Here is a 102800-nt window from a genome sequence, read left to right on the forward strand (position 1 = left end):
CACTAGGTTTTGCAAAAACCCCAAACCCAGGTTCCCTGGTCCATTTCTGAATATTTCTTTGTATCTCAGGCTACGCATCAAAAGGCATCAGAAAGGGAGTGTGGTCTAATGGCCAGTGCAGGGCCTTGGGAGTCAGGACTCCTGGGTTTTCCTCTTGGTTCTGGGAGAAAAGAGTTGCCTAGTGGTTGGTGCAAAGACCTGCGTGTCAGGGCTGCTCACATCTTTTCCGCCACTCTGTCGCTGATTCGCTGTGACCTTGGGCAAGTAATTTCATCTCCCTGTGCCTTGAGATTTATGGCCCAACTCCAGAAATTATCAGCACCATCTACAAAAATAGAAATATCGCCATTATTACATTTTAAAATATAATAAGGGCAGCTGAGGCGCACAATGGGAGGCGCTGGCTCAGCGATACGCACCCTCCTCCCGAAAGCACCACGTAGTAGCAAAAATGCAGCTGTATGTCTGAATGCACCGGAAACGTACATTATAGACAACTGTTGGGTTAAGGGAACCGTCACAGGAAAAGGGAAACTGTCAGGCTAAAAGTTGTGTATTTAAAGGGGGAGGAAGAGGGGACGCCTTACCTTTGTTACGTGATGGGTGTAGACACCTATGGTGGATGGGGAGAGAGCGAATCTTTCCCTTGAGCAGGGAGAGCTGCATGCTGTACGTGCATGGATTGCCAAGGCATTGGAGCTGGCCTAGCCGTGGTGGGTTAAGTAATCCCCTTAGCACACACGGAGAGCGGTGTTGTGAGGAGTCATGCTTGGCTAGCATAAAGAACTATGGCCATTACCCTGGCTGAGGTTAGAGCCCCGGCTGTGCGGCGCCTTTCTGAACTTCTGTTTGAATTCCTCTGACCTGTGGGAAGATTTGGTTGGTTTGTCTCGGGCTCCTAAGGTAGTTATCCCAGAGACGAACTCTCCTGGTCTGGCCCAGCTACCCAGAGCACCGTAAATGGGCCTTGCTGAGTGACTGTAAAACAAAATAAAATCAAACTGCCGCTTTTGGTTTCCCTTCTGCATTTCATTCAGCATGATAATCCATTCGTCAGTTTCTCCTGTGTGTCTAGTCAATTTCACTTTCTTGTTCCCATGCTCTCACACAAGGCTGCCCTCTCTGGGCTGCAAACGCTGCTAGGGGAAATAAATGGAAAAATGTTCTGTTGCTCTTACGGTTTGTAATTTTTTTTTAACTTCCGTTTAGGCCCGAATTTGATCTGGTGGCGTCCCCGTGAAAGCCTCTCACTGAGCTTTGGTTGCCTGTGTTTCTAGTAAGGTTGTGGGCCTGAAGCAACCCTCCTTGGGCGGGAATATGAGGCCAATAAAGACCGCGACACAGTGAGAGGGAGACACACTCACACCACTCAGTGGAGCCAGGTCAGTACGAAAAAGTGTGTCTATATTCCGAGGATGCTTATATCACGGTAGTGTCGGGAAACCAGCTGAGCGAAGTGCGGTGCAGACTTGGTAAATGACCAGCTCCAAAAAGGACTCACGTAGTTAAAGAGTGTGAGTGGTCCCACAGACGCCATTGGAACCACCCAAGCGCTCAAGGCTGAGCAAGTGTATCAGTGTTTGAAGGACTGGAGCCATAGTTAGTCATTTTTAAAACCATAGTTCAACTGAGGTTTTCAAGGGGGCCTGAAGGGGTTAATTCTTTCAGAAACCGGCTCCTTACTCCCTTAGGGTTTTTTTCTCTAAGGCCTGGTCGACGCTAAGAAATTAGGTCAGTCTAACTACGTTGCTCAGGGGTGTGAAAAATCCACACCCCTGAGCAACGCTGTCGTCTTCTTAGCGTCTGCGCAATGTGCCTCAAGTGGCATGTGACCAGGATTCATCACTGAATTTGGTCCGCTGGTTGGACCATTAGCTTCCCCGGCCCGGGCCGGGTGCTGCCAGGGAGCGTGACGTGGACAGCGGTCCACGCCCCCCCAGAGATGCAGTTAAACCGACCTAAGCCCCCGCCCATCGGCCCGGTGCAGACAGCACTAGATCAATGGGAGAATTCTCCTGTCGACCTAGCGGGGAGGTGGATTACCTATGCCGGCGGGAGAACCTGCCTGCATCTTCACTGCAGTGCCACAGTTGCAATGTTTTAAATGTAGACAAGCCCTACATCTCAGCCTTTAATGGATCAGCTTTAATGGTTCCTCCGTTAGCAAGCGTAGCTAAAAAAGCTGTTTAATTGCCTATCAAGCTGTTCCTTCCTGGGTCTTGTCTACGCTGCGCCTGAGACTTTCATCAGTGGCTAGTGATTTTGGAAGTCTGGTCTGAAATCCCTTAAAGGGGCCTGATGTTCAGGAAAAGCTGAGCTGCCATCCGATCTCTTTAAGGCACCTTTTGGGGTAGGCATCCGGAATTTGGGGTAGGCATCCAGACTTTGTGAGGCGTTACCTTCGAAAATGTTGATCTGTGTACGTTACTATAGGGGAGGCAGAATGCAAAGGTTTCGTTCGGTTGTGACTTGACCTGCGGTGCCTGGAAATGCAGTTTGGACTTCACCTGCAGCTCTGAGACCGTGAGCAAAGTTATAAAAAAAGAGCTAAGCCCGGAGACTTGGAGGATTGTGGCTATTAGCGTAATAGGAGTACAGGGCCGTGGCCGCTCAGAAGATACAGAACTGGCAGCTACCATTGTTGAAACGTCTTATTCCTCGCTCTGTAAACCTGGATTGACCTGCAGCCATTGTGAAACGTTGAACCAAGTAGGTAACATACAAAAGAAGAAAAATTCAGTGGATCTTGTCGATCACAGCGGGGGAAATCTCTGGATGGAAAAGCCCGTTCAGGTAGTGGGGGCGTCGGGGGATGTGTGTGGCTGGGGAGAGAGAACCGTTTGGCCTAGTTTAGGAAAACGGTAACCGGAAACAGGGCAGGGGTGGAAGAAACGTACAAAGAACAGTAGTGTACATTGGGCTCTGCCACTCGCTGCACTAGTGATCGAAACAGTGGTTGGGGATGGGGACTACCAGCCAGAAGATCTGTGTTCTATTCCCAACTGTGCCACAAAACCTGCCGCCCTTCCCCGTGCCTCAGTTTCCCCTCATATAAAACGGGCATCTCGAGAGGCACCTACCTCAGAGGAATGGGTGTGAGGCTTTACATTGGCAAATGCTGTGAGCCCTTGCAGTGGGGCAAAGGGGTATAATGAAACCAGTCTGCATGACCCCCATCCCCACAGGATGGGTGAGGGATCGTGGCCTCCAGGTTGAAAACTCATGCTACCCTGACCTCATCACCCTATATCCCTGCCCCAGAGATCCTGCAGCAAGACAAGCTGACAGCTCCAGGGTCCTTTTACAGAAAGTTCTTTGCTTCAGCCTCTCGCGCTCCTGCGAATGTTTGGGCGGTGGAAGAGAGGGAGCGCGGCAGGCCATGCCCACGGTGCAGGGGGAGCTGCGCCTTCTGAACTGGCGTCGGGCACGGGGATCCTGCGGGGGAACCTGGCTGGTGAAGCAGCTACTGAAAAGGGACCGTGGAAGGCAGAGGGAAGGGTGCCCTGAGGGGAGCGGGCTAGAGAGAAGCAGCAGGGTGCAACTGCCCAGAATCCTGGCTCCTGCCTCGGGGTGTTTGTCTGCCAGGAAAAAGGGGACCAGACGTGCGCTGAAAGCCAAGAGCAGGGAGATGTAGCTGGAGCCTCTGGATTAGGGAGGATGAATGAAAGGGAGCAACACCCGCCGCTTTGCTGGAGGAGACTCCGTATTTTGCAGTGCGTTGACACACAAACCCTGCTCCTTGGAGGATCCCCACCCACTGGTCCCAGCTACTCCAAAACCTCTTCCCTGCTGGTCGCACCAGATTACACTTCTGTTAGCTCCCAGCCTGATCACTGCTCAGACCTGGCCCCGGCCCAGTGGAATATTAATTGGGAGCCTGGCCTTTCCTCATCAAGCCTGGGTGTGGGGGGAGTGGGGGGGCGTGGGAACGGGGCGGGGGGGTGAGATGGCTTAGCTGGAAGCAGATCCACTAATTCAGGCTCTCCTTCCACCTCCCCTGCCTATTAAGTGATTCCTTCTAGTGCATGATGTTGTGTCCAGGAGGAATTGAAGATTCATAAGGGTTGGTGGGGGGGATTGTCAGCTGAGAGGCGTCACTTTCCTCCATCCTCCCACCCCTTCCCTAAATTTAAACAGGAAAAGCTTTTAAAACACACCTGCCTGTACGCTTGCAATCCCGTTCTTTCCTTTGCTATGGTGCATGCGGGGAGCGGGAAGGGGTTAGAGCAGGGACTGGAGTCAGGATGCCTGGGTTCTACTCCTGCCTTGATTTCACCTCCCTGCGCTTGCGTCTCTAGCTGCAAAATGAGCTTGCGTCATTCCCTGAAGTGGCCTGGGAGGTTTGTTAGCAAAGAGCTCGGAGATCCTTGCATTGCTCGGATCTAGCATGTCACAGACCAGGGCCGCCTTTAGAAAACAAAAGGATTGTAATCAAGATGAAAACACCAGACAGCGTCGCTCCTTACACGGAGGACTGGCGAGGCCGGCTCCGTTAGTCTTAAGCTTCGGGCATGAAATATGTCCGTGGCTCAAAGCTCGGCTGTGCCAGTTCAACCTTTCTGTGGAAGTCAAATTTAATGTCCTGCCGTTTTCCCTGTGCGTGCGTGTGCGTTTTGAGTCTATGCTAGGCTTACTCTGATGCCCTTGGCCAAAATTTCACACTCTCCACCCCGCCCCCTGCCATTATGTTGGTTGCTGTGTGCCGGTTGGTTGCCACCTTCAAGCATAGAGGTGCCCACTGGGTGAGGCTGGGAGGGATCCTTTTGGGGGTATAAAATGTTGTTCGTCAGTTTCCATATGAGGAGAGATTAAAAAGACTGGGGCTGTTCAGCCTGGAAAAGAGATGACGAAGGGGGCATCATATGATCGAGGTCTATAAAATCATGAGTGGCCTGGAGAAAGTGAAAGTAAGTGTTACTTACCCCTTCACATCGCACAAGAACCAGGGATCACCCAAAGACGTTAATAGGCAGCAGGTTTAAAACAAACAAAAGGAAGTGTTTCTTCACACAGCGCACAGTTAACCTGCGGAACTCCTTGCCAGGGGATGTTGTGATGGCCAAAACTAGAACTGGATTCAAAAAAGGACTGGATAAGTTCATGGAGGGTAGGTCCATCGATAGCTATTAGCCAAGATGGTCAGGGGCACAAGCACATGCTCTGGGTGTCCCTAAACTTCTGACTGCCAGGAGTTGGGACTAGACCAGTGGTTTTCAAACTTTTTCTCTGGGGACCCAGTTGAAAAAAATTGTTGATGCCCATGACTCAATGGAGCTGGGGATGAGGGTTTTGGGGTGCAGGAAGGGGTTCTGGGTTTGGGGGGGCTCAGGGCTGGAGCAGGGGATTGAGGTGCGGGATTGGGGCGTGGGCTTACCTCGGGCAGCTCCCGGTCAATGTTGCAGCAGGGTGGCTAAGGCAGGCTTCCTGCCTGTCCTGGCACCACAGACTGGGCTGCGCCCCGGAAGAATCATAGAATCTCAGGGTTGGAAGGGACCTCAGGAGGTATCTAGTCCAACCCCCTGCTCAAAGCAGGACCAAACCCAACTAAATCATCCCAGCCAGGGCTTTGTCAAGCCTGACCTTAAAAACCTCTAAGGAAGGAGATTCCACCACCTCCCAAGGTAACGCATTCCAGTTCTTCACTACCCTACTAGTGAAAAAGTTTTTCCTAATGTCCAACCTAAACCTCCCCCTCTGCAACTTGAGACCATTACTCCTTGTTCTGTCATCTTCTACCACTGAGAACAGTCTAGATCCATCCTCTTTGGAACCCCCTTTCAGGTAGTTGAAAGCAGCTATCAAATCCCCCCTCATTCTTCTCTTCTGCAGGCTAAACAATCTCAGTTCCCTCAGCCTCTCCTCATAAGTCATGTGCTCCAGCCCCCTAGTCATTTTTGTTGCCCTCCGCTGGACTCTCTCCAATTTATCCACATCCTTCTTGTAGTGTGGGGCCCAAAACTGGACACAGTACTCTAGATGAGGCCTCACCAGTGCTGAATAGAGGGGAATGATCACATCCCTCGATCTGCTGGAAATGCCCCTACTTATACAACCCAAAATGCCATTAGCCTTCTTGGCAACAAGGGCACACTGTCAACTCATATTCAGCTTTTCGTCCACCATAACCCCTAGGTCCTTTTCTGCAGAACTGCTGCCCAGCCATTCGGTCCCTAGTCTGTAGCAGTGCATGGGATTCTTCCGTCCTAAGTGCAGGACTCTGCACTTGTCCTTGTTGAACCTCATCATATTTCTTTTGGCCCAATCCTCTAGTGTGTCTAGGTCCCTCTGTATCCTATCCCTACTCTCCAGCGTATCAACCACTCCTCCCAGTTTAGTGTCATCTGCAAACTTGCTAAGGGTGCAGTCCACACCATCCTCCAGATCGTTAATGAAGATATTGAACAGGTCCAGCTCCTAGATGGAAGTGCGCAAGCAGTTCCATGCGGCTCTCACCTGCAGGCACCGCCCCCCACCCCAGCTCCCATTGGCCGGTTCCTGGCCAATGGGAGTGCGGAGCCGGTGCTCGGGATGGGGGCAGCGCGTGGAGCCCCGTGGCCCCCCTGCTTAGGAGCCAGACCTGCTGCTGGCCACTTCCAGCGCAGTGTCAGAATAGGTAGGGACTAGCCTGCGTTAGCAGGGCAGCACTGCTGATGGGACTTTTAATGGCCCGGTCGGCGGTGCTGACCAGAACCGCTGCGACCCAGTGCCTGACATTCTGCGGCCCAGTACTGGGGTGCGACCCAGCATTTGAAAACCTCTGGACTAGACGACAGGGGATGGATCACTCAATAACTCCACTGTTCTGTTCATTCCCTCTGAAGCATCTGGCACCAGCCACTATCAGAGGACAGGATACCGGGCTAGACAAAGCATTGGTATGACCCAGTGTGCCCATTCTTATGTTTTTCATAGTCATTTAAAAGTTGAAGGAAAGAAAATAACGTAATGGAGAATCGATGTCTAAGGGCCTGATCCCACAACTGGATCCTTTTGGGCGGACCCCTTTAGGCCAGGAGGTGGACCAATGTTGCAAGACCTGAAGTGCAACCACCTTTCCAAGGAGCTGTGGGATCCCTCTCTTATTTTAATCCTCTCCCTAAAATCTGTTAATATCAATTCCTCCCTCCTACTCTGTACGTGCTCACAACACACCAGGAAGTGTTACCAGCTCTCACAATCTTACTGCAAGAGTCTTCAGCGATGGTCTAAAACCTGGAGTCCCATGGAGTGAATTTCAGCTGGCTAGGATAGGCGCTGGAACGAGGGTTTCCGGGAGTGCTGCTGGACCCACTGGCTTGAAGTAGTAATAACAATCCAAATAGATGGTTTCAACCTTCAGCACCCAGCCCCACTAGAGAAATTGTTCCCACACCACTGGTTTCTAGTTCTTGTGGTTATGGAGAAAAGCCTGAAAGGATGACCTATGGGCTCAGAAACCAGAAGGCAACAGGAAAAGAATATGATTGATTTCTCTCTCTCTCTTGAATTTTAAGCCAGTCTCGTGATTTTGGAGGCCCTGAGTGAGAGCTTGGGGGTGATAATATTGTATAACCTCACACACAACTAAGCATCCTGACCCCCCACACACTTGCTTTAACCTTTCTACTCAACACACCTCCTGCTTGCTCATCGCTCACTCAGAGATAAAACCCATGGGCACATAACTCATTTGTGTTATGACATACACACGCCGCACATCATGTCGTGCACCCAACATGCAGCCATTCCCTATACAGCTCTGAAAATCCGCTCTATGCGGATTCTCATGGTCATTCTCTCATCTTTGTCTGTCTTGTTTAGGGTGACCAGGCACCACATGTGAAAAATAGGGACGGGGTGGGGGGTAATAGGAGCCTAGTCTTGTTCATTCATACAGCTCAAAGGCTTGCACCGAGTGTCAATGATTAGCATACGCACAATGCACTTACACAACCCAAATCAGTCACTTGACATGTTAGCTTCCACACAACACAGGCCAGATTCCTTCCGCACACAACTCCCTTCCACAGCATGCTGCTCTTCAGCCAACCAATAACTGTTGCACATGCAATAGTGCCCGCGTGCTCTTGTGCACACAGTCTAGCCTGCACACTCTTGCACATGGAACCTCGCCTGTGCACTCTTGCACTTTACTCTTTCAATTTCTCTCGCACACTCATTCTCTCATCTTTTCACACGCACCCTCACTCTCTTTGCGCGCACACACACACACACACACACACACACACACACACACACACACACACACACACACCCACCCACCCACCCATCTCTCTTTCTCTCCCTGACTGGGCGCTCCCGCCCCTTTAAGGGTTAACCTTCCTCTCCGCTACATCGCGTTCCACAGATTGACACATCCTACTGGCGGCAGGTCCCGGCCGCCCAATCGGCGGCCGCCGAGCCGTGCCCCACGTGGGGGCGGGCCGCTCCCGCCGCGTTCCCATTGGCCAGCCGGCTCGGCGATTGCCCGCACGAGCCAGGCCCCACGTGGAGCTGGCGCTAGTTCATTGATCGCGCTCCCCCCGCAAAGCTGCTGCTGCTGCCGCTGCCGCCGCGGCGGGGCCGAGGCCGGCCGGGAGCGAGCGCGCGGGCAGCCCCGACTCCGGCCGCCCTCCGCGCTGGGTGCAGCCGCCCGGGGCCAGCGGCGCGGTGAGTCCCCCGGGGGCGGGAGCTGGAGCTGGGCGGCGGGGGCCGCTCCCTGCCCGCCGGGCTCTACCTGCTGCGGAGGGGCCGGGCCCAGTGGTTGGATGGAGGGGGGGGAGCTGGTGAGTGGGGGCACGTTCCCGGGGGGGGGGCAGGAGAAAGAGTTGGGGGCGAGGGAGGGGGGCACTCCTTGGAGGGGCCAGGGAGGGGGTGCTGGCTGGCTCGCCAGGGAGGGGTGCTTGCTGGGGGGCAGGGCGGGCCGGTTGGTGGAGCGCTTTTTCTGGGGCGGCCGTAAGTGGGGAATATCGTCTCGGGTGGCCATGGAGGGGGCACTAGAGGGAGGATGCCCAGGTTGCTGGGTTTTTCCTTTAGGAGCAGGGGAGCCTGCAAGGATGGGGCTGGGGTTAGGGGGCCTGTGTTCCTTGCCTGCTCATAGCCGTGCATGGACATATCCTCGCGGCGGTGTTGCATGGGTCTGGGCTAGGGAGAGGCATTGCCGGGGAGTGCCTCGCAGTCTGTGTCAAGGGCCTGACCTACATAAAGAGGGTTGAGTTCCTCCCCTGGGCAGGGCGGGCAGAGGTGCTTGCAGGCTGGGTGCCTAGATGGGACATAGGCACTGAGGGGATGCATAGGGAACCACGGGGGCCAAGCCCGGTGGGCCTAGCTATTTCAGTGATGGGGGGCCGGCCAGGTGCTTGGGGTGCAGGGTGGCAGGTGGGATCTTAATGACAGAGCTGGGCGAGGAGCGTCTGGGTTGGTGGTGCTGGAATTTAGATCAGGGTGAGCTGGATCCTGAGAGGTTGTGGCTGAGTGAGTGTGGGCTTGTTGAAAAGGTGGGCCAATGGGTGAGATATTTGTCGGGGGCTGAGGAAGGGACCTCTGGCTCAGAGCACTGCTGTACTGGGATGCTTGTAAGGCAGAGACCTTCCTATTGAAATTTAAGAAGCATTTCTTGGTTGGATCTCACCTTCTCCCACGGGTTGAGGGAAGATGAGAAGCAATGGCTCTGTGGCCGGCTGTAGTAGGACTGGTGGTAGTGGGGGTTTGGCGGGGAAGGAATGAAGAGGATCCTCCTCCTTTGAGTTTCCTTGGCTGGAACGTGACTGTCCCTGTCTCTTTCAGAGTCCGTAGCCGTGCTGGAGCTGGCCGGCTTCCTTGGGCCTGGGCCCTGAGAGAGGACCCCGTGACGGGAGTGGTGGAGTGAGATAAGGCTGGGATTACAGGCCTGCTTTGCTCCAAAGATGTTCCCCCAAAACCGCACCCCGGTGAGTGCCCCGGTTAGACTCCGTTCCCATGGCCCAGTGTGGAGCAGCATTGGGGTGTTCCTTACTTGTGCTAAATTGACCCTCTCCCCGCCACATCCCTGCAGGCCGCCCTGTCTGGATTGCCCCACCTAGGAGAGGGCGGAAGCGGTTGTTGCAAGTATCTGTGCTTCTGCCTTTGCGTGAGAGTCCTGCTGGTATAGCTTAAAGTGTGAATTTAAACCGGTGCGAAAGGCGGCGTGGGCACTCTTATTCCGGTTTCTTTTAGGAAGAGGATCTAAGATAAACTGAATGACCAGTGTTTACACAGGAGGGTTGCACTGATTTAGCTAAATCCGCTTAAAACTGGTGCAATTTCTGCGTATGTGCGAGGGCTTAGATGGAGCTTGGGTTTAGACCCCTCTGACGGTACGGCCGGCGTTTGTCTTAGTGCTGGTCTTCTCCAGCTTGTCTGTTAAACCCTGGCTGTCGAGCTGGGACCAAAGGTGGCAAAAGATCGCCCTTCGAGGAGCTGATTTCCTTTGTGTCCGTTCTCCCTCAGCTGTCCCCTTCCCACGAGTGCCTGCTCTCTGTCTCTGCCTTGTGACAGTCAGGTGTGGGGCCGGTGGCCCCAGGAATTGGGACTGGGGATTCTGCGGTCGTTGTCCCCCTCCCGAGAGCCTGGTTCTTGCAGGCTGCGTGAATAGCACGGCCACGTTGCGGTGACTGCCCTCTTCCTTCCATGCCCTCCGCCGTAGGCTCATCTCCAGGCACCCGCTGTGGCTTCGGCAGCTGCCGGCACAGTTTCCGCAACCCCTCAGTCCCTGAAACTGACCTACCCGGAGACCTTGGACCGGATCAAGGAGGAATTCCAGTTCCTGCAAAACCAATACCACAGGTAACGTGCCGCCAAGCCCCGCCGCGCCAGCGAGAAGCAGCGCCACTTTATCTGGGCTGGCAACAAAATACTCCTCTATCTCCGTGCTGGGCATTAGGTCTAGGTGGGCGGGAAGTGGCACGCCACGCCGGCACGGGCACTGAGCCATACGTGTAGCAAGAGTGTAAGAAGCCACCTCGGTTCCTTGAAACGCTGCTCTTGAGCAGCACGGACCAAAAGCCTGTCTAGTGCTCCTGTGCTGTCGACTCTGTCCCCTTGCATGTCTGGTAATCCGGGTCCAGATTCCTGCCTGTTCTGTTGCCAGGCTGAGCAATCCCTAAATGCACCCCCTGCCCCTGCTCTGTAGCCTGTTACATTTGGAAAGCAGATGCGGGAACATTCGAACTTCCTGCAACCTGTTTCCTTGGAGCACGGAAGCCCATGACACACACTCCTTCCTGTGCGCCTGCCTGAATCCCCTCCCCCCCACCCCCTTTTCCAGTTCCCTACCTCTTGGCAGATGGGACTGGAATGGATTCTGCCCAGTCGCTCTTTTTTCTGGGCTAGGGGTTGGCAGACTAAAGTTTTGCATAAATCTTAAACTCAAGCTTTAGGCTTCTGTGCTGCCGACTAACCCTTGTTCTCTTGGTGGGGGGCGGTGGATGGGGGTCTCTCTCCCTCTCTGTCTTTATTTTTACAGCTTGAAGTTAGAATGTGAAAAACTGGCAACAGAAAAAACAGAAATCCAGCGACATTATGTCATGGTGAGCGGGGTGTGGGGTGGCGCTCCCCTTTCCCAGCGTTCGGAGCAAGCGAAAGACCAGCCGGGTTGGGTTTCCTTGGCTACCGGCTCGTACTTGGGCTGCTGCCCCTGCCCCCGGAGATCTGGCTGGGTGACCTCACTCGTGAGATGAGTGCGGCTGAGCTCTGCTTTGATGGCTTTCAGCCGCGTGTTATTGCTGCCGGAGAGGGTGGGAGGGAGCGCTGGTCTGATGAGTTACTGGGCCCCAAGCTGTGTGGGGAGGGAATTGACAGACGGGTACAGCCCCATCTCGGCTCTTATTGCTGGAGTTGGGAGGGGAAGGGGTTGGAATCTGCTCGTTAGTTTCCCTTTTCCATCTCTCTCCTCTCTGCTGGAAGAGAAATCGAGCCAGACGGTGAGCAGCAGAGAGTGCCTAGCACGTGGGGCCTGTGTTTGAAGACGACCGTCCTGGTTGCTATATTGTTTCTCTGTTCCAGGGGGTGGGGTGCTGGGGAGAGCTCGCCCCGTGCCTGGCAGAGAGATTTGGGGCAGTATCTTCTGATCCCAGCAGGTCCCGATAATGCAGGAATTCGGGGTCAGGCTGACCTCGCACGCCTGTGCTGGAGAGAACTTTGCAGTGTCTGGTTTGTCCATTAGCCGTGCATCTCCCTTAGTGACGCCGTGTTCTTTCCCTTGCAGTACTATGAAATGTCCTACGGCCTGAACATCGAAATGCACAAACAGGTGAGTCTCCGGCAGGCCTGGTCTTCCTGCCAGCTGCCTGTGGTAGCCCCCGGTGGGCTCACCCTTGCTTCCTGCTTCGTAGCCCATCCCCGTCCCAGATAAACCCAACCCTGTCGCTTTTCTCCTTATGCAAAACACAGCTTGGGGTGTGGGTTCCCCCCTGCCTTTCCCATGTTGCATGGGATGGGGGCAGCTCCACTGTTGCGGAGTTAGAGCGGAGGAGTCCATTTCCACCTCTGCTACTGACTTGCCTAGTGCCCTTGGGATGGTCCCTTGGTGTCGCCTCCCCCCTGCGATGTGGAGATAGTTCTGGCCGACAGAGGTGGTCTTCGTGCGCCCCTGCGGCAGGGGCTTCCGCTGAGCCTTTGCCTGGTGCTGGGGAAACTCAGCGAGCATGCGGGGAAGATGAGCTTTGGGCCTGCGCGCTCAGGCACTTGTGGGAGGCGGGTTTCGCTGCCGTCCCGCTTGTCCAGTCCGGGGACCTGGCGCCCCTGAGCTAAGACCGGCAGCCCTTGGGCACTCAGCCAGTGAATGGAAGAGGGGTGAGAACTGGGGTGGAAGCTGTCAGATAATTCGTTACCAGCCTCTTGGTGAGCTCCAGTGAGCGGCTATGCCGGGGCTGCCTGGGGTTCCTGGCAAGTGTCCTGAGGCCCTGTGGTGCCCAGGACGGGCCAAGTGTTGGATCTTCTCCCATTGCTACCAGATCTGCCCTGCTACCCGCAATGGCGGCTTCTGTATCAGGGAGCCCGTGTGGGAGCAGAGGTGGGTGTGGGGAGGGGACTCCAGGGCCTCGGAAGCCATCAGGCTTTCCTCGCCTCCCCCTCCCCCCCCGCTGCACTGCGCACTGGGTTACCAGCTGCTCTGAGACAGAAGGTTTCTTCTCATCTATTTTTAAAGAGGCTGCATAGGAGTCTGGCAACGTGTGCCTTCGCCGGCACATCCCTTCCGCCTTGCCCCCGACCCGGCCAGCTGTTCCACGGGTGTCTCTCTTTTTGGAGACCCGGCTGCAGCCAAGGCTGGGCTGTCTCCCCCCCCCCTGCCCCAGCTCGGGAGCACTGGGGGATGTGGTGGGGCAGCCTTAGCTCCGGGTTGCACTGACGGCTGCCCTGCTCCCTGGCTTTGTGGAGCCGGCTTGCTTCTCCGCTGCCTTCCCAGCAGAAGGAAAAGGCCACCTGGTAAAGCCAGGGACTTAAGGAAGCACAACCGGGAGACTGAGAGCTGAAGGGAAACGGACACAGCTCTGCTTCCCCCCCTCCCCCCCCCCGTTCTCCCCCATTTCATCTGGCTGCTCGCTCGCAGCGCTGCGCAGACAGCAGTATTTACTGCCGATTCCAGGTGCCGCTGGCCGCCTGCCAGTGTGCTGTCTGCACTTTTAACGAGGGCCCGTAAGTCTGCGCTCTGACAGCCAATGGCCCTCGTGTGAGAAATGGGAGCTGCCCGCGCCGAAGGCCGCAGGTTATCGGTGCTGCGGGGAGACGGAACCTCTCCTTTGCACGCCCGCCTCGTCGTCCCAAGTGGAGCCTTCCTCTGGGTCTTGTCCCGTTCCCACCCCGCCTCTCCAGCAGGCAACCTAATGCCCCGGGCCCGCTGCCCGCTCCCACCTCCCTGGCCCGCTGCCTCTGCCAGCCCGCACAAGCCCTATTTTATTTTGCTTTATCGCGCGCCGCTAGCTGCTGGCATAAAGAGCGCGTCGTTAACTTAATGCTCAATCAGGAGTCTCGTTAATAAAAAGGATGAGCGGCTGAATGGGCCGGCCAAAGGATCCCACCCAAAGCGCGTCTCGCTGAGCCGGGTCTCCTGCCCTGCTCTCAATAAGCTCAGAGAAGGATCCCAAAACCCCATTGTCTCGCGCGCCCAGCGGGTGGTTACTGTGGGATTGGCCGTGCTGCCACCTTCCAGGTGGAGTCTTCAGGGGCTGGGGACCTAAGTCCTCTGAGTTGCAAGGGACTGGTGCTGCTCCGTCCTTAGCCCCTCCGCTGAGACCGCCAAGAAGCTGCGGGTAGCCGCGTTGGCTACAGCCGTCTGTTCGGAACGAGACGAGGGCGATCCGCTGCTTCTGGCGTCGCCATGGGGTGCTGGGATTCGCCGCCGCCGCTGCCCTCCGGCTGACTTCGAACCGGCGACCCGGTCAAAAGGCTCCGTATCCCGCCAGCTCTCAACCGACCCGTCCAATCCCTTTTAACCCTGGCCACTCTTCGGTACCGGGCGCGACGCTCTAGTTAAGCCGTTACTTCTCCCCAGGCCGCCTGGTTTCTCCCTCGTGTCGTGTGCCGCTTTCTTGTGCCGGAGCTTTGAAGAGGCCGGTGGGTGAGCGGGCCAAGCTCTGTTGGAATGGATTTCTTCTCTCTGGCCGGCTCCCGGACTGGGAAGGAAGCCCTGGTCCCTAAGCATTCAACAGGGGATTCATTGCACTGCGGCTGGAGGAGCTGGATTTTCTTTTAACGGCTGCTCCCTGTAGCACCATAAACCCTGCTGTGGTCCAGGCGGGAGAAGATGCAGGCGGATCCCGGCGAGATGATATTTTTGGCATGTTATTTGTACCAGGAAAAACCCTCAAACCTGCCTGGATTTGGACTTTTCCACCCAAACTAGCGAGCGAAGGAGATGGGGGAGAGAAAAAGCCCTGAAAACAGCATGATCATTTTTCATGCTGAGAGCGTTAAAGTGCCAGTAAATTGCACATTAACGAGCGGGAGCGAATTGGAGGCAGCGTTCCCTGAGGAGCTGGCTGCCCATCAGTGCATTAGGAAGGAGAATCCATCACTGCTGGCCCCAGGAGATGGCTAAATCCTTCCCAGAAACTACCTGCTGCCAATTTTTTTTTTCTTTTTCTGGGGGCTGGTGTATATCGGGGAGGGGAGGGGCTGTTTCCTTTTTGGTGCTGGGAGGGGAGGGGGAATGCAGAGAGCACATGGCTATTGGCTTTGTTTTTCATGGGTGAGAGAGATCTAGGACAGGATCATCAGCTTTACAGGCTCCAGCTGAGATCAGGGCTCCACTTTGCTAGATGCTGGATGGACACACACAGTCCTCCCCAGAAGAGCTTGCCGTCTAAATGGAGGTCCAGAGAGGGGAGGTGACTTTCCTGGGTCGCTGGTCTGGTGCCCTGTCTGCTAGGCTGCACGGCCTCTGCCTGATCTCCAGTAGCCCCCCTCGGCACGTGGCTCAAATGAGGGTCACCCCATTAGATAGCGATAAAGGGGGAGGTACCGAGCATCTCTTCGGGCCCATATGACTCCCGCGGGTGCATCCCGTGTGTGACGGCTGCAGATGCGGGGACCCTTTTCTGTCCACCTGTGGGTGGGTCTGATGTTCTCTTCTCTGTCTGCTCGAATCCTGCCCGGCGTGCTCTGAGTGGGCTGTCGTGGGTCATTTTCTCGGGCATATGCCCCCACCAGGGCCCTGCAGGTCTCTTGATTTGGGAGTCAAATCCAGAGGCTGCTTGTCTCCCATCCTGTGCTGCCTCTGGTGGCTTCTTAGAAGCAGCTGCCTTCACTCCAGCGTTGGGAAGAGCAGAGCTGCTTCGGGCCCGAAGCTGGTGAGAGTTGGGGTGCCAGGTACCCTTCCCTTCCCCCACAGCTGGGTCGTGCTAGAAAGAGGCCTCAGGACAGTGTGAATGAACCAGCCCTGGGAAGGGGTTCCTCAGTTGGAATGCCCTCCCCCCAGCTGATTCGGGGGGGGGGGGCTGTGATGGTCACCCCTGCCTGGCTTCCCTCCTGTGTTTGAGGGGATCCCTGTCCCTTTAATTCACCGCTTTCTTCAGCTGCTTGAAGCTGGAAGGTTGGCGGGGGAGGCTTTGTCTGGCCTTGCCCAGCTTGGTAGCTGGGGCATTGATTGAAGTGCAGTGCGGTCCTCTCTCCCTCCCTCGCTCTCTTCCTGCGTTCAGGCCGTCTGATTGCTTGTGGCACTCAAGTGTTGCAGAAAAACAGCAGCTGTAACGAGAGCACCTCTCCAGGGCTTCCTGGCAAACCACCTAGAGCATCAATTAGCACTCGGCAGGGCTGGAGAACGATTTGGAGACGTTTGGGGGGGGAGCATCTTGACAGGACATGGGAGGGGGCAGGATGCTATCACCGAAATTTGGTGGTGCGTGGCTCATTAGCTGTCCGTCACGGGGAGATGGTTGCACTCAGGATCTTGGGGAAGCTTCCTCTGGGGTAGGACATAGCAGGCATGTCAGCACCTGGTCTGGATGCTCGGCTCTGGCTTCTGAGATGCTGTGGGCTTCCCGCCCCAAGGCCGGAGGAGCACTGAACATGGAGCAGGCTGAGTCTGCAGGGACTGGCTTGGATCAGCCTTGGAGTGCAGGGGGCTCTGTTCCTCACCTCTCCAGGGGTGACCGTTGCTTGGTTTCCCAGGGAAGCTGAGTGGCGTCCCCTGCAGTAAGGACCCCCCCCCCCCGTCCCCTCCAGGTGCTCTCAGGATCACACAGTGCCCTTTCAGGAAGGGGTTCCTCTGCCTTCCCCCATTCATTGTAGCTGGGCAGCAGGACTCCTGCTGGGTCTGGAGGGCCTGGGTTGGAAAGAGCCCGCAGGACGGAGAGTGGCTGTCAAGGGAGGGGGCAGAGCTGGGTATTTAAGCAGCTAAGTGTGTCTCCTACCCTGGGGGCTGCAGATGCAGGAAAGAATGAAGAGCTCACTCGGGAGTCACATCCTCCATCTAGACAGGCTTTGATGTGTCAGTGGCTTCTGGGGAGTCCTCTTTCCGCCGGGGGTGGGAACTAGTGTGTGTTTGGCTTGCAGCAGCATCCGGGAGCCCCGGTTCTGGAGCAGCTCCCCTCTGCGCCGGGCATTGCACAAACAACGGGCCCTGTCCCAGAGAGCTGACAGCCTGCCTCCCCCAAGACTCCCCCTTTCCCACGGAGCTCTCCGAGGAGGAAACGAGCCCCGGCAGCCTGCACGCTTGTCCGGCTCGTGGCTCTCCGCTCGCTCCACGGAGCAGGAGGATCCACATCTGGCACTGGCTTCTGCTGCACCCTGAGTGGTGGCTGCATGAGCTCCCCCTCCGTAACGCTAAATGGGGAGCGTGGGGTATCACGCATGCACATTGACAGCAGAAGAGGCCGTGGAGGGGACTTGGGGGGCTAGGACTCCGGGGTTCTATTCACAGCTCTGCCACAGCGATCGTGAGCAAGCAGGGTGACCAGACAGCAAGTGTGAAAAATCTGGCCGGGGGCGAGGGGTAATAGGCGCCTATATAAGACAAAGCCCAAAATATCGGGACTGTCCCTATGAAATCGGGACATCTGGTCACCCTGTGAGCCAGTCACGGCCCTGCTCTGCACTCTCTGTTTTGCCCTCAGTAAACAGGGGTGATACCTACCTACCTCTCTGGCGAGGGGGGCGACGGAGCTGCGGATGGTGTGTGTGTGAGAGCTCATGGCGCTGGGAGAACCCATCTGTGTATAATTCGGTTTGAAATGCAGCCAAATCTGGGATGGGACGTGGTAACTGCTTAGCACCAGCCGTGCTGCATTGGCAGTGAGGGGGGTCTGCACGTGACACGCTCAAAGCTTTTGATCAGGGCCGCCCAGAGGATTCAGGGGGCCTGGGGCAAAGCAATTTGGGGGGGCCCCTTCCATAAAGTTGCAAAACTATAGAATATTATATTCTCGTGGGGGGCCCCCTGGGCGGCCCTGCTTTCGATGGTGCACAACAGGGCTTACGTGTGGTGGCCGAAATGGGATTCTAGAGGCGGAAGGTAACCCCTGTGTTAGAATAGGGTCAGGACACGGGGGTTTGAGCTCCTCCTCCTGGGCTCTCTAATGGGCACAGTGCTGCCTAGCTCCAGATCACTGTTGGCTTGGAGGCTAGGCCACCGGGCAGCCCTGGGCAGGAAGGGGTGGGGGGTGTTTCTTGAAGGTCTCTGCACGCCGTGGTGAGCCCTGCCCAGGGGCCCGAGCCTGTGGGGCAACGGATGTGCAACAGGAGCAGCTCACAGGTGCCGCTGACATTTGCACGTTTTCTCCTTCCAGACGGAGATCGCCAAGCGGCTCAACGTCATCTGTGCCCAGCTCATCCCGTTCCTGTCCCAGGAGGTGAGGTGAACCTGTTGTCTCCGCAGGCAGGGGGCGTGTGGGCTCGTGCAGGCTGTCTGGGCGGGTCTGGCTCCAGCCAGGGCTTGGAACATCCCAGGCTGTATTCTCAACCTCTGGGCAAGCCAGGCTCCTCCGCCTGCGCGTGGGGGAGGGTCAGGTCATGCCATTTCCTTTCCCTGCCTTTTTAAAGGGGAGAGGAGGATTTTTATTTTATTTTATTTTGTCTCCTCCCAGCATCAGCAGCAAGTGGTCCAGGCAGTGGAGCGAGCCAAGCAGGTGACTATGGCAGAGTTGAACGCGGCAATCGGGGTATGTGGACCGTCCCCCGCTGCTGGCCACAGTGTGTACCGCCCCTCCGGGGGTTTAACTCGGTCTCCTGCCCCCGGGGCCGTGGGGAGGGGCTCTTGGCCTGTCCGAGGCGGGGTCCATGTGGGCTCTCCTGGCACCGGGTGGTGCCTCTCCCACATCTCGGAGCACCTGTCTGGGACCTCGGCTGATGCGTGGCTTCTATCCCATAATGAGCTCAGTGGGAAGATCGGGGAGGGGAGCACTGCACTAGCTCTGGCAGCTAACAGCAAGGTGGGAAGCAGCTTCCCTAACTTGCTGCAGCTCCTGCTCTCCCCCTTTCCCTCCCTGCCCATCGCAGGGGGTAGAATCCCGAGCTGCTTTATTGATGTTCCTGGCCCTTTAAAATTTGTCCTGCCCCCTGGGCAGCGGAATCTCTGAATTCCAGGGAACCTTATGCAGGACATTTGGGGGGGTTGTTTCTTAAAGGGCCAGTGCTGTAGGTACTCCATAGGTCCTCAACACCTGTATTCTGCCGGCGTTGCACCATTCAGGCAGGATGGGGGTGGTCGGCGCCGTTCACTGGAGGGCAGGGTCCTTTCTCCTCATCTTCCTGAGATGCCAGCAAAATGTGTGCCTCCAAAGATTCCCTGGAAATGCCCTCTGAGCGTCAACCGCCCCCTCTCCAGTGCGGACGGGCTAGTGCGTTAACCCAGCCCCGTTCAATCCCCACTGGGCGCGGACCCTAGAATTGTTTTAAGGTTGGGCTGCCCCCTTCTTGGCCGTGGGGGACCGTGTGAGGTGTCGACGGCCGGAGAAGAGCTATTGGTCAGGGATGTGGGGTGATGAGCGTGAAGACGAGTCCCCTTGAAAATTGGTGAATGTGTGTCGTGGCGGGGAGCTGGGATGGCTGTCTCTGTGTCAGGCCGGTTGCCAGCCAGGTGGGTGGGTGGATGGATGCACGCACGCAGCCGGCCCTCTTGGGGACTTTGGGGGGGATTTTGTACTGAGTGGTGGGAGGATAAGGGAAGCATAATCCCGTCCTGGGGAAGCATGTGAGATGCTGGCAGAAATAAAACAGGAGGAAGGAAGCAGGGCCCAGTAAAGGAGCGGTGACAACTTGCTCCATAGCCGCACTTAATGAGCAGATTATGAGAGCCTTTAAACGTAGGGCCGTGAAAACGATAATGGAACAGGGTAATTGGATTTGGCACGGCATGCCAAGGATTGGGGACATGAGACGCCGAGCAGAGCGTCTGGAACAAAACGTGGCGTTCGCGGAGGCCAGTGTGCGGCACAGAAGACGAGGAAGCGTCATGGATCCTTGCGGCGGGGAGGGCTGGCAGCTTGGCTCTTACAAGCTGTGATGGGAAGGCTGAACGCAGCTGAGAGTTGGAGGCTTAGAGACCTGGATGTGACAGAGAAGTAGGACAAATGGCGCAGGAGAATAGGGGGTGGAGGGAAGAGGCTCTCCCAAATGAGGATCTAAGAGCATTAACGCTTGCATACCTTGGTGAGGCAGGGGAGCGCCGCTTAGGAGGAATACATTAAAAATGATGGAGCTGGATCATGGCAGGGCTGGATAATTGATGTGTGTATTTATTTTACTGCTTCTCAATAGATTTGGGTGCTAAGGATTCTGTGGGCTGGTATGTCTGTGTGGGGTTACTGAGCCACAGACATCACCGCTTCTTAGGAAGGCTTGGCAGAATTCAATATTTTTATATATCATTTTGATGAATAATATCAATTCTTTTAAAGCATTTTTTCCTTTTTTTTACATATATTTATATTTTCACCGTTGTGGGAAATTATGGATGCAATAGCCAATACTTATTAATTGGCAGTAGATGCTGAGAATCAAAAAGTTAAAGCTTTATAACCATTAAAACACAGACTACCAACATCACCTCCCGTGTCAAAAATATACGAATTAAAAACTCTTAAATCAAACACTGAGTTCACAAGGAGCATTTTTCTTACTTGGCCTGTTTGTAAGTGTTTCCAGTGATACTAATGGAAAATGTGTGTGTATATTGACACAATAATATTTACCAACAAAAATCTGATCCTTCCATGCCTATTTTTAGTTGAGAGGACACAATCAAGCTATATTGTGACTCCAGATTCATACTGTGTTGATTTTAAAATAAATAAATAAATGAAATACCCCCACAACAATCTTATAAAAAAGGAACGCTAAGCAAGGTGCTTCTCTGACAAGCTTTCTGTTGCAGTGTAAACAGACTTTTCCCTACTGTTTGCCACCTGGGTTTTTCAGCCCTAAAAATGCAAATGAAACAGGACTCCAAACCGGAGTGAAACAGACTCCTCTGGCCCCACAGAGAGAAATGTAGAAAGTCAAGTGTGCAGAATGCGAAGTGGATTGTAATTGACTTTATAAAGGGCCGTTGGGGACTCAGCTGGAGAAAGGGATGGGTTTGGGGTCTATTTTTTGGTTTGCGAGCGAAATTGACAAGTGGCCCTATTGGGAAGAGATTTTTTTTGCCACCATCTTCCCAAGAGTAGCCATCCAAAACTCGCTTGTGACCGAGGAAGGGAGAAAGCGGTGCTTGGCTGAAGCAGAGGATTGTTGTGTATGGTGAATCACGCTGCTAGCCCAGCCTGGCTCCTGGCTTGTGATATCTTAGGTGGCCGGGGGAAGCCAAGACCGCTGCGGTGGAGGCCGGAAGGTTATTTTGGCTACTGTTACCCTGTCTGGGATGTTACCTGGGAGCCCTCTTCAGGGAAGGCCCAGACTCGTGTCCTTCCGCCGCTGTAGTTCTGACCTCTCCCTTTATTTCTTAAAGCGGATGTAGCGCCGGTGCCAGGGGCTGGACTGAGAGCTCTGGAGACGGACGTCCTCTGTCCATAGTGCAGGTACCACATGGGCGGCAGTGGCCAGGCAAACTTCCTCTGGGCCCTGGCCAGCCTGCCGTCTGACCGCTGTCGGGCAGCGGCCTCTGGTTCCTTCCCGGCTGGAGTGAGGCTCTGTCCGTCTCGCTGCCGCCAGCTTCTTGGAGATCCTGGCTTGCACGGGTTCTCAGCCTTGAGTCAGCGAGGCTGGCCTGGCCCTTGAAGGCAGGGTGAGGAAAAGCAGGCGCTGGCGTCTCATCCGCCCGGCTTTCCGCGCTCTCTCTCCGCAGCATCAGCTCCAGGCGCAGCACCTGTCGCACCACGCCCCTCCCATCCCGCTGACCTCTCACCCCTCCGGCATGCAGCCCGCCAGCATCGGTGCAGCCTCTGGGCTGCTGGCTCTGTCCGGGGCCCTGGGAGCTCAAGGCCAGCTCCTCCCGAAGGACGACAGGGGACTTCACGACAGCGAGCACAGAGGTAGGGCTGGGGTAAAGGGGGTTGGGAGAGCAGGGAATCTTAACCTTGATTTCCCAGTTGTCGAGATGGTGAGCTCCAGAGTAGGGAGCCTGGGGTACGGCTGGCCAGGGGGAGCAGAGCCCTGGGGTTAAACCCCATCCCGGCCAGCCTCGGACGGAGTGTAAAGGCCGTTCTCACTCTCTGGGCACCCTGCTCTCTTGCACTGGGGTTGGCGATTGGACGGGGCGAAGTGCTGCGGGTGGAAACGGTAGAGATTCAGCCTCAGTCATTCCAGAGCACAACTGGGCACGGGGCGGGGCATCGGTGGATCGGGCCCTCTGGGTAGAGGCTGGGTGGTGGGGAGGGGGTTTGAGTTTCCCTTGAGTCCTTGCCGTCAGGGGGTCTCTTACAGCGAGGGCCTTTTCCAGCCATTTTCAGGCAGCAGCCCTGGGGGAACTCCCCAGCTGCTAGCAGGGGGTGCAACGAACACTTGGGTTTGGGGCGGAGGGCTCTGCCCCGGGGTGGACACTGTGGTGCAGGGTGCAGGATATTCCCCCAGCAAGGAAGGGGAAGGTCCCCTCCCCGCTGCCTGGGTTCCAAATCCTGGGAGCTGACCCCCACCCCCACCCCATGTGGCCCGGCATGTTACTGGGGCGCTCTCGGGGACCAGCTTAGCAGCCCGTCCTGTCCACAAGCTGCAGAGGTGGGTGGCAGCAGACGCTGCCTCCCCGTGAGAGGAATGGGGAGGGGGGGGCAGGAGAGCATGTGCGTGCTGGGGGGGGGGGCTCGGAGATGAAAGCAGCACCCTTTTCTCTCTCCCTTTCTTGCCCTGCTGCTGATCCGCGTTGCCATGGAGACAGAGCGAGACCTGGGTCCCGTAAGTACTCCTCCTCCTCCTCCTCCTCCGCTTATTGTTTCCTTCCAGCTGCGAAAGGCTTTGGCCAGGGAGACTGGGGGGGGAGCCTTTAAAAGCTCCTTTTAGCCGTGTGGGGGGGAAGGCTCCCTCCCGGCGGGGCAGGGGAGGAGGTTGCGGGTCTGGCGGAAGAGGGGTTACAACCTTGAGCAGCATCCTCGCTGCGTGCAGCTGGCAGGCAGCCAGGCGGCCAAGGTCATGGTGGATTGAATCTCTTTCCTGCCCCCCCCGCCCGTGTTGCCCGGGGAGGGAGGCAGTGCATGGCACCCCCGTATGGGGGGAAGAGGGGGCTTCGCATGAACCCGCCCTCTAGCTCGCCATGGGGGCTGGAAGCGGCGCACCCCTTGGAACGCAGTTCGGGGGGGCGGGGTCTGCACCCTTCATGTCTAGGGCTAGAGCTGGGCAAAATCTTCCCGCTTGGGCTGGCGCTGCTGCAGCTTGTGACCCTGGCAGCCCGCCCGGTCCCCCCAGTCCAGCCTTTCCCCATCCTGGGCTGCCGGGTTCATCTCCCTCTTCCTTCGCCCGCCACCCTTGCGCTCCCCCTTCTGCAGCTCTTGAGGCCCTGTGCAGAGGGTGGGGCCCCAGCTCAGCCCCACGGGTGCAGTTCCCGTTGACTCCAGTTGGGCTGGTACCGCCCTTCTGATGCCAGGGCGGTGTTGGAGGCACAGCAGCCCCGGGTGTGTGGACGGCCGGTGAAGCTTATGCCTGGTTTAGTGATGGGGAAACTGAGGCAGAGGGATGTCATACAAGTAGTGGAAGCCAGCAGTCCTAGCTCCTGCTAACATCGGCGTGGAGGAGCGGTTTCCTTTCTCTGCCAGCGGCATTCCTAGGTGTCCCCCTGGCTGCCACAGACCAGACAGGGACTTACTAACCCCCTTGGGAACCTTTCCAGCCTAGATCTCCCCTTCTGCCTCTGCCCCCGGTAGCTGCCTTGTAGCCCCAGGCTGGAGCTGGGGGGGCAGGAGCAGCTGGCTTGCCAGGTGCCCGAGTCTGAGACGGCCAAAGCCTGGGGCACCGTGACCTGGGGTTGAGGGCAGAGCTGTGGGTTCTAACTGGTGAACTGGAGCCATTCCTGCAATGCAGCCTGGTGCCCAGAGACCTGCCAGGAGGGGAAAGAGGACGGCATTTGGTCCAGCAGCCTTGGCAGTACCCACGTCCGGGGGCGGGGGATAGCTCCCAGATTGCAAAGCTGGCTGTGTGCGTCCCCACAGCCGGCCTGCTCTGCTGCCCTGCACAAACCTCCGGGGCCCCAGCCTCCTGCCTAGTGGGAACCGGGGGGGGCTGTGGCCGCAAGCTGCCAGCGGAGCCCTGGGGGCCATGGAGCTCAGCTCACTCCTGTGTCTTTCTGACCCAATCTCTTGCCGCTGCCCCCATCCCCGCGTTCTGCTGTGAACTGGAGCTGGGACCGAAGCTTGGTCTGGAGGAGCTGCGCCCCAGTGGGGGACGACCTGTCGACTGCCCGGCAGCTGGGTCTAGAGGCCCCCATTGCCCTGGGCAGGCGCACGCCCCGGAGTCAGGAGGTCGCCTCCTGGCCGGATCCCCCTTCCGGCTTTACGCTCTGCCCCCATCGCTGTCCTGGGGGTTAGTGGGGGAGGCGAACGGAGCTTCACTTCATCCTGTGCTGCTCGAGAGATGCAGCCAGGGCGGGGTGAAGTGGCTTCGATCTCCCGTGGTCAGAGCAGAGTCCAGTTGTCCTAAGGCAGCGGCCTCGTGGGAACGTTTCCTGTGCACCATGGGGTGGAAGGTAGGGGGCTCTGCCGTTATCCCTGTCCATCCTGCTGGGAGGGCGGGGGGCAGAGCCCTCTTTGTTGGTGGTGGGGTGTTAGCCTGGGCCTGCTGAATCAGCTTTGTAACACAGCTGCTCCTCATCTCGTTCCCCAGAGCTCCCTGGCGCTGCCCAACGGGGAGCGGGTGCGAGCCATCTCGGAGTACCTGAGCAACAGCAAGAAGAGGAAGGCCGAGGAGAAGGACTTCATCGCGGACTACGTGAGTGGTTCTTTGCAGCTGCTGACGGTGCGGGGGGTGTTCCCGGGGCAGAGGAGGTAGTGGGGGGCCTCTCCCCTCTACTGCTCCTTTTTCTAGGCTGGGTTTGCATGTGCCGAGCCGTGAGCAGGCCTCCAGCGGGGCCGTGCCGGCTGCTGGGTGTGAATGCGCCTCTCTCTGCATTTCAGGGCAGCGATGCGGACAAGAGCGAGGACAACCTGGTGGTGGACGAGGTCAGTGCTCGGGAACGTGCCTTGGCTCGGTTCGGCGTTTAAATGGGCTGCGGTTCAGTCTGGTGGGCTCTAGACCTTCCTTGTGGCAGGGCCTGACCCTGTTACTGAAGGCAAAACTGGCCCTCAGAGGTTAAGGTCGCACTATTGTGTAGCAGAGGTTGGAAGTGGAACCCAGGAGTCCTGATCGGATCGCTAGACCCGGAGAGCTGGGAAGAGCACCCAGGAGTCTGGACTAGTTCTCTAACCTGTGAGGCTCCACTCCTTCCCGGAGCTGGGAGCAGAACCCAGGAGTTCAAATGCCCAGTTTGCCCAGCCCTGCTCTAACCGCTAGCTCACCCTGCCACTGGCGGTTGTATGGAGGTCGCTGCTGGCTTTGTGGGAGGTGCCTGGCTCCTGTACCCGTCAGCAGCCGGAGCCCCCCACCTGAGGCCGGTTGATCTCTCTCTGTCCCACAGGACCCCTCCTCCCCACACAGCGTCCACTCGTACTCCTCCCGTGAGAACGGGGTGGACAAGGTCCCGTTGCAGCGGAAGGAGGCTGTGCCGCTCAGTCCCACCTCCATGGCCTCATCCAGCAGCACCTCCCCATCCCGGAGCAAGGACCAGCCCACGGTATGTGCCGGGTGTGTGTGTTTGGTGGGGAGCCCCAGCGTGTGGTGTGCTGGCGTGTGTTTTGCTCCTCCGGCGCGGGGTTCTCTTCCGTCTTCCGCTTTGAGCGGCTCGGTGGTCGAGTCACCCGGCGCGCACGGGCGCCGCCGGCGCGGCTGGGCACGGTCGAGCTCCACGCAGCCGCGAAGCGCGCGGACGCAGGCACGGGTCCGCGTTCGGCGTCGGCGGCTCGGCAGGCTGCGTCTGCGCGAGTGAGGTCCAGCCGCCGCGCCGCGCGCCGCCCTCGCCCCGTCATGCCTGCGGCAGGCAGTCGTCAGCGGCTCCGCTCCTCCCTCCAGCAGCGGGCGCGCAGGTCCACCGGCCAGGCAGCGCCCTGCTAGATTTTGGCCGCCTAGGGGCAGCAGCTGCTTGCTGGTGCCTAGAGCCGCCCCTGTTGGTGGGGTTTGTTGGTTTCCTGCTCTCCAGGGAGCAGTAGGGTGTGGGGAGGAAGCACACTCCCCTTGTCACGAAAAGGGAGAGCCGGAGTCTGATCTCACATTGGTGCCGCCCTGCGGGTTTCGTCCTGGCCTCGGTTTCCCATGGGGTGGAGTGAGATGAGAATGGGGGCCTCCGAGGGGCGACGGCAGCACACGTCGGTGTATCCGAGCTAGCTCTGAGCGGGTTAGCAATAGCAGTGTGGCCGCAGCGGCACGGGCGAGCCGCCCCCAGCACGGTCCTGCCCAGGCCCCTCGGTACGGACCCCGCTGCCCTGTGCTGCTGCAGCTCCTCCGCTCCGTGTAGCGAGCTAGCGCAATCCCCGTGTGCCCACGCGGGCTGTCCCCCTTGCAACGCGGGCGTGTCCTGGGCACAGCTGGTCTGGCTTTGCTCAGACTTCAGGGCTCTGAAACTGGCTGCCTGTTCTCTCCGGGGGGCGGGAGCGGGCAGGGCATTATGGTCAGGAGGTGGCCGTGTAAAAGCAGCCCCACGTGGCCGCTGCACTGAGTGCCAGCAGGAGCAAGCGCTGGGCTTGGCTCGGAGGCGTTGCCCGCCTCCTCGGCGCAAGAAGCTGGGTCGCTCTGCCTCGTGCTAGCGGAGCGGTTCGTGCCCCCGCTGGTGGTAGCGGAGCTGTTCTGCCTATCGCCAGCCCCGGGTGCAGCCCACCGGTGCTCGGAGAGCTCTGCTGGAGAGGAGTCCACCCCACCAGCCACGCAGGGCATTGCAAGGGCAGATCCAGGCTGCCCGCTCCAGGAGGAGAGAGTAGGGCAGTGTTTCCTGGGCATCTCATGCAGCCGCCGTCCTAGCGGCGGCCTCTGGCAGTGGCCTCTGCCCTGGGTGAGGTGGGTTTGCTGGCCTGTCGCAGGGTCCTTCTCCCCACTGCGCCAGGCTCCTGTGCTAACCCCTGTGCATGGGGGGCAAGGACGTAGCCGGCTTGGCTTGCTGGGGTGCCAGGGCAGCGTGGCGGTAACATGCAGCTACACGGAATTAAACCAGTGCCAGGCTTTCATCTCACCAGCGCCCTACAGAGCCCTCCGTCTCCCCGTTCTCGTGCCCGGGGGAGCATCCCGATTTCCCAGCGGTGTTTGGGGCCAGGGCGCCTGCGGGGAAGCCAGGCTGGGCTCTCTGCTCCCAACCAGGCAGTAAATCAGAGGCTTGGATGGCTGCCAGGTTGGGGCTGGGGGCTGCGGCGCTGTGGGTGGGAGGAGTTTGGAGCCCGCGGTGCCCAGAAAAGCCTTGGCTGAAGGTGGCGCCCATGGGGGCGGGGGGTTTCCAGGCTGCTGCTGCAGCTGAGTTTTGAGTCTCTCTCCTTTGCAGGTGGAGAAAGCCGCAACTCCCGGTTTGAAGTCCAGCACCCCGACTTCCCAAGGAGACGCCACGGTGCCAGGCTCCAGCAGCAGCAGCGCCACCCAGCAGTTCCGCCCGGGGGCAGCAAAGCCCTCGGTGGATTCGTTAGGTAGTGGGAGGCTGGAGATGGGGACGGAGGTTACGGTGGCCAGGGGGCAGCGAGACGCATTCACTCGGCACTTGGGTGCAAATCAGCCTGTTGTGGTGACCCAGGAGGCTGGGCTTGGGCTGCCTGGGCTGCTGGCTCTGGCTCTGCCCTGGTGCAGGGGACTAGACCCCAGTCTGATGCTTCCCATGTTTCGAGAGGTGGCACCACGGGCCGTTCCTGGGACAGGGCACCCCAGCTAGGGTGGAGTGGTGTGATGGGGAAAGGATGCTCCAGCAGCCCCCACTCCACCTCTGCAATATCAAATCCGGTGGCTCTAAGAGGCCTTGTCCTGGGAGAATGAGACCTTGGCTCAGGTACCCAGCAATCAGCTCCCAAAGCCATGGAGCGGCCCGAGGGCTGAAGAGGGGGCAGCCGAAGGCCGAGCCGGCTGCCCGACGGTCGGCAAGGCAGCTCCCCTGTCCGTGCCCCTCGAGCACGTTGCCTGCCCTGCCAGGTGCAGGGGGCGCTTCAGCGAGCGCACAGCGGAAGGATCCGCGAACGAGCCCGCGCACACCCCTCGGGGGATGCTGCCTCGCTGGCAAAGGCCGGGCTTCAGAGCCAGCCGCGTCAGCCGATCCGGCCGTCGGGAAGCAGGACTGACCTGGGAGTCGCTCGGTGTCAAGATGCCCAGGTGTGGCGGCGAGAGCCAGTTCTCTGCGGCCCCTGTAAACGGTGGGGCCGTTCTCTGCGGCAGGTGGCCAGAGCAGCCCCTGGCTGGTGGCCCCGCTCTCCCTTGGGCTAGAGCGGGCCCCAAGCAAGGCCATGCTCGTGCCTAGCCAGCGATGCTGCTCCAGACACCGCAGTGAGGTTGGGCCTGAGCAGCTCCCTCCCGCCCCCGGTCCTGGCTGCTGCTGCTCCTCTATCTCTGTGACTTTCTCCTTTCCCAGCTCTGGGCCTGAGGAACCCGCTGGCCATGCAGAGCTCCTACCCGGCCGCCTTCGGCATGGCGCACCCCTCCGTCAACGGCGACATGGCCGGGGCTGGGGCCTACGCAGGGCTGCACCTGGTGTCCTCTCAGCTCAACGGGGCAGCGGCAGCCGTGGGAGCCGCCGGCTACGGCCGCTCCCCTCTGGTGAGTGCGCCGGCGGGGTGGCGGGACGGCGGCCGGCCTCCTCCTGCGGGTGGCTGAAGGGAATTCTCTTCTCTGCTTGGCTAGGTCGGCTACGACCCGCACTGCCATATGCGTGTCCCGGGGCTGTCGGCCGGCATGCAGGCGGGGACCTCAGGCAAACCGTAAGTGCTGCACACGCCAGCTGAGCTGATGTGGGCTGTGCCGGGGGTGGGGATTCCCCTTGCGTGCCACCTCTCCATGTTGGGCGTGGCCTTGGCCAAATGAGAGTCTGGGGCATTGGATGGCAAAGCAGATCCAGTTGCTGATTCTGAGCAGGCTCCTTCCCTTTAAATCACCCCCAACCCCCCGGCTTCGAGGAGGCGTTGGGTTTGATGCTGGGCTTTTATTAATGCGATGTGTCCCCTGGGAGTGGAGGGAGAACCGCACCCAGTTTGTGCAGGGGACTGGGTCTTGCTGATGCTTCCCTCCCCCTGCAGTGCCTATTCCTTCCACGTGAGCGCCGACGGGCAGATGCAGCCGGTCCCCTTCCCTCCCGACGCCCTCATCGGCACCGGCATCCCCCGGCACGCCCGCCAGCTCCACACCCTGACCCACGGCGAGGTGGTCTGCGCCGTCACCATCAGCAACTCCACCCGGCACGTCTACACGGGGGGCAAGGGCTGCGTGAAGGTGTGGGACGTGGGGCAGCCTGGGACCAAGACGCCCGTGGCGCAGCTGGACTGCTTGGTAAGGGGAAGGGTTGGAAGGCAGAGGAAGAGAAGCAGAAATGGATTAGGGCAGGTCAGCTTAGAAAGAGGATATGGGAGAGATCTATAAAATTGTGACTGGTGTAGAGAAAGTGATTTGGAGAAGTGGTGTTTACCCCTTCACATAAAACACACAACCCAGGAGTCACCTGATGGGATTAGTAGGCAGCAGGTTTAGTACAAATGGAAGGAAGTGCAATGCACAATCAACCTGTGGAACTCACTGCCAGGGGCTGTTCTGGCCAAATGTCTAGTTCTTTTTTTGAACCTGGTTAAGTTCATGGAGGTTAAGTCCATCGATGGCTATTAGCCAAGATGATACAATCCGGTGCCCATAACCCAGGGATACAACCCCGTGCTCAGGTCAGCCCATAACCCCTGATGGCCAGGAGGGGAAGACGGGGGTGGATCATTCCAGCTGTCCTGTTCTGGACACGCTCCCCTGTCGCTCTGGTACTGGCTGCTGTGGGATACTGGGTTCAATGACCCAGTTTGGTGTCTCTATGTTCTTTATGTCCTCGGAATTCCACTGCAGCCTCGATGGGGACAGACCCTGCCAGGCTGGATGCAGCCTCCAGTGTTTGTGGGTGTGTCCGGCTTAGGGAGGCATTTCAATGGGCATCTTGTATTTAAGCAGCTCCCCGAGATGAGTAAGGGAGGTGCTCCTGGAGACCCAGGAGACCCAGTGAACTGCAGGTGCAATGATCATTGGTGCAAAGTTCCCACCCAGGGAAACACATGGGAAGCTGTCTGCAAATTAGCCCGAATATTCCCCCTCATCCCATCGCTTCTGGCTGCCACCTTTGGGGTGGGGCGTGGCCACTGGGCTAATGCGACAGTTTAAGACAGGAAGTTAATTCAGTAGAAACTCCACAAAGAGGATCTGGGCTCAGCAGCTTTGCCACGGGGTACTTCGATATGGTGCTGGGTGCAAAGGATTTTGTGACCACTGGTGGCCAGTAGCAGCCTGGGGATCTCTGTCTAGGTGCTTCCTTGGCCCCCTGTCATCAGAATGTCTTGGTCTCTCCCCGTCAGTGCATTTCATCCTCTGGCAGTAGCGTGTAGGCATTTGTGTGTCCCCGTGAGTCAGTTAAAAAAATGAATGGACATAGATTTAAACCCTGCTCCATGTCTGACCCCGCCTGCAAATGTCACCTCCCTTTAAACCTTGCACAAATGACTTGATGTTTGTGCCTTAGTTTACCCATCTGTAAATTGGGGCTAATATAACTGAGAGCTGGGCCTTGAATCAAGCAGTGTGGCTTTAGTGCGCTGTGTGCTGGATTGGGTCTTGGGGGGGTGGGGGGGGGTTCTGTTCCGTGCTCTGCCACTAGCCTGCTGGGTCACCGCAAGCAAGTCATGCTGCCTCCCTATGCCTCGGTTTCCCCATCTGTAAAACAGGGGTGATACTGACCTCCTTTGTCAAATGCTTTAAGCTTTTGGATGAAAAGTGGTATTATAAAGCCCTCTCAGATCCTTAGATAAAAGCTTCTATGCATGTACAAAGGGCAAAAATCCTTTAGTAGCATGCACCCCAACTGAGGAACGAACACACAGAGAGAGAGAGAGAGAGAGAGAGAGAGAGAGAGAGAGAGTCCAGCTTAGACCTGTGCGTCAGGGTGGGTGCACATGGCTTTCAAAGCTCTGTCCAGATTCATTATGATCTGGTGAGAATGAAAATGTAGCCGCACTATTCCCTTGCTGCGATGTTAGGACACGGTGAACTGATTACTATTGCAGACAGGAAATGAGTCGGTCTGTTTTGCCAGCGATGTGCGTAACCAGTTTCACTGTTTCCCCTGGATGTAGTCCTTGAGGCCCTGATCCTGCAAATACTCACACGTGCTTAAAGCTAAGCACTTGCATAAGGGTTTGCAGGATTGGCCGTAATCAGTTTCTGCTTTTGCTTGGGGGGTCTTTAGTCCCTTGTTTAATGAGACATCCTGGAAAATGGGATTCTGGGGCCACTGGGGTGGGGACAGTACCTGGAACTCTTTTTAACGTTGACTAGATTTCAAGTATGTCCTTTTCTAACAACAAAATCCAGAGCGCTCTCTTCCTGCTGGCCCTAAGACAGCAGTCTGGTAACAAATCTTCTCCCTGGAGTTGTGCTGACCTTGAAGATACTGATGCATAAACAAGAAAGAGGATGAGTCATGATCACTTCAAGCTGCACTGGAAACTCAGGAGAGTATTTTAGTAATTTGTAGGTGGTACGTAAATTATTGGGTAAGGTTCTCTGTTCTGTGTTAGGAAGGAGGCTAGAGTAGATGAACATAGTGGCCCATTCTGGCCTTAAAAATCTGTGACAACCTTTGAGGCAGGGAAGTGCTACTGTCACTGTTTTACAGGTGAGGAAACTGAGGCACAGCAAGGCTAAGTGACTTGACCAAGGTCAGACGTGGAGTCTGTGGCAGAGCTGGGAATAGACTCCAAGTCTCCGCCAGTGTCCTGACCACTAGCCCTTCCCACCTGGGAACAGGGCCTGTGTCCCTCCTGACTAATCTGCTCCTGGCCATGAGCCCCATCCCGCAGGCTCTTGCATGGTTGCTCCTCTTGTTCGTGTGCCAGAACCAGCCGTGTCTGTCGAGCAGCTGCCGGGGAGAGCCGATGCCGTGGGCATGAAGCACTAACAATCACGTGCTAGTAAAGTCAAGGCCCCCCTCTTGGGCCTCCGGTTGTGTGTGTTCGCTGCTGGAAGCCAAGCTCCAGAGGGTGTGGGCTGCAGGCCTCTCTCCACCACCCACATCAGCCCATCTGCTGGGGTTTCTCCCATGGGAGTCCCCTCCGGAGCTGGGAGGCCGCGACTGGCCACTAGCTAGGACTCGAGCGGATGTCTGAGCCATGGCCATAGCTGACCCCTCCGCTCCACCTCCTCTTCCTTCCCCAGAACCGCGACAACTACATCCGCTCCTGCAAGCTCCTCCCGGACGGGCGCAGCCTCATTGTGGGCGGGGAGGCCAGCACCTTGTCCATCTGGGACCTGGCCGCGCCCACCCCCCGCATCAAGGCAGAGCTGACCTCCTCGGCGCCCGCCTGCTACGCCCTGGCCATCAGCCCCGACGCCAAGGTCTGCTTCTCCTGCTGCAGCGACGGCAACATCGTGGTGTGGGACCTGCAGAACCAGACTCTGGTCAGGTGAGCGCCGGAGTTTGCCTGCCACCTGCTGGGCATCCCTTCCCAGGATGCAGTGCGGTGCGGCTGGCTAGCGCTGGAGAGGGGAGGTGCCCCCAGCCACAGGACCCGAACCTGCCGCAGGCGACGGTGCCTGACGGCCGCGCTCTCCCCTCCAGGCAGTTCCAGGGCCACACGGACGGCGCCAGCTGCATCGATATCTCCAACGACGGCACCAAGCTGTGGACGGGGGGGCTGGATAACACGGTGCGGTGCTGGGACCTGCGGGAGGGGCGCCAGCTGCAGCAGCACGATTTCAGCTCCCAGGTAGGGGGGCGACGGGGCGCTGCAGAGCCCGAGTGGGTGGGGGCGAGCGCTGTGCTCTCCCCTCCCCCGGAGAGCCAGCCTGGCAGGGACCCGCTTCCTGGGGCCTGACTCTGCCTTCTCCCCAGATCTTCTCGCTGGGTTACTGTCCCTCGGGGGAGTGGCTGGCCGTCGGCATGGAGAGCAGCAACGTGGAGATCCTGCACGTGGCCAAGCCGGACAAGTACCAGCTCCACCTCCACGAGAGCTGCGTCCTCTCCCTCAAATTCGCCTCCTGCGGTAGGGACGCACGGTCGCTTGTGGGCCGCCTGGGCCGAGCGGAGCTGTGAACCCCTTTGTACCAGGGTTCCATGCGAAGGCCTGCGTCCTGCCTCTGGAGCCATGCCACTGTCCCACCTGCAGTGGGAGGGAGCTGTCCTGCCCCAGCCCCATATCCCCTCTTCTCTGGGACCCTCTTGCCAGCAGAGTCCCATGTCTGAGCCCCTAGGGGAAGGCGAACAGCCCCTTCTGCACCGTGCACCTAAGCTCTGCAGTGGGGGTAGGAGGAAGCAGAGGAGCCTTCCTTCCTGAACTTTTGCAGTGAGCCTGGTATTCCCTGAAGCATGAGAGTGCCTCACCTGTATCTCCACTGGCATCAATCCACCGATTGCTCTGCCTAAGTCAGTGCGATCCCTTTTTCCTTTGCTTCGTTTAGCTTTGAAGTATAATTTTGGTGCATGCCTCTGGTTCCGTGCAGGGGGTGGGGAGACATCTTCCTCCCCTCCCCCACCTGCTTCTTTGTCCTGGGGCTATCCTGTGATTCATCTGGGGACGGGGCCACGTGCTTGAGCCGGCCCTCCCTCCCTCTCCCTCTCCCTCCGTCCTGCTCACGCGTTGACATTCTGCCGCAGGTAAATGGTTCGTGAGCACAGGGAAGGACAATCTGCTGAACGCCTGGCGGACGCCCTATGGAGCCAGCATCTTCCAGGTGAGCAAAGGGGGTTGCTTGCCCCGGCAAGGGGTTAAGCTAGGGGCAGCAGCGGGAGCGGCCGTCTCAGCGGGAGACCAGTTTTTAGCCCAGTAGTAAATTTGTCTTAATCCGTTATCCTCAAGCAATCGGCTCTCAGAACTAGCGCAGCCTAGTGTCTCCCTGGAGGCCTTGCTAAGTGGTTCAAGGCCAGCTGGTATAAATCACTGCACCACTCCATGGCCTTATAAATGAGCTGCTTTGCAATGTCTCCTCTCCCCGCTCTTCCTTGCAGTCGAAGGAATCCTCCTCGGTCCTGAGCTGCGACATCTCCACCGACGACCAGTTTATCGTGACCGGCTCGGGAGACAAGAAGGCCACGGTTTACGAAGTCATTTACTGAAAGGTGGCTGGAGGTGGGGGAACAGGCCGGGTGTCCGTGCCAGCCCGCCCCCTCTGCCCCATGGACAAACATCCACAGCAGCGACTTTCCAAAGAACCCCTGGAAGGGAGTGGGGGGGTGCGTCGTCGAAGCTGGAGAGAAGAGCGAAGTGGGGGACCCTTGGAGTTCCAGCCAGCGCCCCCTTCCAGTGAGGAAATCAGCAGTCTCGGCCCGAAGGGACAGCGTCTGCCTAGATCTAACATCCTGGGCGTTCTCATTCTTTTGGGTTTTTGATCTGAACACTGGGGGACTTTTTTTTTTTTTTTTTTAAACAGTTGTACACTTTTTTTTTTTTTCTTCTCTTTTTAATGCTCCAGGCTGAGCTGGGAAGGAGGCAGCCACTCCACCCCTGGCTGTCTGGCTTCTAGGTTGTATTTAATAAAAAAAAAAAACAAAAAAACCCAAACACCTGACCAATCCCCCGTGAGAGCGATGAGCCCCCCGGCGTCCGTAAGGAGCTGCAGCCCACGGTGCAGTGGAGCTCCAAAACAATTCTGATTGAGGGCTGGCAAACCAGAACAGCTCCTGGGTAGCCCCCGGAAGGTCCTAGTGGAGCGGGGGTGATGGTGTATTGAGAGATCCTTCCTGTGCTGCGTTCCCCCCCCCCCCCCCGCCTCGATACAGGGATAATGGCAGTGCCCAGCAAGAGGTTAAGCCTTAAGCAATTTTGGAGTCATTTTTCCTGCATGGGCTTCATTTTCCATTACCCTACACTTGGGCGGACACTTACTCAGTTACGGGGTGGGGGTGAAAGGCTGGGATTTGCTGGAATTCCTACCCCCACCCCCCCTTTCCACCTGGTGCAGTGGAGTACGTGGCCTCGTGCCTGTAAAGGGACTGGGAGGGTTGGTCTGCGTGGAGTTGAGAGCTCCCAGGGGTGGGGGTTGCTGCTTACGTCGCTGGCTCTGGGTCTCCTGGGAGCCAGGAAAGGGCTCCGGGCAGGAGACGTGTAACTGACCGGAGACAAATCCCCTGGTTTCATGGCGTAGGTAGGGAACACGGTGCCCCAGCTGGAAGGGCCCCCTCCCCCCGCCCCATCCTGCTTCAGGTTTTCCATCTCTCCTGAAGAAAGATGTGCGGGCACCAGGGCCTGGTGCCAATGTCCCCTGGGCCTCTCCTGTGTTTCTCTGCTGCTACAGGTGCAGGGGGGAGAGGGCTGCTTGTAGGGTCTGTGTTTGGCTCCCTGGGGTCCGTAGCTCCCGCTGCTCTGAGCGTGGGAGCAAAATCTAGGGGCATCCAGGGAGCAGTCCCTGGGGGCAGGGGCGGAGGAGAACTCTCTCAAACTCCCTTGCTCCTCTTCAGTCACCTGCAAGAACCGAGGGGCAGGGCCTGCTTCCCCCAAGTGCACGTGCCTTACGGGGAGGTATAGCTCTGGAGCTGGGCCCAGGTGTGTAACACCCCCCCCTCCCCCAACCTCCTGATCCTTCTGCCAAGGAGGAGCTGCAGCTACTGCCCGCCTGGCTCGCTGCAGCGATCTACCCTGCCTGCACGTGTACAGCAGGGAGAGAACTGAGGCTGCCTCCTTGGGCCCAACTGTTCCGCTTCCTCAGCAAAAACATCTCCCTCCTTCCCACCCCCCCATCGCTTCCTCTGTGTGTTGGGGGGGGGGGGGGGGAGCTCTCTGCTTCAGGCAGTGTGGGGGGGGAGGGTTTCTAATTGCTGCCCTATTTACAATGCCTGCCTGCCTTCCCCCTCCTCCAGGTGTGTGTCAGCAAACTGCTGGCTGCCTGCCCTGACTTCTGGCTTTCTACCCTGCTGGGGCTGGAAGCACTGGCTCAGCCTGGCCAGAAAACAGCTATTCTGGTTTGTGGCCCGGGCGGGGGGGAGAGAGAGAAGCACTGGATGTTTTCAAGATTTTTGTTGTGTTGTGGGTGGGGGCGAAGGGGGAGAACCGTGACCTTTTGGCACTTTTGTGCTAGAACTGGCCTTGCTGGCCAGAACGGCCACTTGCCCAGGAGGTGCGGCAACTCCCTGGCCGCTCCAGGATCTCGGCCCTGCTCTGACGGGTGCAGAGCGGGGTTTCGAAACAGCATCTTTACTCCCACGGCTCGGGGGAGGGCTGGAGCCCCGGCTCTGCCTAGAAATTCCAGCCTGAACCTGCACCACCTTCCGGCTGAAATTCTCAGCCAGGGGCTACGGTTCCAGGAAACTGGGTAAAACAAAATGGCCCTTTCTTGTTTTGGACGGGGCGGGGATTTGTCTGACTTTCAGCTGGCTCCAGTGCCGGCTTCCCGCCCCCTGTCTTTATGCTCCCGTTTGGCATAGCCTGGAAGGCTCGGGCTGCGGTTGTGGTCTCCGTGGTGAACTGTGATTACAAGGGCTGGGCGTCGAGGAGCATCCGTCCCTCTGAATTCCCCGCTACGGCCCCGTCTCTGAGCGAGGGCCCTTCTGCAGCTGGGGGGAGAGCGGGGCCCACGGGCGCGTTCTCTCTCCGGCCCAGGGAGCTTTGGAAGAGGAAGGCAGTGCCAGTGAGCGGCTAGAGCGCTGCCCCGGTACTGAGCGGTGCTGAGTCTTAACCCCTTGTTGGCCGCAGACGTTGGGCAAGTCACTTCCCCACCTGTGACGTGGGGCGGGTGGTGACCTTTGTAAAATGCTTTGAGAGCGACTCGTGCAAAGCGCTCGGTATTAAGGCCAGAGAGCTGGCGACACGGCGTGTGCCTTGGTCTTGTGCGGGCGCATCCAGTGCCGCACTCGTGGGTGTTTTCCCACATGCTTTGCTCCCTCTGGCAGCGTCGCACCAGCCTCCCTTTGCCCTTAGGCCGGGGCTGGGAGGGGAGGGTGACAGCTGTGCTTGGGCTTCCCCCGGTGTGTCTTCAGGCTGCGACCCAGCGCAGAGGCCGACGCGGGCAGCGCGTCGCCCCCAGCAAGGTGAGAGGCAGTAGAAGTTGCTCAAATCTACAGAAGCAGCAGGTGGGGGTGGTGAATGCTGGTGGTATCCATGTCCTACAGCGACGGGGGTGAGATACGCCCCACTGCAATGACCTGCAGCCCAGGGGGTGCGCACTGAGCCCCCTGCTCTCTGCAGCATCCCGTGCCCAGGATGAGGCCATCCAGCCCCTCACCCCCTGCTCCTGTGCAGTGGCCTGGTGCCCCAGCTCGGGGTGACGGTAGAAGCCCAGGTTCTAGCTGAGCACGGGAGGGAGACGCTCCCGAACTATTCCACTCCCCCCAGGCCCAGGTGCGTCCCCGTGCAGAAAGGGGGCTGCTAGTTCAGCACGAAGCTAAGCGAGGGGGTGCTGAGCTGGCAAGGGCTGGCCAGGCAGTTGGAAGGAGAGGTGGGTGGCAGCTCAGCCCCAGACTGGATCCGCCCTCGATTCAGCTGTCTCGAAACCTGTTTTTCCTCTTCACAGGGCAGGGGCTTCGGCTGGGCTCAAGCTGCCAGTGACTCAAGCTGGCTGGCCTGGGGCTCGGCTGCTCCAGCCTGTATTCTGCTGGGCAAGGGGCCTTGGCAAGGAAGCCGGTGCAAGGGCTGGGGGTGGGAAGGCACCTGGGGGGCCTCTGAACTCAGGTTTCCTGGAGTGTTCCTGGTATTCTAGCTCCAATGTCAGCTGGGCGGCAGCCGCCTTCCCTGAACCTGTTCACGGCGAAGCTGGGCTTGGAACCCCGGTCTCAGCCATTGGCACGAAAACGGGGCTTTTTTGAAGCAATACCTGGTTCCAGGCCGCTGGCAGCAGGATCGTAGGGGGGTTGCGGACGCAGGCGCTGTACCGCTGTGGACAGGCCGGAGCTGGGGCCGACCCAACGTTGAATTCCCTCCTCTACCTGACTTTCAGGGAGCTGGGCGGGAAAAGATTCTGCAGCAGGCCGAGCACGGCCTTGTACTGGGCTCATGTTTGTTCTCCTGCAGCATGAAAACCAAACGCTGCATCCCCACCGGCTGCCGTGCAATGGACGGGTAGCCTCTCGGCCGCTCAGACGCAGGCTCCTAAGCCTTGTCAGGGGCCTGGTTGGTGGCTGGCAGTCGCAGGCCCTCGGCCGCAGGGCATCACCGCATCCAGCCGTTACTAGCCGCCACGCACTCTGCCCCATGTGGCTGCAGCCAACACGGCTGCCCCGGCTGCAGGCAGCCCTTCAGCCACTGCTCATTTCTCCAGCTTGTCGCCTGCAGCCCCTGCTGCTCCTCAGTGTCACAGACAACCCCTCCCCCGCCCCCCCAGCTGGGGTGGGGGGGGCTACTCCTGCTTTAATTAGTCCATAGCGCTTTGCAGGAGCCTCTTAAGGCTCAGGCTTTGCAGCCAGCTGGACCATTTCCCACCTCTTAGCCTCATTAGCACCTCCTGCTTCTCAGGGTGGGCCCTGGAGTTGCCAAGTGGCTAATGGCACAAACCCAAACACACTTGCCCCGCCCCCTGGGCTAAGGCCCCGCCCCTTCTCACTACATTCTCCCCTCCCTCTCTTGCTCACTTTCCCCCACCCTTACTCACTTTCACCCGTCTGGGGCAGGGGTACAGGAGGGGGGGGGTGGGTCTGGGAGGGAGTTTGGGTGCAGGGGGTTGGGGGTGCAGGAGGGGGTGTGTGGTCTCTGGGAGGGAGTTGGGGTGCAGGGGTGTGTGTGGGCTCTGGGAGGGAGTTGGGGTGCAGGGGGGGGGTGTGGGCTCTGGGAGGGAGTTTGGGGGTAGGAGGGGGCTCCAGGCGGCGCTTATCTCCGGCAGCTGCCAGAAGCAGCGGCATGCCCCTGTGGCTCCTAGGCCCAGGCTGGGGCAGCCCGGTAGCTCTGTGCACTGCCCCTGCCTGCAGGCACCGCCCCCACAGCTTCCATTGGCCACGGTTCCTGGCCAATGGGAGCTACGGAGTCAGCGTACAGTGACCCCTACCCCCCGGCCACCCCTGCCTGTGCCTAGGAGCTGCAAGGACATGCCACCCCTTCCGGGAGCTGCACCCAGCCAGGGCAGGGAGGGAGCCTGCCTTAGCCCCCCTGCACCACCCCCGCCAACCAGACTTTTGGCCTATTGAAATCTACCCGATTGCTTTCAGTAGCAAGCAGGAGATTGGCCATGAGTCTCCTGAAATCGGCCTCAGTGCGGGAGCATTGGCAACCCTAGGCACTGCGCATCCTCCAAGGGGAAGGGGCGGGAAGGGCTCTGCACTGAAGACCTCACAGTAAACCCCCAAAAGCCTGGGAGCCAGGAAGGATCATCTCCATTTTACAGCTGAAGGACTGAGCACTCATGAGAGGAAGTGACTTGCCCAAGGTCACCCAGAGAGGCGGTAGCAGAGCTGGGATACTCACCCGGCCCCACCAAGGTCCAGCCCAGCACCTTAGCCCCAACTCCCCCCTCCCTCCCCTTGCAGCAAGAGGACGCAGCCAACATCAGCATCTCTAGGGAGGACACCAGCTCCTTTTCCACCAAGTCACTGAAGCAGCAGGTGTGTTTCGGGGGGGCTCTGGCTGTAATCCGGGCAGAACGCTCACGGCGGAGGTGTCTCATTAGCAGCCCGGGACCCGTCATCTCCCCACCCCCTGTTTTTCCAGGCTCCATTTGACATAGCAAATCGACGTGCCGAACTGGGCCCCGTGCTTGTCCCCTGCCACGCGGAAAATCCCCACATTTCATTACGCAGGGATTGAACCCGCGGCCTGTTAAATACATTTATTTACCGAGGAGAAATTACAGCTGTTTTCTCAACAGAAAATTGGCGTCATTAAATCAGTAGTAATAATGTGGGAGAAGTGGCAGGACCCAGCCCCTTCGCTCGCTGAGTGATAACAGCATCGCTTGCACCTGTAGCAACAGCCCTCTGTGCCTTGGGAGCCGGCCATTGCTAGTCCCCTCGGGCCTGGCCTCTCCCTCCAAAATCCCCACGCTAGTCCTTATTCCCCCACGTCCGCCCCTGGGAGGACGCGGGGAAGATGCAGAAAGGAAGCGAGGCGTCTCGTGTCTCCAGCCGCCCGCACCTGTTTGCGTGTGGCGGAAGCGTCACACTCAGCCTGAAGAAGCACCGACAGGGCCCGTCTCCGAGCCGGGAACGACCGCGCGAGGCTCTCGGGCCGCTCTGCAGCTGAAGCAGTGGGGAGGGGCCCCCACTCCCGGTGCACGCCGCCTCCTGAGGCCGCGGCGGGTGGTTGGCCAGGCTGCCCCGGGTGGCGCCGGGGTTTTGGTCACGGTGCAGCTCGGTCCCGGCAGCTCCGAGGCCCACCCCCGCACGCACGCCTCAGTACACCACTTCGTAGACGGTGGCTTTCTTGTCGCCGGAGCCCGTGACGATGAACTTGTCGTTGATCGAGATGTCACAGCTCAGCACCGACGAGGACTCTTTGGACTGAGAGGGGGTGGAGGTTAGGAGAGGGAACCTGCCCCTTGGGTGGCCTCGATAGTGATTTAACGAGTGGCGGGGGGGAGGGAGCTCAGATCAGGGCTAGGGAGACCAGTGGCAAAGACTGGCCCAGGCCTTGTTCTGAGGGGAGTTAAAATCGGAGCCCGACTTTCTCTCTCTCAGCACTCCCCGATCTCCGCCTGCGGGCCGCTGGGGCTAAAGGTCATTAAAACCAAGGGAAAAGCCTCCCACTGATTTAACTGATGCTCTGTGTCAATCAGGAATTAATTCAGGACACTCCTGTTCTGCATCGTGCAGGAGGTCAGACCAGGGTCCGATCTGGCTTTGGAATCTACGAACCTGGCTTTGGGGCAGTTACTGACGGGCTGGGCAGTTGCTCCCACCCTACGCATTGCCGGGGGTGAGGGATTTAACCGGTATGTGCCTCCCGGCAGAGTGCCCCTTCCTCACCTGGAAGATGCTGGCTCCGTAGGGCGTCCTCCAGGCGTTCAGCAGATTGTCCTTCCCTGTGCTCACGAACCATTTACCTGCAATGGGAGAGTCCAGCGGGTCAGCGGAGGGCTGTCGCGTGCACGGACGAGAGATACAGCAAAAGGGGAGACGCTGCCCATAGGCGTGGGGGATTCCAGCGGCATCCCACAAGCAACCACCTGCCCTGGGAGCAGAGGACGATGCACCGGGAGCATCCAAAGCACAGCCCGGGCTGGATAAACTGTCAGCCCGCCTGTAAACGTGGAGTCCTATCCATGCAGCCGTCCAAGCCCTGCCCAGCTCCATTCCATGTTCTGGGGCTGGAGGGGAAACTGAGGCACAGAGTGAAGCAGTAACTGACTCAGTCACCCAGCAGGACAGCGGCAGAGCCAGGAACAGACGCCTTTTCCCGAGTCCCAGCCACTGCTCTGCCCACTAGGCCATGCAACCCCCTCGGCCGGCCCGAGCCTGCGTCTGCACTTGCGCGCACACTCCTACCGCAGGAGGCGAATTTGAGGGAGAGGACGCAGCTCTCGTGGAGGTGGAGCTGGTATTTCTCCGGCTTGGCCACGTGCAGGATCTCCACGTTGCTGCTCTCCATGCCGACGGCCAGCCACTCCCCCGAGGGACAGTAACCCAGCGAGAAGATCTGGGGAGAAGGCAGAGTCAGGCCCCAGGAAGCGGGTCCCTGCCAGGCTGGCTCTCCGGGGGAGGGGAGAGCACAGCGCCCGCCCCCACCCACTCGGGCTCTGCAGCGCCCCGTCGCCCCCCTACCTGGGAGCTGAAATCGTGCTGCTGCAGCTGGCGCCCCTCCCGCAGGTCCCAGCACCGCACCGTGTTATCCAGCCCCCCCGTCCACAGCTTGGTGCCGTAGTTGGAGATATCGATGCAGCTGGCGCCGTCCGTGTGGCCCTGGAACTGCCTGGAGGGGAGAGCGCGGCCGTCAGGCACCGTCGCCTGCGGCAGGTTCGGGTCCTGTGGCCGGGGGCACCTCCCCTCTCCAGCGCTAGCCAGCCGCACCGCACTGCATCCTGGGAAGGGATGCCCAGCAGGTGGCAGGCAAACTCCGGCGCTCACCTGACCAGAGTCCAGTTCTGCAGGTCCCACACCAGCAGCCCAGGCCCCCCTAAGTCTGACGGTCGCCAGCCAGCAAAGGTCACCCAGCTGATCCTAGCCGCATGCACTTGAGCCAGGGGCTGTGCAGGGAAGGCCCCGTGAGATGGGGGGGGGGCTCACCTGACCATGGTCTGGTTCTGCAGGTCCCACACCACGATGTTGCCGTCGCTGCAGCAGGAGAAGCAGACCTTGGCGTCGGGGCTGATGGCCAGGGCGTAGCAGGCGGGCGCCGAGGAGGTCAGCTCCGCTTTGATGCGGGGGGTGGGCGCGGCCAGGTCCCAGATGGACAAGGTGCTGGCCTCCCCGCCCACAATGAGGCTGCGCCCGTCCGGGAGGAGCTTGCAGGAGCGGATGTAGTTGTCGCGGTTCTGGGGAAGGGAGAGGGAGGAGCAGCCTTAAAACCTGTCACGGCGGAGGGGGGGTCCCTGATCCAGCGCCCCTTAAGGGTCAGTGGAAAGTCTCCCCTGATTTCACAGGCTCTGGATCAGCCCCCCGAGGCCGGCTGCAGGCCTGCAGCCTCTCTGTGCCGCCTGTCCTGCCGGGGGCGCCTGTGCCAGGGACTCAGTGGAGGTCAATGGAATTCACCCTGCAGGGCTCAGCCACCAGGCTCTGAAGCGCTCCAGGCCTTGACGCAATTTCTACCTTACTCCAAAGCAGCCCAGTTCCCCACCTCTGCTTCCCCCCAACCTCACCCAGTGTCCTGCCCATTGCCAAGAGTCTAGGGCCCTTGGCAAAGCAGCCCAGGGTCCAGTCTCAGCATCAAGCCATTGACGACGAGCTTTATTCTGTGCCTAGCAGCCCCATGGTGCTAGGTGCTGCGCGCACACACACACACACACACACACACACACACACACACACACACACACCCACCCACCCACCCACCCCCGGTTTACAACTGGAACACAGGCAATTAAATGACTCGCCCGAGGTCACACGGGGAATCAGTGGCAGAGCCAGGAATTAAACCTGGATCTCCTGAAGCCCCGGCCAACGCCTTACGCACAAGCCCATTCGTTGTCCCGGGTGTCAGTGCCCAGTCACAGAGACTGGCCTGTTTTACCCTCCACCCCATTGACGGTCAGGGCTTCTGAGGCCCAGGGGAGACAGAGAGCGCCCCACGCAGGCTCTGAACAGCAGTGAAAAGCACAGGGAGCTCTCAGCACATACCACAGTCAGCCAAACCTGCCCAGCCCCCCTCTAACACCTCCAGCACCGCAGCATCCGGCCCAGCACTGAAGTGACCCCAAACTGCTGCTGCTTCAGTCCCAGACCCGCCGCGCTTGGGACACTTCGTTGCCAGCCTGGGAGCTTGGGGCTTACGGAAGTTCCACCGGGATTAGGCATTTCAGATACAGGCATTTGAGGCCACCAGCTTCCACGCTAGGCCGTGCTCCCCCCTCCAGCCTGCGGCCTCCTCACAGGGCGTTAGGAGCCGAACTACCTTGGAGGTTCTGCGCCTGAGTTCTTCCCGATCGCCCCTGCCTTCCAAAGCAGCCTCGGGGGCACCCCTTGCCCTGGCAGGCTGGCGTACGCCCCTGCGCTTGCTGGCGCCGTCACGGCATTGCACATGGGAGGCCTCGGAAGCGGAAAAGCCCCAGTGTGTGTGTGGGGGGGGGCATGAGGGACAAAAACTGGTCAGAGATGGGAGGAGAGCAAGTGCCCCCCTCCTCTCCCCCAAGTGCTGCAGCCATGAGCCGTCCTGCCACGCTCCACAGCACCTTCCAGTCGTGGCAGGAGCGCCAGAGTCTCTGGCATGCTAATGAGCCGGGCCCCCGGGGGGCAGCTCAATTATTAATTGCTTTTCCTTTTGATGAGGGTTTTCTAGCGACGGACCAATTCCAGTCCCCGCCGATGCTCCCGACGTGCTGGGGAAGCAGGCCTGGGACGGCCCCAGCTGACGCGCACATAGATCATTTCCCACCACCGCCTGGGAAAGGTTCCTTTGCCGGCTCGACAGGGGAAACTGAGGCAGGGCTTCACACACACAGAGCCCAGCCCACGGTGGGCACACAGCAGCAAAGCCAGAACTAGAACTCGGGGATCCTGAGTCCAAACTCTGTGGTCCAGTCCACCAGCCAAGAGGGGCCTTGGCGAAGGTGCCACTCCAACAACCCTAGTGACAATCTCCAGTGCGTATCGACTGCAGTACGGGACCGGTGCCTTTGGCTGCTGCGGCATACAGGGCCAGATCCTCAGCGATTTTCCCCAGCCAGGGATCTGGCCCTCAAGGGTAGCAAGGAATTGTGTCGGAGCCAACGGCCGCTCTTTCATCCCCATGCCCCATCCCCTTACCAGGCAGTCCAGCTGCGCCACAGGCGTCTTGGTCCCAGGCTGCCCCACGTCCCACACCTTCACGCAGCCCTTGCCCCCCGTGTAGACGTGCTGGGTGGAGTTGCTGATGGTGACGGCGCAGACCACCTCGCCGTGGGTCAGGGTGTGGAGCTGGCGGGCATGCCGGGGGATGCCGGTGCCGATGAGGGCGTCAGGAGGGAAGGGGACCGGCTGCATCTGCCCGTCGGCGCTCACGTGGAAGGAGTAGGCGCTGGAGGAGGGGGAGAGGCAGGTAAGTGCTGGCAGCCTTAAAGGGACGCAGCCCTCCTGGGCGTTACGCTCCGTGGCTGGGCTTCTGTCACTCACTTTTGTCCCGGAGCTTCCGGCTGGCTGTGCTGAGGATTCCCCCTGCCAGGGAGGGTGGGGGTCACACGCTAGACAAGGAGGGGGCCTCTCCAGGCAGGTAGGTACCCAGCCCCATTACTGTAGTAGCTGAGCTACTCCCAGCCTTCCTCACAGCCCCCACCCCAAGAGGCAGGGCTGTAAACCCCAGCGCCTAGATGGGGAAACTGAGTCACAGGACAATGACACGACTCAGTCAGGGCCAGAGCAGGGAATTGAACCTAGGGCTCTGGAGTCTCACGGCAGAGCCCTAACCACTGGTCCATCCTTCCTCCCGGCTGCAGCATGGCCTTGACCTGTTTATTACCGGCTTCACGCAGAAGCTCCTGTGCAGAATTCTGCCGTGGGCTGGTGGGAGCCTGGCTCGGTGACCTGCATCCCACCACCTCCCCCTGGGGCATCCCAAGCCCCCAGCACAGATTTGGCTGCACTTACGGTTTCCCACCGGGGATGGCCGGCAGAGAGGAGGAGACGGTGGCCGCCCTCAGGTGAGGGTGAGACTCAAACGCCACCTGCAAAGCAAAGGGAATCTGGTCCACAAAGCGGCGTGGTGGGAAGGGGCCACAGGAGTTGGGCCTACAGACGAGCAGCGTCCGGCCGCCCTGGCTTAGGACAACCTCTCTGGCTATCTCTGCAGCCTGTTTCCTCCAAGAATATACGGGAGGGAGCAGCGGCTGACACCAGGGGCCACAACCAATCTCCTCCTAGAACTGGAAGGGACCTTGAAAGGTCATTGAGTCCAGCCCCCTGCCTTCACTAGCAGGACCAATTTTTGCCCCAGACCCCTAAGTGGCCTCCTCAAGGATTGAACTCACAACCGTGGGTTTAGCAGGCCAATCCTCAAGGCCTGCTCCTGCTGACGATGGCAGCAACACACACACACACACACACGCCCAGTGTCGGCTGGGGGAGGTGCTGGGGTGTGAGAGGGGAAAATGTGTGTATTGGGGCACTAGGGAGTGGGGGTTCGGGGGGGCTGTGGGCAGGGGGCGCTGGCCGGGGGGGTGCGTGGGGTGCTGTGCATTTGTGCAGGGGTTGGAGGGGTGCTGGCCATAGTGGATCCAGGGGGGCTCTGGCCATTGGGAGTGGGGGGGAGATGTTGGGTGAGGGGGCCGTGTGGCATGGCACGGGCTGGCCCCCAAGGACAAGGGGCACGCTGGAAGCACAGAGCCGGGTGGGTCACTATGCGCCTGGCAACTGCCGGTCTGTAAATAGTGCCCTCGCACTGGGCTGGGCGGAGTGGGGCCGCCCCTGCCATGCCCTGCCCCATTGCCCCTGGCCGGCCCCTCGCTCTGGGGACGGACCTCCTCGTGCCATGCTCCATCGCCTCCCTGGGGGCCCACAGATACGTTTGGCCACAAAAGGTTAATCCGGCCCTGAAGGTGCCCCACTGTATGTGACTGGCCCATGCCCTGCACTGAGCTGCCCCCTGTTGAGGTCACCACTGCTACTCTCCATCCCCCGCACACATGGGATTTTGGGGAGCGGGGGAGGGAAAAGGGCCTTTGCAGGAGGCAGCTGGAGCTGAGCTGGCCTCCGCCCCGGCCCGTGCGCGACTCACCAGAGGGGACCGTCCGTACAGCACCGTCCCGCTGACTTGCGGAGAGAGGTGGATGCTCACGTAGGAGCTGGGGGCCGCGAGCTCACCGTTGATGGCGGCGTGGGGCACCATCCCGAACGAAGACGCGTAGGTGCTGGGCACGCTCAGGGGGCTGCGCAGAGCTGGGGGGTTGAGAGAAGAGACGCGGCCACTGAGCAGCACCCCTGGGCGCTGGCTACCTGCATGATGGCAGCGTAACGCCCCAGGGTGGGTCATTGAACCTGGGACCAGTGGATCTAAATGCCTGAGTGCCAAGAGCCAGCTCTGCTAGCCAAGGCTGGAAGCCAGGAACTTGTGAGTAGGTAATATTTGTACCACAGTAGCACCACGAAGCCTCAGCTGAGATCAGATCAGATCAGCTGCTGCCTCAAATGTCTTAGACAAGGCAGACAAAGGGGAAACTGAGGCACAACTGACCTTGGGCATCAGCGGCAGAGCCAGGAATAGAACCCAGGTCTCTTGAGTCCCAAGCCAGCGGCCCTAGCCATGCTGCCTTTCAAACCCTTGATGCAGAGGCCCCGAAATCCCTTTAAACTGGGCTCATACTGAATTAAGCTAAATCAGCGCAAGTGAGTTCTAAGCTGATCCTGGTGCATTCATCTCAGAAGTTCTCCTGGTTTATCAAGATCCATTTCCATCCCCTCATCCGAGTAATTTTCTAGCACAGACAAGGGCTTCATTTCTCAAATTCGTGCTCTATTTCCACTTCGAAAACTGCCAGTCTTGATCAAACCGTTTCCACCCCCCTCTACCCAGCTTTCAGGCGGGCCGCGGGATGCATTTCTATTAGCTGAAATCCCCCCCTGACGCTCCACGGCTCCTCTCACGGGAGGATTGCAAAGCGCTCTCCAAACACCAGTTCACGGGTAATGCTCCCGGTTTACAGATGGGGAAACTGAGGCACCAAGCGGCAAAGTAACTCGCCCAGCATCACCCAGAGAGGCAGAGCTGGCCTTTAACATTGAGCCACACCCCTGGGGGCTTTCAAGTGATCCCCACTTATACAGCTCAGGGCAGGGACCGTGTCTCTTGCTGTCTGTGGAGCATCCAGCACAATGGGGCCCTGATCTCAGTTGGGGCCTCTGGGCACGACTGTGAAACAAACAACAAACTCTTGCAGGGCCCAATCCTGCACCACTTACTCAAGGGAGTAATACGTCAATGGTGCGGCTTCTTCTGGCTACCGGCCAACCTATCTCCAAAGGGATACTGCAGAACTAGAGGGGGCCCAGAGGACCTAGAAAAACTCTCCTAGGAAGAGAGATTGAACGGACTGGGAGCATCACCTGCGAGAGGAGGCGAACGGAGGGCACAGGCTGGAGTCTCAAAAATACTGAATGGTCCTGAGAAGGGAGATCGGGAGCTTCCGTCCTGTCTCCTAGCACAAGCCCAAGAGTGTCCAGTGTAAGAGTTTGCTTGTTTTCCGTCTGCTTCTCTCTCTCTTTCCTGGTTCCTAAAATCACAACGTAGCCGCAGCGGCTCAGTCTAGCCACCTACTACGTTCTGAGGAACTCTGACGGGGTTGGGACTGACACCTTTCAGCTGCAGTGTAGACGTAGCCTCAGGGTACACACACGCCCAGCACCCACAGAAAAATCCAGCACTGGGCCCTGGTCTCTGGGAGTGGCCAGTATCTGATGCGTCAGAAGGAGATGAAAACTCTCCAAAGGCACCTGGGCTACAGAGCAATACGCACCTTGGTGGGGAGGAAAATACATTAGATCAGAATAACTCACCGCCCCCAAAACCAGGGACCCTTTGTAACTAGGCACCGTGTAGACACATCAAAAGAGATGAAAAGCTGATGATTTCTTTTGCACAGATGGAGTATTGAGGCAGAGAGAGAGTAAAGCCTAGATCCTCAAAAGGTATTTAGACACCTGAATCAATGGGAGTTAGGTACCTTTGAGGATCTGGGACTAAATGACTGGCTCAGGGCCACCCAGGGAGTCTGTGGCAGAACTGGGAACTGAATCCAGATCTGAGTCCCTGTCCAGTCAGTGCCGTACCTACAAGATCATCCTTCCTCTGCCAGATCCTTCCTGACCCCTTCAGCCAATGTCTTGAAGCATGCGCTTTGATCACTCTTGTTTTCACATGAATAGCCAGAAATATTACAAGTCAGAAACAATGCAGAACCCTTTCCAAAAGCCAGACACAGTATTCGTCACACTGAATTCCTGCAGCAGAGAGTTCCACAGGTTGACACAAACCATACTATGGACCCACACCTGAGAAGCAAGGAGGGCCTTGCATTGCACAGCAGGCTCTCAGCAGCTTAACACATTGGACCTGTTGGTGTAATTGACCCACCCGCCGTATTACCACGGCAGAAGCGCTTCCATAAAATTGGCTGTGATATGGGTGGAAATCCACCACTGACCCAGAGCTTCGTGGTAACTGCAGCAGCTGCCACGCACCCCCGCACACACACATGCTGTGTTACAAGGCCAGGCAGTTTCTCAGAAGGACGCGGATGCCTTAGAGAGACTCACTGATGGTGTCCGTGGCAGGCGGCTTGGAGGAGAGTTGCCGGAGATGGGAGGCCGAGCTTGGCCCGGGGCCGGGCGTTAGGGAGTCCCGTGGAGGAGAGGAGCTGGAGGACTTGGAGGTGGGAGTGTTGGCTGAGACATCATTCTGCAATGGAAAGGAGATGTTGCCCTGCCCTGCTCTAGAGCCAAGGCCCCCCCAGAGCGCTACCTGCACATTCGTGAAACCTCACACACCCCAGTGGGGAAACCGAGGCAGTGATGTAATTCACCCGAGCTCCTGGAGAGATTCCATGCCCGGGTTTGGTATAGAACCTAGGAGTCCTGGCTCCCAGCCCCCCTTGCTACTTCAACCCCTGGGACTGGACCCCACCCCTTTCCAGAGCTGGGAAGACAGCACAGGAGTCTTGACTCGCAGCCCCCTGCTCTGACCCCCTAGAGAACACCCCCTTCCGGTTAATACTTGCACAGAGAGTCTGCAGCCCCTGCCCCAGGATCAGGCCCATCGACCAGCCGCCCCACCCTGCCCGGTGTTTCACTGAAGGGGGTGTCCATTTTTGCTCCCCTTGGGATTTTGTGGAGACCGGCAGAAATCCACGCGGAGCCCGTGAATCTCACATCACTTAGGGCATTTCGGCTGCTCTAATCAGACTGTCCCGGGGAGAAATGCCAGCGAGCGCCAGCAACCCTACGGAGGGCTCCCAAAGCCCTGCAGCCGACAGATTGCTCCCGCTGAATCTGGTAAGTGTCTCTCGGGCCTCCGCTTGATGGCTGGGCTGGGAATGACAGCGCAATCAATACCCTCCCTCCCCATGCTTCCCTCCCGCTGATGTTTCAATCTGAGAATCAGGCTGATGCTGGGCAAATCGATAGATTGCACAGCGCGCGGAGGAGCCCAGGGGAATTCTGCAGGCAGCCGGATGGAAAATACCTGCAGAGCCAGGCTCCAGTTACCAGCGTATTAACCTCCCTTCCAAAGGCACTCGCCCCTTGCCAGGCAGCGCGGGAGACCCGCTAGCGATAGCAGGGATTCGTTATTAATTAATTAATCAGCATGCCAAGGATCTCCAAGCACCTGATGCACACTCATTAATTAGAGCCTCCTCATGCTCCCACGGCGCGTTAGACACGCTGTACAGATGGGATGAGGCAAGGCCCAGGAAGGGGAACTGACTGGCCCAAGGACATGAAGCGAGTCAGTACAGAGGTGGGAACAGAACCCAGATGTCCTGGCTCCCAGAGCTCACCCTGCTGCAACCACTAGGCCAGGCTGCCTGCTGATTGCACAGCAAAGCCCACACACTGCCTGCATCCCAAACCCTTCTGTCTCGCTGGGCTGCTGTTAACCCTTAGAGTGCTGGAGAACCTCCAGGGGACACACGGACCCTGGGTTTGACTCCAGCATAGTGTGGCCTGGAGGGTTAACCCTTTGGGGACCAGGTTGTTTCCTAGGCTTCCGGCTGGCCCTCAGTGGTGGAGAAGGAGGGAGGGATCCTGGCAGAAGAGGATTGTTAGGAGGAGTAACCCCTGGTCTGTTGTGCCCCCCGCCCCGGCTCCCACTGCCACCTCTCCACCTGGCACAATCCCTCTTACCCCATTGCCAGTCTATGACCCCTCCAGGGCTTGGAACAGCAGTGGGGGCCGTGGGTTGCAGCAGGATAGGAGGCAGTGCAATGCAATTCTTCCCCTCTGGAGGGGGCAGGGACGGGGCAGCCAGGGGAAGACGTGAGGCGGGCAGGGAGCAATAGGATGACGGGGAGAGGGCGTGGCGAGAAGCTCTCTCGTTAAGTGCTTGAGGGGTTAAGGACCAGACGGGAAGCCCAAGGAATTGTGCGTGATGGGGGAAGGTGCATGGGAGGGGATTGCAGGGGGCAGCATCCCTTTCCCCAATGCAGAGCTCCAGCAGGGGCAGCCCCCCCGTGCATCCTCCAGGCTGGATTGCCTGCGACATGCCCTCTAAGCAGGGACAGAGAATCCCAGATCCACTGGCCAGGAGCTCCGGGCTCCCCCTCCCCACCCCATGTGCTGCAGCAGGGACAGACACCCTGGGGCAGTGCCCTGGGATACAGAGGTAGGTGCCGACCCCCCCCCCCCACTCCCACGGCCTCTCTCCAGCTCGCCAGCCCATCGCTTTACCAGGCTCTGGTCCTTCAGTTTGAGGGGCGTTGTGCTCCGGCTGGAGGCCAGGGAGGCTGGGCTCTCAGGCATGTCCCTGCGGGCGGGTGGGAGCTTAGTGCTGGGTGCATGGGCAGGGCTGCTGGGCTCAGAGGGTGGGTCCTGCAGCGGGGAAGAGAAAAGCAGACAGGGCCTTCAGAGAGGAGGGAACCGGGGCCCAGCGTGGGCCCAGCGTGTGCCCACTGCACAGGGACGGCACAGCCAGCAGCAGAGTGGGCTCTCCTCGTGCCACACCCCGGGGTCAATGCAGAGCCGAATGCAGACGCTCCAGAGTCACACAGGTGGTGGAGCAGGATCCAGACCTGCTTTTGCAGATGTAGCCTAGGAGGACACGAGAAAATTGCCTCTGCTTTTGAACGCACTGGGAATTTTGCAAGCCATATTAATTCTCTCTCTTTTAATGCTTTGGGTGCTTTCCAACTGGCTGCAACAGGCAGCTGGGTAACGACTGGGAAGAACTGGGGGACACCCGCCGATTTGCTGCAATATAATCAACCAGCCGGACAAAACGACCGTTTGCCAATCAGTCGAGTCTCCTCTCAGGGACAGGCGCCTCCAGCTTGTCAACCCATGGACTTGGCTGACCAGGGAGACTTGTTCTTTTAAAATAACAGCTCTGGGGGTCTTTCTGTTTGTCTTTCCGAGGTCACGCTTCCCAGCTTCTCTCCACAGTCAGGAAGGCTAGAAACCGACTTGGTTTTTTTTAAAAAGAAAACTGAGATTCTGATAGAGTCACGTGACTTCCGGAACTGGGGCTTCCCCCGAAACACCAAATATCACGAGGCTTGTGATACAACCACCAGAGGCGCAACTCTGTCTAACAGAATCACCTTCAGTTACCATCTTAGACCTGCTCTATACACAGATTTCAGACCAGTATCATTATTTCAGTTCGGGGAGAGACGTTTCCAAATGTGTTTTTTACCCCAGCATAATTCATTCCCTTTTCTGCGCAGCTGAGAGAAATGCCTCCATCCTAGGTTGCAGCTGTAACAGTAAAGTAATATGAATTGTGTGTCTAGACAAGGCCTTAAGAGATTTAATTAAAAACTTCTCACTCACCTCATCCACTACTAGGTTATAATCGCTCTTGTCCCCGTCGCTGTCCTGCCGAGGGGAGAAACAGAGCCAGGAACAATTAAAACAGCAAAATACCGACACAGGAAAGATCTTCGAGGCAGTGCTGCCTAGTGGCTCAAGCACTGGATTGTGATTCAGAAGACCTGGGGTCTATTCCTAGCTCTGCCACTGGCCTGCTGGATGGGAGAGTTACATCGCCTCTTTGTGCCTCAGTTTTCCCATCTGGAAAATGGGCAGAATGATACTGATGTCCTTTGTAAAGTGTTTGAAGCGAACGGCTGGAAAACACTAGATAAACCCTAAGGATTATTATTCTCTCTCCACTCTGTTGGCTCGTCTCCCTGACCCAAAGCCCAAGGAAGTGAGTGGAACGTTTCCCTGGTGACTCCGATGGGCTTTGGATCAGACCCCACACAAGCAAAGGCTGCGTCAGACAGAGCAGAGACCCAGAAATGCCTCGGATTTAAGGGCTCCCTGTGGAATTATTTTATAAGGTATTTTCCCAAATATTTTTCTGCAGCACTTTAAAGCTAGTAAGCAATGTTGAAAGGTCCCTTTTAGTTAAAAAGCCTCTTCAGAGTTGCCATTTCCAATCTCCATAGGGTCCGGACCGAATTTTCTTTTTTAAAGTCATCATCATCATCCCCCAGATTTTGCCCCCAAATCTCCTGCAGAATCTGGAAGAAAAATCCCATAGCATCCGGGCAACATTAAAAACAACAGTCTGGGCAACTGTAGAATTGTTAGTAGTACTGGAAAAGAGGTGAACGCTCTCAACTGAGATCAGGGCTCCAATGCGCTAGGTGCTGTACAGACAACTAAGGAGAGACAGCAAGATTGCAGTCTGATTAGACACGAGAGAAAAAGGTCAGAGGGGGAAACTGAGGCACGGGGGAGGGCTGTGACTTATTCAAGGTCACCCAGCAGGTCAGTGGCAGAGCTGGGAAAAGAATGCTGGTCCCCAATCCAGTGAACAGGCCACCTGCCACGCCATCACTGCCAGGCTGAAAAGCGCCCCCGCCTGGGGCTCTCGGAAACCCTTTGGGGGTTCAGGGGGGGCTTCAAGCTTCACACATGGCCAGCCCCCCGGCCTGGTGCAGTGGAACATTGGTCCGCTGGAGTTTGCTATGGACAGGGGTGACGGGGGGCAGGGGGGGGGGGAGAAAGTCGGTACAAATTACCAGGGCCCAGCAGTCCGGAAGTGGGCCCGGGGCCTGGCTTTCCCGGCTTCATCGGCCCTGTTTAGCCAGTCTGCCCTTGCTGGGGGCCCGAAAAAATGTTTTCACCGGGGCCTGAACCCGCTCTCGGCGGCCCTGGCTATGGAATCACAGAACTGCAGGGCTGGAAGGGACCTCGAGTGCTCAACAAGTCCAGCCCTCTGCACTGAAGCAGGACCCAGTAAACTGAAGACCATCCCGGACAGGGGTGTGTCTAACCCGTTCTTCCGAACAGCCCCAGAGGAGCGGGATCTGCCTTTCACATCACTGCATGGCAAACCCAGACCTTGCCCTCTGCCACCTCCAGAACCACCCCCCTCCGCCCCCCACAGCAATACCCGGCCCATCCTCCCAGGGGCAGGGATCCGGGTGTCGCCCGCCACGCTCCCTGGCTGCACTCACGTAATGTCCCGGCAGGTCCTTCTCCTCCCGTTTCCGCTTGAGCCCTGTCCCGCCCGGGCGCTCCTCGCCCTGCAGGCTCTCCGGAGGGGAGGCAGAAATGCTCTGCACAGGGGAAGTGAGAGGAGACCAGAGTTAATGCACAGCGAGGGTGGAGAGTCCCAGAAGCTGCCAAGCCATTTCCCACAGCTTCCTCCCCGGAGGCCAAGGGGACTGGGGCTCGGCACGCAGCTGCCAGCTTTGTGGCTGGCCGGCAGCCTGTGTGGCCTCGCTCTTTTCAGAGTGGGAAATTAACATCATGGGCCTCTGGCATCTGAACCCCTTCAAAGGCCAGGGTGGAGGCTTTGGGTCTCGTAAATGCTGCTGCTCACACGATCTCCCTCGCTAGTCGGCGGGCGGGGGGATTGCTTGGCACCAGACCCCCATCCTATCCGCTCTCTTGGCAGCAGGATGTAAAGGGGAGGTCAGCTCATGCCTTCAGCTCCCCCCGCCCTCCAGCTGCCTTTCTAGCACCCTGGGACCCTGCCCCTACCCGGACGCACCCCCAAACTCTCAGATTGGCACTGTGCAAACACACCCCAAACGTTCAAAGGCAGAGGCAGGTTTTCTCCCAGTTAGAGCAGGCAGCGAGTATTAGGAGTCCTGTCTCTGGGGAGGGAGTGGGGTCTAGCGGGTTAGAGCAGGGGGGGCGTACTAGGAGTCAGGACTCCGCGGGGCTACCTCTGGTTTAGGGAGGGGGGATTTTGTCTAAGGGTCAAGCGTGGATCAGGGAGTCACGACTCCTGGGTCCTACTGCCCACTCCAGGAGCACCAGAGTGGCAGGGACTGGGAGCCAGGACTCCTGGGTTCCCTATCACCGACTCACTCAGGCAAACTGCTTCTCTGCACCTTAGTTTCCCCATCTGCACAATCAGGATAATGCTCCTTACTCGCCTCCCGAGGAGAGAGGCAAAGACCAGGAGGCTTAATTCACTGAATGTTTATGAAACACTTAAAGATCTCCCTGAAAAGGCACCGAGCAGCTGCTGAGTTTTGTCAGTTTCACGTTCTGCCCTTAGCTCCCACGGCCAAGAATCATCCAGCGCTGGCCGGGAGCCCGTAAAACTGCCCAGATTGAGATCTGCCTGCTCCCCACATGCCTTGCTTAAAAAACAACAACAAACATCTCTCCTCTCCTGGGCTCAGCCACCTTGGGGCACGAACACTGTTCAGCTGCCAGCATGCCACTTCTTCAGTAAATCATTCCACAGCTGGGCTGGCAGGATTTTTGTGCTTGCACTGAAGGAAGACGGAGAAATAAAAAAAAAAAAAAATCCACCCAGCCCAACAAGGCCACATGCCTTTCCACAGTCAGGCACCGCCAGTGCATCTGGACGGAGGGGGGGGTCAGTTCAAGGAGAGATACCAGCCGCTGGGAGCTGGCACATGCAAACAGATCTGTGTGCGGCAGGTGGGCCTCGTAAATGACCTACTTAAAGAAGCATTTTCCAGAAGCAAAGGGGGGGGGCCGCTGGGCCACCCCTCTCCCCCCACCACTGGAGGAAGCGCTGTGGTCTCTCTGCAGACCAGCCTAACAGAGATGTTTGTATACTGGCTAAATGAAAACCACCGTCCAATAACAGCGGCCTCCCTTAGTCCCTGGACTTGAAAGAAGTTTTGCCCCTTTGGGAGATAATGAGGCATGACAGGAATGGAAAATCCCCATCAGCAGCCTCCTGTTTACTCGGCACGGCCCCGCCTTAACCCCTTCACCGCTGGAACAAGGGAGGAGGGGTATGGAGATCAGTTAGTACATCCCTTTCCCCATTGGCACTGGTCTGGTGTGGATCTGACTGTAACAAAACCTGCGTGGGCGTCTTCAATCCCTTTTCCCCCTGCTACCGTGTCTTTTGGTTTCCTCCGATAATAATAAACACAACTCTTTCCTCCCCCCACCCCCACGCACCTGCTTTGGCCAGATTCTGAGCCCGGTGGAACTGGCGTATAATCCGGAGTGACACTGGATTGACACTGGCGTTACAGGGAATCTAATCTACCCGCTTAGGTTGAGAGGATTCTGGTCTGCAGGGGTTTCGAAGTGGGCACTGAGGTCAGGGTGCTTGGGCTTTGGGGTGCTCCCCCAGAGACATCCTGGGGCCTGAGGTCCCCACAAGCTGTAGGTGCCCAGGAGCTATGAAAATAAGGCCCTGGGGCACCTAGATCTGAAGACAAAATCAGTGACCAGGCTGGAAAGTTTTGGCCTAAGATTGGTCATTCCCCACCCCCCTCCTCTCCATTTGTTTGGAGCAAAGATCTCCCACTAGTAAACTCAGACAGTTAATGCACGGGACTCCCTGCTGTCGGAGAACGCAAACAGCTTCCAGGGATTAGTCACTTGTCTGGCCTCTCCGGTGGCAACGTGCCAAGATGAAAAGGACAAAGGGCCATCAATCCTCAGGCTTCAGGGCACAAGCAGAGCCGTGGCTGTGGTCAGGCAGAATTTCCCCCAGTCCACCCCACTTACGTACTGCAGTAATGCCTGGGAGCCCCAGCCAGGGCCCAGAACCCCACGGTGCAAGGTGCTGTATGAACACACATCGTCCGTGCCCCCAAAGAGCTTACGCCTAAGGATCTGGAATCGACTCTTTTTGGATCAATCCACCTGCTGTGGCACAGTAACCACGGTGCTGCGCGCTGGCTGCCTAGCACATCACGGGTCCAGCCCACGCCATTGCTCATCCTCGGAGGAATTACAAGACCATCCTTCACGGTGGATCGATGCAAATGACTGGACAGCTTGAGGGGCACAGCGAGATCTTTAACCCTTCCTTGCCCTGCCTCCACCGTTCACTACAGACCAGAAAGGCTGAACCACAAAGCAATTTAACACCAAGGCACCGCCAGCCCCTGCCGGTGCCTGCTCCCTCTGCCCTGAAGCATTCCCTAGCCTCCTATTCCACCAGGACAAATGCCTGAATCTGGGATACATTTGAATAGGGTCTTTTTGGCCCTACTGGGGAGATCAGAACACACCTCCTCCCACCAGGCTCCTGTCGAGTCACTTGGATTTCACAGGTGGACACGGATCAGGTGAGAGACCAGTTCTCTGGGCTGTCACTCAGAGCCCACGCAAAGGGAGAGAGAGCTTGAAAGGCAGGAGGAGTGGTTCAAGCCTAGAACTGGGGGCTCCAGACACGTGGGTCCTACCCCTGCCCCGTGCCTCAGTTTCCCGCTCCGTGACCCTTGGCTGGCTAGAGCTAGGGACGCGCTAAGTGGGGATTTGATGCCAGGCACAGAGGCAAGGGAGCGGCTTTAACTGGAGTCCTCGAGGGCCACGCACGAACCCACACGTGGCTGGGTGCAGCCTGTGGTGTGGAGGAATGCGACAACGTTGGCAGGCAAGGCTGGATTACGGCAGCACACCGCGCAGACGATCGCTGCCAGAGCAGGGCAGAACAGCTCTCTCCTCGGCAAGGACGTAAGAGGCTATTTTGGGATGAGCTTGACCTTTAGACACTTGCCTCAGCGAGCAGGCAAACGGGCCAAGTCAGGTCTGAGTACCCCCATCATTAAACTGCCCCCAACAGGTGCACACCTGTCACAGTGAGGGGGTTATTTTATCCCCCAGCAAGGAACCCCTTTATCTGGCACATTCCCAGCTCAGACTCGAGCACTGATCCCTCCCCAACTCTGCTTACAGCTCCCCACAGATTTCATCTGGATCCGCTTCCCTTCCTGAGCTGCCGCGTGGCACTGCTGGGGCGCTGTTAAATGGCCGCCACGTTCCACCCCAGAGGTGGCTGCATTTTAGTGGTGGGTGAATGGGTTTCCTGTGTGCTTTTTGTAGCGCTTTTAAGTAGGGTGAAGAGGAGATACTCCAGGTGGCACTTTCTGATGTCAGGATCCATAGGAATATGCCTGTTTCCTATGGGGCTGGCTCGAGCGGACAGTACAGCCGTGGGGGAGGGGAGGCCCCCCAATTCCCAGAAACCCCGTCAGCGGACACAAGGGTGTAATGGATGCACCCCGTTTTACACATTGCAACTTGCAGGCACCTGGCCATGATTATTACTGTGTGTGCTTGACAGTTACTGCAGCTTTGAATTATGAGGGGTGTGTGTGTGTGTGTGTGTGTGTGTGTGTGTGTGTGTGTGTGTGTGTGTGTGTGTGTGTGTATAAAGGCTCCCGGGGGTGTGCACGCGTGTGTGTGAATGTGTGTGTGTAAAGGCTCTTGGTGTGTGTGTGTGGGTGTAAAGGCTCTCAGGGTGTGGGTGTGTGTTGGGGGAGGAACAGGAAGCATGCGTCTCCCTGCAGCACTGCACACAGCCTTTGTGCCTAGGAAGGAGGGCGCTGGGCTGACAAGCTGGGACCCGTCTGCTCCCAGCTCGGCGGTGACAGCGGAAGCGCCAGACACTTGGCACGGAACAACAAACAAGGGTGAGGCCGGCGCTGCGCCCCTGGCCGCTTCGGGCTCCCTTCCATCAGGCCAGCTCTGAGCGAGGCTGGTTTCTAGAGGAGGGGAAGGGATCTGCCTTCAGCTCTTCAGTGCTGGGAGATCCAATTCCTCCGTCCACAGCCCAGGGCAGCCCTCCGGCAAGCTTCCCCCACGCCCCCCGGCCCCTGCCAGCGGGCACCCGCCCTGGAGATCGGAACGGGAGGGGAATTCAGCCTCTATGGTCCTTCGCCTTCATTCCCAGGACAAATCACCCTTGGCGCTTCCCTGGCTCTTTCCTTCTGGAAATCACAGACAATTGAGCCTCCAGACCGCCCCTGTGAGGATCACAGTCCCTGTTTGACAGCTGGGGGAAACTGAGGCACCGAGCAGGGAAGTGACTCACCGGCACAAACTAGTACAAGGCCATCATCCTTCTCCACCAACACAGGCCCATGACTCATCCCCCACTCCGCAAGGCCATCAGACAGGCTAGATCTGAGTGCAAGTCCCACCCTGTGCACCCCTCCCTCCCGCTGGTTCCCCTCCAGCCGCGAATCCTCCCCCAAGCCCCAGCTCAACCTCCAGCCCTGGCATTGAAAACGAAGGGCAGCGAGAGCGCTATCTCGGGGCTGTTTGCTTTGAAAAGTCCAGGCAAAAAAACATTGCTGGGAATCCCAGTGCAACCACAAGAGAAGGGAGCCGGGCGCAAGGCTTGGAGAAAAGACGCCCCTCACGGCTCTTCCTGAAAACACCAAAAGACGGAGTCTGGCTGAGCCTGTCCAGGGCCGCCCAGAGGGGGAGGCAAGTGGGGCAATTTACCCCAGGCTCCGGGCCCCGCAGTGGCCCCCCACGAGAGTTTTTCGGGGGCCCTGGAGCAGGGTCCTTCACTTGCTCCGGGTCTTTGGCGGCAATTCGGTGGTGGGGGGTCCTTCCGCCCCGGGACCCGCCGCCGAAGTGCCCCGAAGACCCACGGTGGGGGGTCCTTCCACCCTGGGACCTGCCACCGAAGTGCCCCGAAGACCTGCGGCGGGGGGGTCCTTCCACCCTGGGACCCGCCGCTGAAGTGCCCCGAAGACCCACGGCGGGGGGGTCCTTCCGCTCCAGGACCTGCCACCGAAGTGCCCCGAAGACCCACGGCGGGGGGTCCTTCCGCCCCGGGACCCGCCGCCGAAGTGCCCCGAAGACCCACGGCGGGGGGGTCCTTCCGCTCCAGGACCTGCCACCGAAGTGCCCCGAAGACCCGCGGCGGGGGGGGGTGTCCCTTCCACCCTGGGAGCCGCTGCCGAAGTGCCGGGTCTTCGGCGGCAATTCGGTGGCAGGGGCCCCCCCGCCGCTGAAGACCCCAGGCCCCCTGAATCCTCTGGGTGGCCCTGAGCCTGTCTCACCAACAGAGCGACCCCTCAGCCCTCCATTCTCTCTGCTGCTCTGGGGCCTCAAAGGGTGGCCCCCAGGAATCCACCTGCCACGTCGGCGGCATTGCCGGTGTACGGCCCATGCACCAAAGCGCCTCCCACCTGTGGCCTGGCCAGAGTACCCTGCACTGTGGCTGGCCTCTGCTTTCCAGGGCCCCACTGGGCACCCAAAGCCAGGGGCCTCTTTGCCCAGAGTCAGGTTGAGAGCTAGGATCCAGGCCTGTGCACGGCCCAGCTGACCTCACGTCCCCCGATCATGGCAGGCCGGGCGGGGGTGAGACGCGCCCCCCCTGCCAGAGCACCAAGACTGTCATTTCAGTACGAGCCCTCGCTCATTGCTTCAGGCCCAACACCTTCCCTTAAGCTAAATCCACCCTCGCCCAGACAGGTCCCCTCCAGGCCCCCGGCCCATGGCTTACCCGGCTTGGCGTGCGCTCTGGGGTCCGGCCAGCAGGCAGACACAGGTGCGTAGAGAGCCCCAGATCGGGAAAACACAAAGGGAGAACAAAGAGATTCATTTAGTCCTGATGTCACATGGCCACGCCCAAGCCGCAGGGGTCTGATTTGGGTTGTACGTCCCCAGAGTAATCAGGGCTCTCGATCAGCCAGGAAAGGCTGGACAGAGACATTCCTGACAACCCGGCTACGGGGCACAATCCTTTCCTTGCACTAGTGAATGGATGATCCAGATCACATGGGAATAGAATTAGATCCTTCCACCCACTGGGCTTCATTCCAGCATCAAGGGTTACCCTGGAGGGAGGACTAGGTCCGGTCACCCCACATAATCACAGGTAAGCGTCTGAGACGCACCCATCTGAGTCTGATGCACAGCTCCCAAGCAGGAATTCAGAGAACCCCAAAGCCTGAGAGCTGTGATGTAGCAGCTTGTACCACAAAGAGCAACAGTCCATGTAAAACAATAGCAAATGTTCTCTGGTGGAGGACAGCATGAATCCCTGATCCTTGGCCCGGGCTGCAGGGCTGATGTTGCTTGTACTCGTGACCGATACGGGAACTGCAAAATCTCCATGGAGCCTGGATTTGCTACTTTCTATCAGTGCGTATTCTAGCACTTCACAATCACTAACGGACTGTTCTCGAACACCCAAGTGAGACAGGGAGAGTGCAGTGTCAAGAAATTGGGTGGTATCCCTTTGAATAGTCTGTGAGCCCACTAGTGGTGCTCACCGTGTTCTGGGTTTTAGAAGCTGCCAGAGCCCAGCCAGAGCAGCTTGGCCTCGTCCATGTCTGGCCAGAGAGGACGGTTATTTGGAGCCCAGGCGTCCCTGTGAGGTGTCTTTGTATTGTTCTCGTTGTGTAAAGCTCAAAAGGCACAGGAGGGACATTACCCCCATTTCACAGATGGAGAACTGAGGCACAGAGTAGAGGAAGTGGCCTGCCCACGGTCCCACAACACATCTGTGGGTGAGCTGAGAAGTGAAAGCAGATCTCCCGAGTCCCAGCCTAGAGCCCAGTGTCTCTCCACCTTTCCAGACTACTGTGTCCTTTCTGGAGTCTGTGTTGTCTCGCGTCCCTCCAAGTTCCACCTCACTTCAAAACTCCTTGCTTACAAAATCAGACATAAAAGAACAGAAGCGTCCCAGCTCACTCGTGCTGAACAACGGCTGACTTTCTCCTTTTTACCATATAATTATAAAATAAATCAACTGCAATATAAATATTGTACGTACATTTCCGTGTATAGTACACAGAGCAGTATAACCCAGGCGTTGTCTGTGTGCAATTTTACTTTGTCCTGACTTCGCTACTGCTTTTTATGTAGCCTGTTGTGAAACTAAGCGAATACCCCCCGGAAGATCCCTGCGTCCCCCACAGTGTCTGCGAACCCCCAGCTGAGAACCACTGCCCTGGACCATCCTTCCGCGACCGTTAGCTACAAGGGGAGGGTCTGAACTTCCCCAAAGTTTGAGGATACTCAGCCTGGGGGCAGGAGAAAATGGAGGTTGGGTGCAGGAGGCAGATACACAATACCTTGGCGAAAGGGAGACAGGCTAACAGATGCTGGACACAATTGCAGAAAAAAGCCAGGTGCATCCCCATACCCACAGGCCCTGTGTGTGCCTTCCCTCTTCCCAGGCTTCGGCCAGGCCTCTTTTGCATGCAACGCATGTGACACAAACACCATCTCCTCAAATGAGCCAAGATCACCAGGGGTCTGACTGCAAATTTCAGCCGGAGGTTGTCTGCACAACGCTGCCTGCTCCCCGAAGCTCCTGGCTGGTAATGATCGCATCAGCATTTGGAGAGGATAAATGGGTTCTCCCAGCAGAGTCCCAATCTTCTCTGGCAGGAGGACAGATGCTCGGGGATGAAGCAGACGGAAATGAAGAGATGGGGGTTTCTGAACATATTTAACCGCTCCAGGACTCACTGGCCAGCACAGAGGGGTGTGGTGGGGGGGATTACAATCTCATAATGCAGGATGGATTTAATCATACCAGCTCCTGCCGAATTCACCCCTGAGATGCTAGGATTACCCCTTCGACGTGTGTAGCATTGCACGGGTTTTTAAGGGCAAAAGGGACCCTCTAATCCAGCACAACCCACCCCCGAGGAGGACACCTACTGTCTCCTGCATCTAGCCCAGCAGTGCACAGGACAAGCTTCCTCCTGAAGCACCCATCGGCCTACCTGTCTGGTTCTCAAAGGGTTAAGCAAGACAGCGTAAAGCCTGCTTTTCTCCTCTCCCAACTGTTGTCTTTCTTTGGGGGGGGGGGAGGGGCACCCTTAAAGAGACACTGTCAAAATTAAAAGCGTGCACCGACAGTGTGCGGAGGGTGTATACACACACACTCACCCCCAATTGCTGGTGCCACCCATGCCGCTTACAATGGTCTAGTTTTGCTTTTAATAATGTTAAAAACATCGTTTCCCTTTCACCCTTTTTGTTCTTATTTATATAGCCGCGGCCCCTGGGGGTTCTCCATCAGGGAAGCGGCCGAAGCACCGTAACCGCTTATTGAAAAGACAAAAAAGAGTTTGCAATCTAGGCCTTGTTTGCAATTGAGCAGCGACCTTAGACTGGTCGGTTTCGCTTCGGGCATCTCATAAACCGGACTAGTGCTGTTGTGTTTGGGTTGCTAACATTACAGGGGACCGGTGTGTAGAGAAACAAAACAAATGGTTGAATCACCCTTTTTGTTTCCTTTAAATCAATCACAACAACATCGCTAGTACGCCCAGGGCTCAGAACACACTCATAGAATATCAAGGTTGGGAGAGACCTCAGGAGGTATCTAAGTCCAACTCCCTGCTCAAAGCAGGACCAATCCCCAGACAGATTTTCACCCCAGTTCCCTAAATGGCCCCCTCAAGAATTGAACTCACAACCCTGGGTTTAGCAGGCCAATGCTCAAAGCACTGAGCTATCCCCAACCTACGTTTAACATACACTGCCCCTACTGGAAGGCAGTATGGCCTAGTGGATAGAGCACCAGTGTGCAACCCAGGAGCCCTGGGTTTTATTTCTGGCTCTGCTACTAGGCTGCCAGGTGACTCTGGGCAATCCTCTTCACTACCCAATGCCTCAGTTTCCCCATACGTAAAATGGGGGTAGCGAGACCTCTGTCACAAAGTGCTTTGAGATCTATGGATAAGAAGCGCTTTGGAGCTAGATACTATGATGACCCACATTAGCCTTTAGCTAATTTAATGATGATGAAGATAGTAAGTAAGGGGTTGTAAAGCATTTTGTGATGCTGGTATAAAAATTAGGGCTGGTTGGAAAACAACAACTCCATTTCAACCTTCGGTTTCATTCTGTTACCAGAGCAAAACCGAGACCCTTCTACATTTTGTCATGAGAAAAGAGAGAAAGCGAGCACAAGCACACACATGCAAGAAGGGGGGCAGGGGAAATGGTTTCTCTTCACCCTAGAACAGCCTAGTGCACTCATCAGGACGGCGAGACACCCAGGCTCAAATCCCTGCTTTGTCTAAGATAAACGCCAGCGTAGGACAGGGAGAGGAGGAACACAGGACCAGAGCCATAGAAGGCGAGAGGTGGAGGTGGCTGTTTCATTCAGTTTCAAAGCAATTTCTGCCCAGGGAGCAGGTGGACACAGAGAACAAGCTGGGCTGAGTCCAGAAGGGTAAAAAAAAAACAAAAACAAAAAAAACAATGACAGGACGAGACCGAGAAAGATGGAAGGGGCAACGCTGGAGGTCGCAGCCGCTGCTGGAGCCCAGAGAGATGCCCAGGGGGTGGATGTCACACACAGTGTAGCAGGGCCACCCTCCTTCCTGATTTCCACCTGGCTCGGGGAAGCTGATTCTCAGGCATCTTCCCTGCCCTTGTTTGGTACCTGAGGGTCCCAGCGCCCCCTGGCTCCATACCCCATTCTCCTCCCCCATCCAGGAGGGGCCCAGTCCGAACCAGTCGGCACCAATCCTTGGGAGGTGCAAAGGCCCATTGTGCTACCTTGGCGGCTTTCCCAACCCTCAGCCGCGCTGAGAGGAGGAGACTACGAGCTGGGTTTTAGCCAATAGGGGTTCCCCCCGGTCCCCGAATGGCAGTGCAGAGGCTGCAGCCACACAGAGCAGGCTGTTAATGGCATCGTCCCCCCCAAACCGTTTGGAGACAGGACTAAGGAGCGGTTTGGAGAACAGGACGGAGCAAAGCGTCAAAGAAACAGCAGCAGCTCCGCCGATCGCCCCAGTGGAGCCCGTCACACGCGCCTTTGCGTGTGCGTTCGCGAGCGCACCCTCACGTGCGTGCACAGATCCACGCATGTACAGTGGCACATACACCCTGCATGCATGGGGCACACCGACAGAGACACACGCCTCCTGTGCACGGGTTTCACGGACACAACCAGGCACGCGTCCTGCACACGCGCGCGCCTTCCGGGGGCCACCCGGTGCCGCAGCTGTTCCTTCCGTCAAAAACAGCGCCAACCTCGCGAGGCTCCAGAGACTTCATTAGCTTTATCTGTCACTCGCCGCGCCCGGCGCTTTCCTGGCCGGAGCCGGCAGCTGCCGCACACCAGCGAGCCCTGGGTAAAGGGCAGAGTGGGGCGACGTCTGCTCTCACTGCTGTGGTTTGCAGAAGGCCCCTGGTGGGGGGGCTGTTGGCTGGCACCAAATGGCAGTGCTCCTTCGGGACCAATCCCTTCCCCTCCAGTCCACGCCCTGGCCAGCCTGGCTCTGCCCCCCAGGAGGAAGGGGCAGCTTTCAGGCTTCCAAGGGCTAATTGCCCCTTGTCCCTCCCCACTCCCGCCCCATGCAAGGCCCTTTCCCTTTACCTCTGTTATTCTCAGCATCCTGAGCCCCCCTGTCCTCCTTTGCAGCGAGCTGAGACTGGGCCACCAGTGCCCCTGACAGGGCCACGAGTCCCGAGGCGCCGGCCAGGCTGGAAGGCTGCATGCCCGAAGGGTGCGGGGTGAGCGGGATGGGAGGCACATGGTGGGAGAGGTGCTGGAGCTGCTGCTGCTGAAGGAGAAAGAGCCGGGGCTGCGGGGAGACGCCCTTCCCAGGAAGCCCCCTCCCCCCTGATTCACCCAACCCCCTTAGCCCCGCTACCTGCCCCGAAGCGGTTCCACGACCCTTTGCCCCGCTGCAGCCACGAGCCACAGCAGCTGGGGCCTACGGTGCCCAGCGCTGAGCACAAACAGGGACCCCCTCTCGGAGGTGGGGGGTGATCAGGCCTCTCTGCTGCAGGATGACCCCCAAGGCTCCCTGCGCGATTTCAGCAGCCCCCCTTGAGACCTGCCATGGGCCCGGAGCAGCTCCTAGGTCAGTGGGAGTTTGGCCATTGCTGTCACAAGGCTCCTGGTCTCCACCCAATGCCGCCTTGAGGCCGTGATGTTCCCTCCCCTCCACCCGGCTTCCCTGCCTTTTGCTGCTGGTGGGGCACTGGGGAGGCGACTGTGGCTGCAAAGGAGGAAGACACAAGGGAGCATCCATCCAGCTGGGTGGGGGCAGCCCGGAGCTGTGGTCTGGGGTTACCCTGCCAGGGGCATCCCGGCTCCAAATTCCCTGATCAGAACTCCTTTCCCCTCCCCCATCGCTGGGCTACTCACCCCAATGATGCTGTTCAGTTCCCCCATGGTCACCTGCTTGGCCCGCTCCACGGCTTGCAGCACCTGCTGCTGGTGCTGGGAAAGGAAGGCACGGCAGGTCAGGAGCCCGGCCGGGTGTGAGCTCATGCCCCATCGAAAAGACAACCGAGCCTCCGGGGGACGAGGCGGAGCTGCCCCCTCCCGGGTTATGGTCCAGGGGACCCTCCCAGGGGGAACACCCCCAGAGGCGCTCACCCTCCTGGGATCTCCCTCTTACACAGCACAACTTTTTAACCCAGTGCAACCTAGTGTCCTCCTCCTCCACCGTGCGACGACTCTCCCCATCCCGCACGCAGCCCGGTGCTCACCCTCTTACCTCCTGCGTCAGGAACGGTACGATCTGGGCACAGATGGCACTCAGCCTCTTCACTATCTCAGCCTGAAAGGGCAAAAGGCAGCTCCGTCATGCCAGGCGCTAGCGCTGCTTAGAAGAACGGGGGCTCTTTAAATCAAGCCCCCCCCCAGCCCAGGCTCCATAGGAAGGCTCAGGGCTAGGAGCTGTGTTGATAGCCTGGGATAAACTCCCCTCCCAGCTTGCAGCAGGGCTCGGTGGAAGGACCAGGATGGATTCTCTAGGGATCCCTGCTTCAGAGTCCTGGTGGGGACTTTGCAGGGCATGTCCCCGGGGTATTACATGCACCGGATTTCACGGGCTTCACCAGTCCTGCCGGGCACAGATCCCGCATGCAGCCTGTGCCTTTTGCCCATTGGTACGAGGGCTGGGTGCTTGGCCAACCCCCGTTTTCCAGGGTTTGTGAAAGGAGTCGGTGTTCACCCAGGACACTTCCTAGGGGGTCTCTCGTCTGCCCCCTAGCACCACCGCCCAGACACACGGAGTTCACGACACCCCTCGGAGGAGGGGAGCATTACGACTGCCGTTGCACAGATGGGGAAACAGACAGAGAGACTAAGTACCTTACAAGACCCGATTTAACCCTGATCTCCTGAGCCCCTGGCTCTCCTCACTCTCCTAACACCTGTCTTTTCTTTCACGGCCGAGTCAACTGAAAAACTCTTCCTAGCCAAAGGACAGGCTGTGCTCAGCGCGGGGCACAGACGAGCCCCAAAGCTTGGCTGGCCCCTGGCCAGAGCAGAGGGACCGCCCTCGAGAGGCCTGGCTCCTCGGAATGATGTTTCTCTCCCTTCCCTGCCAAGTGGAACGTGATACCAAGAGCGTTGGAGCTGAAGTCAAACTTTCCAACCCACAGTGAGTTCGAGTGGGTTCAAAATAAGGCAAAAGCAGTTCATCCACCCGACACTGAGCTCTTTCTGGCAGGCTGCTCGGGAGATTTGGGGCTCTTCCCTACAGGGCGGTAGCGAGGGATATAAACATCTGCTCCACCCCCTGCACTGGGCTGGATCTGTCACCCCCACTCATGGAATCTCTAAACCGGTGGGCTGCCCAGACATGATTTATGCCCTGGTATTTATTTAGATGCATGATCACACTTCACCCTTCAGCTGGCTCCTCCATGTACTGATCTCAGAGCCCTTTATGAAGAGGAGACAACACAATCATCTCCGTTTTACAGAGGGGGAAACCGAGGCACCGTGCGAGGCGGTTACTTGCCCAGTCTCAAAGGGCGTCAGTAGCAGGGAAAGGGGTAGAACCCAGGTCTCCCGTCTCCCAGCCTCGCGCCCGGCCCCCTGCCTCCTGCACAAGAACAGTTTCCCAAGGGAAGCAGTGAAAGCCTCAGAGCTCGATAACACTTAAAGCACATGCCTCATGCAGCAAATCCACCTTGGCACTCGCCTGGGGACACAGACAAGCTGGTCTGCTCTATTTTTCCGTCTCAGATTTCTAGGACTCTCCGAGAGAGGTGCAGAGAGCTCGCAAGCGAAGAACAAAGGAAATCTGCCAGGCCCCTTAAGTAACACAGCCCCGGCCATTGCCTGCCACAGCCAGGGCAGCACACAGCACAGGCAACTCCACTCAGCCTTCCCTCCTGACACCCGCCAGTGACAGGGCACCTGAGCTGCAGCAACCAGACACCAAATGGGGTTCATTCAGTCCAGTGGAAATAAAAGCAGCACGACTCCTCACCTGCAGCTCTAGTCCTGACGCCCACTCCCTGCTCTAACCACTAACACATACTTCCCCCCGCCGCTAAAGACTGGAGCCCAGGAGTCCGCAGACCCAGTCTTCTGCTCTTAACACTAGACCACACACACATTCAGAACTGGGAATAGAACCCAGGAGTCCTGGGACCCACTCCCATATGCATTCGCAGGATTGGGATTAGAACCCAGGAGTCCATGTTCCCAGGCTCCTTTGTTCTAACCACTTGGCAACACTCCCTTCCATCTCGCTGTAGCTTCGTTGCCTTGTGCAACAAACAAATATGGTTTGTTCTCGTTCAGCTCCCGGGGCTCCTGCCGGATCTCGGGATCCCACCAGAGTTTGGAGTAAATTAGGAAGCTGAGAATGAAAGTGACTCTCCCGCACCACCCTGCTAACAAAAGGAGCAAACTTGGAGGGCTGAGCCAGCTGGAGAAATATGGCAGTCGACTTGCCACTTTGTCAGGCACCGTTCCAAACTAATTTCCCTGGCAGAGAGCCCTGCGATGACTAGATTGATAAATCTGAAGAGGAAAGCAAATTACAGCTGGAACAAAAGGAGACCGGGATGGTGAAAAACACTCCAGCGTCTTTGGGAAGGGAAGAAAAAAAAAGATCCATTTGATTTTCAGTTCCTCTCGGCCTTCTCTCCAGCTCCCTGCTGTTCACTCCCAGCTTTCCCTGTAACGGAGGTGCCAGATAAACCATCCGCCTAAGAGCGCAGCGGTGCTAATGCCCACTGTGCTGAGGCCTAATTAGGGGGCCGCGGGCCAGATTTTTTAAAGGTCTTTTGGTGCCTGCAGATGAAAATTGGCCCCAAGTGGGATTTGCAGAAATGCCTTGAAATCAATGGCGCTGCGTCTTTAGATGCCGAAGTACCTTAACAAATCTGCCCCTTAGCCCCCCGCAGATTGGCTAAGACCCAAAGGCAGCAAGTGCCGACCTACCGGCCCATCTCTAGGTTCTTCACCTAAGCACACAGATAACCACCAGCTTACACTCTCCGCCTGAGCCTGGTTCCACACCTGCCCCTCACACCTTTCTCCTTCGCAGCCTCCCTCCTCTTTCTGTGTTAGCTGATCCCCTCCTAACTAAACCCCCCCAAACATTGTTCAACGAAAGAAAAATCACAGCGCTACCATGCTACCTGCAGCCATCACATTGATCATCCTGCTTAGGTCTTCGATCCCTTCCCCTGGGTCTGTCTTATCTGTTAGGATTGCAAGCGTTTCAGGGTAAGGGCAGTAGCTTACTCTGGGTCCTCCGTAATTCATAATCATACCCAGAGGTTCTGCCATGTGCATTTTGCATTTGTTATCGATTTAAATGTTCACAGTTGCACAAAATTAGGGGTTTTAAGCACCCCCAGACCCCCCTGTTTTTTATCAATTTACATTTTCACAGTTGCAGGAAATTGTGGGGGAGGTGGCGGGGGGGGGGCATCAGACAATATTTAATGACGGTAGATGTTGAGATCCAGAAAGTTAAAGCTTTAGAACTGTTCGAACACAAAACCTGTCAACACCACCTGTCAAAATCCACAAAGGGAACAGCCTTAAATCCAAAGTTCTCAGGCTGAATTTTTCTTCCTTTCTCCATCTGTAAATTTAGAGGATCAGCGACGGAAATCTTTTCGCTGGGGTGTGCGCGTGTGCGGGGTGAAATTGACGCTTGCTGACATTTACCAATACAAATGGAACCCGTCCAAGTTGGCATACAGGCCAGCGGTGAAGGGGTCCATGGTCTGGCAGGAGCTGACACGCTGAATCAGGTATGTGGCTGGCCGGCTAACGGTGCCTTGGGAATGCCCTGCACTGGTCTCCTCACCTGGCTGCCTATTGAATTCAAGTCCCTGTGCAGACTGGAGGTCCAGCCCCCAAGGGAACCTCAGTTTCCAATCACCAGGCTGCAGTCCTATGGGATTAAGCAAATTCTCCCAGCCCCCCTCGAGTCTAAGCCGGAAGCTCCGCGTTCAGCCCCCACCCCAGACAAAGACACAGAACGGTCTGCCTCAGAGATAACTGGGGTTGGGGAACAGTTTTCAGAGATGATGAGCACCCATAGTGGGGGGTTGCTCCTGTATCCTTATTCCAGTTCCCCCCAGCTAACCAAGAGCCCACCTCACTCACCTGCTTGTGCATTTCAATGTTCAGCCCATAGGACATTTCGTAGTACTGAAAGCAAAGCAGAGCACAGCTGGTTAGAAGAGGACTCCCCATTCGCCACCAGATGACAAACCAGCTACCAGCAGGTCTTGGTAGCCACTCCACATGGCTCCCTCCCCCCGGCCAAACTGGCCCTGGTGTAACTTCATCAGCAGTCAATTACAGGGATGGGTTTCGCTTTTCCCAGGGTCAGGCCCAGATTTATTGACTGAGGGACAGATGGGGGGATAGGCACTGACCTCTTTCAGTTCTGGGAAGGTGGGAGGAGCCCACAGAAGGCCCGCCCCTTCAGATGAGGGAGGGGCCACAGGACCAGGATTCAGCTAAGCAGGGAGGACGAAAACAAGGACAGGGGGATGGTTCCCCAGCCCTGGAGATTGAAGGCCTGTGTGTAGCCACCTGGGCAAGCTTCCTCAGCATTGTCCCTGGAGGGGAGCTCAGTCTCCACACCCCAATCTAATCCAGGCCTGCCACAGCTGATCACCACTAAGTGCTGGACTCTGAGCCACCCAGAGATTAAGGGGCTGACTTTGCTGGCTCCAGCACTAACCATTGGGAAATACTCCCTCTGGCAATGCACACCAAGGGCAACAATGGGTTTTCGTGATGGTGGGAGGGGCACTTGCCCACCAGGGACTGGACCGAGACCCACCAAACTCATATCACAAATGGAAATGATTTTTCAGTCACTTACAACCTAGCATGAGTTGAGGATGGTGACCTGGAGAAGGTATATTATGGTTTAAAGAAGGTAGCTCAGGATCTTTGATTTGCCCTGTTGTTATAATACCAGGACAAAGGAGCAGTCAATGAAACAGAAAGGGGGAAAATTCAAAACTGATCACAGGAAGTGATTTTTTCCCTCCAGACAAAGCTCAGTTTAGCCTGTGGAACTCCTTGTCACAAGAAGTCACTGAGGCTGAGAACTTGGCAGGATTTGGACAGGGATCATACATTTGTATGAACAGGGACAGCCAGAGTGACAACAGTAAAGATTAAAGAATCAATGAATGTTCTGGAAGGGAAATAAACCCTCATGCTTCAGGGCATGCACAACCCTGAGCTATTGGGGTCAGGAGGAAGTTTTCCCTGGATGCAGCTTGTCTCATCACTGCCTACTGAGGGGTTTCTTGCACCTTCCTCTGAAGCAGCCGGTAATGTCAGAGACAAGATACTGGGCTAGAATCAGACCCTGGGTTTAATTCACCACGGCAATTCCTGTGTCCCTATCCCGTTTCCAACCTCAGCCCTAACCCCACCGGGCCGATCGCCAGAGGCCTATAATTTGCTGGAATTATGGGCAGTGGCCAGTAGCAATTCTGATTAACCCCGCGATGGCTGTTTCAAGAAGCCCCCGTCAGAGTTCACCCTCCGGCAGTACTTTGGAAGGGGTCGTACGAAACGACCCCGGGGTTCGGTTTGCTTCCAGCCACTCCCTCTCCACCTGGAAGGGTTGGACGTCAATAGCTACGAGGCCAAATGAAAAAATGGCATCGTTCCCAGCATCTAACGGCATCATGGCAGCGGCAGCAGACGGCGCGGCAGGAACCAACCGTTGCTAGGAATAGATGTTAACTCCTTCCTGACCAGTGCCCTTCCCCGCCCCCACCCCCTTGGGAGAGCACCCATAGGCAAGCGAGTGCAACATCACCCAGCTAGGAGGGGCGGTCCTTGGAGGCCAGCTCTCAGGCTGAATGGCTTGTTGACCTGCTCCAGTAGGATGATTACAGGGCCGGGGGGGCGGGGGGGCCAAGAGGCCCCTGGGGCCATTGGAGGGTCTCTTACCATGACATAATGTCTCTGCATCTCGGTCTTCTCGCTTGCCAGCTTCTCACATTCCAGCTTCAGACTGCAAGGGGAACCCGTCTTCATTTGCGGCCCCGGATCCACCTCCACCCCCAGGGGCGCTGGCTGCAGGAGCCACCCTGCACACCTCCCACCCAGCCCCGCTGCGGGGGAAGGGGCCATGCCTGCAGCGGGAGTCGGGGGCCATCGCTCTGTGCCACGCACGTCCCCAGCGGCGTTCCACCAGCTGGTCAGCGGCTTGGAGCGATATAAATCTGGCCCCTGGCCCGTCACACACCCAGCCCCACTCCCCTGAGCTCCCCTCTGGTCCCAGCTCCCCTCCCATCGCTGTCCCCCTTGTAACACCGAGTCCAGCAAGGCCTTGCTGGGGCTTGAGAAAACGAACCTGCCTCCTCCCACTTTGCCTGTGACCCTGAGCACAGCTCTGGCGTGCTCCTGACGTGTATCCCCTGAACTGCCTGTCCCACCCTCCCCCCGGCTCCCTCTCCCTGATCTGTGACCCCAAGACCCCTCGGAGCTCCCCCTCTGAGGCAGGGCAAGCGAGTGCAACATAGCCCAGCCCTGCCTCAAACTCCTTACCTAGGACCCTCAGAATCGCCCCTCTGTGATCACCCCCTGCCTTACCTGTAACCCTGGGCACCACTCTCTCAACCCCAACCCCCTTTTCCCTGTGATCCTAGACACTTGTCTGTCTGCATCTCTCACCCGCCCCCAGGACGGTCCCTTCCCCGTGGCCCCCACGCCTGCCCGCCCCTCCCCACACGGCCTGCCCCTCACCTGTGATACTGAGCCTGCAGGAACTGGAATTCTTCCTTAATCCGGTCGCAGATCTCCAAAATCGAGAACTTGAAGGGCTGCCCAGACTGAAGCGGAGCCGAGAGTGGATCAGTAACAACGACGCTGCTGCCAGCCCAGCCCAGCCCACCCCATCGCCAACGCACTGCCCTGACCCACCTTCCAACCCCAATCCTCTCCTCTCCCTCAGCCCCCTCCTCCCATTCCAAAATCCAACCCCTCTCCTCACCCCCAGCCCGTCCGGCACACCCGGAGCCCAGGATGGTACTTACAGGGTGCCGTCCTTGTGGGTACATCCTGGGGGACTTGCCCAAAATTGATGCCCACCGGAGGAGGGAGAATACCCTCTTTAACCTCCCCACCCTGGCTGCTTCTTTAACTTCTCCAACAGCCGCTGGTCACCGGGAAAACAAGAGTGCGAAGGAATCCTGTCTCCGGGAGGGACAGACGGACGGATATTGGAATCTTCCTCTGATTGGTTTTTTTTTTTAAATACAATTATTTATTGTTGTGGGTACGGCTCAGCCGGGGCGAAGAACATTTCCGTCGGGTGAAAGGGGAGAGAGAATTCCTCCCTAGTGGGTCGTGCTTGGCCGGGTCGCCTCGGCCCCCCCATCGGACACGGGGCTGGGGGGAAATATAATCTGTCTTAAAGCACCAGAAAAAAAAAAAAAAAGGCAGGAACAGAAGGTCAGTAGAAAATCTGGCCGGATTTCAATAGCGGTCCCTGGCTAGAATGAAAACTGCCTCCTGGCAAGGCAAAGGCAGAGCAGGGGAGTCTGTCCAACCGGATCCTTAAGGTGGTCCTTTCTCGGTAGGAGGTGGCAACAGGGGCTTTGCCCGCTGGCTCTGGGCTCCATGCCAGGGACGCTTCCCACCCGCTAGAGGTGTCAGAGGGCAGCGAGGCCCGGGAGGGAGATTCCCCCCACCACACGCCCCTGCTCCATGCCCGCCTCCCTCCTCGCCCTCGTGGTGGGAAGGAAAACTGAACCGAGGGAAGCAGCTGCTCCCACTTCCCGAGCGGCTCCCCCACATCCTGCTGGGCTGGGGGAGGACGGGTCGCTTGCCGCCTGCCCCGCTCAGTCTCCTGCTTGCTTGGCCTTTGAGGACAGGACCCCAGATTTGGTGGGGGGGGGGAGGTGTTTGGCCTCCTCGTTGGCTCCAAGCTGGCTCTGCTATATCCCTGCGTGGGCCCCCCTTTAAGTGTGGGGCTGGGCTGCCTCAACCAGAATGATGGGGACCCCTCCCAATGTCCCCCCACTCCTGTGCAGCTCCCATTTGCAGAGTCTCTCCCTCACACCCCGGACACACCAGCCTCTCCCAGCCCATCCCCCTTTCCCCGCCTCTGCCCCCAGATCTCTCCTCCATACAGGGCCCCCACCCCACTGGCCTCTGGGATCTTCCACTCCCACAGAGATCCATCCTGCCCCACTGCCAGTGCCTCAGACAGGTGGGCCCAGATCTGGGCCTGGGTGTAAGCCCCCCTGACCCAAATGAAGCCAACCTTAATAAACTTTGCCCTCTGGGAGCCCACGCTGCCTCCATCCGCCTGGTTTCATTCTTCCTGGCCCTTTGGACAGCAGAACCGTCTGCCAGCGTTACGCAGCAGCATCTCGCCAGCCCACGGCTTGACACTGGGCACTGGAAATAGCACGTGCTGTTTGCACAGCAGTAAAGGCATCATAAATATATAATCATAAAATACATTCAGGGTTTTAAAGCCTCTGTCTGACCCAGTGAGCCAAGCCAGGCTGCAGTCTAGGGGCGTTCCCTGGGCCGCTGGGACAGGTTTCCTTGGAGAGACAAAGAAAAAATTCAGAGCTGGTTTTCACGGTAGGATGGCACAGGCGGTTAGCCACTCCACCGCTGTGCCATCTGCACCGTTCCCTCCAGCGCCTCCTGCTGGGAGCAGACTGGCTTGGCTCCCTGGAGGGTTTTGTAGCGTGGTTCTTACTGAGTGAAGCTACACCTGACATAGGTGGGACTTGGAAGTTCCCCACACCCACCTCTCCTGCACCCTTCCCTCCCAGGCCTCCTGCTGGCAGGGCCTGAGCCGGGAGACGCTGTGAACGGCCTCTCAGCCGGCATTTCCTACAGCGCCTCCTGCTGGCACTGCTGTAAGGAGCAATTTCTCCATACATTTGTGTGTGCGCGCGTGTGTGACTCCAACAGGAGAGAGTCCCCCTAAATGACAACCACCGATTATTAGGCAGGGAGGCAGCCTGGCTTTCCAGGCGCCCGAAAAGCCAGGCCATAGATGCCTTCTCCTTCCTGAAGCAGAATCCTCCAGAAGGGCCCCCCACTCCCTGCAGGATCATTATTAATTATTATTATTACACCCAAGCCTTCATGCTGGTGAGAAAACCAGCCCCTAGGTCCACCTTAAACAGCTTTGCAGCCTCTGCTACTGGGGCCCTGCTTCCATTGGCTGCGAGCGCCAGCCAATCGGCCCCGCCCGTTCCCACATGGGTCTCTGATGTCAAAGGCTTCAGAGGCTAATCAGGAGCGAGAGCAGCTGGAGGATAAACAGGAGTGAGCCGGAGGTGGGGGAGGGAGCAGCCCCGGGGCAGGCTGGGATTTGTAGTTCTCTCTGCTCCCCCCTCCCCCAGTTGCCAAGGCACAGCTGCAGCTGGGGCAGCTCCCAGAGTTAGTTGTTGTTGGAGGTTGCACAGGCCGGGGGCTGGTGTGCTCCTGGGAGGGAAGGAGGGAGTCTCAATTTTCAAGCATCCTTCCCTGCTCAATGTCATCCTGCTTGGATAGACACCCAGACACGCAGGGGAATCGATCGCTGCTTCCTGGCCTTTGGGCTAAGGGTGAGGTAGCCGCGGGGGCCTATCGAAGGCGTAGTTTGACTTCTAGATTGGGGGGTAGACGCTCCTGTCAAGCCAGTGGGCCCATGCATGGAGGAGCAAATTCCACACTTGCCCTAGGCTTGCATTTCGGGGGGTGGCATTGTCCCCCAAACAGCGCCCATAGGGCCTGTGTCCTTTTGGGGACAGACTGAGAACAGCTGGGTCGTGCCTCAGTTTCCCCAGCTGTAAACGGGGGAGAAGGAGCCTGAGCCCCTTTGGAAAGTGATGGGTGAGGGGCGGCTGATAAGAGCTAGATTATGATTTATTGATAGGGTCCTTCTCCTCCCTAGCTGGCCCCCACCTGGCAGTTCTTTAGGGCCAGGGCTGTCCTCGCTCTGTGCCTGAGCCAGCTGCTCCTCCCCCTCCCCCTCTTGGCAAACAAATTAACTCCCTGATCTTCCAACCCCGAGCTTGCTCCAGCAACCCCAAAGACCAGGGCAGCTGCAAACTACATTGCCCACAAGCTCCTGCGACTAGTTCCTCTGCCCTGTCAATCAAAGTAACGTGGGCCCTGCTCCCTCCTCGGCATCCCCACCCGAAGTGGCTGGATGGTATAATTACAGCACATTGATCTAACTGAGCAAGGCTTTCCTGCTGGCCATGAATCAGGCTTTCCAGAGAGGAGCACATCCCTTTAACATTAAGCACAGCACCTTCCATCACCATAGGGCCTCTGCAGACACACACACATCCCAGCTCCCTCTCCACTGGGCTGCACCCGCAGCAGAGGGAGAAGCAAACGGAGCCAGTCTCCCTCCCTGGGAAAGTGAAAACAAGCAAAGTAAAAACCCAGCAGATCTTTGTCTCTTCCCTTCACACTGCCCCAAAGACAGAACCACCTTTTTGGGGAGCGATCTGAGCATCCGACCCCTTGGAACCCTAAAAATTCCAACCCACAGCTGGGTCGACACAGCCCCGGAGTTCCCCTCCGCGGCCCCCCCTTACAAACTGAGGTCTTGTCCCAGCTGCAGGGATGTTAAAGATCCTCAGGTTGCTGGGATCATAAGAACAGCCCCCCAGCCCAAAAACCAAATGTCCTTTCCTCCCAGTGAAAACAACGGAGTCCGGTGGCACCTTAAAGACTAACAGATTTATTTGGGCATAAGCTTTCGTGGGTAAAAAACCCACTTCTCCAGAACCCCCGAAAGCTTATGCCCAAATAAATCTGTTAGTCTTTAAGGTGCCACCGGACTCCTCATTGCTTTTGTGGATACAGACTAACACAGCTACCCCCTCTGATACTTTCCTCCCAGTATTGTGTGGCGTGCTATGGGCCAGCGGCCACGCACCACCCCCGAAGTGGCTGCTTTTGTGTGGCTGGCTGTAGTTGTGAAGCATGGTTGTAGGGGGTGGGGGGGCTTAGCAGTGCAAAAGGCTATAGCAGGGGTAGGCAACCTATGGCACGCATGCCGAAGGCAGCACACAAGCTGATTTTCAGTGCCACTCACACTGTGCGGGTCCTGGCCACCCGTCCGGGGGGCTCTGCATTTTAATTTAATTTTAAATGAAGCTTCTTAAACATTTTTTAAATCTTATTTACTTTACATACAACAATAGTGTAGTTGTATATTATAGACATAGAAAGAGACCTTCTAAAAACATTAACGTGTATGACTGGCACGCGAAACTTTAAATTAGAGTGAATAAATGAAGATTCAGCCCAGCACTTCTGAAAGGTTGCCGCCCCCTGGGCTACAGAAATGTGACCGTTTTATGGTGGTCTTGTTAGGAGGTAGCCACGGGTCGCATGTAATTCCTGGGACTCCCCTGCACAGACAATCTGAAACCCCCTGTAACACACAGGGAGCCGATTAAAAGGCTTGTATACATGAGTCCTGTGCAGCCTTATTATGCAATACTCCAATCAATATATAAAGGGGAAATGGTTGGCAATGACCAAAAACTGGTACCAGCTGATGTCTGTTTTATAGACTCTGAGGCCAGAAGGGCCCATCATGATCACCGCAGCTGCCCTCCTGTGTAACCCAGGCTGCTGGATGGTTTGCTTACATGTAATAAGTTGCTGGTTCTGAGACCAATTTCTAATGGGGAAAAGCCCCCCACCACAGTCAGCCCTTGTTAGCTCCCTTCTTCTCAGCCTCATCAGAGAGACCACAGCTGGAAGGACACACAGCTGAGGTTCCCATGCTGGCCGTTATGCCTGGGGCCAGGGGGTGATCACTACCTTGCCCTTCCCATATTGCTGAAACCTGGATTAGATAACGTAGCTAGCTTTTATACCATGAGGTCTCAACATGCTTTACAAAACGGGGTTAGCATCATTATCCCCATTTTGCAAATGGGGAAACTGAGGCAGCGAGCAGGGAAGTGATTTGCCCAAGGTCATCCAGCAGGTCAGTGGCAGAGTTGAGCATTGAGCCCAGGTTGCCTGAGTCCCAGTCCAGACAGAAAAGGGGTCCTAGCATGGAAAAGGTTGAGAACCACTGAGGCACAGGGACTGATTCATCTCACCCCATCAAGCCAGAAAGGACCAGTGGATAGATCAAAAGTTCAGGAACCAGGATGCCTGGGTCCTATTCCGGACTCTGCCACCAATGTGCTGCATCCCCTTTGGCGAGTCCCCATGCCTCAGTTTCCCCAGCTTTGAAAAGAAGATAATGCTATATAGACCCACTGAGAGATTGACAGATGGAAGATGCTATGTGTCTGTTTAGGGGAGGCCTTTCCCCCCCAGCGCCCCGAGGAGAGAGACGAGGTCAGGGAGACCTAGACAAAACCAAAAAAACAAACCTCAAAGTGCTAGAATTGTTACCAAAAAGATTCCAAGGGATGATTTCATCCATTCTGCATGTTTCGCTGTAAACAGAAAAGCTGCAATTAGGAAAGCCAGCGAGCACATGGGATGTAGCGTCAATACCGCCCCAGCAACCACTCCTGACCGCCGTAAATTCCCAGGATTTCAGGGTATTAACCACACTTGGCTTGGCATCAGGCTAATACGCAACAAACCTTTTACTGCCACTGCTAACCGACCGCTGATTTCTTGGGGCTTGCCGTCCAATTAAAACTGTTCAGGGCTTGAGAGCAGGGATGATCCTGAAATGCATGGAGCTGTCGAAGCCCGGCCGCTCCCCTCCCCAGCCTCAGCTCCTGGAATAACAAAAGTTTGCTGTGCCTTAAAGCCCTTCGGCAGGGGAGAACTCAAATCAGTTAAGTGTTGCAGCACCCCTGGGAGGCAGGGAAGGATTTCTCTCTCTCTGTCACATGAGGGGAAACTGAGGCAAAGGGATATTCCCAAGGGGCACAGCAGTGAGTGAGGGGCAGAGCTCAGACCAGAACCTGAGAATCCCCATGCTCTAACCACTAGATACCCCTTCCTTCCCAGAGCTGGGCCTAGAACCCAGGAGTTCCGGCTCCCAGTCCCCCCTCCCCCAGAGCTGGGCCTAGAACCCAGTAGTTCCGGCTCCCAGTCCCCCCTCTAGACTCACCTTTTCCCAGAGCTGGGCCTAGAACCCAAGAGTTCCGGCTCCCAGTCCCCCCTCTAGACCCACCCTTCCCCAGAGCTGGGCCTAGAACCCAGGAGTTCCGGCTCCCAGACCCCCCTCTAGACTCACCTTTTCCCAAAGCTGGGCCTAGAACCCAGGAGTTCCGGCTCCCAGACCCCCCTCTAGACTCACCTTTTCCCAGAGCTGGGCCTAGAACCCAGGAGTTCCGGCTCCCAGACCCCCCTCTAGACTCACCTTTTCCCAGAGCTGAGCCTAGAACCCAGGAGTTCTGGCTCTCAGTCCCCCCTCTAGACCCACCCTTTCCCAGAGCTGGGCCTAGAACCCGGGAGTTCTGGCTCCCAGCCCTCTCCTCTGCCCACTAGACATTTCCTCGCCTAATCAAAGCTTCTTAACGTTAGAGCTGGAAGAGACCTGTTGTGGCACCCAATCCATCGCTCTGGCCAGGGCACAACCCTGCCCTGCTGTGGGTGTGTGGCTGTACCGTGAAGGGAAGTTGTTAGCCATGGAGAGCAGAGGTCTCAGAAGGAATGAGTGGCCAGCCTCAGCTATGATGAGGGCATGTCATTCCCAGGCCTGGAAAGGGCAGATATTCCCAGCCGTGGGCACCGGCTGAGTGGCTACGCACCCAGGAGAGACAAGCTGGCTGCCACGGGTGCCCCCCTTCAGAACCCTGGTGGGAGGTGACAGCTCTTGGCTGTGGAAAAGGGCTGAGTTCCTTCCCAGGCACCCAGGAGCTGAGGTTTCTGGCGTGGAGAGGGGCTCTGCTGCCAGCCACAATGGGAGAGAGAGCTCCTGGCTGTGGAAAGGAGCTGAGTTCCCAGCTGGAGCCGCCTTGAGTCTTTTCTCCCTCTCCGATGCCTGTATCTCCCCCACCAGCCCCATGCGCCCCCACCGGGCACCCCCACGCCTGGAAGGGTTCAGCCGCCCTGCCCGCGCTGCACCCCGCGCTGGCCTACGCTTCTGGAGAGTTTCCACTTTTGGCGGGAGGGGACCTTAAATATTGCAGGAGCCAGCTGTACCTGGCCCTCCGCACACAGGCAGCCAGGAGGTTAAATATTTAATGTGCCACATTTCTTCCTAATCTTTTATTAATTATGTTATTTACTTGCCGCAGGATGGAGGCTATCGGAGGAGGCAGAGCTGACAAACATACAGGCTAAGACTCCTCCAAACCCCCAGCCCTAAAATCACCCACTGTTGCTACCGCCGGAGCAGGAGCGCCGGCAACAGCAACAGCCAGAGCGTTAGTGTAGACAGGAGCTGACGTTTCCACCACCGCGGGCGTCCGCCCCTGCTCAGAGCAAGGCTGGTCGGGGGCGAGGTCACCGGGGCCTGGCATGGGTGTGCACAGAACACAGAGCAGAGGGAGGGGGGGCTTGGGGGTTAGGGCACGGGGGTGGGACTCAGGAGATCTGGGTTTGATTGCCAGCTCTGCCCCGGAGGCCCTCAGTGACCTTGGACAAGTCACTGAATACAGCTCGGTACGCTGGGTTTATTAAATGCTGCCCCATTCTTCTGGTGCCAAGAGCTTTTCAGAATCTGGCCCCATCATCTTGTCGTGCCTCAGTTTCCCCATACTTAAAATAGGGAGAATGCTCCTTTCTTTCTCCCACCCTGGGTCAGGCTTGTCGATTTAGGGCAGGGACTGGGTCGGACAATGTGTCCATGCACCCTCGCCTCTGGGCCCTGCTTGTTCTCCTACAACAACCTGTGAGGGATCCTAGCAGAGAAGAGGACAAGTCCTTTCACACTTGCTGGACGGAGAGCCTGCCTCTCTCGCGGAGCTCCCCTCCCTGCATGCCCAGCTGGCCCATTTCTGTAGCCTGGCACAGACACAAAAGGGTTAATCGGCTCCCCGAAAAATCGCGAGGTAACTGCACCCTGCCCAGACTACGAGGGCTGCCAGGTGGCACGAGAGTGCATCTGTGGCATAACTGGTTGGTCGAACGCATGATGGAGGCTATTGGACCAGCAGAGGTACACCGGAGTTCTTCAGCTCACACACTGCGTTAAATTCATCTCTCTTACTAAAAAGCAGTTGGTATTTTCCCCCACTTCACCTCCAGGTACATCCCTCCAGTGCAACACAGCGTCTCTCCTTGCAGCAGTTAAATGCTTAAATGCGGCTCCAACCTGCCTCCCTGCCCAGCAAACTCCTTCCTCATGCTGCTTTTCCTTTTCTTCATTAAAAAATCCCCCTTGGACATTTCTCAGGAGTGAAGGCAGCACCGACCTCTAGCAATAAGCTACAATTAACTGCCGCCGGCATAAGAGATGAAAACTCTGTTGACTTCAGTGGGGCCAAGATGTCCTCGTACCAAGCAGAGCTCACTGGTAGAGTTGGCAGAAATGTTTGTGTTGCGTCATTTTAACAGAAAATGGCGTTTTGTTGAAAATAAAATTCCACGGGAAAATTTCAGCTTTTGACCCCCCCCCAAAAAAAATCACAAACCGATTTTTGTCAACTTTTTTCATTTTTTATAAACTGAAAAAAAAATAACCAAAAAATCTGAAGGGGAGGAGGGGTTGTTTTGGTTTTTGGAAAGGTGAACATGTTTCAGTTTTGGATTTTGTGGTCAAACCAATTTTTGTGGGATATTTTGACAAAAACTAAAACCTTTTTCTAAAACCAAACCAACCGACCAAAAGCATTTTTAACCCAGCTCCAGCCACTATTCTGTCTCCAACCTTGGCTGGTACAAGATGCTTCAGAAGAAGTTACAAGTAACCCTGAAATAGGCAGTTATAGACTAACCAGGATGAGGAAGAAAACCACTGATGCAGTGATTGGTTCATCCCTTGAAACAGGTTAGTTTAGAGTCCAGAAGTAATTTGGGCCAGTGTGCACTGGAACTAGACTATAAAAACCACCTAGCGCTTATCATCGGTAGATATGGGAACCCTTTCCCCGGACGTCATTATCATTCTCTCTGTTTTACAGATGGGGAAACCGAGGCACGGGGCGGGTAAGTGATTTGCCCAAAGTCGCCCAGTGGCAGAGCCAGGAATAGCTGCCCGGTGTCCTGGGTCCCAGTCCTGTGCTCTGTCCATTAGCCGTGCGGCCTCCTGCATGTAGCTATGTCCGTTTGTCTGTCAGCAACGAGTCCGACCGACGGGGTTGTTTGAAATCAAAGCCAGGATCCAGCGGCGTTTGCTGAAAACAGCCCTTCTCTAACCCAACAAGCCGGATCCACCACCCTGCCTGGCCTTTAGGGCATTCCTGAGCTGGGCTTTGCACTCTGAGTCCCGCCCAAACAAAACTGGGTTAGTTTAAGAAATGTTGCCCCCACCAAACAGCCACCATGACCATCGCCTGGCAGGGAACGGTTGCTGCAGCATCTCCCAGACGTACCTGCGCATCGTCTCAGCTGAAGAGTCACCCAGGTGAGCCCCTATCTGCAGGCAAGCCAGGCTCAACCCTTCTCTGCTCCCCAGCTCTGGTGACCCTGGGGGGCGGGATCCCCGGCCCAGCCTGCTTGATTCAACACGATTCGTTTGCTGCTTTCGAAATCTGACTGGACCCTAGCTGGCTCTCAAACAGCCGGGCCAGGAGACGCGATGCTGGGGAAGGCTCTGTCTTGGCCCCCGCTCCACCCCACAGTGGAAGGAAGGGTGGGCTGGGGGTTATAGTCCTGCGCTAGGGCTCAGGAGATCTGGCCTCAATTTCTGGCTCTGCCCCAGATTTTCTGCATAACCTTGGGCAAGTCTTTCCACCCCCCGTGCCTCAGTTTCCCCATTTGTAAAAAATCCTCCTACTCTTTCTCTGCTTAGGGTATAAACTCTTTGGGGAAGGGACCGTCTCTGTGCAGATGGACAGCGCCTAGCACAAAAGGGCCCCGGTCTGTCAGGGTCTCCAGCTGTGACGGGCTATTCAAATTAGGGCACCCTCTTGGGCTTTCCTCCCTCTAGACCCCCCCCTTCCCCAAACCCAGCCTTGCTTATTGCAGCTCATCTGGAAAACAAGAGGGAAGCCAAAAGTCAAGCCAAGCCCCCCTTGCAAGAACACGGATGTTGCTCAACCTGCTGAGAGCCTGTGCCAGAGAGCTGGGGCCTGTGCCAAGCTGGGTGGGTGCTGGCAGGATTCCTTCTGTGCCATGCCAGCGGCTCAGTGACAGCGTTGGACAGAAGGAACGTTTGCTGTCAGCTACCACGAACCCCCTTTGCGCACGCCAGCTGGAGAGACCCGACGGGCCGCCCCTCCCCACCCCGCCATGGAGGCAGCGTGGTGGTGCTGGATGCCCCATCCATTCTGAGCCAGTAAGGGCTGTCCCTTGTTAAGATTCAGTGGATAAGGTATGGGGCTGGGAAGCAGGAGACCTGTGCTTTGTGCCCACCTCCGCCACTGACCGGCTAGAAGACCCTGGGCAAGTCACTTCCCCTTGCTGGGCTGCTGTCTCTGCTCCCAACCTTTTGCCCATCCCATCTTTAGGCTGTAGGTTCTTGGAGGCAGGGGCTGTCTTGTGTGTCTGTGCAGCACCTGGCACACCAGGGGCTTGATCTCAACTGGTGTCTCTAGGGGCAGCTGTAATACAAATAGAAATGGCCGACGCACACACCTGGGCTCTCCCCAGCAGTTCCAATTCCCGGCTCCTCTCACACCGGATCCGGTGCAATAGAAACCCCCTGCCATACACACCCTGCCCCTCCCCAAATCCATCATCCTTCCTCCTTATCTTTCTCCAGCTCAGACCTCCTGTGCAACACAGCCCCAGCGGCTGGCACCGACCCCTAGCGCAGCCCTGCAAAGCTGCTCTTCACCCAGAGTTCTCCCCTGCTTGAAAGCAGCAGGCGGCCGAGGGCTGGGATCTGGGCAAATCCCAGTGGATAATGGGCGTACGCTTCTTGCAGCAGAGATCTACCTTCTCTTCTTAGGCTTTGCCCACCTGGGAAAATTTCCGCTGCTGGGCCTGTCCCTACGCCGGGGGGAACGGCCTCACGGCCACACACAAGGGGTCTCCCTTTGGCGGGTCCTTGGGCATCCCTTAACGGAAGCAGGGCCGGCTCTAGGCACGCGCTTGGGGCAGCACATTTTCAGAGGCAGCATTCCGGGCAGCTTTCGTTTTTGGTTTTGTTTTGTTTTGTTTTGTTTCGGGCGGCAAAAGCCTAGCGCCGGCCCTGGCAGCAGCAGCGCATTGTGCCCGGGGGTGCCCAGGGGCTGCTGCGGTTCGTGCCGAGGGGGAGCAGCGCCCACACCTTGTGGCTGGGCCGGGCAGGCTCCGAGAGGGGGACACTCAGGCTGGGGGCCGCCCCGCGGGGCACACGGAGGCGCCTGCAGGTGCCGCAGGGTGGCTGCCCCCCAGCGCCGCAGCTGGGGCTGGGCGAAGCGGCCCGAGCTGCCCAGAGACCGCGGCAGGGTGGCCAGAAGCAGCAGCAGCAGCAGGGTCATAGAGGGTGGGGCGCTGCCATGCGGGGCCCGCGTCCTGCTCTCCGGGGTTCTGCTCCCTCTGGGGCTCCCCTGCCCCAGCTCCTCAGCCCCCTGCCAGGGCAGTCCCCCGGCTCTGCCCTCCCGGGTCCCGGCCGGTCCTGGAGGCGGGAGCCCTGGCTGGAGGGACCCTGGGATGAGGTGTCGCCCGGGAGCCCCGCTGCTTACCCCAACTCTGCCAGTGCTGGACCAGCTGGCGGCAAGGGGGGAGTGGTTAGAGTCAGCACTGGTGGGGGATGGTAGGGGGTGCGGGTGGGGTGGAGAGCCCAGCGCTGGGGTGGCAGGGGGTGGGGAAGGGGCAGTGATGCGGCGGGGAGAGCCCTGGGCTGGGGTTGAGGGCAGCCAAAATTTTTTTGCTTGGGACGGCAAAAAACCTAGAGCCGGCCCGGAATGGAAGTGACTCTGGTTGCCATCCAGATTATGGCTGGGAGTTTAAACTCTGCTGCGCAAACCCATTTTCATTGTAACTCAACACCCGTTATTATTCTTCGCAAGCATGTGGAGGCCTCAGCCAGGATCAGGGCCCCATTGTGCGAATACACAGGGAGACACAATCCTTGTCCAAGAAAGCTCCCAATCTATATAGACAAGACAGACCTATGGTGGGAGGGGAAACTGAGGCCAGAGAGGGGATGTGACCCAGCTGGTCAGTGCCAAGTTGGGAACAGAACCCAGGGCTGTGTCCTCGCTGTCCCTCAACCTTTCCAAGAGAATCCAAACACAAGCATTCGCAAAAAGCCACGCGTGATAAATAAGCGCAAGATCTTAGGGGCCTTGATTTTGTGCTTGCAAATTAACTGTGAGTGCAATTTGGCAGGTGCATTCAATAGCAAATTGGGTGGCTTGAGGTCGTGACGTGTCAGCAGATATACCCGCAGTTATTTGCCCTGGTGAAAATTCATTTAGAAAAATAACTTACAGGGAACCAATTGGTGGGAAAATCCTCCCTCTGCTGATGATTTTGGAGCCGGGAGGTAATCCTGGGGCTGAAGGGGTTATGGTTAAAATATCAGTAAACACCCTCCCCTCCCCCCCATTAGGAAATGAAAAATTCTGCTAAGTCTGTGAAATCAGATTTACAACGATCATCTCCGGAGTCTCAGTTGATTTGCATTTGGGAGTCGGCAGGAGATTCCTGAGCACAGCAGATTTGGTGGGAACAGAATATTAGATGTACGGTATCCACCGTGCACTCACTTCGATTACAGGCCAGGGGCTCCACTCTATTCAAAGCCAAATCAGATAACTGCGTAATCTTCCCGAGCGTCCGGCTGAGGAGCGGTCTCAGATCAGGCACCGGCAGATTAAGCGATGGTTAGCTATGGCTCAGTGCCCTCTTCGCTTAGAAGCATGTGGGAGTCGAGGTACGGACGTGCTTCCTGACAGCCAGGCTGAACCAAGACTGCAGGCAAGATTTCACTTGCAGGGGGGCTGGTCACTGGCTCAGTCGCAGCAGTTCGGTAGTAGAGGGGCCAGCAGCTATTGAACAGCAATGGCTAGTGCAGTGAGTTGGGACCCAGGAGACCTGGGTTCTATTCTCAGCTCTGCCACTGACCTGCTGGGTGTCCTTAAGCAAGTCACTTGCCTGCTCTGTGCCTCAGTTTCCCCTCCCACCCATGGCTATTTCAACTGTAAACTCTCTGAGGCAGGGTCTGTCTGTCTGCGATGCCCAGAACAACAGGGCATTGATTTCGGTTGGGGCCTCCATACGTACAATTTTTCAGGATATAAATACAGTTTGATGACTTTGGACACAAGCTTTTCTCTCCAGCATCCTGCAGGCGACTTGGGTACAAAGCGCCCCTCGACGCTGATCTTAGGGCCCAGCGTTCTCCTTCGGGGGTTTTTCCCCTGCATGATCTCGCCAGGGCTTGCCGCAGAGCCACTGGTGCCCAGGGGAAGCTGAGCTTTGGTCAGGACCTGCGTGCACAGCCCAAGGAATCAGAGGCAAAAGACATATCTGGCTTCAAGACTAAGTGTGACAAGTTTATGGAGGGGCTGGGATGATGGGACTGCCTCATTCTGGCAATTAACTGATCTTTGACTATTAGCAGTAAATATGCCCAGTGGCCTGTGATGGGCTGTTAGATGGGGTGGGATCGGAGTTACTACAGAGAATTCTTTCCTGGGTGCTGGCTGGTGAGTCTTGCCCACATGCTCGGGGTTTAGCTGATCGCCATATTTGGGGTTGGGAAGGAATTTTCCTCCAAGGCAGATTGGCAGAGGCCCTGGAGGTTTTTCGCCTTCCTCTGCAGCGTGGGGCACGGGTCACTTGCTGGAGGATTCTCTGCACCTTGAAGTCTTTAAACCACAAGTTGAGGACTTCAATAGCTCAGGCGTTTATTACAGGAGTGGGTGGGGAGATTCTTTGGCCTGCATTGTGCAGGTCAGACTAGATGATCATAGTGGTCCCTTCTCACCTTAAAGTCTGAGTCTATGAGAGCCGGCAGGGGTGGCCTGCAGGTGTGGGGATGGAGGCGCAGTCCTCTGGCTGCAGTAGCCTCCGCGACTGCTGCAAAGCCCTCTCTCCCTGCCCACCATGGAGCCACTGCCGGGGTGCGGGGTGCTTGGCCATTGGCTAGACTCAAAGCACCCAGCGCGCTGGTTGCATTGTGCTCCATGCGCGTAGGGGCTGCAGGACACCTGTAGAGACTCCCTCTACCCTGCCCCCTACTGACCCCGCTGCATTCAGTCCTTCCTTGGCCACTGGGATGTAAAGGCAGGGTTTGCCCTGCCCCTTCAGGGACAGGCCTGTTCTCAGTGTAGCTTCAAGTTAGAATCATAGACTATCAAGGTTGGAAGGGACCTCAGGAGGTATCTAGTCCAACCCCCTGCTCAAAGCAGGACCAATCCCCCACTAAATCCCCAAATGGTCCCCTCAAGGATTGAGCTCACAGCCCTGGGTTTAGCAGGCCAATGTTCAAGCCATGCTGCACTCACAGATGCTTTGCTGTTGAAACTCATCAGTGGGGAGGTGCTAACCCCACACCCCATCCGATAGGCTGGTCTGGCTGGTCCGTAAGCACAGCACCAAGACCTCGGGACCCGCAGCCTTCGCCTGGGGCAGATGTCTCACCTGGACGGCTGCTGGGAGGCAGCTCCCTGCTGCAGATGGCAGACGGGACAAACGAGTTCTCTCTGACTGTACATACGCGCTCTCCACAGGGCCCGCAGAGGCCGACAGAGCCTTTCGCCTCCAAGCTGCTGGCTCGAATTCCACCCAGGCTGGCAGCGGCTGGTTTGCTTCTACGACCGCGTGAGATGAGTTTGGCAGGTCTCAGCCCAGCAGCTGGCTATCCACATGGCATGGCTCTCCCGGCACTAATTAACCCCTTTGTGGGCAGCCTGAGCGGAGAGGCCAAGGACACAATGCCCTGTGGAGATGGGATTCCCTTCTTGCTCCTTGCAAGGTAGAGACACGCCATAAGAACGGCCATACTGCGTCAGACCAAAGATCCAGCCAGCCCAGTATCCTGTCTGCAGACAGTGGTCAATGCCAGGTGCCCCAGAGGGAATTAACAAAACAGGTGATCATCAAGTGATCCATCCCCTGTCACCCATTCCCAGCTTCTGGCAAACGGAGGCTAGGGACACCTCCCTGCCCGTCCTGGCTAATAGCCATTGATGGGCCTATTCTCCATGAACTTATCTAGTTCTTTTTGAACCCTGTTGTAGTCTTGGCCTTCACAACATCCTCCGGCAAGGAGTTCCACAGGTTGACTGTGCGTTGTGAGAGGAAATACTTCCTTTTGTTTGTTTTAAACCTGCTGCCTATTCATTTCATTGGGTGACCCCTAGTTCTTGTGTTATACCAATAGACAGGAGTTCCCGCTGCCCACAATCTGCTAACAATCTGTCTCCGGGGCTGTTAACATGCACTCCCCTCTAACCCAGGAAGGGCCCCACACAGCCCTCCCCCCCATGGCAATCAGCCAACACTGACTTTGAGAGCCCTTAGAGACCTCCACAGCCCTGCCCTGAGCTTACACAAGACAACCACAGGATGGGAAGGGAAACTGAGGCACAGGGTGGTGATGTGATGTGACTTGCCCAAGCTCTCCCAGCAGGTCAGTGGCAGAGCCAGCACTAGAACCCAGGTCTCCTGAGTGCTAGTCCAGGGCTCCCTCCATTGGACTTCACTGCCTCCCATTAAAGTAATCAGCAGCAGGCCTGGGAAAAGAACCTCGACCTCAGAACCTCTTCCTGATCTTTAATGCCACAGGCTCCCTCCTCCTGCAGCGCTCGGATTTGTGGCTGTGGCCATGCCGAGGGCCCAGGGCTGCTCCAGCAGACCAGCTGCTGCTGCTAATAGGACCCGGGAGGCTGTTTACTTCCAGGAAGCTAAATTCTCAGCTCCTGCCATGCTGGGCAAGGAGCTCGCTGCCTCCTTGCAGAGGAGACAGGCAGGGCCCAGCCACCAAGCTGTCACACTTCCAGGACACCTTGTCACCACATCACTCCGAGGGTGGGGGGCAGGGGCAGGAGGCAAAAAGCCCGGAGTCCTTAAAGAAGCACAGCAGCTGCCAGCGCCTCTCCTCCGGCGCTCCCTTCGATCTGCTCCTGGTTGCACTTACCGGCTCCTGAGTGGGTTTTAATTATTGATGCCTCTTTTAGCTTTTATCTCGTGTTCATCGCAGCCGTGAGGGGCTGGCGGCTCCTGCATTAGTGATGAATTGGGAAGGAGGAACTGTTCCCCACCAGCCAGCTCCCGCCGTTACAAAGCACTCCCGGTTTGTGGCCTCTGGCACCGTTTCAAGGCAGCTGAGAGCAAAGCGATGTCTTCCCCCCCACCCCCCAGCCCAGGCACCCAGGGGAGCTGCTGCTGCAGAGGTGACAGGGATCTTGCAGGCTCAGTCATTAGAGAGGGAGGCTGCAGTAGGGAATATGGTGACAAAACCCACAAGACCCAACTGCTGCCACTTCCTAGCACTTACATGCCGGGCTTAATTTGTAATGAAAGAGGTGCTGGGCTCAAGCAATTTTTTACTTTCATAACTGACGTGGCAGCCCAGACATGCCGGGGCTACGAACCGCCAGGCCCAGAGGCGCCGGGGCTCTGAATGGCCAGGCCCAGGGGTGCCGGGGCTACGAACCGCCAGGCCCAGGGGTGCTGGGGCTCAGCCCTGGCAGAAATTAAGCACTGCTTATATATCGCTTTCCACCCATAAACATCAAAGCGCTTTACAAAGGAAGCCAGTCTCATCATGCCTGTTTTACAGATAGGGAAACTGAGGCACAGAGAGGGGACCATGACTTGCACTAGGTCACCTATCATGCCCTGGCAGAACCAGGAATAAAACCCAGGTCTCTTGAATCCCAGTCCAGTGCTCTATCCACTAGGCCACACTGCTTCCTAAAACAAACAAATTGCTGCTGCTTCCGTCTTGCACATGTTAATCCCCTAACGAGGCAGGGAGGTGCTTTTATCCCTGCCACAGTGCTGGGGAAACCGAAGCAGCCGAGTCTAATTGATTCACCCAAGGCTGCAAGCAGGAGTCAGTGTCAGAGCCAGGATAACAGGCAGCACTGCCCAGTGGGTAGGGCACGAGGCTGAGCAAAGACTTGGATTCTACGCCACCTCCCTCTTGCAGGTGTAGTGCTGCACCAAGAAGCAGTGTGTCCCAGGGGAGGACACTTGGCTGGGAACCAGGACACCAGCTTCTTTTTCTGGCTCTGTCACTAACCTAGCAGGTGAGCTCGGGCAAGACACCTCCCCACTCTGGTGTTCCTGTTTCTCCTCCCATCCTGGGTCTGTTGTGTCTATGTAGCTTGTGCGCTTTGGGGCCGGGATTGTATTTTGCCAGCAGCTGGGAATGGGCGACAGGGGATGGATCACTGGATGATTCCCTGTTCTGTTCATTTCCTCTTGGGCACCTGGCATTGGCCACTGTCTGCAGACAGGATACTGGGCTGGATGGACCCTTGGTCTGACCCAGTAGGGCCGTTCTTATTGTCTCTTTCAATGTACGTACAGTACCTAGCACAATGGAGCCCTGCTCTCAGCTAAGGCCCCCAGGGACTATGGCCATACAAATATTAACTACTGAGGAGTTCCTGGCCCCTAGCCCTGTGCTCTGCCCATCCCAGGGAGCAATTAAGTATGTTCCACCAATAGGATGAGCCCCATACAAACAGCACAGGACTGTGGGTCATTCCAACCAGTGGTGAACGTGACCAGCACCGGCTCCTCTAAAACTCTTACCTCTTACCGTATGATCTTCGTAGGAAAGCCAGGGGCAGCAGAGACAGCTCTGAGAAGAGGCACCTGGAGAAGCAGAGGCTGCATTACTTATTGGTATGATAGGAGTGTCTGGAGGCCCCAGCTGAGAGCAGGACCCCACTGTACTAGGTACATGGCAAAACAGAGTCCTGGCCCTGAACAGCTTCTCGTCTACGTAGACAAGCCAGACAAAGGATGGGAGGGCACTTAGAAACCCAGAGGGGAAGTGACTTGCCCAAGATCACCCAGCAGGTCAGTGGCAGAGAACCCAGGTGTTCTGATGTCCATGCCCTGAATGCCGGACACTGCCTCCCATGACAGCAGCAACTGCAGGAAGCAGCGGGTGGGAAGGAGTTAAATTATTTTTTTCTTCTCTTCACTGAAGAGAAATTTACCTGCAAGCTACAGCTCTGGAGTTTCAGATCTTCACTGTAGCATTTAGAAGGAAAATTTGCCCCTGTATTTTTCACCTAAGCTTGGGTAACTTTCTGCTTTGCAATTCTGAGCGCCCACCCAGTGAAACCGGCTTTGTCCATGTTCACAGCACTGGCTCCTGGTCTGGACTGGAGCCAAGACCCCTGGATTCTATTCTCAGCTCTGCCTCCTTTCCCCTAACTAGGATCAGAAACATCAACTCCAGCAAAAGGCCACGGGCTCCGTTCTGTACTCACCTGGCTTCATTTCCTTCCTCAAATGCAGCTAGCACTAAAGCCAGCCAGCTCTAAGCAGCAATTTTAACATACTTGGATTCCCTGAAATGACAGGTTCCGATCCTGACTGGAGCAGTTCAGACTTCTGTCCTCCTATGATAGATAAACCGAGCACTGGTTAGTGCTGCCTGCATGTCAGAGATCCCCCGGGAGCTCTTCCTAAGAGCAAGGGTCAACCCGGGTGTCTCCAGCCAAAATTTCCCCTCCTCCCACATTCCACCCCAGAGGTGGCTGCATTTCACTGGTGCTATGGAGTATGGTTGCGAGGCCCTTTGCATTTAAAGGCACTACAGACATGCCAAATAAATCCCAGGTGAGACACACACAGCAAAAGGTGAGGTGCTGGAGTCAGACAGCCCAGCGAAGCAAAAACAAGGGTGTGTGTGGGGGGGGTCCCTTTAAGAGCTGCATTTCTGCAGGATTTAAAGATCCTGGTGCCAGGGGCTGTTTATCAAGCTGTCTGCCTGGGTTCCTCTTTCAACATTAACAAGCGGCTCGTGCTTTAACCTCCTGCTCAGAAAGCAGAGCTGCCTTGAATCCAAGAGCTAGTCTTAAATCACACTAACAAGGCTCTGGAAAAATCCAGCCATTTGCCTCTTGCACTAGGGCAGGAGAGGAGCGTGTACTGAGGAGAGAACAGGCCAAGAGGGACGAGCTCATTTGGAACCAGAGTGACACGTCTCCTTGGGTTCAGCTAGCGAAGGGGGAGATTTTAGGGTGAATTATTTTTTTATTTTTTGAGAAATGCATCAGAAAATCCAGCTGCCTTCAGACGCCACCAAGACAAACATTCTTTGAGTGAGCAAAAACCGACCAGAAAGAAAGAGAGAGAAACACCAGAGAGACCCACGGTGCTTTGCTAGCACCAGCCTGGGAAGTCATATGCCCTGGTGGGAAAGCCCGAGGCATGAAATCAATAGGCACCCATAGAAATCACGCTCAGAAGAGAAGAGAAATGTCAGATGAGCACAGCATCTGCCCAGAGATGGCTCTCTGTTTAAAGTGGGTTAGGGCCCGGGGCCCCTGGAGACTGACGCTCTATATACAGCATAGGTAGCAACATCACATGCCTTCCCCCAGAGCTGTCAGGATCCCGCAGCTCACAGTAAACACTGTTTTGTTGTTCATTCAACCCTTGACTGACCTGCTGAGGCTGCAAATTCATCCCAACGCCACTGAGTTTGTAATGGAGCCACCTGTCCACCCCCCCCCCTCCAAGGAACCGGGTTGCAAACATACCAAGCTGACTTCACCATCAGCCACTGGAAGGTGACGACACCCGGTCGCACCTGCCCGCAGGCTGGATTTGAACCCGTGACCTAGCGGTGAAAGACTCTGCCTGGCGCGAGCCATCCCCAAAGCCAGCTAAGTCCCCACAGCTATTTCTAGAGGAACTGCTTTAGCAAACGTGGCTGTAACAGAAGCCGCCGAGTTGGTTATAAACCTAGATTCCTGGATGTAGCAAAGACCACGGCGCAGCTGTCAGGCTAGATACAGATGGAGCTGCAGCTTAAGGGAACCGGACACAGGTTTGCCTCTATGGCCCACAGAGCCCCTGGCTTTTCAACTCAAGCTGCTGACAACAGGACTAAGCAGGCACAATTTGCATGGGGATTTTTTGGTGACGTGCTTTGACTGTCCCCTGGGAGCCAAACTGAGACCCTTCAAAACTCATTTCACATCAGTCCCTAAACTGTGCCCAGCCGGTGGCTCCTATCTAATGCACCGGGGCAGCAAACAGGCCCTCGGCGGGTGAAGGCCTCCATGCACTGGGGCTGATCCAGCCAGTGCTGCAGCAGCTGGCAGTTCCAACAAGGAAACACTTCCTTGTATTGGTGGAATTGTTGATTTTGGAAGCACCAATTTGCTGGATTAGAGATTAGATTCTCCAGAGCGCAGGAATCTTTCTGCTTCTGCAGTTCAGTTTCAGGGCTATACCCACTAGTGGCTGGGAAAGGCACCTCCCTCCCTTTTTATTCCCCGGTATTAATGCAATAACAGACACTTGGCTACTGAGCACAGCTGCCCCTGTGCCATATACCACAGCCAGATGGAATAGAACTCAGATGCCCTGGCCACTTGAGCTAAAGGAGAATTGCCATTAGCTGTAGAGGGCCTAGGACGCACAGTGGAACAGTTCTGATTCTCTCCAGCAGAGGGCGGTGTACACACTTGCCATTCATTACACCACATATATAGCATGTATCTCCCAAGATCTTTACAAACACCAACTAATTAGTCCTCTGGACGGAGAAGTATCATTCTCATTTTACATATGCAGACCAATTAAGTGACCCACCCAAGGCCACAAAGAGAGACTGTCAGAGCTGGGATTAAAACTCAGTTCCTGGGGACCCTCAGCTGTTCTGTGATCCCCCTTCTGCTTTTTCTAGTAACATAAAATGAAACAAAAAACAGTTCCAAAAAACTAAAAAAAAAAGGAGGCCACAGAAAATAGCTGCATGCGGTTGATTGACCCTGGACCAAGTATTATACAGGGCCATACGCTGCCCCCCCGGTGCAGGGAGCTCTGCCCACAGATGGAGTATAAGGCCCTGCAAGGCAGTTGTGAAAGGGACAGCGAGGACCTGCCATCTAAACCCCATTTCTGAACCTGACAAGAGCAGCCTCAGGTTCGACAGTTACTGCAATTTGACAAACCCACTTCCCTAGATTTTAAAACATTTTTTCTCTCCCCGTTGGCGTGTGAAAGGCCCCCCCCCCCACATGTGACCGTCACACACTCCATGGGAAATGATGAAATGCTCCGGGTGCAAACTGCTGTCGAATGCACAAGGTACATGTAAATGAAAAAACAAAGCCACCCTCCTCCGAAATCGCTGACAGAGAAGCTTGAGGTTATTGAGAAAAAAAAAAAAACTGTTTCAGGTAGCGGTGGGATTTTTAAGTGCACAATCTCCTTTAGAGCAGCAGAGACACAAACTGGTCTTTTAAACCTACCTCGTTTTTTCAGGCCGAGCCTAACAAACTCCACGGGAACGGGAAGGGAGGGACCCATGTTTACTATGCAGCCTCTTGCACAATTTGCCAGGCGGATTATGGTCTACACCCCTCCACCACATGCACACACCGTTCTCTGAAGCAGCCCAAGGCAGGATATTGCACTCGATGAACCTCAGGATTTGCCTCGCCAAATGGGACCAATCTTCTTAAAAGGGGATGATCTTTGCTAAATGCGATCGGTTTGCAGGCCTGGTGGCTCACACTCCCTGACAGCCAGCACATGGCGTTACCAAGGCCTGAGCCTGCACCGCTGCCCGGCCTGGCAGCTTTCCCCTATTGATTTGAGATTGTGCCGCCAGGCAGCAGGACTCTCCCCAAGCCAGCTGGTCTAAGAGATACCAAGAGCAGAGTGATGTTATCGGAGCCAGAGGACAGCTACGATTAAGAGCTAGCAGCCAATTCCATTAGCGTGATCCCAGCCCCAGGGCAGCGAGGGTCTGGCTTGTCCAGAGGTGAGGAGATGCTCAGCATCTCTTGGGAGTAAGGGGGAGGTATCAGGCCTGCAGCATTTCATGGAGGGGACTAGTCGTGCGTAAGCTGTAGAGGTCATATTATAAACAGCTGCAGGACAGCACCAATCATTGCACCAGCCCCTTCCAGCAGCCCAGCGCTGTAACATCCAGCCCGCAAGAAAACTCATCACAGAACCAGGTCAGGGCCAACCCTGGCATCAGCTGCTTTTCCCCAGGAAGTCACCTGCTCCTCCCGCTTTATCTTCTTTTCGGCTTGCTCCTGCAGGAAGCTGTCGGCTTATCCGTGTCGGGGACATTTGTTTCACCCAAAGCACCAAGAGCTGCAGCTGCCTCTCCCACAGCGTGGCAGCTCGGGGCGCAGGGTGAACGCTGACAACGCGGTGCAGTTGCAGAACTCCGCCCGCTGCCAGCGAAAAGGCCCCTGGGCTGATGGCTTGTATGAGGCCAGATGGCGGCTGCTGTGCCCTGGTGAGTGGGAGCGCAGAGCGGGGAAGGGAGGTTTTCCTGAAGCCCGGAGAGCAGAGAGCGCCCAGCGCGGTTCCTGGCCGAACCAAGCGTGCCAGCACGTGAAAGGTGCTGGGGCCCATATAGCAAATTCTTGCACGGCCTGTTCATCTAAGCACTGCAATCAACCCTTTGCTCGGTTTCACACGCACGGATGGTGAGATTTAACTCCTGTGACAACCACCCAAATCAAGGGGATTCAGGCTCCCTACCCGCCTCTGAAAACCCTAACGGCACAGAGACTCTTCTCGGAGACACGAGGAAATCTCACTGCCACTGGAAGGCCAACTTCAGCTATCGCCCTGATTTGAGGGGTCAGGAAGAGCACACGTGGCCAGGTGCAGAATTGGGGCAGGGTTTCCCAGCCTCTGAGACTCCCAGCAGAAGCCCCTCTTGAGGACAGGGTAATGGAGCAGGTGGCCTCTGACTCCTATGGCCGCTGGCGCGTCCACTCACATGACACCGAGCGCTCATAGCCTGACGCTACGTGACAGCGCTGCGGTGTGCACAGGATCGGGGCCTTCGGAGTGTTCTTCGCCCACCACTCCGAGCACCCGGCAAAGGCAGCACCGACCAGCAAATCCAGCGCTGAACAGGAGTCTGGGGTTTCGTGCCAGCTCTGCTGTTGACCTGCGAGGTGAGTCGTCTCCTCTCTCTGCGCCTTGTTTCCTCCTCCCATCCTTCCTCTCGTGTGTAAGTCTAAGCCCGTTGGGGCAGACCCCGCCTCTCACTAGGTGCTGGGTGCTGTACATACACAGCAGGGCAGTGATCTCAGTTGTGTCAGCCATAAGATGAAGGCCCACGCGCTTTTTATAGATGGGGAAACTGAGGCACAGAACAGGGCCATTCACTGCCACACAACCAGTCAGGTACAGAACCCAGGTCCTTTGCGTCTGCCCGAGGGGGTAGAACAGAACCCTCCCTCTCCCCTGTTATTTACCACGGGCCCAGAGAGCAGCAGCGGAGTCGTGGTTTTAACCAACCTTCTTATTTCTTTATTTGAAAGGCACAGCTAGTAACATCCTCAATACAGCATTTTCAGTTCCTCTTCGTATAGGTTGAGTGATTAAACACAAAAAGCCAAACAAGATTTCTCTCTAAAGGACTATATACAAACACGAGATTCTTTTTTTTTTTAATTCCATTTTGTTTTTTGTGGTTTTTTTTTTAAAAGAAAGACACGCTAGCGCACTGAAATAGAAACAGAGAAAGCTGCAGTATCCTTTTCCAAACGGTGAGGGACAGGGAAGCGGAGGGAGGTTCTAAGCTGGTCTGATTTCTCCCCTCCCCCCGCTCCTCCCACCATCTTAGACAGCCAGGTTCAATGCTGAGGAGGGCCAGCGGGCGGGGGGGGGGCTCCAGCTAGAAGTGGAGAAGCAGCAGGAAAAGAGACACCTGGCGCCTGAGGGCACTGGACTAGTATTGTGCTCCCAGGACTGGTTTAACAGGGATACATGCAGGACAGCAAGGTGCAGAACTGGCACTAGTGCAGGTGGGGGTGCCGAGACGGAACAGAGCCCGAACCAGTGAGACGCACTCGGAAGCTACAGAGGTCGGGGCGTGGAGGGGCAGGGACGACGGGGATGGAGAACGGGTTTGTATCTTGGAATACGCACCGGGGCCGGGGAGAGGGGGAATGGTACCACTGGGCTCGCATGCAGTACCCGGAGTCCAGACACAGCTGGGCCCATCTGCACACCCCGGGGTCAGATCAACGGGTGACAGCAGCGCTCGGCCCGGACCGAGGGAGCTGGGGGCTGGCGGAGAGTGGAATTTAACAGCCCCGTGTTCGTAGCGGGGGCGTTCATTGCTGCCCCATTTCTATTCCGTTCTCAAAGGAGATGGATGCTTGGACCCCCCCGCCCCCCGCACACACATACATCGTGGGCATGGGGGGGGGGGGGAGTTGGTGCAACCACCCGGGTTGTGTGCCTGGCGGGCTGCCACCGTACAGACTACTGCAGTTCTGCGGAGCGTTGACCAGAGCGATACTGCATCTTTTACTGAACCCCTCTCCCCCCCCCCAACCCCTCACTTTAATCCGACTTCTCCCCGTCGTCATCTTGGTGGGTGTCCCCATCGTGACCGTTCTTGTCCTCCTTGGAGAGGTGAGCTTGGGAGCCCAGGGCGGACAGCGAGAGGAGCCCGGTGCCGGCGCTGACAGCCGGGAGGGAAGGGGGCTGGAGGCCCACAGGCAGTGGAGTCAGGGGGAGCGCCAGAGCCTGGAGCTGCGAGAGCTGGTGAGCTTGAAGCTGCTGCTGTAGAGAATGATGGACGGACAGACAGACAGACGAGAGAGGGTCATGTGTCATTTGGAAAGCGTGCGGCCCCCCACTCCCGCTAAGGGCCCCTCACCCCTGGGGAAGCCGCTGCCTCTGGGTAACCCGGCTACAACAGGGCTTCGTCATTGAACCTCAGGGCTGGAAGGGACCTCAGGAGGTATCCAGTCCAACCCCCTGCTCAAAGCAGGGCCAAAGTGCCATCTTGGCCAACAGCTGGGACTGAACCCGCGGCCTCCAGAACTAAAAGCAGAGGCTGCTCCAGCTGTGTAGGGCCCTGTAACTGACTCACACCCCTCTGCCTCCTGCTTCGACCCTGTGCGGGAGCCAGGCTCCAGCCCTGTTCCTGCGCTGCGTGGATGGAGCCAAGCCAGATGCTCCCATCCCCGGTGCTCGAACCCAGCTCCGCTGCTGATGGCTGAGGCAGCTTAGAACATGGCCTGGCCCAACACAGCCCAGGTTGGTCTTTTCTCAGCCCCTGTTATTACATGCGCTGGCCGGGCCATGCCCGCCTGATGCCACGCCTACACCCCAGCCTGGCCAGGGCAGAGCTGCAACCGGCAGGCTTCAGCAGCGGTGAAATGCGCTGCAGAGGGCACACGTGTGCGTGGGGTGTGTGTGTGATTGGGTGAGCGGGGCTGGGGGGGCATGGGAGGCGTGCTGCTGGCAACACGGGTGTGCAAAGACCCTGCGTTGGTTCGGGCCGGGAGGGGGGCAAAGGCCAAGGAGACGGAGCTCAGATCCCCACCAGTCCCCCTGTAGAAGAGCTAAAACCTTCTCCACTCTGGCCACACCCTGCGGCATGCCAGGGCCTGTCGGCTTTAAAGAATTCAGGCGGCGTCACTTGGTTCCTGCGCCACGTTTAGCCAAAGGGATCTGAGCCTGGCGTTCACGCTCCCCCCTGCCCCTTCCCCACGCTGCTCCCCTCCTCCCCACAGCCGCTCCTAACCGCGCATCACGTACACGGATGATGGAATTCAGCTCTGGGGCGGTCACTTGCTTGGCTCGTTCAATGGCTCCCAGGACCTGCTGTTGGTGCTGGGGAGGGAGAAGAGGGGAAAAACAAGACACCCTTTGAGTCATTTAAAATCACTGGGGGTTACTCAGCATGGCTGGGTCCAGCCCAGGCCAGTGAGCCCTAGGTTCCCCCAGCAGGTTGCACTGCCAAGCAGGTTAAACTCATCCCGACCTGGGTTAATTCCTGTCCTCGGAGAGGCTCAGGTGAGGAGGGAGATTGTAGAAGGGCCTGATCCTGCAATGCTCCCTGTGTATGAATGGCAGGAGAGACGCTCCCCCGAGCGTGCGCTGCAGGATGCGTCCCCACATACCGACACCGCTGGGGGTAGCAAGCCGAGAGATTCTGCTTGCAGGAGCTGAGCTTCTTTCCTACCGGACACCCCTGCTCCTCTCTGGGTTTACTTGTAGCTGCACATGTGAACGCCCCTTGAGGGGGCCACCTAGGGATCCGGGGCAAAAATCAGTACTTGGTCCTGCTAGTGAAGGCAGGGGGCTGGACTCACTGACCTTTCAGGGTCCCTTCCAGTCCTAGGAGATAGGTACATCTCCAACTATTACCTACCGAACACACAGCACTGGCAGGGCACGATTCCCCTCTTCTGCCCCACCTGGATGACCCAGACCCTGACTCCGTTCAGTCCTCTGCCTGGCTGCCAGCGAGCAGCCCTCCGCCGTGTGACACCCCTCCCTGCTCACAGCACCAGACGAACTGCCCAGGGGAGGTACACAGCAGGAGAGTGGGCAAACCAGAGACGGGGCGGGCACTAACTGGCACCTCAACGGCTGGAGAGCAGAGAGCAGGCCCTAGACGTAACAGTCCCTCCAGATCAAGGGGGAGAGACTGGCAAAGCCGGGAGCAGTAGAGGGGCAAAGGGAGCCCACTGCCCATGCCGCATGGATGGCAGGCGGCTGTCGGGTTATCACAACATTCCCGCGAGGCCTCAGGGAGAGAAGTTGCTGATCAGTGGGCCGCCTTCCCCTCCCCTCCCCTGAAACAGCTCCCCTCCCCATCCCCAATCACTTCAGCTGCATTTCCAAGGAACGCATGCACCATTCTGCAAGACTTTCCACCCCTACCCCCGCCAGCCCATCTCAACACAAACAGATCCAGCAGCCACAGACCAAACCCGGGTCTGTTGTCCAGCCCCCTACAGACCCCAGAGAAAGAGGGGCCGGTTGAACAGCATAAACACAACACAAAGAGTCAAAAACCAGAGGATCACCCACATGCTACGGAAAGGGAATCCAAGGGCAAAATGCTGCCACAGCACACGGGGCCCAGGCTTTACTGGGTCAGGAAGCTGCAAATGTCCTGCTTCTTGGTGAGAGAGTTCCAGGTTCTCCGCTCCAGTACCGATGCCGTCCCTGGCGGGAACGGAGGAGCGGAAGGAACGGGAAGCTTCCCCAAGCCTGAACGCTTTAGCATTGGCTTCCCCTACAGAGCTACACAGCCAGCCGTTCTTATGGCTATTATTCACACTATGGGAGCACCTACGCATCCCAGCTCAAACCAGGGCCCTAGGGAGATAGGTGTGAGAGAATCTCTGTCCCTAGAAGCTCACGAGCTGAACAGGCAGGTGTTATCCCCTCTTCACCGCTGGGGAACCGAGGCACCCAGAGGGAAGGCCCAAGAAGTCTGTAGCAGAGACAGGAACGGAGCCATGAGCTCCTGGATCCCAGTCCAGGGCCTTCACCGCAGGGCATTCCTCTCCATAACACAGCCACGAGCCCACACTTTCCCAACCGAGTTCTGCCTAGGCCAACGAACGGACTCCTGGGTTATGTTTCACAGCCAATGCAGAGCACCCACTCAAAGGCCCATGTATTGTTTCAGGCCTGTTACTGCCTTGGGGGAACATCTTCTGACTAGCATAGTTAGGGGCATGGGGCTCTCCACTCCCTCACCTTCCCACCACACATGGTGCCAGAGGTTGCCTCGGACTACTCATAAAAATGGCCATATTGAGTCAGATCAATGGTCCATCAAGCCCAGTAGCATCTCTTCCGACAGTGGCCGGTGCCAGGTGCCTCAGAGGGAACTAACAGGATAGAGCAATTATCGAGTGACCCATCCCATCATCCAGTCCCAGCTTCTGGCAGTTGGGAGGTTTAGGGACACCCAAATCATGGAGTTGTGTCCATGACCATCTCGGCGTTGATGGACCCATCCTCCATGAACTCATCTAGCTCCTTTTTGAACCCGGTTATTCTTTTGACCTTCACAACATCCCCTGGCAATGAGTTCCACAGGTTGACTCTGCGTTGTGTGAAGCAGTACTTCCTTATGTTTGTTTTAAACCTGCTGCCTAGTCATTTCATTGGGTGACCCCTGGTTCTAGTGTTATGTGAAGGGGTAAACAACACTTCCCCATTCACGATTTTATAGACCTCTATTTTATCCCTTCTTAGTTGTCTCCACCGCCCCGACCTCAAACACCCCTACCAGCACGTGGCTTGGTAGGGTAGATCGATTTAAACCAAAACAATTTAAAAATCATCAATTTTAATCATGATTTAGATCAGCAAGCAGCACCCTTGATTATAATAATCCATTTTAATCTTGTTTTGCATCTGTACTTTCAAGTTATTTTCCTAAAGAAAGTGGATTCTTATTGGCTGGTGGTAAGTTGATTTGCAACTAAATATAGCCTAAATTAGGTGCTTCTTTTTGCCACCCAGGAGGATATACTGTATCTATTCACATTTATTTAAGCAATTCTATTATGTTAGAAGATGGTGAATGACTCATTTCTTATTTACTAGATGATTAATTTTTTAACTGTGGTGTGTCAAGCTCTTCCACTTGGGTGGAAATACAAAATTTAAAATGTACAAAAACATTTTAAAAATTATTAGTTAAATAAAAATACATTAAATGGGCAGGATATGTGAGAAAAAAGTAAGTTTAATCAAACCATGTTTTGCATTTAAAACTAATGGATTTATTAAACAAATGAAGTATTACCTGTAGTTAGTGAACTGAACTGATTGTTTCTGGTCACCATGTCATTCAAGATATTAGAACTAGCAGATCTCATCCTTTCAGGCCTCATATTTATACACAGATTGGAAAATGATGAAGGGGGAATATACTAGAGGTCTATAACATTATGAATGGTGTGGAGAAAGGATAAATAACACTTTACTTTCACACAACAAGAGCCAGGGGCAACCAATGAAATTAATTAGGCAGCAGACTTAAAATTAAGATAAGGAAGTATTTCTTCACACAACACAGTCAACCTATGGAACTCATTGCCAGGGGATGCTGTGAAGGCCAAAAGAATAACTGGGCTCAAAAAGGAACTAGATAAGTTCCTGGAGGACAGATCTATCAATGGCTATTAGCCAAGATGGTCGGGGATGTAACACCATGTTCTGGGTGTCCTTAAACCTCTGATTGCCAGACGACGGGGGATGGATCACTTGGTAATTTCCCTGTTCTGTTCTTCCCTCTAAAACATCTGGCACTGGCCACTGTCAGAAGACAGGACCCTGGGCTTATGGACCTTTGGTCTGACAGCCTGGGACCATTCTTCTGTTCTCAACAAACATTCCTGCTTTTTCCAATTCCCAATTGCAATTCTCAATTTTGAACCAGCTAGTCACCGAACTGAATAAGTTGAATAAACTAAAACGAAGCCAATGCTCCCCCCGAGCCTGCAGAAGATGCTACAGCAGTGAAAAGCTGAGTTAGCACTTCAACAAACCCTGGTTAAAGGTACTTCGCTGGTGCCTGTTACCAGTTCAGTGGTTTGACTTTAAGACTTCAGGTGCAAATATGTACTGCTTAATACGATTTAAATTATTTTAACAAGACTAGAGTAAATGTAGGCCTTAAATTTGACATTGTGACAAAAGTGTTAATTTATTTAAATTAATTTAAATTAAATTTTGAATAAATTGTATTGAAATCAAAAAAATTGTTGTTTTTTTTTATTAAAGAAATGATGGATTTTTATCCATCCTGGATCCCCAGTACAGCTGGACTCTGCCACCTGGAGGCCCCATGCACCCCCCCTAAATCCCATTTCCAATGCAAGAAAGCACCATGGAAGAGGGGTCAGAATTTGCTCCAACTGGACACAGGTCCCTGTGCAGCACCAGGGCGAGTTTAACCTTTACTTGGACCATGCAGCAGACTCCAGGCTTAGAGGCCTCAGAGCCCCCATGAAAAGCAGCAAGGAAGAAATACTGGTTAGTTTAAGCACCTCAATATTTTCTCCAGAGATCAAACGCTCTCTGCCCTAGAACGTGACCCGGGCACAAATTCTGAGTGACAGGCGGCTTAGAGAGCCATTGGGAGGGCCGGCCCCACTGCTAACAGGAACAGCAGCCGCTCTATTCAGAAAAGGTACTATTGTAATT

The 102800-nt window shown here is 56.9% G+C and overlaps 3 protein-coding genes across 14 annotated transcripts in view; 1 reads left to right on the forward strand and 2 right to left on the reverse strand.

The window, feature by feature from the left end:
* Nucleotides 1-8535: 8535 nt before the first annotated feature.
* LOC120391740 (transducin-like enhancer protein 1) lies at nt 8536-35253 on the forward strand. 3 transcript variants are annotated; one of them, XM_039515783.1, is made up of 21 exons: nt 8536-8649; nt 9766-9908; nt 10643-10782; nt 11462-11525; nt 12203-12247; nt 18222-18284; nt 18519-18593; nt 21716-21902; nt 22742-22758; nt 24676-24780; nt 24966-25010; nt 25466-25621; nt 27410-27548; nt 28475-28659; nt 28744-28820; nt 29136-29385; nt 32296-32543; nt 32699-32846; nt 32972-33122; nt 33734-33810; nt 34085-35253. In XM_039515783.1, the coding sequence occupies exons 2-21, from the start codon at nt 9885-9887 to the stop codon at nt 34190-34192; spliced, it is 2304 nt and encodes a 767-aa protein (XP_039371717.1). In that variant the 5' UTR covers nt 8536-8649; nt 9766-9884; the 3' UTR covers nt 34193-35253. The 3 variants fall into 3 exon arrangements, with proteins under 3 accessions (XP_039371717.1, XP_039371718.1, XP_039371719.1); XM_039515784.1 differs by having other exon boundaries at nt 18519-18560; XM_039515785.1 differs by lacking the exons at nt 8536-8649; nt 9766-9908; nt 10643-10782; ... (1 more) ...; nt 12203-12247; nt 18222-18284 and adding an exon at nt 21380-21449 and having other exon boundaries at nt 18581-18624.
* Nucleotides 35254-39807: 4554 nt separating this feature from the next.
* TLE2 (TLE family member 2, transcriptional corepressor) lies at nt 39808-75732 on the reverse strand. Of its 9 annotated transcripts, none has more exons than XM_039515326.1 (22): nt 75618-75732; nt 73969-74121; nt 72737-73112; nt 72447-72532; nt 71649-71712; nt 69828-69872; nt 65956-66018; nt 65601-65675; nt 64824-65010; nt 59976-59992; nt 53734-53835; nt 52097-52141; nt 50996-51136; nt 48866-49007; nt 46332-46492; nt 45206-45282; nt 44390-44639; nt 42215-42462; nt 41753-41900; nt 41477-41627; nt 40958-41034; nt 39808-40492 (listed from the first exon to the last, which is right to left on the reverse strand). In XM_039515326.1, the coding sequence occupies exons 3-22, from the start codon at nt 72758-72760 to the stop codon at nt 40385-40387; spliced, it is 2211 nt and encodes a 736-aa protein (XP_039371260.1). In that variant the 5' UTR covers nt 72761-73112; nt 73969-74121; nt 75618-75732; the 3' UTR covers nt 39808-40384. The 9 variants fall into 9 exon arrangements, with proteins under 9 accessions (XP_039371260.1, XP_039371259.1, XP_039371261.1 ...); XM_039515325.1 differs by lacking the exon at nt 75618-75732 and adding an exon at nt 74846-74946; XM_039515327.1 differs by lacking the exon at nt 75618-75732 and having other exon boundaries at nt 72737-73108; nt 73969-74407.
* Nucleotides 75733-96188: 20456 nt separating this feature from the next.
* The window catches only part of TLE5 (TLE family member 5, transcriptional modulator), a 20540-nt gene continuing 13928 nt past the window's right edge, over nt 96189-102800 (reverse strand). Inside the window, exons 6-7 of one of the 2 annotated variants that reach the window (XM_039515335.1) lie at nt 98379-98453; nt 96189-97391 (exon numbers count right to left, since the gene is read on the reverse strand). In XM_039515335.1, the coding sequence (XP_039371269.1) occupies nt 97173-97391; nt 98379-98453 (294 nt within the window). In that variant the 3' untranslated portion in view covers nt 96189-97172. Of the gene's footprint in view, nt 97395-98378; nt 98454-102800 lie in introns of both variants that reach the window. The other variant, XM_039515334.1, reaches the window with a different exon arrangement.

The sequence above is a fragment of the Mauremys reevesii genome, linkage group 26 (assembly GCF_016161935.1).
Source record: "Mauremys reevesii isolate NIE-2019 linkage group 26, ASM1616193v1, whole genome shotgun sequence".
NCBI lineage: Eukaryota > Metazoa > Chordata > Testudines > Geoemydidae > Mauremys > Mauremys reevesii.

Coding starts and splice junctions, on each gene's coding strand:
- TLE2 (XM_039515326.1), bottom strand. CDS start 72,760: ATGTACCCACAAGGACGGCACCCT. Junction 69,873..71,648: donor TGCAGAGACATTATGTCATG/GTAAGAGACCCT, acceptor CTTTGCTTTCAG/TACTACGAAATGTCCTATGG. Junction 41,035..41,476: donor CCTCAAATTCGCCTCCTGCG/GTAGGAGTGTGC, acceptor CTCCCATTGCAG/GTAAATGGTTCGTGAGCACA.
- LOC120391740 (XM_039515783.1), top strand. CDS start 9,885: ATGTTCCCCCAAAACCGCACCCCG. Junction 18,594..21,715: donor AGTTGAACGCGGCAATCGGG/GTATGTGGACCG, acceptor CTCTCTCCGCAG/CATCAGCTCCAGGCGCAGCA. Junction 28,660..28,743: donor GCTACGGCCGCTCCCCTCTG/GTGAGTGCGCCG, acceptor CTGCTTGGCTAG/GTCGGCTACGACCCGCACTG.